This window comes from Oncorhynchus tshawytscha, linkage group LG09 (assembly GCF_018296145.1).
Source record: "Oncorhynchus tshawytscha isolate Ot180627B linkage group LG09, Otsh_v2.0, whole genome shotgun sequence".
NCBI lineage: Eukaryota > Metazoa > Chordata > Actinopteri > Salmoniformes > Salmonidae > Oncorhynchus > Oncorhynchus tshawytscha.
In genome coordinates this window covers 67,340,508-67,484,686 of record NC_056437.1, presented here as the reverse complement: position 1 = coordinate 67,484,686, position 144,179 = coordinate 67,340,508, and the positions used below count along the sequence as shown (strand labels likewise).

The 144,179-nt window shown below is 43.0% G+C and overlaps 4 protein-coding genes across 7 annotated transcripts; 2 read left to right on the top strand and 2 right to left on the bottom strand.

The window, feature by feature from the left end:
- The first annotated feature begins 1,104 nt into the window (after nucleotides 1–1,104).
- On the top strand, nucleotides 1,105–12,992 carry LOC112258474 (trichohyalin). The gene is made up of 7 exons (XM_024432867.2): nucleotides 1,105–2,108; nucleotides 6,785–6,881; nucleotides 7,769–7,846; nucleotides 8,507–8,700; nucleotides 8,884–9,931; nucleotides 10,090–10,255; nucleotides 10,542–12,992. Exons 1-6 carry the CDS (start codon nucleotides 2,040–2,042, stop codon nucleotides 10,233–10,235), a joined length of 1,632 nt encoding a protein of 543 aa, XP_024288635.1. The 5' UTR covers nucleotides 1,105–2,039; the 3' UTR covers nucleotides 10,236–10,255; nucleotides 10,542–12,992.
- A 26,192-nt stretch (nucleotides 12,993–39,184) lies between these two features.
- LOC112258473 (interleukin-3 receptor class 2 subunit beta) lies at nucleotides 39,185–51,298 on the bottom strand. Its single transcript, XM_024432866.2, has 13 exons — nucleotides 50,976–51,298; nucleotides 50,568–50,697; nucleotides 50,280–50,440; nucleotides 49,927–50,081; nucleotides 45,959–46,103; nucleotides 45,494–45,629; nucleotides 45,149–45,303; nucleotides 44,621–44,754; nucleotides 44,245–44,428; nucleotides 42,381–42,477; nucleotides 41,636–41,705; nucleotides 40,863–40,972; nucleotides 39,185–40,747 (listed from the first exon to the last, which is right to left on the bottom strand). Exons 1-13 carry the CDS (start codon nucleotides 51,076–51,078, stop codon nucleotides 39,952–39,954), a joined length of 2,376 nt encoding a protein of 791 aa, XP_024288634.1. The 5' UTR covers nucleotides 51,079–51,298; the 3' UTR covers nucleotides 39,185–39,951.
- A 20,322-nt stretch (nucleotides 51,299–71,620) lies between these two features.
- On the top strand, nucleotides 71,621–121,767 carry LOC112258472 (parvalbumin-7). 2 transcript variants are annotated; one of them, XM_042327298.1, is made up of 5 exons: nucleotides 71,621–71,848; nucleotides 118,898–118,966; nucleotides 120,580–120,712; nucleotides 120,960–121,069; nucleotides 121,193–121,767. In XM_042327298.1, exons 2-5 carry the CDS (start codon nucleotides 118,906–118,908, stop codon nucleotides 121,216–121,218), a joined length of 330 nt encoding a protein of 109 aa, XP_042183232.1. In that variant the 5' UTR covers nucleotides 71,621–71,848; nucleotides 118,898–118,905; the 3' UTR covers nucleotides 121,219–121,767. The 2 variants fall into 2 exon arrangements, with proteins under 2 accessions (XP_042183232.1, XP_042183231.1); XM_042327297.1 differs by lacking the exon at nucleotides 71,621–71,848 and adding an exon at nucleotides 111,373–111,479.
- A 1,375-nt stretch (nucleotides 121,768–123,142) lies between these two features.
- baiap2l2a (BAR/IMD domain containing adaptor protein 2 like 2a) lies at nucleotides 123,143–139,205 on the bottom strand. Of its 3 annotated transcripts, none has more exons than XM_024432862.2 (14): nucleotides 139,007–139,205; nucleotides 138,610–138,685; nucleotides 137,839–137,925; nucleotides 132,550–132,611; nucleotides 132,171–132,242; nucleotides 131,406–131,486; nucleotides 130,871–130,996; nucleotides 130,208–130,397; nucleotides 129,749–129,968; nucleotides 129,416–129,481; nucleotides 129,096–129,264; nucleotides 128,499–128,542; nucleotides 125,807–125,905; nucleotides 123,143–123,337 (listed from the first exon to the last, which is right to left on the bottom strand). In XM_024432862.2, the coding sequence occupies exons 1-13, from the start codon at nucleotides 139,058–139,060 to the stop codon at nucleotides 125,827–125,829; spliced, it is 1,326 nt and encodes a 441-aa protein (XP_024288630.1). In that variant the 5' UTR covers nucleotides 139,061–139,205; the 3' UTR covers nucleotides 123,143–123,337; nucleotides 125,807–125,826. The 3 variants fall into 3 exon arrangements, with proteins under 3 accessions (XP_024288630.1, XP_024288632.1, XP_024288631.1); XM_024432864.2 differs by having other exon boundaries at nucleotides 129,096–129,249; XM_024432863.2 differs by having other exon boundaries at nucleotides 129,096–129,261; nucleotides 139,007–139,204.
- Between the last annotated feature and the right edge of the window lie 4,974 nt (nucleotides 139,206–144,179).

The window sequence follows — 144,179 nt, the reverse complement described above, 5'->3', positions numbered from 1 at the left end:
CTTTCACGATTGAATGAGGTGGTGTTTGTTGTCTTACAGTAATCTTATACTACGCTATTATATTTGGTTCTGTTATGTAGAATACTATCATTATGTGATCTGACTTTATTAAACAAGCGTTATTCTCCTCAGTAACTGAAAGTAGAAAATAAAGTAGAAAATATGCACTTGCGCAGAACATGATCTGCACATGTGCAGAAGCTTCGGGATATTTAGTCTCCCGGACTTGTACTAATTAACTAAGAATAAATATTCAATTTATAATAACAATTAGCAAAAACACTTTCTGTCTTGCTTCAGAGGATTTGCTTTGATTTTGTTGCCTGTATGCTTTGAGTGTGGCATTTTTATTGGAATATTCACAAATACAGTAAGTGAACTGCTACTGTGTTTTATGCAGAATTTTTACAGTGATATTCCAAAATACAACAAATATTTCTCTGACATATTCAATTTTTCCCACAATGCAATGTAATTTACGGTAATCTACTGTATTCAGTTTATAAGTATGTTACTGCTGATTATACAGTAATTCACTGTGACAATCACATGATTTGTTTTACAGTGTACTGTACTTTCAAACATCTGTGCTAATGGGCTATTAAAAATATGTAGAAATCGCTCTGCCATTTTCTGGTTGCTAAAATTCTAATAGTTCACCTAATTTCAGTTTATGTGACAAAAAAAAACAAGTAGAGAATATAGAGAGAGAGAATGTAGAGAATATTTGTACCATCTAAACCGCTGTGAAATATATTTTCCATAACCAAAATAATTGTATTTTCAGCAGTTTGTAGCTGGTGTACAAAAACGAAAGTAAAAGATGCAAAAACTAAACTTAAGAAGAAAAGCTTAGAAATAGGGCACATAGAACCGATGTATAGCTTCTTAGACTTGCTTTCAATGAGAATGACAGATCTATGACACACATTTCAGTGTGAATTTGCAGCTTTTAATTCATGGTTGCAGACATAAACCCTTGCAATAACTCACACGAGACTTCTCCTTTAAGACCTTTCCCTCAAGAGCCCAGTCAGTCCTTTTTTATGTAGATGATGGCCCTGCCTTCAGGGGGCGGGAGAGATACTGTACAAACTCTTGGAAATCTGCTCTCCCGTCAAGTGCGGTAGAGGCGTAATCAGGAGGGAACAGGGTTGACTCGCACTGTGCCACAGAGAGCTTTGGATATTGATAAGCCTGTGACGAAGCAGCGGACAGCAAACTCCCATTGTAGGCTACGTACCACACTTGTGTGGCGCTTCATATAGAGGCGCGCCGTGCGTTATAAGGAGAGAATAACCTCGTGTAGGCTACAACGCGTGGAAAAGGGAAAATAAAAAGGGATTTTAATCAACTTGAAGAGTTTTGATGTCTCGAGGGATAACCTAGCTTTAGCCTGTATTAATGTGTAGTATAAATAACATTTTACTAATCTAGTCTAGAATATTATTTGTTTGTAAGCTTTGTCTGATATATACAAGTAACTTAAAATGTTTGAAGATTTTTTTTCTCATTATATTGATTATTTTTTTAGGATAATGTAAGATGTTTATTTTAAAGCCATAGTCTATAACATTGGGCGTTTTAATTTCGCACCTGGACTTTTAATGTATCGACTGGTGCCTTAAAAACATTTTTAAATTGTGTGATACCAAACAGCCTGAGACTATCATCCCGACTGCAGGAGATTATTGTGTTTGGAACACACCACAAACAGTTCCTTGGGGATTTAAAGACATCAATTGAAAATGGACCAAATCATCTTCAAAAAAGTCGCCTTACTCCCCTAGTCCCCTGACAGTGGAATTTCGAACTGGGTGGACGTTCTGTGTGGGAAGCGTATCATTGAGCAGGCTACAATTGCTAATTCACGGGACACTTTGCTGAGAAGACAAGTGTAGGTGTCCGTCCACTTGCAAGGCAAGGAGTTCCAATTCCACAGAGCGAGCCGCTGTCCCCACGCCTAGTGCTGAGGGAGAGACTCGTGCTGTTTCCATAAATGCTTGGTCTATCGCGGAGAATCCAGCCTGGGCAGCAAGATGAGCTCGTGGGTTTGGGTTCAGCTGCTCGCGTTGCTTGCGGCATGTCTGCGGTCGGGCAACGCAGAGGTATGTGACAGAGTCAATTAATTAATTCAAATGTAAGCCTAATTGCCCAAAGTCCGTTGCCAAATATATGTTTTTCTGTTTAGCTCATTTGAAAGGCTACGTTTATTTTCTTTGTTTAATTTGACTGTGAATGGTAAAATTAGGGACCATTGTTGAGTATATTTGACACCAGGCCCCAATTATAGACCATTGTTGAATTTCAGGGTCATTGTATTTTAACAATGTGTGCACTAGGCCTTGTGTGCTCTCCAAACAAAAGGCACCAACTTGTTACACTCAGCAATGTTTTGTACAAAATAAATGTGAACCAGGCCCCTCACCCCTCCACTTAGTGTATGTTTGTGGCATACAACCACATGTGCACTTGTTATTGTTGATTAATTAAGCTGCGTCTTGTAAGTTAAACTGCTCATCATCTGAACCACATCTTATGACAGCTCACCTCATGGCTTTAATGCTTCTATATACAATTGATTTGAAACAGTCCTAAGTTTCACTTCAGGCTGTGAGGGCCTCATGGTGAGGACATCAGATTGGGCCCTGCTTGGTAAGGTAACCATAGAACAGTTACAGCACATGGCAGACCCGTCTACAGAACCTAAACTTCTTATAGTCCAGAATCCCTAAGTGAAAATAACAATCTTTCCTCCAATGCTTGTCCACATGCTCATGCTCAACATGGGCCCCTCTCCAGATTGCCTAAACGCATAAACCTGTTGATAAACATCATATGAGTAGAAGGCGAAGGCCATCTAAAATCTCACCAGACCCATCATGAAACATGCCTGGGAGCTAAGCAAGGCCAAATGTGTGTGTGTGTGTGTGTGTGTCCACAGGATATTTGACAGGCTAGCAATGGGATGAGCGCTTTTCACAGCAACACAACTATAAATCATTCTGATTATGCTACGGCTGACCATTGTCTTGAATCATGGTGTCGAGGGCCTTAATACAAACGGTGACAGTTAAAAAGAATGTGTTTAACTCAAGGGGAGAGGGGTCTCGTCTTGACTGCTGGAGTCGATTCTATGTACTTTGTATCGTAGCATACACAGCAAGTGTCCGAAAAGTTCCTTCCCCAGGATACGTCCTGCATGTGACACACATGTTAAGTGCATGGTGAATTAAACCATGGTGAGTCCCGTCCCCTTATGGCTTATATCTTTAAGAGAGGAGATATAATTCAAGTTTGAGGGTCTCATTTTGAGAGACTTGAGAAGAGGCCAAAGTGGCCCTAACTTGAATACAATACTAATATAGACAGAATGTACAAAACAGTAGGGACACTTGCTCTTTCCATTACCTAGACTGACCAGGTGAATCCAGGTGAAAGCTATAATCTCTTATTGATGTCACTTTGTTAAATCGATTTCAATCAGTGTAGATGAAGGGGAGGAAACAGGTTCAAGAATCATTTTTAAGCCTTGAGACAATTGAGACCTGGATTGTGTATATGTGCCATTCAGAGGGTGGACGGGCAATACTGAATATTTAAGGGCCTTTGAACGGGGTATGTTAGTAGGCACTGGTTTGTTTCAAGAACAGCAATGCTGCTGGGTTTTTCACAAGTTTGTGTATCAAGAATGGTCCATCACCCAAGGACATCCAGCCAACTTGACACAACTGTGGGAAGCATTGGTGTCAACATGGGCCAGCATCCCTGTGGAACGCTTTCGGCACCTTGTAGAGTCCATGCCCCACTGAATTGAGGCTGTCCTGTGGTCAAAAGGGAGGGGTGGGGGTGTTCTTAATGTTTTGTACACTAAGTGTATATATATACCATTTAGCAGACACTTTTATCCAAGACAACTTACAGTCATGCATTTTACATACTAGTGGTCCCAAGAATTTAACCGACTATCCTGGCATTGCAATCACTATACTCTCCCGACTGAGCTACATCGGGCCATTTTTGTGAAGTTCACAGGATTGGGCAGTAGCGGCTGTGGGAAGAGACTATAGTGAAACAAAGCTCTGACTATGTGGGTCATAACAACATACACACGCAGTCTTCAGTTATGGGAAATGGATGTTTAAACAGGGTGAAATGCGGCGCCACCCCTTCTTTGCTGGGTTTCCCAGAATGCCGTTCAGTTGCTTTCATGCTATCAGATCGATGACTTCCTTTTTATTTATTTATTTATTTATTCAACCTTTATTTAACTAGGCAAGTCAGTCCTCTAGTGTGTCTTGTTCCCAGAGCTGCCAGTGGTGTGTGTTGTCCACCACATTTGTCATGTCAAAGACTGGGCTTTTGGAGGCCGCCTTGGAGGGACGCAAATAAATGTCCCAAATCATACGAATTGCCCTGAGGACAGGTTGTTGGAGGTGGCAGTAAGGGTTGATTAGAAAGTATTGTTAATGTATAGTCGAACTAGTCCTCTGTCATCTATCTATACATCCTCCCATCCAGTGATGTATTGGTGTACATGCTTGTAGCTAGTGATCACATGAGGTGTCTTTGAGGTATACCATCAGGGAATTCCCTCAGTCAACTAAATCCCACAGAATGGATTCTAGCTGTATAATGTAATGTCTGAATGTGTTTGTGTGTGTTCCTATAAACGTATGCATAAACCATGTGCTCATAGGCATGGTTTTAGGGATTGCATGGGAGAATGTGCACACGTTCAGCCGTATGTGCATTTGTGTGTGTGTACTCGCATGCCGGCAGGCAGCAAAACTAGACCCATAATCATGTATCCTTATTCCTCACCTCTCTACTCCTATAGCCTGTACCTGGCATTCCTCAGCTCAACCCACTTCCCATTAAACATCACTGGGGCAATGTATTCCCTGTTAAGTGCACTATGTATTAAATACGGGGACTGGGACTGTCTCTGTTTCCATCTCTATTCAGAGAGATGGAGATCTACTGCATGATTGCTCTAAAATAAGTGCATGTCTCAGTCTGTGTGATCAGAAGAATGACAGTACATTTCAGAAGACACTGACTGTTCCAGAACTTCCAGATGTGACCCAGTCAGATGCTGACTTGTGTGTGTGATTTAGAGTTCTGATTTAGAGTTCACCAATTAGGACCAGAGTAACTCCGGGATTCCTACAGTATTATAGGGTGAAGGTTATGATTTTCTGTTTACATCAGTTGCAGGCGGTGAAGTGTTTATTAAATTTTTCCCGCCCAGACACAAATCGCCATGGCAACGGCCACTCTATGAACAAAGGCCCAGACCATAATGCACAGCCAGCACAATTAGTTTGCGTCCCAAATGACATTGCTAGTAGTGCACTAAATAGGGAATAGGGTGCCATTGGAGCCTCAGCCCTTAGACTGGGGCCAAGGAGAGGAAATAACTGGGATGGCTCCTCAGGGGCATCGCTACACAAATAGAGATGTTAATTTAACTCATGGCATTTTCCTTTTGTATGGCTGGACTTTCTTCAGTGCCCAACAACAATGGGGAAAAGTACATTATGTACATTAATAGTGTGTGAATGCCGTTCACGCATGGCTTCTTCCTCCTCAAAGCACTCCCCAAAGGGCTTAGTTTTGTTCTCACAAGAAACTGAATGGATGAATGTAACGGACAGAGGTGGTTCGACTTGTGTTAGCTCCCTGAATGAATGCCTAGGCATTAGCTCAGAAAGCTAACTCAGTATTGTGGTGAGCATTAGACCCGGGATTCGGACCCAATAGGTCAAACAGTGGTAGACCCAGCTAGCAAGAGTTAATATCTCCATAGATGCAACTTCTTCTCCTTTATTCATCCATCCCTCCATTATTCCCCCGATGTCCATCTCTCTGTTCTGATCCACCTCTCCTCCTCCTCCTCTCAACCACTCCATCCCCCACTACTTCCTGAACCCTTCCTGACTCCTGTGACCCCTAAGTATTAGCAGATGAGGTGACACAAGGCCAATAGTCATTCACCCCCTCTTAGTCGCCATTGTGAATCCAAGCAGCCATTTCCTTCATCCTCTTTTTTCATTAATGATTAGGGGGGTAAGTCGGGTAACCCCCTAACCCTAACCCACACCTACCTACATGCAGTGGTGGAAAAATTGTCATACTTGAGTAAAAGTAAAGATACCTTAATAGAAAATGACTCAAGTAAAAGTGAAGGTCACCAGTAAAAGTCTAAAAGTATTTGGTTTTAAATGTACTTAAGTATCAAAAGTAAAAGTATAAATCATTTCAAATTCTTTATATTAAGCAAAGCAGACGGCACAATCTTCTTGTTTTTAAAATGTATGGATAGCCAGGGGCACACTTCAACACTCAGACATAATTTACAAACAAAGCATGTGTGTTTAGTGAGTCCGCCAGATCAGAGGCAGTATGGATGACCAGGGATGTTCTGTTGATAAGTGTGTGAATTGGACCATTTTCCTGTCCTGCTTAGCGTTTCAAATGTAACCAGTACTTTTGGATGTCAAGGGAAATGTATGGAGTAAAAAGCACAATATTTTCTTTAGGATTGTAGTGAAGTAAAAATAAAACATTTCAGAAATAGTCAAGTAAAGTAGAGATACCCCCCAAAACTACTTAAGTAGTACTCTAAAATAGTTTTACTTAAGTACTTTACACCACTGCCTACATGTGCCACTGCTGTTGTCTCTTTGCTTCCATATCTACACAGAATAAATGGGGAAGCTGAGAAAATATTTGATTTGGGAGAATCTAGTTTTATTCCTGTCTCATCTCTTTCTCTCAGGGGGATCCTCTCCCTCCAGGTTTGGTGGAGCTGGTTAGGAGCAACCCTATCTCTTCCATAGAGGACCTGCAGCTGCTGCTGCTCAGTGACTCCGTAGGTAAATATCTCTAACGTTGTACTATGCTGATACTCATCAACATGCACATGCATTTTAGCAGAATCGGTTCACAAAGAAACCTACTGTCATAGGTGCATATATGTTTGCGTATGGGTGGCCCTGGGATTCAAACCCACATCCTGGCTCCCGAAGCCTAATGCTCTAACAACTGAGCAGTACAGGACCACAAGCCAGCCAGACACACTGGTCACGCCAAGAGATGGAGGCTCTCTCAGACGAACTAACCCGATCAACAGAGACTGAGTGAAAGAAAGTGAAAACTGTTGTCACATGATGCCCAGATTTCATTCCCAACAGGGACAGGCCAACGTCACACACAGTAAATACTATAAACAGAATCTCACAGACTGACTAACAGACAAACCGTCAGTGACACAGAGGGCAGAAAGACTTCTTAAATAGATACACATATTCCCATCATTGAATAGCGAACATCACATACAGTAAACACTATATACAAACTCAACGAGATAAGAGAAACAAAGAGGGAACTATTCAGTGTCTCAAGATACAAAAACATACAAACATGAGGTCATGACAGAAAGAAATTCCCACACAAACAGACATCTATTAAGGGGAAGCTCAACTTATAAACAATGCCTCAAACTCTCTCATAAACACACACATGCACCGTACACAGATGCATGCACGTGCGCGCACACACACACACACACACACACACACACACACACACACACACACACACACACACACACACACACACACACACACACACACACACACACACACACACACACACAGAGAGAGTAAAAGTCATAACCCCCAAAAATATACAAAATAAACAATTGAAGCAACAAGCTGAGTAGATCTGTAAACTAATATTGGATTGGATTGTTTTTTGTCAGATGAGGATTTCTCTGACGATTTTTTGCCGAGTGGACAACACTCCAACAACACTAGCAACCGATTGCCAAGGAGTCTGGGTGAGTTTTCACCTTCCTCATAGTCTCTGACGCTAGGCTATAATTCCACATATTTCCGTCACTCATGTTGACTTGGGTGGTTTTGGACAGCTATATCTAATCCAAAATGAGTTGTGTAATGCATGTTGTGGTAAAGAAACATATAAAGTATGTCACCATATTGCGATTCATTAGTTATTTGCTGAACAAACGCCTTATGACTTGCAACTCCAAGTTACACTCCAGCACGTATGAAGATTCATGCATACACTGTTTCAATAGCATGTGATTTCTTTTTAAACAGCATAAGTAATATACCTTCAGTAGAATTAGTGTAAACAAAATGTTTTATACATTTTGAGGCCTATGTGCTGACTGATTTGTATGCACTGAGCAGTGTAGATGGTATGCTTTTAACATTAAGCCTGAGGCTCCAGCACATTTACAATTATGTGTCTGATTTGCTGATTAATGTACACTGTCCCATCTTATGAAACCTGTCTGTAATATGGGAGGTTTTAAATGGTCTGTCTGTCTGTCTGTCTGTCTGTCTGTCTGTCTGTCTGTCTGTCTGTCTGTCTGTCTGTCTGTCTGTCTGTCTGTCTGTCTGTCTGTCTGTCTGTCTGTCTGTCTGTCTGTCTGTCTGTCTGTCTGTCTGTCTGTCTGTCTTTGTTGTCTCAGACGCCCAGCCGGCTCAGCAGGCACTATGTAAGGTGAGGACAGAGGTGATGGAGGTGACCCGTGCCATGTTGGACCGCAGCAACGCCAACTTCATGTTGTGGCCTCCCTGTGTGGAGGTACAGCGATGCTCTGGTTGCTGCAACACCAAGAGCCTGCAGTGTGTCCCCGTGCTGACACACACCAGGCACCTACAGGTACATATACACCACCACCCATCTCAACACCTGTCCTCTACCCTGAAACTCTTTCCCAGGTTGTTTCTGTAAAAGAGAATGTTCTCAGCTGACTTAGGCCTACCTGATCAAATAAAGGATTTGTCATAAAAAATAAAAAGTGATTTAGTCATTTTGAATCTCCCTCCTCCTCCTCCTCACTAGGTGATGAAGATCCAGTACGTGGACAAGCGGCCCAACTACTCCAAGGCAGTCGTCTCGGTCCACGACCACGTGGAGTGTCGCTGCCAGCCCGCTCCTCGTCCCCCGGCTGCCCCCAAGAAGAAGTCCACGCCCCGCAGACAGCAGAAAGACAACAAAGGAGAGGGCCATCCAGCCAAGGCCAGATCCAAGGAGGAGCTGCACCGCAGAGATGAGCTGAAGCACAACCAGAGGATCCAGCTGGAAGACCTGCTGGACCAGCACTGGAACCCCAAGGACACCTCCTCAGACGCAGGGGAGAGGAAAGGGGGCTATGGGCTGGACCATGACAAGATGGATCCTCAGTGGGTGCTTAACGCTACCAGACAGCTGGGGGCTAACGAGTGGACCGAACCTCGACATCACGATGACATGGAGGAGGGGAGAGACAGTAGTAGTGTCAACGGCACTACAACAGCAGTGGACATCGACATGGCACAGCTTGACCACGAGAAGAGAGATAGGCTCGAGACGCGTGGGGACTCGCTATTTAACATTACTGAGGGAAATGTCAGTAGGGGAGATAGGCAGCAGGGTAGTCTGAGCCTCAGTGAAGAGGAGGGAGACCAAGAGACACAGAGACAAGCCACACAAACACAGAGTCCCTCGCTACGCACCAACACATCAAAGCAACAGCGACATGGGACCAACTCCTCCTCAGAGGAAACCAAAAGCAGAGAGGGAGCCAATCAAAGAACGGAACAGCAATTCCATCCTACGGAGGAAACCAATCAGAGGCCCGAGAGCAGATTCCCTCCCCTTGAGGAAGCTGATCAAAGACGTAAAGACAATGAGACCCCTGATTCAGAGAGGAACCTCCAGCACGCTCTCCAACTGGAACAGGAGAAGCTGGAGGAGGAGAGGAAGGAGCTGTTGTTACTCCACAGGAGGCTGGACGATGAGAAGGAGCTCCTGAGACGCGAGCAACAGAAACAACAGCAAGAAGAAGAGGAGCAGCAGTACCATCGGCCTAATCATAAACATCAAACTCAAACCACCACACAAAGAACAGGTAGATAGAGAACATTGTGAGCTAGCAAGTGTGTGTGGTGTGTGTCTGTGTGGCTGTGTCTGTGTGTGTGTATATGTGTTTTGGATTTATGTTTCTCAGTTTCATGTGTATTCCAAACTGTTAAATGATCTGAATCTAATATTCTCCTATTCTCCCAGACACAGTTTCACCCGCTTCGACGCGAGCGCCCTCAGTCCTGGCTGGTCCCCGGCCACCTGCTCGGCCCGGCCCAACTAGGAAGAGAATGAGGAAGAACAACCGCAAGCGTATCAGCAAGGCTGCAATGAGAGCAATGCTAATGTAGAACCTACAATCTCTCTGAAGGTAAGAGATAGAACGGATAGAAATGGTTTCCTAACACAAATACTTTCCAAACCCATTCAAATACTTTCCAAGTACTTTCAAATACCACAAATACTTTCCAAGTACTTTCAAATAACACTTTAAAATACTTTTTTGGGCAAGGTATTTGCAAACAGTTTTCAAATACTTTCCTAACCCTTCCACATACTTTCCACAGAAAAGTGTATATTCATATACAAAAACTATATTCTACATGGTCTAGAATATAACAATTTTAACAATTTGTCTGTTTCTCCTTCTCATCCAGGGAGTGATGCTCTCTGTGTTTGTTGTGGACAATCCAGTGGCGACACCGAGCAGTTCATTCCTTTCTTATGAGTTAATATTCGAGTGTCAGTAACCTGCTCGTCCTGTGACCGTGAGGTATTCCCTAATAGTACTAATGATTGTCTGGTGAACCCAAAACAAACCCTTGGACGGAAAGAAATATGGGACAAGAAGAATGGGATGTAAATACATACGAGGCTGAGGTGATCCATCAACATATGTCTGATCCATCAAAAGATGGATCTCCTATTAACAACAAGATGTTCCCCCAGTCGGATCAAGAACATTGGAACGTCGGAACAGAACATTCAAACCACATTAGAACTTTGGAACAGATCATTGGAACAACATTAGAACTTTGGGAGATATCATTGGAACACTGGATGAACATTGGAACGTTCACAAGGATGTTGGACTGTTGTTGGACTCAGTGCTATTGGACCTCCCTCGTGACTTTTGAACAGCATAGTAAACCACTCCAGTCAGTAGAGATCAAGTCGGTTAAAAACTCTTCACATTCTCATCCAAGGCATGGTTTATTATCCCAAGAAGTGGACTGATCATGCTTGTCAAGAAGACCAAAGAGAGAGAGCATTTTTATGTCAGTCCAAATCTCCTATTTCCCTATGAGCACAAGACGTTGAAAATACCTGTTTTTTCCTTTGAAAATACTTTAAAAAAAATACATATTTCCAAAATGTTGCTTACTGGGTTCTGACATGGAAGAAGACATTTTATTTTTCGGACTAGAAAGGTACAATAATAGAGGACCGGGAAAATACCATGGCAAGCAGATATTACAGGGACAATGGGAAAGAAATGATGACATGTATATGAGCTAGGACTGTTGGAATGACTGGTAGTCTTGACTGATGTGTGCAGTATCCCTACAATTGTGCTTAAGCTGCTCTATATGTTCTAGTCTATTCCTGCACTAAGGAAGGTCAATAGAACTACGCAGCAAAGATATTGCATGTCTCAATAGTTACACAATGTAGAATCTCGTTTTCCTAGAAACATATTTAATTGTATTTAATTTGATCTAAAACACTGGAATTCCATCAACAACAATGCACCGGTTTGCATTCTCATGTTCAGCCGAGGCTTCCGCACTTCCTTCGGAGAATGGGATTAAAACAAGATGCAAGGTGCTAAACAGGGTTGCAATTACACCTTCATGTCTGTCTTTAACATTATTTATTCCTTATATCACATAGGTCTCATGTGTTCACTTTCAATAGGATTACTGCATATGAAGCATTTTGGGAGTTGAATATCGATCCCTGTTCCGGTCTCAATATAATTTGAGCTGTCAACCTTTGTGCGCACAGACCATAGCCTAGATTCAATCAGATCAAGCGTTATGTTTTGGCGGTGTCAGAGGAGGAACTGCATTGGAGCTGTCAAATTGGCTCGAAGTTCAGAACAAGAAAGTGTTGGCTATATATAAATAATTACGCTCAGGTTGAAAACCTGATCAATCAAATGATGGGATTTTCATCATCCTAATGGAGGTGTAGATTACATCTCACATTCTAGTGTTCCAACTTGTTAACAAGGCTGCATAGGATTTCTGTTCATGAGACTCAGCCAATGGCAATGTCCGCTTTAGGTGTTAACGCCGGGGACTCAGTTCCACCGCTGACACTGCTAAAACAACCGCCATGGGAATGTTGGCTAAAGCGGACATGGATCTGATCGAATTGAGCCCAATGTAACTACAAAGAAAAGCTTTGAAAAAGGGGAAAAGGTGTTGCCTGCCATTGACTGTCTGTATGATAGACAGGTTATGGTAATGACTTTGTGTTGTCGTATAGCTCTGTGTGGCAGTGTGGTTGTGCGTGTGTATGTGCCTGTTTGTGCCCGCGCGTGTGTGCAATATTCGTGTGGGTATGCCCGTGTGAGAGTATATGTAAGTATGTGAACAGAATCATATTTATGTATTTGATCACTAACACTCATGAGTCCATGAATCAGATAGTCCCTTATTCTTAATGCTCACTGCTAACCAGTCCTTGTCTGCATAGGGAACAGTAGAGCATCAGACCTTCTGTATCCTGAGGCTGCGTTGCTTTATTTCATTTATTTGGTGAATAATCTAACACTACAATTTGAAGAGAAGAAGTGCCCCGATAAAAGTGTCAGACATTAAAAGCAGCATGGGCCAGGTGTGTCAAGCAAAGAAGCTCAGTGCTTGTGTGTGGGCCACTGCTGGTCCACTGTCAGGTAAAGTGTTCTCACTTCAAATAGCCTAACTACCAGCCAAACTTATTTTAAATATTGAAAATGTGGCATGTGTCATAATGCCTTCTTTCAACTGTAATGAGTTATTGTCTGTTTTGTTATGAGTTATCAAAAAATGAATGTTGTGATAATGGCCACTTAATTCTATTTTGATATGATTATAAAAAAACATATGCGAGAAAGTGTACTTGTGCTGTGAGCTGTTGTCCTGCTTTTTGTGTTGTGAAGTAAGAGAAGCTACCCACTGGGCACCGACGTCAGTTCGACGTCTAGTTTTGATTTACATTTGGTTGAGTTGTCAACTAAGGTGAATTCAAGTTTCAAGTTGTAATGTCACGTGCACAAGTACAGTGAAATGCCTTTCTTGAATAGCTCCAAACCCAACAATGCAGTAATCTATCTCCATAGCTAGGTTTCCATCCAATTGGCGACAGATTGTCATTCAGTTTTAATGTACTGAATAAAAATCTAAAGTTCAATGTGTTTCCATCACATTTCAACTCCTGATATAACTATCAGGAGAGTTGAAACAGCTCGTAGATACAGTGCAAGTCTGTGAGGTCAGTGTTGCCAACTCCTCAGTAAGGAAAGTATCTATTGGCTGTCCTAAAAGTCCCCAAATTTGCATAATTGGCCATGTGCATGTAATTGTGATGGACGCTGTAGGAGAGAGGAATAAATGTCATGGGAGAGACTAAAAGTGAGTACAAAACACCCTAAATATGTTTCGAACTCCAAATGAACTTTCTTCTGTCGATTCTTGTTTTCTTAAATGTCACATTCCAACCCTCCTTTATCCAGGCTTGGGACCGGCAAAAGTGACCCAAAAGAGACACTGGCGGAGTTACATAGTTTTAAAAGTTTTTTAATTTTTAGTTTAGTTTTCTTAATTTGGTTTGGTTTTTAACCTTATGGTACACTTAGGAGCCTACAACAAGTCACAGTAAAACATTACAATTTTTAACCATAACATTTTTAAAAACATTTTTACATCTACATTAACAATCTAAATGGACCAAAAACAGACTATAGAAAAAAGTGACCATGGCAATGTGAGAAAATTATGGTAACTAGTCTGGCCCTAATTCAGGTTAATTGTTTTTTTAATGTAATCCAGGGTGGGATCAGCCAGCGGCGGCTTCCCGCATGCACGATTCATTTGCAGTCTGGACGCGGAGGGGTGAACATATCCTGCTCTGACTGCAGCTGGGAGGGACTGTTGCGAGAAGACTGGGCCGCCTGTGAGTGCTTTGGGACGGGGGTGGGGCCCACGGCAGCACCGACTGCTCGTTGAGAAGAGTAAGAACGATGCGTGCTTTCACGTCAGTCTCCAAAAGTCTCCAATAACACCATAAAAAGTTGATAGATTTGTTGCTTGTCGCTTTTTGAAAATGTGTCGCTAGAGTGGTCTGAATACTCGCTACATATAGCGACAAAGTCGCTAAATTGGCAACACTGTGTGAGGTTAGGCACGTCTACATGATGAGATTATTATGGATAAGAGCCAGACATTTTTTTTGCAGTCAAGCATCATCCATCATGTCACCAGAATAAGACCTTCGATATTTTTTGGAAAGGAGCATCAAAATCAGTGTGCACTTTCACCACCCTGTGAAGTTCATCATCATTTATTTAATCTGTAGCCTAATAAACTGCATGGTTTCTCGAGTCATAGTGGGAGGACCACACACCATATCATCGAGTGACTCCAAATTCACTTCGATATGATGGCTAATAGGGCATTAAGATGTTTCTACCACCATTTCTCGCATTAACTAATTTTACCGACACCAAAAGATCCCAACATGGCAATGAACATATTATCTGTCGGCATTTATAAAATTGTACCAACTCAATGTTTATATCCAAGGACAAATTAGCTAGCAACAGCAAGCTAGCTAAATAGGACGAATTAGCTAGCAAGTGCAAGCTAACTAGCTAAATTGCCATACATGTTTAATGCTTTTCGACCTGTCCCCAAATTAATGTCATTGGTTCAGAGTTTGTTTTGATATTTTAACCTGTGTGTCGTGATCGCGTTTGGTGTTGGGGGACAAAATACATTTATGCGCGGTAGTGCACAATGGTGCACGCGCGCAGCCGGTTTGGGTTCCGTGTAAGTGTAACATGTTCTCAGTATATTTACACCTGTTCTGAAAGGCCTCAGAGTCTGCAACACCACTAAGCAAGGGGCATCACCAAGCAAGCGGCACCATGAAGACCAAGGAGCTCTCCAAACCGGTCAGAGACAAAGTTGTGGAGAAGTACAGATCAGGGTTGGGTTATAAAAAAATATCCCAAACTTTTAACATCCCACGGAGCACAATTTAAATCTGTTATTAAACAATGGAAAGAATATGGCACCACAACAAACCTGCCAAGAGAGGGCTGCCCACCAAAACTCACGGACCAGGCAAGGAGGGCATTAATCATAGAGGCAAGAAAGACACCAAAGATAAGCCTGAAGGAGCTGTAAAGCTCCACAGCGGAGATTGGAGTATCTGTCCATAGGACCACTTTAAGCTGTACACTCCACAGAGCTGGGCTTTACAGAAGAGTGGCCAGAAAAAAAGCCATTGCTTAAAGAAATAAATAAACAAACACGTTTGGTGTTCACCAAAAGGTATGTGGGAGACTCCCCAAACATCAATCTTCTAGAGATTTGAGACTGGGACTGGGAGATTAGGAGGCCTGCGTCTTGTGACTGTAGCGTATGTGTAGGTATGAATGGCAGGACCAAATCAGAAAAATAGGAGGCGCAAGCCCGTGTAATACTTTGTAGGTTAGCAGTAAAACCTTGAAATTAGCCATTGCATTAACAGGAAGCCAGTGTAGGGAGGCTAGCACTGGAGTAATATGATCAATTTTTTTGGTTCTAGTCAGGATTCTAGCAGCTGTACTTAGCACTAACTGAGGTTTATTTAGTTCTTTATCCGGGTAGCCGGAAAGTAGAGCATTGCAGTAGTCTAACCTAGAAGTAACAAAAGCATGGAAACATTTTTTCTGCATCATTTTTGGACAGACAATGCCTGATTTTTGCAATGTTACGTAAATGGAAAAAAGCTGTGCTAGAAACAGTCTTGATATGTTCGTCAAAAGAGAGATCAGGGTCCAGAGTAACGCCGAGGTCCTTCACAGTTTTATTTGAGACGACTGTACAACCATCAAGATTAATTGTCAGATCCAACAGAAGATCTCTTTGTTTCTTGGGACCTAGAACAAGCATCTCTGTTTTGTCCGAGTTTAAAAGTAGAATGTTTGCAGCCATCCACTTCCTTATGTCTGAAACACAGGCTTCCAGCGAGGGCAATTTTGGGGCTTCACCATGTTTCATTGAAATATACAGCTGTGTGTCATCTGCATAGCAGTGAAAGTTAACATTATGTTTTCAAATTATATCCCCAAGAGGTAAAATATATAGTGAAAACAATAGTGGTCCCAATACGGAACCATGAGGAACACCAACATTTACAGTTGATTTGTCAGAGGTGGTCCGAACATTAAGATCCACAACATTTATTCCATGGGGATAGCTGAGCTGACTACACTGACTGTGCTAGTGGCAGACTCCACTAAGCCTGCTGCCTGGCCTGCACCCTATTTCATTGTGGAGCTAGGGGAGTTAGAGACGTGTCTATGTTCGTAGATAAGATGAGAGCACCCCTCCAGCTAGGATGAGGTCCATCACGCCAGGCTTGGTCCTGTTTGTGTGAGAGTCCCAGAAAAAGGGCCAATTATCTACAAATTCTATCTTTTGGGAGGGGCAGAAAACAGTTTTCAACCAGCGATTGAGTTGTGAGATTCTGCTGTAGAGCTCATCACTCCCCCTAACTGGGAGGGGGCCAGAGACAATTACTCGATGCCGACACCGTTCTAGCTGATTTACACGCTGAAGCTACAGTATGTTGCGCTTGGTGACCTCTGACTGTTTCATCCTAACATCATTGGTGCCGACGTGGATAACAATTTAGTGGATAACGTGGATAACAATTTCTTGTTTGTTTCACCCCAAAAAATATTTTGCATCCTCAAAGTGGTAAGCGTGTTATGTAAATCAAATTATAAACCCCCCCTCCCCCCTTACCACCTGGGGGCGGCAAATCAGGAAGTTCAGGATCCAGTTGCAGAGGGAGGTGTTTAGTCCCAGGGTCCTTAGCTTAGTGATGAGCTTTGTGGGCACAATGGTGTTGAACGCTAAGCTGTAGTCAATGAATATCTTTCTCACATAGGTGTTCCTTTTGTCCAGGTGGTAAAGGGCAAGGTGGAGTACGATTGAGATTGCATCATCTGTGGATCTATTGGGGCGGTATGCAAATGGGGTGGGTCTAGAGTATCCGGGAGAAAGCTGTTGATGTAAACCATGACCATCCTTTTAAAGCACTTCATGGCTACCGATGTAAGTGCTACGGGGTGGTAATCATTTAGGCAGGTTACCTTTGCTTCCTTGGGCACAGGGACTATGGTGGACTGCTTGAAACATGTAGGTATTACAGACTCGGTCAGGGAGAGGTTGAAAATGTCAGTGAAGACACTTGCCAGTTGGTCATCGCATTCATATGTTTATATGTTGAAGTTGAAATGGTGCTGGAATAGTGGAGACAGTTCCTGTGTTCTTTGTAACTTGCAGTAACTCTCCGTGGTTCTAAATCAATAGTTGTTTACTAGTCCAAAAATGTTGGAAACATTAACTTTCTTGACCATGCTGTAGGACATGTAACTATTTGATACATGCAATATGCTTTGTGGACTTTACTGGACAGAGGTTGTTCTCCGGTTTTGTGATGAAACAAAGGTTTTGTTGAATTTATTCTGCCACTGTGTCTTCTTATTAAGTTATAGAGCAAACAATAGGTTGTAATATATATATATTTTTTCTGGCTTGGCTTCCCACTGTTTTTACCCACGCATCGCTACTGTTGGGGATAGAAGCTGTTCAGGAGCCATTTGGTGTCAGACTTGATGCACCGGTACCGCTTGCCGTGCAGAAGCAGAGATAACAGTCTATGGCTTGGGTGGCCTTCCGGGCCTTCCTTTCACACTGCCTGATATAGAGGTCCTGGATGGCAGGGACCTCGGCCCCAGTGATGTGCTGGGCTGTCCGCACCACCCTCTGTAGTGCCATGCGATTGAAGGTGGTGCTGTTGTCATACCAAACAGTGATGCATCCAGTCAAGATGCTTTCAATGTTGCAGCTGTATAACCTTTTGAGGATTTGAGGGCCAAGGGGAAAAAAACTTTTTAACTTTCTGAGGCGGAAGAGGCGCTGTGGCGCCTTCTATGTGACTGTGCGCGTGGGCCATTTTAAGTCCTTAGTGATTTGGACATGCAGGAACTTGAAGCTCTCGACCCATTCCACTGCAGCCCTGTTGATGTCGACGGGGGCATGCATGCTCACCATCACATAGATCTTTTGCGTTGAAATGACTTGGAAACAAAGTTGATTCAAACAGTTTTTGCCCATTAGGATACTTTAAATAATCTTGTGAAGTCATATCCATCTGTTCCCAAAATAGAATAGGCCTGTTGGCCAGAACCAGTGGAAGTGACTCGAATTTACCACTGTCACATTTGTAAACCTATCAGGTCCATTTACTTTATTTTACTTCAGTTTTTGAGAGTTGGCGAGAAAGAGAGTTCCCTTAAACGAAACAATACATTTTTGTCTGTGAGCCAACAATAAGGACGAACAAGGTGAGGCAGAGTGATCAGAATATCTGAGAGAAGTTTGAGAAAAACAGACTTATAGACTCGAAAAGCAACTCGTGCTTTTGCACAGAGAAGCATCAACAACAGATGAGTATGAAGTGGGAACCAGCTGGGGGAAAAACTGCTATGTAAACCACACTTTGATTCTCTGACAGGGTTTTGGCGCGTGAGTCTCTAGCTGATGCAGTGCTGAGGCGAAAATGCAGCAGGTGCTCATTCCAAAGCGACTGCGGTGGGGACACACATGAACTCTGGCACACCTCGTCATTCTGTGGTTTACTTTGCACACTTACCCTCTACTCGACTTCTGAAACCCACAAACTCAGCTGTAAACTGCATCTCAGCCCCTGCTACATGCAGCACATTTTCATATTATCTCTATATCTTCCACTTCTTTGTGACTGATTATGGCCTTTGAACACAGCAGCTGTCCCTCTCTTGTATACAGTGTAGTTTTATGTTCCTCTCAAGACATCATACAGCAGGTCCCAGAATCCCATACCCAAGGCCCATGGCCCTACCGTCAACCTCACATCCCCATACTACTTTTAAACAGCACACCATCTCAACATTCAGCACAGAGGTGGGAGGATATATTCAAGGAAGGGATGGTGAAGTTGTTTAACCCCCACAAACATAAAACAACAATGGGGAGAGCACAGAGGTGGGCCTGTTGACTGCCCCAATAGCCCCCCAGTTGATTGGGTTCACCCACCATGGCAGTGGGTGTCTGTGTGGGACCAGGGACCATGACTAAGGAGACATGGTTCGCAGATGACTGGGCCACCCCTACACTGATCCGGGTCACTGGATCAGAACAACACCATCCCCACCTCTGGACATTCACTTCCCCTGCCATGTGAGATATCTCATCCTCTTTCTCAGTTTGTAGTGACTGTTCAACCTTCTAACTCTGTTTCTCTTCTGCCCTTTCTCCACTGGTATTCAATGATGACTTGAGTGGAGCAAGTGATTGTGGCGTAGACAGGGTAAGAGATCCCATGGTTCTGGTGGTGATAGCACCCTTCGAAATCTCCTGAAGGCTTCACAGTTTTCTTCTTTTCTATATTTAGGCATTATATCTACAGCACTCTGCAAGCAACAACATACACTCAGGGGTGCAACATTGGTTTTAGAAGTGTGAGGGACAAAACCTTTTGGGTGTCATTTTGGGGTCACTTTTATTGTAAATCCACATTAATGTACCATGATTCTGGATTGATCGTTAGAAACATTCTATTCTTATTTACAATAAAAGTGACTCCAAAATGACAATACATTATTCACCATTTATTTCATTTTGGCACAAAATAATCTAAAACACAACCTAAACAAACAGCAAATGCATCCAACAAACGTCTAGTCACAAGCATGATGTATTCGTTGTGTGCTATGAATGTGGGACAAAATACTTTTTACTTCTTTAATACACATACAAGTGAATTTGTCCCAGTACTTTTGCTCCCTTGAAATGGGGGGACAATGTACAAAAAGTGATCTAAAGTCTAAACGGTTCACCCGATATGGATGAAAATACCCTCAAATTAAAGCTGACAGTCTTCACTTTAACTTCGTAGTTATTGTTTGATTTTAAATACACACTTTTGGAGTATAGAGCCAAAATAAGGAAAAAAATGCTTCACTGTTCCATTAATTACTGAGGGCACTGTAATTCATATCATAGCCCTAACAGTACTGTAGAGCTCATTTTACTGGCACACAATATAGCTGGATTTCCCCGTCCTGCCCCTAGAGGTCCACCACCCTGCAGCCCCCCAACCCAACACACCCCACTCAGCTTTAGGATCTTAGTGAAACATGATTGGTTTCAGCTGTGTTAAGTCAAACCTAGAGTGACAACCAAGAACCACAGGCCGGGACTGAGCAGCCCAGAAGCTAGGGATCTCCCCTGACGTGGGCATGTTTGCATTACAGACTTCTATTGTCGTACAATATTCCATATAAGGCATCCAGACCTTATGAAAGTTATCCAGTATACCTTTAATCTTGTAATAAATCAAATCTAGTGATACATAACTTGACATTTCTGACATCCATTGTGACATAATGGGAGGCTAACCAACCTTCCCATTAAACACCAGCTGGCAGGTGTGTTTACGGACATATTACATTTTTCCCTATCCCAGTCTGCTGTCCTCACATACTTCAAGATGGCCACCATTGTTCCTGTACGCAGGGAGGCAAAGGTAACTGAACTAAATTACTATTGCAACGTTGCCTCTCACTTCTGTCATCATGAAGTGCTTTGAGAGACTCGTCAAGGATCATATCCCCTCCACCTTACCTGTCACCCGAGACCCACTGCAATTTGCATACCGTGACAATAGGTCCACAGACTATGCAATCGCGATCACACTGCACACCGCCCTATCCCATCTGAACAAGAGGAATACCTATGTAAGAATGCTGTACATTGACTATAGCTCAGCATTCAACACCATAGTACCCTCCAAGCTCATCATTAAGCTTAAGGCCCTGGGTCTCAACCCCGCCCTATGCAATTGGGTCCTGGACTTCCTGACGGGCTGCCCCCAGGTGGTGAAGGTAGGAAACAATATCCCCACTTCGCTGATCCTAAACACTGGGGCCCCACAAGGGTGCGTGCTCAGCCCCCTCCTGTACTCATTGTTAACCAATGACTGCGTGGCCATGCACGCCTCCAACTTGATCATCAAGTTTGCAGACGACACAACAGTAGTAGGCTTGACCACCAACAACAATGAGACAGCCTATAGGGAGGAGATGAGGGCACTCGGAGTGTGGTGTCAGAAAAACAACCTCTTACTCAATGTGAACAAAACAAAGGAGATGATCGTGGACTTCAGGAAACTGCAGAGGGAGCACCCCCCAATCCACATCGACAGGACAGCAGTGGAGAAGGTGGAAAGTTAAGTTCCTCGGCGTACACATAACGGACAAACTGAAATTATCCACCCACACAGACAGTGTGGTGAAGAAGGCGCAACAGCACCTCTCAGAAGAAGACATTTCTCAGAAGAAATTTGGCCTGTCACCTAAAACCCTCACAAACTTTTACAGATGCACAATTGAGAGCATCCTGTCGGGCTGTATCCCCTCCTGGTGCGACAACTGCACCGCTCACAACTGCCGGGCTCTCCAGAGGATGGTGCGGTCTGCACAACACATTGCCGGGGGCAAACTACCTGCCCTCCAGGACACCTACAGTACAGCACCTGATGTAACAGGAAGGCCAAATAGATCATCAACAACAACCACTTGAGCCACTGCCTGTTCACCCCGCTACCATCCAGAAGGCAAGGTCAGTACAGGTGCATCAAAGCTGGGACCGAGAGACTGAAAAACAGCCATCACTAACACAGAGAGGCTGCTGCCTACATACAGACTTGAAATCATTGGCCACCCTAACAAATGGATCACTAGTCACTTTATTAATGCCACTTTAATTAACAATGATGTTTACATATCTTGCATTACTCATACCATATGTATTTATACCATCTATTGCATCTTGCCTATGCCGCTCGGTCATTGCTCATCCATATATTTATATATACATATTCTTATTCCATCCCTTTACTTAGATATTTGTGTATTAGGTAGTTGTTGTGGAATTGTTAGATTACTTGTTAATATTGCTGCACTGTCGGAATTAGAAGCACAAGCATTTCGCTACACTCGCAATAGCATCTGCTAACCATGTGTATGTGGCCAATAAAATTTGATTGGATTTTGATTCTATTTAATGGCAATGCATCTCTTAGCCGCTATAAATGCTAGGGTACACAGTTTCTTCAGATAACAGTCTCCAGTATCAACATTTCCAAGGAAACAAAAACAGTCAGAAGGGAGAATCTGTAAACATGCTGATATAAAATAACATTCTCTTTTCCTGAATACAGCCAACCTTCACAAGAGCATAACATATGCAAATGTGTCCCCTTTTATTTTTTACACCACCAGTGGAGGAATTACATTTCAGAGTGCATGATATTCCATTTCACTGGCATATAGTAGGTTCTATGGATGGTCTTAAACTGCAGTAATTTATGTCTGAGATGATATGAACAAGACTGGGCATTCAACCACATCTGTATACATTCATCATCATCAGTAGTGTCTCCCAGGTCTTCCTCACATTTTTGTTTGACATGTTTTGTGCCATCGGGAAAAGCCTCTATCAACAATTGATGCATTTTGGAAATCAACTTTAGAGGTTTGACTGCCTTGATATAGTTTCAATCTTTGAAGCTTTTTGCTTGTCCAGTGTTTGCTGCACAAAGGGAATAAAGTGTTGAATCTGCAAAAGTTCACCTTAGCTCTATCACAGACTGGTCTTCCCTGGTTGCAAAACAAATGCTACAAAAACATTGCCATACCCACAGCAGCTGTTTTATACTGCTTCCTGACAGACAACTAGAGACTAGAGCTGAACTGGTTGTGGTAGCTACAGTATTAATCAAAATCAAATTTATTTATATAGCCCTTCGTACATCAGCTGATATCTCAAAGTGCTGTACAGAAACCCAGCCTAAAACCCCAAACAGCAAGCAATGCAGGTGGAGAAGCACGGTGGCTAGGAAAAACTCCCTAGAAAGGCCAAAACCTAGGAAGAAACCTAGAGAGGAACCAGGCTATGTGGGGTGACCAGTCCTCTTCTGGCTGTGCCGGGTGGAGATTATAACAGAACATGGCCAAGATGTTCAAATGTTCATAAATGACCAGCATGGTCGTATAATAATAAGGCAGAACAGTTGAAACTGGAGCAAGCGGCATGGTCAGGTGGACTGGGGACAGCAAGGAGTCATCATGTCAGGTAGTCCTGGGGCATGGTCCTAGGGCTCAGGTCCTCCGAGAGAGAGAAAGAAAGAGAGAATTAGAGAGAGCATATGTGGGGTGGCCAGTCCTCTTCTGGCTGTGCCGGGTGGAGATTATAACAGAACATGGCCAAGATGTTCAAATGTTCATAAATGACCAGCATGGTTGAATAATAATAAGGCAGAACAGTTGAAACTGGAGCAGCAGCACGGCCAGGTGGACTGGGGACAGCAAGGAGTCATCATGTCAGGTAGTCCTGGGGCATGGTCCTAGGGCTCAGGTCCTCCGAGAGAGAGAGAGAGAGAGAGAGAGAGAGAGAGAGAGAGAGAGAATTAGAGAACGCACACTTAGATTCACACAGGACACCGAATAGGACAGGAGAGGTACTCCAGATATAACAAACTGACCCTAGCCCCCCGACACGTTAACTACTGCAGCATAAATACTGGAGGCTGAGACAGGAGGGGTCAGGAGACACTGTGGCCCCATCCGAGGACACCCCCAGACAGGGCCAAACAGGAAGGATATAACCCCACCCACTTTGCCAAAGCACAGCCCCCACACCACTAGAGGGATATCTTCAACCAACTCCTGAGACAAGGCTGAGTGTAGCCCACAAAGATCTCCGCCATGGCACAACCCAAGGGGGGGCGCCAACCCAGACAGGATGACCACATCAGTGAATCAACCCACTCAGGTGACGCACCCCTTCCAGGGACGGCATGAGAGAGCCCCAGTAAGCCAGTGGCTCAGCCCCTGTAATAGGGTTAGCGGCAGAGAATCCCAGTGGGAAGAGGGGAACCGGCCAGGCAGAGACAGCAAGGGCGGTTCGTTGCTCCAGAGCCTTTCCGTTCACCTTCCCACTCCTGGGCCAGACTACACTCAATCATATGACCCACTGAAGAGATGAGTCTTCAGTAAGGACTTAAAGGTTGAGACCGAGTTTGCGTCTCTGACATGGGTAGGCAGACCGTTCCATAAAAATGGAGCTCTATAGGAGAAAGCCCTGCCTCCAGCTGGGACTAGCTAGCTAGTTCATTCACTTCAGAGAGAACTTCAGTCGAGAGGGGATGAAACATGTAGCTAAAGCATTAGTTAATGTTTCATGTCAGTTACACTATGAACTCAGCACTGTGAATATATTTTTTTCTGCTAAGTCAAATAGCAGTTACCTTGCCAGCTACACCAATCATATAAATATTTGTGCTTGCTTTTACAACTCATAGAAAAAGCACACTCAGCACACTTCTGTTCACACGCTTTGTGGTGTCTGTACTGTCCTAAATCCAGCCGGTTGATATGCCAAACAGCCTACCCGACCGCTCTGAGGCATCCATATGGTCCTAAAGCACACCGATGCCCCTTTTTGTATCACAGTGAAAGTTGTGCCCATGCACACAAACAACACACACACACACACACACACACACACACACACACACACACACACACACACACACACACACACACACACACACACACACACACACACACACACACACGGAGGAAGAAATCAAGCCTGAATAAGATAACAGGAAGAGCCCTTGTGCTGCAGGGAAATATAAAGAACATATCCATTGTGTGTATGTGTGAGTGTGTGTGTGTGTGTGTGTGCGTGCATGCGTGCGTGTGTGTGTGTTGGGGGGGGGCGTGCCCCTGTGTGAGTTGTGTGTCCCAGTACTAAAGGAAGACTACAGATGACCTGTAGCCTACTGTTGCTTACTTAATTGGGAGAGTCCCCAATGTCTCCTTCACTACCTTTGTTATTTTACATTTTTTAAATTTCACCTTTATTTAACCAGGTCAGCTAGTTGAGAACAAGTTCTCATTTATAACTGCGACCTGGCCAAGATAAAGCAAAGCAGTACGACACAAACAACAACACAGAGTTACACATGGAATTAACAAGCGTACAGTCAATAACACAATAGAAGAAAAAAAGTATATACAGTGTGTGCAAATGGCGTGAGGAGGTAAGGCAATAAATAGGCCATAGTAGCAAAGTAATGACATTTTAGCAGATTAACACTGGAGTGGTAGATGAGAAGATGATGATGAAAAAGTAGTGATACTGGTGTGCAAAAAAGTAAATAAAAACTATGTGGGGATGAGGTAGGTAGATTGGGTGGGCTATTTACATATGGACTATGTACAGCTGCAGCGATCGGTTAGCTGCTCAGATAGCTGATGTTTAAAGTTAGTGAGGGAAATGTAAGTTTCCAGCTTCAGCGATTTTTGCAATTCGTTCCAGTCACTGGCAGCAGAGAACTGGAAGGAAAAGCGGCCAAAGCAGGTGTTGTCTTTGGGGATGACCAGAGAGATATACCTGCTGGAGCGCACGCTACGGGTGGGTGTTGTTATCGTGACCAGTGAGCTGAGATAAGGGAGATAAGGCGGAGCTTTACTTAGCAAAGACTTATAGATGACCTGGAGCCAGTGGGTCTGGCGACAAATATGTAGCGAGGGCCAGCCGACTAAAGGTTGCAGTGGTGGGTGGTGCAAGAGGCTTTGGTAACAAAACGGATAGCACTGTGATAGACTGCATCCAGTTTGCTGAGTAGAGGATTGGAAGCTATTTTGTAGATGACATCGCCGAAGTCGAGGATCAGTAGGATAGTGAGTTTTACTAGGGTAAGTTTGGTGGTGTGAGTGAAGGAGTCTTTGTTGCGAAATAGGAAGCCGATTTCTAGATTTGATTTTAGATTGAAGATGTTTGATATGAGTCTGGAAGGAGAGTTTACAGTCTAGCCAGACACCTAGGTATTTGTAGTTGTCCACGTATTCTAGGTCAGAACCGTCCAGAGTAGTGATGCTAGTCGAGTGGGTGGGTGCGGGCAGCGAACGGTTGAAAGCATGAATTTGGTTTTACCAGCGTTTAAGAGCAGTTGGAGGACACGGAAGGAGTGTTGTATGGCATTGAAGCTTGTTTGGAGGTTAGTTAACACAGTGTCCAAAGAAGGGCCAGAAGTATACAGAATGGTGTCATCTGTGTAGAGGTGGATCAGAGAATCACCTGCAGCAAGAGCGACATCGTTGATATATACAGAGAAAAGAGTCGGCCCGAGAATTTAACCCTGTGGTACCCCCATAGAGACTGCCAGAGGTCCAGACAACAGGCCCTCTGATTTGACACACTGAACTCTGTCTGAGAAGTAGTTGGTGAACCAGGCGAGGCAGTCATTTGAGAAAACAAGGCTATTGAGTCTGCTGATAAGAATACGGTGATTGACAGAGTCTAAAGCCTTGGTCAGGTCGATGAAGACGGCTGCACAGTACTGTCTTTTATCGTTGGCAGTTATGATATCGTTTAGTACCTTGAGCGTGGCTGAGGTGCACCCATGACCAGCTCGGAAACCGGATTGCACAGCGGAGAAGGTACGGTGGGATTCGAAATGGTCAGTGATCTGTTTATTAACTTGGCTTTTGAAGACTTTAGAAAGGCAGGGCAGGATGGATTTAGATCTATAACAGTTTGGGTCTAGAGTGTCACCCCCTTTGAAGAGGGGGATGACCATGGCAGCTTCCCAATCTTTGGGGAAATACATTTCTTCAAAAATGAAGGAGAAGCAAGAGAGAGAGATGCTGCATTCCAAATTCATAGTAGATAGCCCTTAGGCCTAAATCCTCAACCCTTGAATGACTTTTTACATTGTCACATCCGAGTGTGCCTTAAATGTCCCTTGCCCAAGCGAGGGAGAGTGATGATCAGAGAGGCAACGTCCTTGGTGAAATCTTGAAATTGAGCTTTAAAAAAATCTACCTAAATCTATTAATGTACCTAGCAAGCTAACGTTGGCGGCAGGTAGCCTAATGTTTGGAGCGTTGGACTAGTAACCGAACGGTTGCAAGATCGAATCACCGAGCTGACAAGGTAAAAATCTGTAGCTCAATGATGGCCTAGGAACAGTGGCAACAGTGTTCTGGGCAAGGCAGTTAACCCACTGTTCCTAGGCCATCATTGAAAATAAGAATTTGTTCTTAACTGACTTGCCTAGTTAAACAAAGGTTAAATAAAAAAACATAGCTAGCTAGCACTCCTGTCAGGTAGCTAGCCAGCTACAGCCGGCTAGATAGTTTTATAGTTTGGTCATTTATGCCAATACTTTTCAGAATTACCCAAAATATGGTTTATGAAGCTGTTTACGTTTTACATGGTCCTTACTACTAGATTAAGCCAATTTTCCAACACTAAAATAAATATATATATATTTTTTTAGGAAGCTAGTTTCATAATCTGACATGCCAATAATCTGACATTCCGTGTTGATTAAATTTGAGTATGACACGTGACTACAGTTTGCATTGAATTGTGGGTCATATCAACTCCGCAAGTGATCGAAGTTCTTCACTCGCTCCCTCGAGCTAAATCGAGGGCCGAGGGGGCAACGTTAGTAAATTGGACCTCCACTTAAAATGGTAATTAAACTACGTCCGGTTTCGACAGGGATTCCCCCAAGGGAAAGTGGCTAGCGCGAGGGCTGAGGGCAAAAAATGATTTGTTTGGACTGCAGCTAGAGAGAGCTAGCTATATTTCATATTTTTTTCACTTTCATTTAAAAATACACCATGCAGAAATCGCTCCGCCATTTCCTGGTTGCTAAAATCCGAATAGTTCGCTTAATTTCAATTTATGTGACAAATAAAGCAAGTATTGTGTAGAGAATCATTGTACCTTCTAAACTGCTGTGAAATATCATTTCCATAACCAAAAATATTGTATTTTCAGCTGTTTGAAGCTGGTGTACATATCAAAAGTAAATGACTCAAAAACAAAGCATTAGAACGTGAAGCATAAAAATAGAGCACATAGAACAGATCTACCACTTCTTACACTTGCTTTCAATGATAATGACAGATCTATAACACACATTTCTATGTGAAAGTTACATGCGAATTACATGCGAAGCGAATGCAGCTAGCTAGTTTAGCCTACTCAAACACCCAGCTCAAACAGAGAGGGATGATGTGTTAGCTAGCTGGCTATGGCTCTTCCAAGTCAAGGTAATGTTTTATTAATTAAATGCCACCGGGGTCCACCAGTGTAACTGTTAAACTACTTGCTGTACAGTTTATTGCATGATCATAGCGAGTTTACTAACGCGTTAGTTGTAGTAGCTACAATATATATATATATATATATATATATATATATATATACAAAAGTATGTGTACACCCCTTCAAATTAGTGGATTTGGCTATTACAGGTGACAGGTGTATAAAATCAAGCACACAGCCATGCAATCTCCATAGACTGGCTGTAGAATGGCCTTACTGAAGAGCTCAGTGACTTTCAACATGGCACCGTCATGGGATGCCACCTTTCTAACAAGTCAGTTAGTCAAATTTCTGCCCTGTTAGAGTTGCCCCGGTCAACTTTAAGTGCTGTTATTGTGAAGTGGAAACATCTAGGAGCAACAACAGCTCAGTGTTAGTCCACAGAAGCTCACAGAAAAGGACCACCGAGGGTTGAAGCGCGTAGCGAGTAGAAATCGTCTGCCCTCCGTTGCAAAACTCACTACCGAGTACCAAACTGCCTCTGAAAGCAACGTCAGCACAAGAACTGTTAATCAGGAACTCCATGAAATGGGTTTCCATGGCCGAGTGGCGAGACACAAACCTAAGATCACAATGCCAAGCGCTGGAGTGGTGTAAAGCTCACCGCTATTGGACTCTGGAGCAGAGGAAACACATTCTCTGGAGGGATGAATCATGATTCACCATCTGGTAGCCCAACGGACGAATCTGGGTTTGGCGGATGCCAGGAGAACGCGACATACCCAAATGCATAGTGCCAACTGTAAAGTTTGGTGGAAGGGGAATAAAGGTCTGGGGCTGTATTTCATGGCTCGGGCTAAGCCCATTAGTTCCAGGGAAGGGAAATCTTAATGCTACAGAATACAATTGCATTCTAGATGATTCTGTGCCTTCATCTTTGTGGCAACAGTTTGGGGAAGGCCCTTTCCTGTTTCAGCATGATAGCATGACTAATGCTCTTGTGGCTGAATGGAAGCAAGTCCCCACAGCAATGTTCCAACATCTAGTGGAAAGCCTTCCCAGAAGAGTGGAGGCTGTTATAGCGGCAAAGGGGGGAATAACTCCATATTAATGCCCATGATTTTGGAATGAGATGCTCGATGAACAGGTGTCCACATACTTTTGGTCATGTAGTGGATGTTGACTATGACGTCATCTAATATGGTCTTAATGATGTAGGCTGTGTGTAGCAGTTAGCGGTTATGGTATAACATTTTGTCTTGGAAAGGTTTTTTTCGCCTGGTCACAGAATAGTGTGTAGATGCGAGAAGGGATTATACAATGAGCAAAGCAATAATGCTGTTTGTATGTGGCTGCTATGAAAGTGATCTGTATTTGGTGATGATCAGGGGTGTATTAATTTAGCTGAATCTGTTGAAAAATGTTTCTTAAACGGAAGCAAATGGAACGAAACGGGGATAAACATACCTGCATTTGTACTGAACTGAACTGTTGGACTAATGATTACACCCTACATCAGCTAGATGCAGGAAACAGCATGCAAGGCAGTATTGAATGTGTCACTGTCCGTCCCCTTGATTACTTTTCTCTCTACCGATGTTGTAAATGTTCATTCGTAGGCTAGGTGGTAGCAATCTCATAATGGGTATAGGGAACATTTGAGTATCATGTAGTAGCCTAAACCTATCGATGTTCCATTGAGCTGGGTGAATGGAATATAAATGACAATCATCCAATATGCTGTATTAGAAGTAAGGCCATGCTCATCCATTTTTAAAATAACCCTCCCTAATCTTAAACAGCACTGACCACCACTGCAGTGTAGGTATGTGTAGGCCTACCCTTCAGAACTGGTCTAAAGACAGAGGTAGCATACTGTGCTTGTTTTATGTTTTCAGTTGGTTTTGGAACAGATATAATGGCATCCTCTGTGGCACTACCTGGTGGCTCCCGCCTGTCAGGGGTGAGGTTGACCTAGATGAATTGATCCTGTCGAAAATAGAACAAAAGACTTTGCGTAAGCATCTGTGTGGCGCCATGCACCCCCTACACCTTCTTCACTTTTTATTTTCTTGTTCTTATTTACGACAAAGGATGGGGACATACTGTACACAGACAAGCCCCCAAGCCCCCACCCCAGACATCACCGACTCTACCTCAACCCAAGCCTCTCTCTCTCTCTCTCTCTCTCTCTCTCTCTCTCTCTCTCTCTCTCTCTCTCTCTCTCTCTCTCTCTCTCTCTCTCTCTCTCTCTCTCTCTCTCTCTCTCTCGCTCTCTCTGTCTCTGTCTATTTCCCTTTATCTCTCCGCCCTCTCTCTGTGAACAATAGAACTGTGGTGGGGACAGAGGAATGTGGGACAGAGGAATGTGAGTGTTTTGGGGCAGTTTCAGCATCTGAACCAGTCTGGAATGTTTGGAAAAAATGAATCACCTCTTTACCTTCAAGCCACGGTCAAGGCCGTTAATCACAATAGTGAAAAAAAAAGCTACATGAGCATGTTTGGGGGCAGTTTGACTGACACACACACACACACACACACACACACACACGTATCTGAACTGAACCTCAGAAGACAGGATGCTGTACCTTGTGAACAGGAAGTAGTACCTTGTGATGGGTTGAAAACACAGGAAGTTCTTATCATCATGCCTGAAATTCTTGCATTGTGTTTTCTGTGAAGACAGAGACACGCACAAGTACACACACACACAACACAAATGACAAATGACATCCACACTAAGGGCCACTGAGATATTAACCATGAATATATGCTATGGTAATTCTCACATACTGACACCAGCTCAGAAAGTGGTTAGTTGGATGAGCAGATACACATGGTCATAAATTTGATGATAAGTCATTCAGTACTGCAGACACAGGAATATTCCCCACGGGCCAGGCTTTAGCTGCCAATAGACAGCCAGACAAATTACAACGTTCAAATAACTGGAGACCTAGCACCTACAAGCAGAAACAGACAGGGACTGGAGAGAAACTAAGTTAACCAAATTTACAATAAAAAAATCAAAATATGAACACAAATGTTTTTCATAACTTCTCACAAAATCGAACGAGTGACACTGCACAATTTCAATTCAACTACTTTAGTAAAAGTAATTCTCTATAACCAGGTTTACATCCAACCATTTAATGCGGATTAATTACCTGATGGGTGGCAAAAACCGGATAGGAACTATTAACAGCTATTGATTTAGAAGCACAGAGAGTTAACGCAAGTCGCAAAGGAAACAGGCTTCACCATTCCAGCACCATTTAACCTTCAACATTTCAACATGATCAAATCCCCTCTGCATAGTCGAATATAGTGACAACTAAAATATAACAAAAACTATTTAGTCCAATCAACATAAACTAAATATGATGTGGCTGTCCATGGTTCTGATTTCTGTGTGCATGTGTGTGCATGCATATTCATGCAGGTAGAAAAACATGTTGACTCACCCTACTTGTAGAGAAACGCCAATGCCATTAGTCCTCTCTTTCATGTTGACACATTAACATCTGCTAACCATGTGTATGTGACCAATAAAGTTTGATTTGATTTGAAACGGTCTCTCACTGTCACACAGTACACACTTTTATTTTTTGATGTCCTAGGCTACCTGGCTAAAATGCTATCTCGCTAGCCTAACTTCATGGGCAACGTTAGCTAGTTAACTTGAATTAATCAATCAATCAAATGTATTTATATAGCCCTTCTTACATCAGCTAATATATCAAAGTGCTGTACAGAAACCCAGCCTAAAACCTCAAACAGCAAGAAATGCAGGTGTAGAAGCACGGTGGCTAGGAAAATCTCCCTAGAAAGGCCAAGTGGTTCTCAAAGAGCAAGGTTCTGGAGAGACTGCATAAATCTGAGAAAGCAAGGTGATGAGAACGGGAGCGAAAGTGAGATACTCTTACTCTAGCGTAAAGGTGGGTCAAGCACATCATAAAGCAGAAGTAAGTGTTGAAAAGGGGGAAATAGAGGAAAGAGGTGGTGGGGTGTTGAGGGGTCCAAACGGGTGCTAAGTGCTCTGACTAGAGGGATTATAAATCTCAAATGGTGTCACGCGGGACTAGGTGGGTGAGGAAGGAATCAGGCGCAGAGAGTTCCACTGGGAAAAGGTGCACTTTAATGCGGCACAAAAAATAACAAGCCCAAAACACAGGGCGCGGACAGTAATGTGGACCACCCAAAACACAGGGTGCCAAGTCCAGAAAATGAACACCTCTACCTAACGCACACACGTAACACAAATACAATCCCGCACAAAACAAGGGCGGGTACACGTACTTTAAATAAGGAAGCTCATGAAGCACATACAACAGGACACAGGTGAAACTAATAAGACAAAACAAGCAGACAACGAAAAAGGGATCGGTGGCGGCTAGTAGGCCGGTGACGACGACCGCCGAGCACCGCCTGAACAGGCAGGGGAGCCAACTTCGGCGGAAGTCGTGACAGATGGGGGTATATGAACAGCTGTTTCTCTCCCACTCCAGATGTCGGTCAGAGAGGGGGGCCACAGAGACAACATGTATGCGCACAAGAAAGATGCTTATTTTCCACCATAATTTGCAAATAAATTCATAAAAAATCTTACAATGTGATTTTCTGGATTTTTTTTCTCATTTTGTCTGTGATAGTTGAAGTGTACCTATGATGGAAATTACAGGCCTCTCTCATCTTTTTAAGTGGGAGAACTTGCACATTTGGTGGCTGACTAAATCGTTTTTTGCCCCACTGTATATAGACAGGTTGGTGCTTTTCCAAATCATGTACAACCAATTTAATTTACAGGTGGACTCCAATCAAGTTGTATGAAAATCTCAAGGTTGATCAATGGAAACAGGAAGCACCTGAGCTCAATTTGAAGTCGCATAGCAAAGAGTCTGAATACTTATGTAAGTAAGATATTTTAATTTTAGTTTTAATGAATTAGCAAACATTTCTATAAAACAGTTTTCACTTTGTCATTATGGGGCATTGTGTGTAGATTGATCACGATTTTATTTATCTAATCAATTTTAGAATAAGACTGTAACGTAACAAAATGTGGAAAAAGTCAAGGGGTCTGGATACTTTCTGAACGCACTGTATGTGACATAAAGGTCATATCCAAAGCCATAGTCATTTTATTCTTAAATAATAATACAAGTATACATTAACCTCTGACTATAGGAACATAATCTATTTGTATGATCGCTTAGAAATAGGCCTACAGAACAAAATAAATAAAATAAAGGAAAAAGTTTGTATACCTTTTCATATATCAAACTTCTTATCATATCTCATGTAAAGCATAATATAAAATGAATATTACATTAAATATTTCATAAATAAATAGAACAGACAAATAGGTAACTTTCTGCTAAGGGCACCAGATGATCCAACAGGGCATATATAGTGTGCCAAAGATGAACATTTACTCTGTGCTGGCGAAGCGTTCATAACGTAGGACTGGGGATGGTTGTAACACTTTTAGCATTTTTATCATTTTCTCAGAGATTCTTTGAGTTGCTACATTCAAATTGTGGTAGGAACGGCTTCCATCTGTCTGCTACAACTGGGTATAGGTATTCTCTCTCTAAATCAAACAAACAAGTGGTGACTTTGTCTCAAATACAAGGAGTAAAATGCTACAATTTACGTCACCTCCCAGGTCAGTTGTAACAAGGCTTGGGGTGAAATGAAACCGTTTTTAAAAAATGCATATATCATGACATGCAACGAAATATTGAACGTCTTATTGAGAACACAAGAACAACATTGCCATGTTTAACATTTTGCGCAGCAGAAATAATAAAATATGTAAAATCATAAAATATAATTTTTATGTTCCATTAACTGGCCCTTCTCAACCACTACAACAACATCTGACAACTAAACAACACCATCTGGAATAAACAACTGAATCTTTGTGGTGTCCCTAATGAGTTCCACAAGATCTTGTGTGTGATCTTGTGTGATCACATGTCATTTTAATGTGATAAAATGTGACAACATGTGAATGTGACAGCATGTTAACAAAGCTGAGATTTTCTTTGAAAGTCCAAATTGCAGGAATACATGTCACGGTCGTTGGAAGCATACAGTGCCTTGCGAAAGTATTCGGCCCCCTTGAACTTTGCGACCTTTTGCCACATTTCAGGCTTCAAACATAAAGATATAAAACTGTATTTTTTTGTGAAGAATCAACAACAAGTGGGACACAATCATGAAGTGGAACGACATTTATTGGATATTTACAAACTTTTTTAACATCAAAAACTGAAAAATTGGGCGTGCAAAATTATTCAGCCCCCTTAAGTTAATACTTTGTAGCGCCACCTTTTGCTGCGATTACAGCTGTAAGTCGCTTGGGGTATATCTCTATCAGTTTTGCACATCGAGAGACTGAAACTTTTTCCCATTCCTCCTTGCAAAACAGCTCAAGCTCAGTGAGGTTGGATGGAGAGCATTTGTGAACAGCAGTTTTCAGTTCTTTCCACAGATTCTCGATTGGATTCAGGTCTGGACTTTGACTTGGCCATTCTAACACCTGGATATGTTTATTTTTGAACCATTCCATTGTAGATTTTGCTTTATGTTTTGGATCATTGTCTTGTTGGAAGACAAATCTCCGTCCCAGTCTCAGGTCTTTTGCAGACTCCATCAGGTTTTCTTCTAGAATGGTCCTGTATTTGGCTCCATCCATCTTCCCATCAATTTTAACCATCTTCCCTGTCCCTGCTGAAGAAAAGCAGGCCCAAACCATGATGCTGCCACCACCATGTTTGACAGTGGGGATGGTGTGTTCAGGGTGATGAGCTGTGAGGCTTTTACGCCAAACATAACGTTTTGCATTGTTGCCAAAAAGTTCAATTTTGGTTTCATCTGACCAGAGCACCTTCTTCCACATGTTTGGTGTGTCTCCCAGGTGGCTTGTGGCAAACTTTAAACAACACTTTTTATGGATATCTTTAAGAAATGGTTTTCTTCTTGCCACTCTTCCATAAAGGCCAGATTTGTGCAATATACGACTGATTGTTGTCCTATGGACAGAGTCTCCCACCTCAGCTGTAGATCTCTGCAGTTCATCCAGAGTGATCATGGGCCTCTTGGCTGCATCTCTGATCAGTCTTCTCCTTGTATGAGCTGAAAGTTTAGAGGGACGGCCAGGTCTTGGTAGATTTGCAGTGGTCTGATACTCCTTCCATTTCAATATTATCGCTTGCACAGTGCTCCTTGGGATGTTTAAAGCTTGGGGAATCTTTTTGTATCCAAATCCGGCTTTAAACTTCTTCACAACAGTATCTCGGACCTGCCTGGTGTGTTCCTTGTTCTTCATGATGCTCTCTGCGCTTTTAACGGACCTCCGAGACTATCACAGTGCAGGCGCATTTATAAGGAGACTTGATCACACACAGGTGGATTGTATTTATCATCATTAGTCATTTATGTCAACATTGGATCATTCAGAGATCCTCACTGAACTTCTGGATAGAGTTTGCTGCACTGAAAGTAAAGGGGCTGAAGAATTTTGCACGCCCAATTTTTCAGTTTTTGATTTGTTAAAAAAGTTTGAAATATCCAATAAATGTCGTTCCACTTCATGATTGTGTCCCACTTGTTGTTGATTCTTCACAAAAAAATACAGTTTTATATCTTTATGTTTGAAGCCTGAAATGTGGCAAAAGGTCGCAAAGTTCAAGGGGGCCGAATACTTTTGCAAGGCACTGTACTTGGACCAACGTGCAGCGTGATCTGGGTTCCACATCTTTATTTATTTAAAGTAAGTGAACCACACAACAAAACAATAAAGAATAACGAACCGTGCCGACAATGGAGTGCTGACATACAAATACACATAAACAATATCCCACAAAACACAGGTGGGGAAAATGCTACTTAAATATGATCCCCAATTAGAGACAACGATTACCAGCTGCCTCTAATTGGGAATCATACAAAATTACCAACATAGAAAAACAAAACTAGAACCCCACATAGAAATAATAAACTAGACTAAACCCCCAGTCACGCCCCGACCTACTCCACCATAGAAAATAAGGGCTCTCTATGGTCAGGACATGACAATACAGGTGTGGTGGTGTAGCAGAAATATCATAATGCCGTCAACCAAGAGGTTGTGAGTTCAAATCCCAGATGACGACACATTGAATAATAATTGTTATAGAAATAAACATCAGTCAAAATGTAAGACGAAAATGTAAGACGAAAACACTGTATGTTAAAAGCAATGTGTGTGTATCATAGACACATTTTTGTGGTCCAAAAACACATTTTCACATGTGAAATGTCACGTGAAGTGTTCTAAAAATACATTAATTCAAATGCGAAATGTCATGTGAAATGTTCCAAAAGCACATTTTCAAATGTGAAATGTCACATGTGAGAAGTGTTCTCAAAAAACACATGAAACACATGTTGATGTGTGTGTGCGCGTGTGAGCAGTGTGTGTAGGTGAATGCTGGACATGCTCACTGAATCAGAGTCACAGTTGTAACCTTGGTAGGGTAGTCCTGGGGTACAGACTTGGAGGGCCCATAATTTGTATTCCCTTAGGCTTGTTCCAACTAACCCTGACCCTTGCAGCCATTAGTTATTTTCAGTTTTAGCTACGTTCAAACTTTAGCATTGCTAACTTACATCAAATACATCTACACACACCGGTTATAAACCTGGTATAAGATATGTGAATCTAATGACAAAGCAGGTGATGCCATCGGCAAAATACATTTGGTCCATTTCTTTCATTTTTTACCTCAAAATCATATTTTTGTCAATAAAAACTGCAAAGTTTATCACAGGGTCTTGCTTCTTCACACGAGGGTTGAGGACTAAACTCACCATGTGCACAGTGAGTCACATGATTCTCACTTGAGATATTGAGAGAAAACTATCTTGTGTTGTAACCATCCACGGTCTCCTCTAAGTATCATGGCTATGATAACTTTTCAGAGGAGGGCACAGAGTAGCTAAGGCTGAATAGTGAATAGTGAGGCATTTGTGACTCAAACTTCCCTACATAGTGAATAGGGAGGCATTTGCGACTAAAACTTCCCTACATAGTGAATAGGGACGCCTTTGGGTTTCAAACTTTCCTACATAGTGAATAGGGAGGCATTTGTGACTTAAACTTCCCTACATAGTGAATGGGGAGGCATTTGGGACTCATTTGGGAATCAAACCTCTTCTGATGTGTAACAAGGGGGATTTACATGTATCTCTTCCTGGGGTCGATTGTGCTCCACATTTTTCATATACGCAAGGGGAGGTCCTCGGGACTAATCTAAAACATACAGGTTCTCTAACATCAGGGAGTGGAGCATGGGAATAGTAGGAAGAGGTATAGCGAACAACATTACTTTATGATATTTTCATCTCCAGGCATACATATTCCTTGGAAGCTCTAGCTCATACTGATTCCCTATCACAGGACATAAAAAAACTTTAGTTGACATACAAATCCACAATTACATTCGATATATGCCTGAGCTATGGCATAACACAGATCACACAGATCAGATAAATTACTCATGGTCACAGGACATAAAAAAACTTTAGTTGACATACAAATCCACAATTACATTCGATATATGCCTGAGCTATGGCATAACACAGATCAGATCAATTACTCGTGGTCACAGGACATGTTGCACAATACTCTCAGGAGGGCATGCCATGGGTGAAGGAGAGCGGGTCAAATTGGCATACGGGTATTCTTGCCATAAACACAAGATCCCCGGATATGCTTCAGAATTTGGAATTCTCATGGTAATGCATATCTGTAGAACAACAAGAACAGCCAGGTAAAATACTGAAGGCCACACCCTTAATTACAATCAACAATCTCACACACCTGGCACTGAGAGGCACAAGGCTGCATTCACCAACTCAACAGTTCCACCCTGTTACATCTTTCCCCTCTATTTTTAAAATGTGTCCTCACATTTAATTAACAAAGAAAGCAAAAAGCTTGCCACGCTGACCCTCAACATGTGGGCCCCTCAGGGGTGCGTGCTTAGTCCCCTCCTGTACTCCCTGTTCACCCACGACTGCTTGGCCGTGCACAACTCCAACACCATCATTAAGTTTGCTGAGACCACCTACAGAGAGGAGGTCCGTGACCTGGCCTCTCCCTCAACATCAGCAAGACAAAGGAGCTGATCATGGACTACAGGAAACGGAGAGCTGAGCACGCTCCTCTGTTGTGGAGCAGGATGAAAGATTCAAGTTCCTTAGTTCCACATCACTAACAAATAAACATGATCCACACACACCTACACATTCGCGAAGAAGGTACGACAATGCCTCTTCTCACTCAGGAGGCTGAAAATATTTAGCCTGGGCCCTCAGATCCTCAAAAAGTTCTACAGCTGCACCATTAAAGGCATCTTGACTCACTGCATCACTGCTTGGTATGGCAACTGCTTGGCATCCGACTGCAAGGCGCTACAGAGGGTAGTGTGTATGCCCCTGCCATCCAGGACCTCTATACCAGGCGGTGTCAGAGGAAAACATTTGTCAAAGACACCATCCACCCAAGTCACAGACTGTTCTCTCTGATACCATGCAGCAAGCGGTACCGATACACCATGCCTGGAACCAACAGGACCCTGAACAGCTTCTACCGCCAAGCCATAAGACTACTAAATAGTTAATCAAATAGCTACCCAGACTATCTGCATTGACCCTCTTTGCACTAACTCTTTTGACTCATCACATACACTGCTGCTACTGTTTATTATCTATCCTGTTGCCTAGTCACTTTACCCCTACCTATATGTACATATCAACCTCAATTACCTTGTATCCCTACACATCTACTCAGTACTGGTACCCCGTGTATATAACCATTGTGGATTTATTCCTTGTGTTATTCTTTTTCTCTATATTCTTCTCTCTGCATTGTTGGGAAGGGCCCATAATTAAACATTTCACTGTAAGTCTACACCAGTTGTTTACAAAGCTTGTGACGAATGACATTCGACCAGGAGACAGTCATCACCCTTCGCATTCTGTAACACAGCACTTTGTGGCCCGCGGGCCGACCCCTGCTGTGGAACGACAGGAACAGCCACTGGCACTAACAGAGGCATAAGGCTGTGTTCACCAACTCAACAGTGCCACCCTGTTACACATGTACCATCTATGTGATGTGGTGGAAACCTGGGAATCTGGCCCTCAGTCACCTTACCACCCAGAGAGGAATGGCTTACTGCAGTATGCTTCTGTGTTTGTAGTTAGTCCTTACAGTAGAATCCATAGGCCACCTCTTGTGAGTTCAACAGATACACAGTAAGTACAGTGATGCCATCTGCTGGGCATTGTGAGTAATCAAGGGAGGCTTCTCTGAGGCTCCAACAGTTTTCCCTCCCAGAAATAGAAGTGTTTCTCAATCTCAACCCAGTCTTCAGTGACCACAAATCAGTAGTTTCACACATGTGGTCCATTCCAACACTAACACACCTGAATGAACTAGTCCAACTAATAATCAAGCTCTTGTGATTAGTTGAGACAGGTGTGTTAGTGTTAGAATGGATCACATATTGAGAACAGTGACCCTCATGTAGTCCCTCATGTAGTCCAGCATTAGATGGGGTTAGCTAGTTAGCTAAGTGGCTAGCTGGGACAGTCTGACATATGGATCCTCCTTGCACTGCTCCTCCTGCCTCATCTCCCTCCTACAGGCCTGCTGCTCTTGACTGCCCCCTTTAGGTGGTCCAGAAGACTGCACATGGCCCCAGCCCCCAAGTGCCTGTAGGGCCGGGAGGAAGCAGTACCCAGAGGTGTGTAGGGTAGGGCCCACTGGGGGCAAGGTGGGAGGGGTGGTTGTGGTGGTTGGGGGTGTGTACGCTGGAGGACGGTCTTCATTCTCACTGGGTGGTGAGCAGGTGGGCATAGAGCTAGGTCCGGGTGGGAGGAGCGCTGACTTGGGCCATGCCATGATGTCGTTGTTGCCGTTGTTGTTACCAGTGTTCTTACTGTCGTCCGCTACTACAGCGCTCGTAACACCATCAGATACTCCCTCTGTTGATCTGGACAGGCCAGCACAGACCTGAGGCGTCGCCACGTAGCCCTCACTCGACTCCGAGAGGGATGGGGCAGACCTCTCCGAGGAGGACGGAGAAGTGGGTTCAGAGTTAGAGAGAGTGTTGTCGAACTCCTCACAGGGAGGCTCCAGACTCAGAAACTCACTCGGCGCCGGTGAACTGTCGCCACAGAAGATGTAAGGGCCACTGAAGCTGAAGCCGGATGAGTCTAGAGCAGGAGGGCCAGATCTGTCCACAGACAGCAAATGGAGGGAGGAAGAGTTTGGGTCATACTTCTTCCACCCCTCCTTGGTAATGGAATGGAACAGTCCATTTGCTTTTACATCTGAGTTCAACCACAATGGACTATCTGAAGAGCTGCAACACAACATAGTGAGGTAAGGGTTAGTATTGAGGCTAGGTGTACGAGTTATCTTTTATAAGTGTTGGATAGTGTAGGTTAAATAAGTATAAAGATATGAGCTAGTTTTACCAGCTGGAGCAGAGACTGTTTTCCTCCCTGCTCTCCTGTGTCTGTACCCTGCAGATGTAGGTCTTCTCACTTCTCTCACTCTCATGGAATAACAACCTATCAGGAGATTTCTGGGAAAGAGAGGACATACCATTATCTGTGAGTGATGAACTATGAAAGATGCATACAGGCACGTGCACAGATAGGGGTCTACCTTTACTCTCCCAGCTGCCCCTTTGCCCTCCCACTCGCCCTTTTGGGTGGCGGTATATTTTTTGTATACAGTTTTTGTCGGTTGTTGTTCTGAACACATTGCCCCCAAGTCGAAGTGACATTGTCAAGTTCACAAACTAGCAGGTTTTCATCAATCGACACAAATGATTAGCTGATAGCCGACCCTCTTTTCCCGATGTCAATCATTTCTTTTGGAGGCACTGTAACTAGCCTGCTTACAATCTTGTAAGTGAGTGTGTTGTTGCAGCAATAAATAGGCCAATGCTAAAGCATGTTTAAATGTTCGCTACAGAGGCAGTTAGTATGTTATGAATTTCGAGATATGAATCGCCATTTGTTTTCTTCATTTTGAGCACCTGCCCGCTAAAAGGTCTGTGCACAGCCCTGGATACACACAGTGTCATTTATATTGGTTATGAAAAATGATCTTTGTGCACAGTCTAGTTGTCATATATGATGAGTGCAGTTGTCATATATTCAATAGCTGAGTAGTCCACAGCGAGATGCTTTGTGAATAATGCTGATTGAATACTCAGCCATTCAGATGCATTCAGACTTACCTTAATGACCTCTCCCAGTACCTTGCTCTTGAGGGGCGACGGGACAGACACCTCCCACAGGACTACCCTCCTACGAACAGAAAATGAACGAATGAATCAATGGGATGGACGAATGAATGAAATGACAGGTAACTGCCAAAATAAAGGAAACACCAACACAACTTTGGCATAGATTCTACAAGTTTCTGGAATTCTATTGGAGGGATGCGATGCCATTCTTCCATGAGAAATGACATAATTTGATGTTTTGTTGATGATGGTGGAAACCGCTGTCTCAGGCGCCGCCATAAATGTTCAATTGGGTTGGGATCTGGTGACTGAGAAGACCATGGCATGTGGTTTATATGGTTTTCATGCTCATCAACCCATTCAGTGACCACTCGTGCCCTGTGGATAGGGCCATTGTCATCGTATTCCCATAGCCATGGTAGCCAAAATAATGGCCTGCCCAGCATTTCTATACATGACCCTAAGCATGTTGGGATGTTAATTGCTTAATTAACTCAGGGACCACACCTGTATGGAAGCACTGGCTCTAACACTAGTAATAACACAAGGGCATCTACTTGGTAAATATTTTCTTTTTCTTGAACTGCACTGTTGGTTAAAGGCTTGTAAGCAAGCATTTCACGGTAAAGTCTGCACTTATTGTATTGGGCCCATGTGACAAATAAAGTTTGATTTGAAGGGTGAATTAAAATGGTAGAAAAAGAATAGAAACAGTTGGAGAAGTCTGAGTAATCACCTGTGACAGGCTGGTATGGTAACATAGAGAGCGATGAAGACAATGGCCACCAGTATACTGATGAAGACGTAGAGGAAGGTGGTGATGGACCAGGAAGCTACCAGGAGACATGGGACAAAAGATGCATATGTAAGAGTGGAAAATGTAGTTGAGGATCATCGATGAGTAATTGACTAGTGTCTGGATATTCCTGTCTGTCATGAGAACTGATTGAGATGGTCGTTACTTCAAGAGAACAAAGTCACATTTGATCAGCTCCTGTATGCTTCTTTCATCAAGTCTAGTCTTCATTTCTTCTTATTTCACTCTCCGAACCCTCCAAACGACGTGTTCAGCACATTTCAATATTATTTTCTCATTTTTATATTCTCTCATTTTTCACATGAAAGCAAATATCGTGGCTGCACATAAGACTGACACATGGAAGCAGATATCGTGGCTGCACATAAGACTGACACATGGAAGCAGATATCGTGGCTGCACATAAGACTGACACATGGAAGCAGATATCGTGGCTGCACATAAGACTGACACATGGAAGCAGATATCGTGGCTGCACATAAGACTGACACATGGAAGCAAATATTGTGGCTGCACATAAGACTGACACATGGAAGCAGATATCGTGGCTGCACATAAGACTGACACATGGAAGCAGATATCGTGGCTGCACATAAGACTGACACATGGAAGCAGATATCGTGGCTGCACATAAGACTGACACATGGAAGCAAATATCGTGGCTGCACATAAGACTGACACATGGAAGCAGATATCGTGGCTGCACATAAGACTGACACATGGAAGCAAATATCGTGGCTGCACATAAGACTGACACATGGAAGCAGATATCGTGGCTGCACATAAGACTGACACATGGAAGCAGATATCGTGGCTGCACATAAGACTGACACATGGAAGCAGATATCGTGGCTGCACATAAGACTGAAACATGGAAGCAAATATCGTGGCTGCACATAAGACTGACACATGGAAGCAGATATCGTGGCTGCACATAAGACTGACACATGGAAGCAGATATCGTGGCTGCACATAAGACTGAAACATGGAGCAAATATCGTGGCTGCACATAAGACTGACACATGGAAGCAGATATCGTGGCTGCACATAAGACTGACACATGGAAGCAGATATCGTGGCTGCACATAAGACTGACACATGGAAGCAAATATCGTGGCTGCACATAAGACTGACACATGGAAGCAGATATCGTGGCTGCACATAAGACTGACACATGGAAGCAGATATCGTGGCTGCACATAAGACTGACACATGGAAGCAGATATCGTGGCTGCACATAAGACTGACACATGGAAGCAGATATCGTGGCTGCACATAAGACTGACACATGGAAGCAAAGAAAAACCCACTCTTTAATACATAATGGTCTTTACATTTGTTTTTGAAAACATTCTTCAAGGGATATGAACTTTGGTGCTTTTTCGTTCAGCATCTCATGAATAGATAATCACATTATAGTTTTTAGAGCTCCGCTATTTTGACTCGCATGGCTGGCACGACTAGATGAATTGTAAATAATAAAATATGGTTGACATCCCACCATTTGTACTTGTTTCAGTGCAGACTGGTTATCTCTGATGATAAAATATGTTTTCAGAGTTATTTGAAAAAAATAACAGAATTAGCTTGGTCCAAGTTTGTGCTCTTGTCAAGTCCATTGCTGTCATTGTCAAGCATATACAGCAATTGACATGACAATGAGTGACAAGGAGTTGGCATAATAGCAAAAACAGACACTCTCAGGCTAGAATAGAATACAACAATAGATCAGAATACTATTAAAAACCTGCTTCAACCAGGAGATACCATCTAGGTCCATTACCTGGTTCTGTGGTCCACTCCACTGGGTCGGTCCATTCTGAGGGGGCTCCGTCAAAAGGATCACGCTCTCCTGGAACCACCAGGGCTCTCACCTTAACCAGGTAGCACTCAGAGGGGCGCAGGGACACCCCCAGTATGGAGAGCGAGCGGGACCCCTGGGAGACATTAAGGAACGTAGTATCCTCCTGAAAAAGAGAAGGTTGGACAGAACCAAGTGAGTCACAGTAGAATTATCAGTCATTGTCAAATTATCTATTCATGGGATGCTTAAAATTGCAACAGTCTATCTCACTTGATGAGCGTTCTTTACCTGATGAACTAGAGATGATCAAATGTAATACTGAAAATGACAAGACATTGATTTTGGATCATCCTACCTGAGTCTCATTACTCCAGTATTGCACCTGATAGAGCACCTGATAGGTCAGATCAAAATCAGGCGGATTCCATTTTAGAATCCAGTTCCCATCTCTCTCTTCTATCTGCACTTTGAGTGGACGGTTTGGACGAACTGTGTGGAGAGAGACATCAAGAATCAGACATCAAGAATCTTTAAAGAGTTGAACGGGATCTTAAGCACTTACGAATATATTTATTTTTTGCAGGACGTAACATATCGTACAAAATGGATGACGTTGTACACAGTTGTGCACAATTTCCCGGGACCCGTTTTGGCCCATGAGCACTAATTTCTAAACTACTGGCTGAAATGATACCTTCTAGAAAATTGTGCCTGTAATACCACAATATAAACTCCAGGTGGCAGCACTGATACACAATCACTGAGGTAGTATATTTTCTTTCTTTTTTTGCATCAAAACAAATATCATCATAAATTGAGTCTCAGCTATGAGATTTTATTCTCCCCCAAATATCACCCCTGTCTCGGTGTGAAAATGACTCACTGTTTTTGTGTGTTTTAAACGTTTTGCTGTTGCGTGAGGGTACAAGCTCCACCTCTAGCTGCTCTAAGTCTTGGACATTGAAGGAGCAGCTGTACTCTAGCACTGGACCCCTGGATGGAACGCCGACCATGGTGTTATCACAGCATTTCTGGGCTCTGCAGAGATGGCGAAAGGAAGAGAGAAATGGATGGATGGATGGAGAAGAGGGAGGACAATGCTGTGAAAGAGAGTAGTCATCCATGAGACTGAAGTGTAGTCAACTGTTCAGTCTCATCCATGGGCACGCGCACATGAACGCATGCAGCGCGCACAAACACAAAGGCATACACACAGATCTTAACTCACGGTGCAGTGTGGTTGTGTTTGCAGGACAGGTGGAAGGTAAGGAACTGAGCCAGGTCTCTCTTCACCTCCCAACTGCATGTCACCGCAGTCTCATTATCCAACACACACTGCGCATTGGAGGGGCCTGGCATAGGGGCTGAGTGAGGGAGGGGAGGGAGGGAGCAGGAGGACAGGACGACAGGAGGAAGAGAGACAGAAAGAGATGGAGAGAGAGAGAGAGAGGGGGGGGAATTAGGGAGGACGGGAGTGAACAAAAGGAAAGAAGACATTGATGCACGACTGAGCAATGCTAACATGACGCGATCACAACTCCCTGGCAAATCACATGCCATCGCAAGTCGCTCATTACAATTTCATTACAAACTCATTAAAATGCCATGAAACTAATACATTTCGTTGTATGACATTACATTATGGAGGACGGAGGATGGAGTATGTTTATGTATACGTAGGGTTTCCACTCACCCTCCTCGGTCAACCAGGTCACTAGGGGGCTCCACTCGCTCCACAGTCCCATCTTCCTCCTTGCCCTCACCTTGGCTTCATACTGGAAGCCCGGCACCTGAGCCTCAGCCTTCACACTCAGCTGGGTGTCCTGAACCTCCACTGCCTGCACAGAGAGAAACAGACAAAGAATATGGAGTCCCAAATGGCATAGTGCCCCACAAGGCTGTGGTCTAAAGTTGTGTACTACAAAGGCAATAGGATGCCATTTGACACGCACATTATGTGTGCATCTCAATTGGGCACAGACATCAATTCAACATCTATTCCACGTTGGTTCAACATAATTGAACATAAACATCATTGAAATAACATGGAATCAGCATTGATTTAAGTCCCCAGTGGGTTCCTTTCTTTGTTTCCTTCCCTTCATCTGCACTAGTGTGAAGCACCTGGTCTGGACAGGTAAATGTAGACTTCCTGAAAGAATCTGTCCAACTGCTTCCACCTATCCCGTGGCTTGAATCAGTGCATTTGAAAGGGTGGAAACCACTTCAGACTATTGCGACAGAGACCTGATCTTTATGTGACTCCCACCGGTGGATTTGTTTTCTATACTATTGTCACGTTCTGACCTTTATTTCCTTTGTTTTGTATTTATTTAGTATGGTCAGGGCGTGAGTTGGGTGGGCAGTCTATGTTTGTTTTTCTAGGTTTTGGGTATTTCTATGTTTCGGCCTAGTATGGTTCTCAATCAGAGGCAGGTGTCATTAGTTGTCTCTGATTGAGAATCATACTTAGGTAGCCTGGGTTTCACTGTGTGTTTGTGGGTGATTGTTCCTGTCTCTGTGTTTGCACCAGATAGGACTGTTTAGGTTTTTGCACATTTATTGTTTCTTTAGTTATTTCATGTCTAGTTCCTTTATTAAAGAACATGAATAACCACCACTCTGCATTTTGATCCGCTTCTCCTTCACCACAGGAAAACCCTTACAACTATTGCCGTGTGATATCCTCTCAGTCTTAGATAGTGGCGTGGTAATCTTTGGTAAGGATCGTGACGAGCTAGAACATGGACGTCACCAGGATTTTGGGTCAGCCCCACATTTTTTGCGCTGTTGCAATGGTGTGAATTTTTTTTGTAGTCAACTGAATGCGCCACTTATACTGAACAAAAATATAAACGCAACATGAAACAATTTCACATTTTTTACTGAGTTACAGTTATAAGGAAATCAGTCAATTATAATAAATTCATTAGGCCCTAATCTATGGATTTCACATGACTGGCCAGGGGCGCAGACATGGGTGGGCATAGGCACACCCCCTTTGGAGCCAGACCCACCCACTGGGTAGCCAGGCCCAGCCAACCAGAATGTCTTTTTCCCCACAAAAGGGCTTTATTATAGACATAAATACTCCTCAGTTTCATCAGCTGTCTGGGTGGCTGGTCTCAGACAATCCCTCAGGTGAAGAAGCCAGATGTGGAGGTCTTGGGCTGGCGTGGTTACACGTGGTCTGCGGTTGTGAGGCTGGTTGGACGTACTGTCAAATTCTCTAAAATGATGTTGGAGGTGGCTTATGGTAGAGAAATTAACATGACATTTTCTGGCAAGTGCTGGTGGACATTTCTGCAGTGGTGGACATTCCTGCAGCCATTTCTCAGAATGGTGCAATGTCTCGCAAGATCACTTAATGTTTAATTAGTATTCTACATAACAAACCAACTATAATCAAATGATAATGGCAGGCTACGGTTATGCCAAAAACACAATGTAATTTCATATGACAATTTTGAAATCCAGCATTTTTTTGCTCATGCGGTTGCTGTGTTTAACTCTATCTGCTCTAAAATGTGATTAGTTCAGCCGGTTAGCCAACCTTACTTACATATTCAAGAAGATCAAAATGCATATTCCCATCAACCTGGTTGGGATCAAACTGTTGGCATGCATGCAGCATGGACGTTTAACCTGTAACACGTGAATTATCATTCACGATTGACAGTGATGATGGCCTAATTTATGATAAGGTAGGCCTAATTTAGTGTTTTAGGATTTTCTGAATGAAAGGTTTCATGTTGGTACCAACTTTCATTCAGAAATGGCTTAATAATTGATAAAATGGTGCTCTGGTAGGCTACCTAAAACAATAGCACTGGCTATAATAAATGTAAAGCCATTTCCATGTGTGTTCAACTGATCATTCCAGCACCGTTTTGATTGGGACAATGTGGGAACTCATCTTGATAAATCAATCAATGTCCGATTTTTGTTTTCACTGAATCTCTGTTTGGATATTAGGTTACAATTATGCTAGGTAATGTTAGCTAAGTTGAGTTGAGTGCTCATGATCATTAGTCTAACAGTTAAAAGTAATGCAGATGTTCTCTACACACACACACACACACACACACACACATATTAGGCCTATATAGCCTACCTGATGAGCTTCCCTGATGTTTTCCTGAACTTTCCAATACTTTTCTGATGCATTTCAGTCCCTTAGCCTACTGATGTGAATACACATTGTACACTTTTCCTTATAGTCTATTCAAGTAATTTGACATGTTTTCGTTGTTGTTATTGTTTTACAAAGTCATAAGGCCTACATTGTTTTAATAACAATATAGCTGAAAACCACTGTTGGCTTCATTGATTTACTGAATTGATTCTCTTGTAATTTTAGGCTAGGCTATTTGCTGCTTGATTATTTAAAATATTATCGTAACAGTAGGCCTACCTATACAACAACCTCATATGGGGTTACTGACCACAATCCATTTAATTAATAATAATAAGTGTTGATTTTTTTGGCCTTGGTGGGAGCATAGCACATGGAAGAAACCATAGCGCTGATAGCGCTGATGATATAATTACTCCTTGTCTCTATAAAAATACATGAAATATTGATATAATTATTTAAAATAATTGCTGTAGATTGTGTTTTGTCACATTGTGAGCGATTACGGCAAATATAAAACAGCTGATTGTTGAGTTGTGGCTGTCAATGTACAGCAGGCAGCAGCTAGAAGGTATTTCACAATATTTAAAAATACACTTGCGGAACAATTCTGATTAGTGAGTAAACACTGGAAAGTGGGTGGACTATAATTTCCTCCTCATCTTGTAGACCTAAGATCTGAGTATCCACTCTTTTCATTGGCCTATCTTTTTGTTGCATTTAAGACATGGGTTGTTTGTTTTAGCAGCTTGACATTTAGATACTTTGTGTGGTATAAAAAAATATTACTGTAATGTCTCCAGTCATATAAAGTGATTTTCAGGAAATTACAGGAAGTGATTTTAGAAAAGGCCCTTTTTTTTCTCACCCACAAACCCCTCAGCCCCTGGTCTTCAGGACTGAGCCCCCAAATGTTATGAAACTCTGGTGATACCACTGGGTATTAAGCAAAGGGGTAGTGATGAATCATTTTAAAGAAGTGATTCATGATTTTGTCACCGAGCAAAACTACCCTAAACTTGTACTTGTTTTCCGGGGGATATCTCATGCCATGATGAAAGATCTTGAGAGTTAGCATGTTTTTTTACAAGAGGGTCGGAAAACATAAGCAATATGTTTACTAATACTCTTAGAAAAAAAGGTGGTATCTAGAACCTAAATGGGTTATTTGGCTGTTCCCAAGGACAACCCTTTGAATAACACTTTTTTGTTCCACGTAGAACCCTTTCCCCTGGAGGGTTCTACATGGAACCCAAAAGAGTTCTAACTGGAACCAAAAAAGGTTCTCCTAAGGGGACAATCGAAGAACCCTTTTGGAACCCATTTTTCTAAGAGTGTATACTGTATTTATGATGATTCAGAAGCACATGCGTTAGATGAATAGGAGTCTTTAAGAGCACATTGTATGTAACCTGGTCCCAGATTTGTTTGAGCTTTTTGCCTGCTGTCCTTGACAATGAGTTGGCAATATATAGCACAAACAAGATATGGCACTCAAGCTAATTGTTTGTTACTCCAGTACATACTGTCCAGTCATCCTGGTTAGACCTCCTGTAGTTGACCTGGTAGTTGAGAGTGGGGGTCAAGAGGGATGATGGGGGGTAGGGGCTTTTCCAGCTGAGCAAACAGCCCCCTCTCTCTACAAGCTTCGGTGATAGGTGGACTGGTGGACGCACCCTCACTGTAATACACACATGTACACACTGTCAAAAACAAATCAACACATACATGAATAGTCAAATACAGATATAGGACCCTATATATATTTGACTGACTTTGGTCATCTGCTAGCTAACTTCTAACTAAAATGAAACATGTAAATGTAAAATAATTGAGAACCAATGACTTATGACAGGTGTCCTGCAATGTTTAAACTCACCATTCTTAGACAGAAGCAGGGCAGGGGGACAGGAGGTCTTGAAGAAGAAGACATGGTTGGTATTGATGCCAAAGTATTTAGTGTTGTACTGACACTGGGCAGTGAGCTTGATGTTGCTGGGATTCAGTGCTCGCTGACCATAGGGTTTACACAAGGACTCACTAGAGGGTCGGAGAAAGAGGGAGACATGAGTAACATTGAGTACATTGTTTTTTTGGGGTCCACCTCTCCCTCCCTTCCTCCCTCTCTCTCTCTGTCCTCTCATCACCCCATCAGCTCTATCCTTACCGGTTCTCAGGGCTGTCCCAGTAGTATAGGGCTAACGGCTGTGAGGACGGGTGTGGACTCTCCTCCCAGCTACAGCGGACGTAGGAGCTGTAGTCATTGTAGCACCGCAGGGACTCAAGCACAGGGGACACTATGGGAGAGACGGAGTGGGAAGAAGGATATAGACAATATAATTAGAACACATTGTGCGGTATGGTGTACAGTTCTCTCTATATGGGTAGAAAATATGATCTACAATCACTTCTGGAAAAAATACATTTCCAAGTGGGTGGCAGTGTTGTGCTAGTGTCTGTATCTTAATGAGACTTTCTATAATGTCCACAATTAAACTTCTAACCATATGTCTAAATGATACATTTTGTTGTCATCGATATCTGCTAAAAAAAGAGTCTTAGACTTAGACCCTACCATGATATTGTGTGTTGTCCTGGATGGTGCAGCATTCTTGTCCATTATTGCAAAGGACCAGGAGAGGGAGAAGTGATCCACAAGACATCCAGAAGAGGAGCATGTTTCCCGGGGAGCGCAGGAGGACAGGTCCCCTGGAGCAGAAGAACAAGGTTCAGCAGGTGGGTCTCAGTAATTAACCTTCTAGATCTAGACCATCCTGGGCCCGCATTATGTGGACTGACTGCTATACCTGTCAGAGTTCAGAGAAAAATGGCTCAGATACAAAAGTCTTACTCACTCACTCACTCACTCACGCACTCTCTCTCTCTCATGAACGTGCACACACACGCAAATATCACAATTCTCGGAAAAAATGACATCATTACCACTCACTTCACTTACAGTATATTCTTCACTAAGTGACTCTGATGTTCCTCCCACCATCCGCTGTAACCACACATCCGTTCGTCTCACCCTCGTTTGCTTTCTCTGGCTTAATGTGTTCCAAATGGCACCCTATTCCCTATGTATAGTGCACACTACCCTATGGGACCTAGTCAATAGTATAGAACTTTATATTATGGTGGCATTTTGGACATAGCCTCTGTTTCTTATGATTGTGGTACTGTCTTCACTGTGATGTCCTTCTATCAGGCACAGACATTTTGGAAGAGAAGCATGAAAACAAAGTGGCAGAGAGTTGTGACTGTAGTGGCGTTGAGAAATCCCCATCAGATACTGTGTGTGTGTGTGTGTGTGTGTGTGTGTGTGTGTGTGTGTGTGTGTGTGTGTGTGTGTGTGTGTGTGTGTGTGTGTGTGTGTGTGTGTCTCTGTGTATGTGTGTCTGTGTCTGTGCGTGCGTTTCTAAATAAGCATTCTAAGAATACATTGTGGGATAGAGGTTAAAATACAAAGAGATGGTAAGAATCCCCAAAAATTAACACTTGTATATAAGCTAATTTATACAACTTAAGTTGTTCTCGCCTAGTCTCCTATTCAGTGTTCAGTGAATTCTGTTGTTCTATTTCCAAGAAGTTATGATGTGCGAGGAAACGTCAAGACTCATGCCAAATGTGTTCGGTCTGTTGCCTCAACTTTATCTGCTTCCTCTTTTCATGTGGCTGTTTACCATGTGGTCATAAATTACACTTAATCAACAGTGTGATCCGTACGCTCCCAGTGAGCACAAAACATTGAAAAAACACTTTTCAACCACAAATACATAGTTTCAACCAAAAGGGTATCTTTTCAACATTTTCAACAAAAAAGGTGTCTTTTCAACGTCATTTCACGTATTGTGCTCATAGGGCTATAGTATGGAATGAAATGCTGCCCCGAGGGTAATATAAGTAGCTTAGAATGTATAGTATGCATAAATTATGAATATCACTTTCAAACAATTTATCTAAAATAACATATTCCTTTTCTGTCATCTTATAATTGTCTTGCTGTTACACAAGAGTGAGCTTCTAGCCCAGGCCTTTTATGGGTGATGGGGATTTCCAGTGACGTGCTACTGAACAGTGTGAAGTGAAGTGTCTTAGTTGGTTCAGGCAGTGTCATGTCAGTACAGTAATTAGCTTCGTCCCAAATGGCACCCTATTCCCTATATAGTACACTACTTTTGACCAAAACCCTATGGTCCCTGGTCAAAAGTAGTGCATTAAATAGGGAATAGGGTGCCATTTGGGACGCAAACCATTGATGTCCTTTATGTCCCTTTGGCGTGCCAGGACTGCACTTCAGTAGCAGAGCAAATCCATTGTATAATACACCAGTCCTTAGCTAGCACACAGACAGACAGGGAAACGCCTGAGTCTGGATCCTGTGTCCCAAATGGCACCCCATTCCCTACATAGTGCACTACTTATGAACAGAGGCCTATGGGGTGCCATTCAGAACGGGAGTCTGGAGCTGTGCTGGGCTGCTAGAGCAGCTTATCCTGCTCACTGTGGTGTGAAGGGAGAGGCTCGATATCTGTAGAAGAACTCCTGTCTAGTCCCTAGCAGGGTGACAATTTGACTCTGTTAAGTGTACGTTACTCACATAGACCACTGATGAGGTTTTTAAGCTGACTCAAAGGCCAAAACCTACAATCGAACATCATTACTGCGACACAACACAGAAAGAACAGTGACAATTGAGGATAATGATAAAGCAACACAAGTTCCAAAGAAAACACCGCCATAAATGTAGCAACAGAGATACGCCATCCATAGCCATTTTAATGATGGTGTGTGGGACAGGCTGTGGTGCTGTCTGTAGATTATGTACTGTGTGGCTGTCTTATTTAAGGTATATTTTGGCATAGGGGAGACAGGGGATGGTTGTAACACAGGATAGTTGTAACACTCAATATCTCTCATCGGGAACAAGCTAGAATCATGTGACTCACTGTGCACATGGTCAGTTTAGTCCTCAATCCTCATGTGACAAAACATGGCCCTGTGATAGACTTTGCAGATTTTATTGACAGAAATATGATTTTGAGGTTAAAAAAAATGTTTGTTGGTGATGGCATCGCCTGCTTTGTTGTTAGAATCAAAACCTATATCAGGTTTATAACCGGTGTGTGTAGATCTATTTGATGTAAGTTAGCAATGCTAAAGTTTGAACGTAGCTAAACTTGAAGATAACTAATGGCTGCAAGGGTCAGGGTTAGTTGTAACAAGCCTAAGGGAATACAAATTATGGGCCCTCCAAGTCTGTACCCCAGGACTACCCTACCAAGGTTACAACTGTGACTGATTCAGTGAGCATGTCCAGCATTCACTCATACACACACACCAATCACACACAAACATGGAAAGACACATGTGGTTTTGGAAAATTTCCCATGTGACATTTCACATGTCATTTGCTGTGTTTTTAGAACACTTCACATTTCCAAAACGAATGTAATCACTATTCACCCGGGGCAAACTCCTCACACTGGTGCAACCTGTGTCCGATACTCAAATCCCCTCAATATCTCATGTGAAGTGTTCCAAAAACACATTTGCACATTATTTCACATGATTTCTCATGTGACATTTCACAAATAGTGTAGTTTCGTGGTATCACATGGTATCACATGTTGAAATTTTGCATCCCCACATTTATTTCACATAAGATCATGTTGTCACATGTTGCTTCGCATGTTGTCACATTATCACATTAACTTTACATAAAAGCACATGTGATCCCTCAAGATCACACGTGTTCACATGAGGAATTCAAATGTTTAGTCCAAATGTTGTTGATTAGTTGTCAGATGTTTTTTAGTTGAGAAGGGACAGCTAATGGAACGTAAAAATAAACAATTAGGATTTGTATTATTATTTTATTATTTCTGCCGCACAAAATTTGAAACATGGCAATGTTATTGTAGTATCTGGGATCTACATCTGTTTATATTAGTTACTGTGCTGTTACTAAGCAGTAATGCATTACGGCAGTGTTACGTTACTACACCTAATAGGAAATGCACATGCGCACTGGGGTGCCGGGAACTGTAGAGCACGAGGGGTTTTGACTAAACGAAAACTAACTGTACTCCTGTCTCCTGCCTGGTCATTTCTCCACAACACAAATATTACAGTGGCGACGAGGTGATTAAACTACATAAACGGACATTGCTTGAAGGGAAGAATGTTGCGTTAGTAATGAAACTCAAAATAATTATGTAATTCGTCAGTTATTTTTTATTTTCTTTCGCCAGTAGAGAAGGCTAAGCACTGCTAGCACTGCTAGTACAGTATTCAGGAGCTGCCAAGTAGCAAGACTTTTGGAGTCCAGAATAGCGACACTGCCCTCTGGTGGTAAAAAAAAAACTGTCATTGAACCCATTGGAATTAGTCGATCTCAGTGGAGAAATATTGTCCAAAAAAAAGGAAGAAGGAACGTAACACGGTGTGTACATTATTACAAATGAGTGCAGTGAATGAAGTATTTGCAGAAACTTCGGAAGTGAAGAATTAGATGAAAATTAAGGAATACAAGGAATAAGGAAACTGAACAATTAACTGTGAAAATGGCAACCATTGGTCGAGTACCAGAGTTTGAGGCTACAAAAGAGGATTTTGATTCCTATTTGGAGCGTTTTGAGCGTTGGCTGGCTGCAAATGAAATCAAAGATGGAAAGAAAGCAGACGTATTTCTCAGTGTTTTGGGTCCAACTGAGTATGGATTGCTGAAAGGTCTCATTGAACCAATGAAAGCAGTGGAGTTGAACTGTGCAGAACTGACTGAAACTCTTTCAAGGTATTTCAAGCCTAAGCCAATTCTCATTGCAGAACGTTTCAGATTTTACCAACGTCACCAGAGTCAAGGGGAAACTGTGGCTGACTACATCCTTGCTTTGCAAAGGCTGGCAAGTACATGTGAGTTTGCACGATTTCTTGATGATGCTCTCCGAGACAAGTTTGTATGTGGTCTCACAGGTGAAGCATATCACAGAAGGCTCCTGTCAGAGAAGGACCTGACCTTTAAGAAATCCTGTGATATAGCACTTGGACTCGAGCTTGCCCACAGGGACACTATTGCGCTATCGGGACATGCAGAACGTCAGAAAGGTGTTCACAAGGTCAGTGATGCATGTGGTGGAAAAAGCTCACAAAAGTCACACTTTTTTCAGTCCCGTCCTCAAGGTTACACAAGAACAAAGCAGCCCACATCTCAAAGGTCTAAGCCAAGTTGCTACAGATGTGGGGGAGATAATCATCAGCACAGTGAATGTCGATTCCAAAATTAAAAGTGCCACAATTGTGGAAAGGTTGGACATTTACAGAGAGTGTGTAAGGCCTCAAAACGCACAGCAAGAGCGCACAAAGTGTCAGACGCAGCACAAGACGAGGAAGGTACAACTGAAACAGTATTGGAACTGTTCACAGTGTACACAGCTCAACAACTAAAAGATGGAATCTATCTCAACATGGAGTTAGCGGGAAAACCAGTAAAAATGCAGCTGGACACCGGTGCGTCTGTATCTCTGGTTCCAGAGAGACTCTACAAAGAAAAACTGAAAGAGTGCCCTCTTCAGCCCGCGTCCATCCGCCTTTCTTCATACACTGATGACACTATTCCTGTGTTAGGGCAGATCCAGGTACCAGTCTGGTATGAGGGGAAGGAGTGGACGCTACCGCTTGTCATTGTTAAAGGAGAAAAATCAGCCTTGCTAGGCAGAAACTGGCTACAAAAGATCAAGTTGAACTGGGGAGAAACTTCAGTCTCAGAAATGACAAACGAGTGAGTCAGGCTACACTCACTAACATGCTGGAGACGCACAAAGAACCTTTCAAAGATGGCTACGGTGAAATACAAGACTTCACAGCAAAAGTCAGAGTGCAAAAGAAGGAACCAAGTCTATCCTTCACAAACCACGTCCGGTTCCCTATGCTCTTAAGGAAGCAGTAGAGAAGGAACTGGACCGCCTACAGAAAAATAACATAATCACGACAGTATCGAGGAGCGACTGGGCCGCTCCGATTGTTGTAGTCCCAAAGAAAGACAAGACCGTCAGAATGTGCGGTGACTACAAGGTCACAGTAAATCGCTGCATACTACCAGAGGAATATCCACTACCAAACGCTGAAGATCTGTTTGCCACTCTAGCTGGTGGGAAGGTTTTCAGTAAGCTGGACCTGGCATTCACTTATCAGCAACTGAAGCTGGATCCGGAGTCAGAACAGTATCTGACCATCAATACACACAAGGGGCTATTCAGATTCAATCACTTGGCCTATGGAATCTCGACAGCTCCAGCGATAATTCCAACAAACAATGGATCAGATCTTGGACGGTATAGACCATGTTGTGTGCTTCATGGACGACATCCTCGTGTCAGCACCAACCATTGGAGAGCACCTTGTAGTGCTGGACAAAGTGATGTCAAGACTGGAGAAATACGGAGTGAGAATGAAATGCAGCAAGTGTGAGTTCCTCCAGGACTCAGTGGAGTATCTCGGATACAAGATTGATGCACAAGGCCTGCACCCAACCAACAGCAAGGTGGAAGCAATCGTAAACGCACCAGCACCCACAAATATCTCAGAGCTGAGGTCCTTTTTGGGGCTCCTGGACTGTTACGGAAAGTTTGTGGCAAACTTGTCCACATTGTTGCATCCGCTTCACCAACTGCTGCAGGCCGATACAAAGTGGAATTGGTCCCCACAATGCGAAGAAGCATTCAAGACTTGCAAACAGCGTCTGCTAAAGAGCAAGTGGCTTGCCCACTACAACACAGAGATGAAGCTGAGACTCGCGTGTGATGCATCTCCATACGGAGTAGGAGCCGTCATCTCACATGTTCTACCGTCAGGTGAAGAACACCCTATTGCATTTGCATCATGGACTCTGTCACCAAGTGAGAAAAATTATGCTCAAATTGAGAAGTAAGCTCTGAGCATACTATTCGGAGTGAAGAAGTTTCACAAATACCTCTACGGAAGGAAGTTCCAACTGCTGACAGATCACAAGCCTCTGTTAGCCATCCTTGGACCAAAATCAGCTATACCAACCCTTGCTGCACTTCGAATGCAACGTTGGGCTCTGATATTGTTAGCCTACGACTACGAGATTGAGTACAGACGATCCAGTGATCACGCAAATGCTGATGCACTATCAAGACTACCATGCAATAGTGACTCCGACAGTGAAGATGATAGAGCAGTCTTCCAGATCTCTCTCATTGATGAACTGCCCATATCTGCTTCTGACATAGCAGAGGAAACAAGGAAAGACCCAGTGCTTTCCAAAGTCTTGGACTTAACATTAGGCGGTTGGCCAACCTTCGTAAGTGACGATAACCTTCGTCCATTCGTCGACAAGAAAGACCAGTTGTCCACTGATCAAGGGTGTGTTCTGTGGGGATCAAGGGTGGTGGTACCTCACAAATTCCAGAGGAGACTGCTATCTGACCTGCATGAGGGACATCCAGGGATCACTCGAATGAAAGCACTCGCTCGCAGTTATCTGTGGTGGCCTGGACTGGATCAGGACATTCAACAGCATGTAGGCCACTGCTCACCTTGTGAAGCTGTTCGCAACAAGCCTGCTGCTGCGCCTCTTCATCCATGGTCCTGGGCTGCTACACCTTGGGAATGCATCCATGTGGATTACGCCGAAATTGACAAGCAACATTTCCTTGTTGTCGTTGATGTCCATTCCAAGTGGATGGAAGTGTTCCCTACTCAACTGACCACAGCTGAGAAGACCATCAATCTTCTCAGACACCTGTTTGCATCCTTTGGACTAGTCAAGGAGCTCGTATCGGACAATGGCCCTCCGTTCACGTCGATTTTGAAATGTTTCTCAAGAACAATGGAGTAAGGCACATCCTGTCACCACCTTACCATCCGGCATCAAACGGAGCAGCGGAGAGAGCCGTGCAAACCTTTAAGAAGGCCTGGACTAGACTCCAGGTTCAGTCTGTGCCCACCCACCAAAGGCTTCCGCGGTTCCTGTTTACTTACCGTAACACACCACACACAGTAACGGAATGTACACCAGCTGAACTGTTTCTGAAACGCCAACCACGTACCCGCCTGACATTGTTGAAACCAGACTTGTCAAGCACTGTGGCAAAGCAAATCCAAAGCAGAAGAAAGCTCATGACAGACACTCAAAGACTGTCAGAGAATTCAAAGAGGAAGAGAGGGTGATGGTACGTGATTTCAGACACCCTAAGCGCCTGTGGAACTCAGATGTGATCTTGCAACGCAGAGGACCTTTGACTTACCAAGTCCGAACGTCGCCAGGTCAACGTTCATGAGGATCATCTGCTACGGTCCAACGCCCCAGCAGAGACACGCCGAGAGAACAAGAACAATAACGACCCCCAGGACTATTCTCCTGACTGTGGACGTACGGGAGAGACAGAGCCTGACCTTCCACCCGAACCTGGCCCACCACAGGAAGCCCAGGAGGAGCGGAGGTATCCTATTCGACAGCAAAGGGCACCTCAAAAGCTTGACCTGTGAGTTGAGCTGGTTAAGGAGTTAACAGACAGTAAAACAAACACTTTAATATGTCCTAAATAAAAGGAAAGAAAAAGGACATTACCTGGGTTAGTTATTAGGACACAAACTCCATCTTCTGGGCAGAATAATCCCCTGGATTTGTGCTGGGCTCTGAAAAGTCTGCTTCAACCCAGTAGTTGAAAAATGTTTAAGAATGCATTGTTCAGATATTGCATTAGTAGTTACCTAACATATTTACCTTGTTCTCTGGAAGTTAAACACTATGGGGGAGGGTGTGTAGTATCTGGGATCTACATCTGTTTATATTAGTTACTGTGCTGTTACTAAGCAGTAATGCATTACGCCTAATAGGAAATGCACATGCGCACTGGGGTGCCGGGAACTGTAGAGCACGAGGGGTTTTCACTAAACGAAAACTAACTGTACACCCGTCTCCTGCCTGGTCATTTCTCCACAACACAAATATTACAGTTATGATTTTAGAATTTTTTTAAAAACGGTTACGTTTCACTACCAGCCCTGTTACTGACCGGGGAGGTGGGGTAAATTGAAACATTTCACTCCTTGTATTTGAGACAAAGTCACACCTTGTCTGTTTGATTTAGAGAGTTAATGCCAATTTGTAGCAGACAGATGGAAGCTGTTCCTATCGCATTTTGAATGTACTGTAGTAGCTCCAACAATCTCTGAGAACTTTTTCAAATGCTAAAAGTGCTACAACCTTCCCCGGTCTCCCCTACGTTAGCTGACAGTCGTCAAACAGCGCAAAAGTGAAACCAAAACTTACCTTGACGGTTAAGTTTAGGAATTCATTTTGAGACTTCGCGTTGCCCCTAGTGGACGGTAGGACATTGACATTGAAATAAAATGACACACAGTACTATAATTTCCCCATTTCAATTCATATTCCACTAGAGTCTGGCCTGTGATAAAGTCAGGGTCTGCATCACAAATGGGAATTAATTCCCTACATTATGCACTACTTTTACCCAGAAAATTATTTGGGATGCAGCATGTCCTTATTATGTTGTTTTTACTTCACCTCCATAACTACCACAAATAAGCCATAGTCCTGTGGCATCTGTCCCCGGCTGTAACCTCTTTGAACAACTACTGTTCTACTGTTGTATTCAAATAAAGTTGTTCTATTCTATTCAATTCTATTCAATTCAATTCTATTTGATTCCATTCTATTTCTGTAAGGCCCCTCACCCCTATCCCTCATGAGCAGCAGTCATACAGTGCCCTTCTAATGACAAACCTGGCACGTCTGTATCAAAGCCACACAGACAATTAACCCCCGAGTCACTGAGCTCAGATCAGATACTCTAAGCAAAGCTGTTCACTTCACTCCCACCAGACCCCACCTGGTCACGTACTCAGAAACACCACTCTAGTCAGTCAGACATGGTTGTTGTTTTGTATTTCAGAAAACACCATTTGACTTTTCACAAAAGCATCACTTTCTGTGGCTTATCAATTATACTATGTTGGACTATGATCTTGTTGTTTAGGTTTAAACAAGCTGGCATACTCTTAATCTCTACTCAGTCCAATCAGAAGAGGATGGACCACACGTCTGACCTGGGTCTCCTTTCTATGTTTCTTCCCTCTGCTGAGTTTTTCTCTGGCCACTGTGTTCTCACTTCTGCTTTTTGGTGTCTAGGCTGGGTTCAACAACTGCTGATGTTTTGTTTGACCATTATTTAATCAGTCAAGTCAGTTAAGAACAAATTCTTATTTTCAATGATGGCCTAGGAACAGTGGGTTAACTGCCTTGTACAGGGGCAGAAAGACAGATTTTGTACCTTGTGGATTTGATCTTGCAACCTTTTGGTTACTAGTCCAACACTCACACCACTAGGCTATGCTGCCACCCCAAAGGGCTTTGTCAAATGAATGTGATTGATTGGTTGATTAAAGTCAAAGAGTGTGAATGGGATGTAACAGTACATTGCAGTTTGTTTGTGTTCAACTCCCTTTTCCATTCACCATCTGTCTGCCAATTAAATGCTTTAACGTTGTGTACCGTACACGCTGTGAGGAACAAACATGCCGCCACATACTGAACCTGAGAGAAAATAATAACACCTAAGGACTGATAACAACTGAGGGCTAAATAAAGGGGGAGTAATCAGGGTAGTGATGAAGTCCAGGTGTGCATAATGATGGGGCACAGGTGTGTGTAATAATGGTTGCCAGGTGTGCGCAATGATGGGTTGCCATAACGGAGCGGGAGTAAACGTGACACATTGTAACTATCTGTCATCTAGAGACCGGCAGAACTAGGATCAAAGAGTTAGCCAGATAACTTGCCTAAATATTTTTATTTTTTATTTTTTAAAGATAAGCTTGACATGGGTATGGTCTTATTGGCTCAACAACCGAAAACACATATCTAAGTTTAGCTTTCTTAATTAACCAGAAAATCAATAGTTATTTATCAAAGTTAGCTGGCTAGATTCTGCTTTGTAGTATAGCCCTCTGAAGTGTCTTAGTGTGTTGTTGTGTTTCACTTGCTTTAACTTCCTGGAAGCAAGTGCCAAACTAAGCAGCAAGTAGTTCCTCTTTCTTTTTCTGAAATAAATGTGCTCTTAGAATTGTCTTGTGGGTATTCGGTGCCTTTCCAAAGAAGGAGATATTGTGTCATCAAATATAGTAATTGGTTGCACTGTACATCATTTCACACGTTATCACAGTGTTGAGAAAAATGTATACATACAGTAACTAAGGAGGAGGTCCTTACTGTTCTCAACACAAGTTCACAAAGGCCCTCGCCATCCTAGATTATAATAGTGATTGATATAGTGATACTGTTAGGTTTTTGAAAGGTGTTATGTGTAGTATTGTATTTCGCACTCTGCATAATAGGCATACTTCTATATCACCCTTATGCAGAGTGCGAATTACAATACTACACATAACACCTTTCAAAAACCTAACAGTATCACTATATCAATCACTATTATAATCTAGGATGGCGAGGGCCTTTGTGAACTTGTGTTGAGAACAGTAAGGACCTCCTCCTTAGTTACTGTATGTATACATCTTTCTGTGCAAATTAAACCATGACACTCTGTACTGAAACATTTTTGTGGGCCTATAATAATAAAAAAAATGCATGACCTTTTAATGTGGCATGAACACAACCAGTCATGATATTTTCATCTGATTGTCGAACAAATCACTTCAAAAAGTAGGCATGTTCGTCCACTCCAAAATTATTCCAGCATCCAAACGGAGTATACCTGCGCCATTTGATGAATGGAAATAGACATCTGTTACAAAACACCAAAAAGTGTGCCTAATGTCATTTGCAGATTGCCATTGATTAGGCCTACATTAATTAGTTCTATATTGATTATGCCTACATTCATTAGTTCTATATTGATTAGTCCTACATTAATTGATGCTCTTGCTGACAAATGAAACTTTTTTTATAGCCTGAAAAGTCAGGACATCTGAAATGGGGCTGGAACTGGCCCGGGAAATACAGGATGGTCATCCTAACACACATGGTCAATTTACTAGACGAGGCTACAATGTGTATTACCATGAACTTCAAAAAGGCCTACCAGTAGCCAGTGATGTATCGTTAAAAAAATATATGTCAGTAAACTCTGATTACCGGTCGCGCAAAAAAAAAGTAATACTCCCTATACTTTCAATGCATAAAAAAAAAGTGGTTAACAGTGTTTGCTTGTGTTTACCCTCCACTAGGCTTACACCACTGCCACATGAACACACCCGGAATAGGTAGCCTACATTCAATATTATAGTAACTCGAGTTGAATCGAAACATGTTTTACACCCTAGGACATGAGTTGTCCATAGTTCATGTGTTAATGCTTGGAGTCTTCACAGATCGCGTAACATCCCTTTCTTTCTTTACATGAATGACATTTATGACAGTGCTATTTGTCATTATTAAGCATTTAACAATTGAACTTAAATGCTGTACAAATCAAGGATCTTGGAGATCAACAAAAAATGCACTGTAGGTCTAAGTGTAACTATGCCTACGTGACGTTTCATTACGTTTCGCTGTGAGAACAGTTTTCATGGGAACACAAGTCTAAAATAATGTAGGCCTATGCCTTTACAAAATGTCATGCTTCTAACCGAAAGAGTCAACTATAAGCCAACTGTCATTAGTCTATACATGTTGAATGGATGTGCATTGGTGTCTAGCTGTAGGCTTGCTGTCTAGTACTATTGTCTACCATCATCAGCTGATACAGGAAAGAAAACAAATAATGATAGAAAAGAATGAAGAAAGATAAATGGTCTACTTCCTCTGGACAGACGGCACGGAGAACACCAGTACTCGCGCGCACCTGACAAACAAAAGCAAAGAGCTCTCTTTAACAGTTGACTGACAAAAGCAAAGAGCTCTCTTAACAGTTGACTGACAAAAGCAAAGAGCTCTCTTAACAGTTGACTGACAAAAGCAAACAATGATAAATCAATGAATAAATCGAATGCATTCGATTGCGGCGGATTGAGGCTATTCTTTTTTATCAAGGACGCATGGCAAACAAATGGCGAAAATGAGGACACACAAAGGAAAATCTATGCGCAAAGGAGCTCAGCTGAGGCCGAAATTCAGCACTACTGGATGAACAACTCTGCCACATAAAAATAAATGGTCCTCCAAACCATTACAGAGAGGTGGGGGTGTTTGTTTCATTGAAATATTTTATTTTCATATATACCACTGTAAAACATATTTACCACTGCATTTTAAACAAATTGGAGAATGGTTAAATTAGCATTATTTAGACGTTAACGTCTCATCAGGGAAACTGGCTCCCTCGTTAATGCCCTTACGCCAATAGACCTCTGAAAATGCCCCTAGGCAAACGCAATTTATATTAACCTCACCACTCCCATCTAGTGACCACAAAACTTTACTCTCATCCAGTTGGTCAGAAAAGGAAATGTCATTTTCAGTTGATTTTCAATGTAACTGTACTCGATACCATCTACTGCATCTTGCCTATGCCGTTCCGTACCATCACTCATTCATATATCTTTATGTACATATTATTTATCCCTTTACACTTGTGTGTATAAGGTAGTAGTTTTGGAATTGTTAGGTTAGATTACTCGTTGGTTATTACTGCATCGTCGGAACTAGAAGCACAAGCATTTCGCTAACATCTGCTAACCATGTGTATGTGACAAATAAATTGGATTTGATTTGATTTAATGTTTATTTTTAGAAAACCATTCCATAGTGAGTTCACAATCATATGGACAGTTTTCCTAATAGGCACTCTTCTCAGAAATAGATTTTCAGAAGAAGCCTTCATTTTCAGGAGATACTTTTACACGTCTCGTAAAAAAATGGCTTTTCTCCAGGGCTTCTTCTTTTTGTTACTGACAGACATTTCATCATGCATAATTTCCACGCTACTATGTCACAATAATGACTTGTACTAATGTGTGATTACCTAACGTTTCATCATTATGAAGTATTAGAGCCAGTAACATCCCAGACAGAGGAGCCTGGTGGGAGGAGCTATAGGAGGAAGGGGACCTTGTAATGGCTGGTATGGAATTTCTGGAACAGAGTCAAGCATGTGGTTTCCATATGTTTGATGTGTTTGATAGCGTTCTATTTATTCCATTCCAGCCATTACACTGGGATTCTCTGCCTCAAACCCTATTACAGGGGCTGAGGCACTGGCTTACTGGTGCTGTCCCTAGGAGGGGTGCGTCACTTGAGTGGGTTGAGTAACTGACGTGATCTTCCTGTCCAGGTTGGCGCCCCCCACCCCTGGGATGTGCCTTGGAGGAGATCTTTGTGGGCTATACTCGGCCTTGTCTCAGGATGTTAAGTTGGTGGTTGGAGATACCCCTCTAGTGGTGTGGGGGCTGTGCTTTGGCAAAGTGGGTGGGGTTATATTCTGCCTGGTTGGCTCTGTCCGGGGGTATTGTTGGATGGGGCCACAGTGTCTCCCGACCCCTCCTGTCTCAGCCTCCAGTATTTATGCAGCAATAGTTTATGTTCAGGGGGCTATGGTCAGTCTGTTATATCTGGAGTATTTCTTCTGGCTTGTCTGGTGTCCTGTGTGAATTTAAGTATGCTCTCTCTAATTCTTTCTCTTTTCTTTCTTTCTTTCTTTCTTTCTTTCTTTCTTTCTTTCTTTCTTTCTTTCTTTCTTTCTTTCTTTCTTTCTTTCCCTCTATCTCTCTCTCTTGGAGGACCTGAGTCGTAGGACCATGCCTCAGGACTACCTGGCCTGATGACTCCTTGCTGTCCCCAGTCCACCTGGTCATGCTGCTCCTCCAGTTTCAACTGCTCTGCCTGCGGATATGAAAACCTGACCTGTTCACAGGACGTGCTACCTGTCCCGGACCTTCTGTTTTCAACTCTCTAGAGACAACAGGAATGGTAGAGATACCCTGAATGATCGGCTATGAAAAGCCAACTGACATTTACTCCTGAGGTGCTGACCTGTTGCACCTTCGACAACCACTGTGATTATTATTATTTGACCCTGCTGGTCATCTATGAACATTTGAACATCTTGGCCATGTTCTGTTATAATCTCCACCCGGCACAGCCAGAGGAGGACTGGCCACCCCTCATAGCCTGGTTCCTCTCTAGGTTTCTTCCTAGGTTCTGGCCTTTCTAGGGAGTTTTTCCTAGCCACCGTGGTTCTACACCTACATTGCTTGCTAATTGGGGTTTTGGGCTGGGTTTCTGTAAAGCACTTTGTGACATCAGCTGATGTAAGATGGGTTTTATAAATAAATGTGATTGATTGATTGATTACAATGAGCCCATCCACCTATAGCTCCTCCCACCAGCCTCCTCTGATCCCACAGCATGACACACAACATATCATCTGATCGATTCACCCTATTCTTTTCCTGTTTTATAGCATTCAGTCTTCCTATACGGATAATGAGATAATAATTATTAAAAAAACACATTTATTTCACATTTATTTAACCAGTTAGGCCAGTTGAGAACAAGTTCTCATTTACAACGGCGACCTGGCCAAGATAGAGCAAAGTAGTGCGACAAAAATAACACAGAGTTACACATGGGATAAACAAACGTACAGCCAATAACACAAAAGAAAAGTCTATATACAGTGTGTGAAAATGTAGTAAGATTAGGAACGTAAGGCAATAAATAGGCCATAGTGGCAAAATAATTACAATTTAGCAATTAAACACTGGAGTGATAGATGTGCAGAAGATGAATGTGCAAGTAGGGACATTGGGGTGCAAAGGAGCAAAAAAAGAAATAACAATATGGGGATGAGGTAGTTGGGTGGGCTATTTACAGAAGGTCTATGTACAGGTGCAATGATCGGTAAGCTGCCCTGACAGCTGATGCTTAAAGTTAGTGAGGGAGATAAGTCTCCAGCTTCAGGGATTTTTGCAATTCGTTCCAGTCATTGGCAGCAGAGAACTGGAAGGAAAGGTTGCCAAAGGAGGAGTTGGCTTTGGGGGTGACCAGTGAACTATACCTGCTGGAGTGCGTGCTACGGGTGGGTGCTGCTATGGTGACTAATGAGCTGAGATAAGGCAGGGCTTTACCTAGCAGAGACTTGTAGATGACCTGGAGCCAGTGGGTTTGGCAACGAATATGTTGCGCCAGCCAACGAGAGCATACAGGTCGCAGTGGTGGGTAGTATTTGGGGCTTTGGTGACAAAACAGATGACACTGTGATAGACTACATCCAGTTTGCTGAGGAGAGTGTTGGAGGCTATTTTGTAAACGACATCGCTGAAGTCAAGGATCAGTAGGATAGTCAGTTTTACGAGGGTATGTTTGGCATCATGAGTGAAGTATTGCTTTGTTGCGAAATAGGAAGCCAATTCTAGATTTAATTTTGGATTGGAGATGCTTAATGTGAGTCTGGAAAGAGAGTTTACAGTCTAACCAGAAACCTAGGTATTTGTAGTTGTCCACATAGAGACTGCCAGAGGTCCGGACAACAGGCCCTCCGATTTGACACACTGAACTCTAGCAGAGAAGTAGTTGGTGAACTAGGAGACGCAGACATTTGAGAAACCAAGGCAGTTGAGTCTGCCTATAAGAATGTGGTGATTGACAGAGTCGAAAGCCTTTGCAAGGTCGATGAATACGGCTGCACAGTATTGTCTTTTATCGATGGCGGTTATGATATCGTTTAGGACATTGAGCGTGGTTGAGGTGCACCCATGACCAGCTTGGGAACCAGATTGCATAGCGGAGAAGGTACGGTGGGATTCGAAATGGTCAGTGATCTGTTTGTTAGCTTGGCTTTCGAAGACTTTTGAATGGCAGGGTAGGATAGATATAGGTCTGTAACAGTTTGAGTCTATAGTGTCACCCCCTTTGAATAGGTGGATGACTGCAACAGCTTTCCAATCTTTAGGGATCTCAGACGATACAAAAGATAGGGGTTGCAACAATTGAGGCGGATCATTTTAGAAAAAGAGGGTCCAGGTTGTCTAGCCCAGCTCATTTGTAGGGGTCCAGATTTTGAAGCTCGGCTATCTGGATTTGGGTGAAGGAGAAATGGGGGAGGCTTGGGCAAGTTGCTGTGGGGGGTGCAGAGCTGTTGACCGGGGTAAGGGTAGCCAGTTGGAAAGCATGGCCAGCCGTAGAAAAATGCTTACTGAAATTCTAGATTATAGTAGATTTATCGGTGGTGACAGTGTTTCCTAGCCTCAGTGCAGTGGGCAGCTGGGAGGAGGTGCTCTCATTCTCCATGGACTTTACAGTGTCCCAGAACATTTTTGAGTTTGATCTACAGGATGCAAATTTCTGTTTGAAAATGCCTTCCTAACTTTCCTAACTGCCTGTGGGGCTATTCGATGCTAATGCAGTACGCCACAGGATGTTTTTGTGCTGGTCAAGGGCAGTCAGGTCTAGAGTGAACCAGGGGCTATATCTGTTCTTAGTTCTACATTTTTGGGATGGGGCATGCTTATTTAAGATTGTGAGGAAAGCACTTTTAAAGAATAACCAGGCATCCTCTACTGACGGGATGAGATCAATATCCTTCCAGGATGACCGGGCCAGGTCGTTGAGAAAGGCCTGCTAGCTGAAGTGTTTTAGGGAGCGTTTGACTGTGATGAGGGGTGGTCGTTTGACCGCGGACCCATTACGGACGCAGGCAATGATCGCTGAGATCCTGGTTGAAGACAGCAGATGTGTATTTAGAGGGCAGTTTGGTCAGGATGATATCTATGAGGGTGCCCATGTTTACGGGTTTAGGGTTGTACCTGGTAGGTTCCATGATAATTTGTGTGAGATTGAGGGCATCTATTTTAGATTGTTGGATGGCCGGGGTGTTAAGCATATCCCAGTTTACGTCACCTAACAGTACAACCTCTGAAGATAAATGGGGAGCAATTAATTCACATATGGTGTCCAGGTTACAGCTGGGGGCTGAGGGGGGTCTATAACAATCGGCAACAGTGAGAGACTTATTTCTGGAAAGGTGGATTTTTAAAAGTAGAAGCTTGAACTAATGTAACTTTATAGGACCATTTAGACCAATAGATAGAGAGGGATGGATGGGAGAGAGCTGTTAAGTTCGTCTTCCCCTTTATAGATACATTATTATAATTATAAGGCACTTGGGGTTTTAATCTAAGTGAAGTGCTTTGGGGAGATATGGCAGCGGACGGGCAGAGCGGAGGACATACCTCTCTAAAATTGCATTTGAATTAGATATATAGAGGGGAGCGGATGCGCATCCACAGCACATCGTGTCGACTTTGTCTTAAAGCAGCGCCATTTCTCTCTCTCTCTCTCTCTCTCTCTCTCTCTCTCTCTCTCTCATATCCACACATGTGCACGCACACACACACGCGCACACACACACACACACACACAGTTAATGACATGTAGTTGTGAGATATCTGTGTGTTTTTCCTCTCATTTCCTTCAGGTACCCCTGAGAATAGAAGAAGGAATGAACATGTTTTGATATACAGTGGGGCAAAAATGTATTTAGTCAACCACCAATTGTGCAAGTTCTCCCACTTAAAAAGATGAGAGAGGCCTGTAATTTTCATCATAGGTACACTTCAACTATGACAGACAAAATGAGAGAAAAAAATCCAGAAAATCACATTGTATGATTTTTAATTTATTTATTTGCAAATTATGGTGGAAAATAAGTATTTGGTCAATAACAAAAGTTTATCTCAATACTTTGTTATATACCCTTTGTTGGCAATGACAGAGGTAAAATGTTTTCTGTAAGTCTTCACAAGGTTTTCACACACTGTTGCTGATATTTTGGCCCATTCCTCCATGCAGATCTCCTCTAGAGCAGTGCTGTTTTGGGGCTGTTGCTGGGCAACACGGACTTTCAACTCCCTCCAAAGATTTTCTATGGGGTTGAGATCTGGAGACTGGCTAGGCCACTCCAGGACCTTGAAATGCTTCTTACGAAGCCACTCCTTCATTGACCGGGCGGTGTGTTTGGGATCATTGTCATGCTGAAAGACCCAGCCACGTTTCATCTTCAATGCCCTTGCTGATGGAAGGAGGTTTTCACTCAAAATCTCACGATACATGGCCCCATTCATTCTTTCCTTTACACGGATCAGTCGTCCTGGTCCCTTTGCAGAAAAACAGCCCCAAAGCATGATGTTTCCACCCCCATGCTTCACAGTAGGTATGTGGTTCTTTGGATGCAACTCAGCATTCTTTGTCCTCCAAACATGACGAGTTGAGTTTTTACCAAAAAGTTATATTTTGGAGATAATCATTGGTCTTCTATGTCTTCCATTTCCTAATAATTGCTCCCACAGTTGATTTATTCAAACCAAGCTGCTTACCTATTGCAGATTCAGTCTTCCCAGCCTGGTGTAGGTCTACAATTTTGTTTCTGGCGTCCTTTGACAGCTCTTTGGTCTTGGCCATAGTGGAGTTTGGAGTGTGACTGTTTGAGGTTGTGGACAGGTGTCTTTTATACTGATAACAAGTTCAAACAGGTGCCATTAATACAGGTAACGAGTGGAGGACAGAGGAGCCTCTTAAAGAAGAAGTTACAGGTCTGTGAGAGCCAGAAATCTTGCTTGTTTGTAGGTGACCAAATACTTATTTTACACCATAATTTGCAAATAAATTCATTAAAAGTCCTACAATGTGATTTTCTAGATTTTTTCCCCTAATTTTGTCTGTCATAGTTGAAGTGTACCTGTGATGAAAATTACAGGCCTCTCATCTTTTTAAGTGGGAGAACTTGCACAATTGGTGGCTGACTAAATACTTTTTTGCCCCACTGTACATCACAGTAGAACCCATCATGACCGTGTGAAAATAAATGTACGCATGTTGTTTCTTTCCACAGAACTAGAGGAAGGATGATGATGAAATCACACTCTCCATTGCTCGGGCAGTGGCTGAATGTGGCTTTCATAATCTGGCTTCTCATAGACAATTCTGTGTTCTTTTATGTCCTATACTGTTGTAGCGAGCAGCACCCTAAAGCCTCTCCAATCGCTAAGGTAGAAGTCCACTCTGACTTTTCGACATCTCACTCACTGCAAATCAACTGAGAGACCTTCACCTATTCACAAAGCAACTTATGATAGGGTTGCTAATCAAGGATCAGGTCCTCACTCAATAATTTTGATCTAAAACTCTAAGTTGATCCTAGACCAGCACATGCTCTGAGACACTTTGTGAATTCCAGAACTAACTCTGAGCCAAGGTCTAGAACAGCCAGCCAAGTCTTAAAGACTAGACATAACATACTAAATGTAAATCTGGGACACTCAAATTAGTATGATATGTTACGTTTGGTATAGTTGCATAAGACAGACAGTTACTTAATGCAAAAACGATTGAGCTGGATGGGTAGGCGTATAATGTGAACGTCTAGCAACCCGGCAGTTGCGTGTTTGAATCTCATCACAGACAACTTTAGCATTTTAGCTAATTAGCAACTACTTACTACTTTTTAGCCACTTTCAACTATTTAGTATGTTAGCTAACCTTTCCCTTAACCCTAACCCTTAACTCTTTAACCTAACTCCTAACCTTAACTCTAACTCTAACCTTAACCCCTAAGCCCTAGTCTAGCTAATGTTAGCCACCTAGCTAATGTTAGCATTAGCCACTTAGCCACCTAGCTAACATTAGACACAACCAATTGCAATTCTTAACATACAATTTTAATTTGTAACATATCATATAATTGACTTTTACTATGTTACATCTACCCCTGAGTCCAGGTTGGAACAGGAACTTCTACTGTCTAGAGGCATCTTATATAAAATAGCCTCAAAATAGCCTGTTATTTTCTTCCTCTGTCCTCCTCCCCGTAACCTTCCACTCCTAAGTGCACTCACCCCAGGCCCCAGAACAAACTGACATGCTCTCTTATCTCTCATTGCCATTCTCTCCATCTCTCCATCAGCACTTCATCTATATGGGGTTCATCCCTCGCTCCACATTGTACTCCTCCTTCACTCTTCCCTTTTCCATCACCTTTTCATTCCTTTTCTCCCTCAAGTTCTTACTTCCTTCCCTCCCTCCTCTCTCCACTCTTCTCCATCTACCTAGCGACCCTCCCTCTCCGCATCCCTTCTTCCACTATCTCCCTCCACTGCTGCAATCCCTCCCTCCTCTTAAACATCACAAAATACCCTCCTATCCCAATCCAGCCCTCTCTCCCTCTCTCCCTCCCTCTCCATTTATCTTTCCCTCCCTCTCGCTTTCTCCCCTTCATCTCACCTCCAGCCACTCAGCGCTCCCTCTTCAGCAGCACCGCCCGTTCTCTTTCTCTTTCTACCTATTTCTCTCTCTCGCTCCCTTTTCTTTCTCTCTCCTTCTCTCTTTGGCTCACAGAAGGTTCCCAGGCTCCTGGTCCGTCCGTCTGTCCTTCTGCCCGTCTGCCTGACCGTCCGACGATCCCAGTGAAGCTCCAGCACCAACCCAGGACACAGACTCTCACAAAGGTAAGAAATAAGGGAAGATGAGAGGGGCTCTGCTTCCCTCAACTACCACTGATGCTGGAGGCAGACAGGATGAGGGAAATAAAGAGAAAGGGAATGGGGAGAACCAGAAATGAGAAGAGATGAAGTGGAAAAAGAAGAGGGAGAGGGGATTGGAGAGGAGGGGCGGTAATGCAGTGCACTGTTACTTGTGAGAAGAGAGGAATATAGAAAGAGATGTTTAGACTGAAATGTAGGTGTCTTGAGGAAACTGTCTGAGAACAGAGAAAGAGAGAACAGTTTGATGCATGCAGCGAGGAGAATTAGAGAAAGGGAGAGAGGGATGGAGAGGGATAGAGAGAATGTCATGAAAATGTTGGTGTATCAGCTGTGCTGCTGCAGAAAGCAGCGGGCAGCTCTGCCTCTCTGTAAAATCCCATTCACAAATAAGAACTGAACTCTGGCGACTCCGATTGGTCCCCGAGCGGTGTGTGTTTGCTCCAATGTGCGTGTATACTGTATTAGAGAATGAGATTGAGAAAGGGTGAGAGGGAAGGAAGGAAAGTGGGAGGGAGGAGGGGAACAGAAAGTCTATCAGATAGCTGTTCTGTGGGTCTGGTGCTAATGCTGGGCTTGAGTGGCTGCTCCAGCAGCACACACCATGCAGACTAACAGAGATAGAGAGAGAGGTGGGCTGAGGGGGGGGTCCAAATGGAAATAATGAGTGATGTCGCTGGTGCGGGTTGGTACGCTTGTCATAATGCAGGCTATAGAATACAGAGACGATCAGTGTGACTTTGCGACAGACTTTGGGACACTTTCCCTTTTCAACTCCTCCCTCCCCTTCCTTTCCCTTTCTCCCTGATTGCCTCATCTCTCACTCCAGATTGCTTCCCTTTGATAACATCTGTAGAAACAGAGCTGCACTGCTGACATGCAAACAGCAGTCTGTAAGAGTGACGTTACATTTCTGGGAAACTGTCGTTGGTGCGGCAAAGTACGGGCAACCTGAAATACATACGGGAGGGAGAGAGAGGGATGGAGGGAGAGGGATAGAGCGATGGGGAGAACTTCAGCAACCACAAGGGAGCTAATGGGACAGAGAGGAGAGGACCGGGAGAGGGAGAGAGAGACGAAAGAGTGTGAGAGAGAGAAGAGAGAAAAGATTAACTGACATATGGAGGGAATGAGGGTCATGATGAGATGGCAGGAAAAAAAGATGAGGAGGGTTGGGCAGACAGAATAAAGGGTGTAGAGAGAGAGAGAGATGGAACGAGAAAGAGATGTGTGGAGAGGTAGGCAGTAATGCAGTGCACTGTTACTTGTGAGAAGAGAGGAATATAGAAAGAGATGTGTAGATGGAAATGGTGGGTCTTGAGGAAACTGTCTGAGAACAGAGAAAGACAGAACAGTTTGATGCATGCAGCGGGCAGAAATACAGAAAGGGAGACGGGGAGAGATAGGGATTGTAAGAGAGAGGGAGGGAGAGGGATAGAGAGAATGTCAAGAAAATGTTGATGTATCAGCTGTGCAGCTGCAAAAAGCAGGAAGCAGCGGCAGCTCTGCCTCTCCGTAAAATCCCATTCACAAAAAAGACCTGCAATAGGCGTTGAATTGACATCGGTGCCCAGTGTGTAGAAAGATACTTCTTTCCCCTGCTCCATCCATCCTCCATCTCTTTTTCACTACATATAGTATTTCACACCCCATCACTCCTCTTTCATTAGAAGTGAACGTGAGGGGTGTGATGCATGACTCTAGTCTACATCATCTCGTGAATTTCTAGGGATTCACTGATTTAGAGGCGAGCGGCTCTTTGGAGTGTGAAATACAACCTTGTGAAATATACCGCCGAAGAGTCTGTCGCATTCATGGCAGCTGGGATCTGCTGGGATACCCAGAACAGCACAGGACAGGAGTGATGGGGATGTGCACGGGAGCGTGGTGGAAGGGTGGGACTCTGGGGAGATTTCAGGGTTGTGTCAGTGCGGGGAACTGAGTTCTTGTTGGGTACACCTTACGCTTGGTGGCAGCTATGTGTTCAAGGGTTCTGCCTCCGGTATGGTGTGCCGCTGCAGTGTGTGTTAGAGTGACTTTCATCCTCCTTCTTCTTGAGGCGTCTCTCCACAAACCCTGTCTGAAATAGTGGAGTAATTCAAGCATTCAAGCATCTTATCTTGTGTGTGTGTGTGTGTGTGTGTGTGTGTGTGTGTGTGTGTGTGTGTGTGTGTGTGTGTGTGTGTGTGTGTGTGTGTGTGTGTGTGTGTGTGTGTGTGTGTGTGTGTGTGTGTGTGTGCATGTGCGCAAACAAACCGGACCAGAGCAGGCCTCTTCAGCGCAATGTGGCACCGCAGTTAATGAAGCACATCTCATCCCCGATCCCTGTCTCTGATTCAGGCACGGGCAGATTAATGACACCATGGAACATGGATGGGATTAGAGTACCAATCCAACAGAGATGATCAATCTAGCCTGCTAGTACCACTACCAGTTCAGCAGCTCCACATACATCAAACTACAGATCTACTTATTATCTATATATTCTCTCCAATTCCACATAGACGTGTGTGGGTGCCTTTCTGCGTGTGCAGCGCACGTATGTTTGAGTGAGTTTGAGTGAGTGGGTAGCTAGCTGGGTGCCAGTGGGTGAAATAATAGGAGAATGTCATGATTGCTTGGAAGAAGAGAAATTTGTTGTGTGGGATTGTGTAGGTGGGAGGTTGTTAGATGTTAAGATAGGACCAGCTAATTGTGTGTTGACGGATCCAGAGTGCATGCTTCAATTTGTACGTGGGCAGCCTCAAAACTGAACGGTATGAAACTAAAGCACAGCTGCGTTCTATGGTCCGAAAGGTATCACCCACAACTACACTCTTAGAATAAAGGATTCCAAAAGGATTCTTCGGCCGTCCCTATGGGAGAAACCTTTTTGGTTCCAGGTAGAAACCTTTTGGGATCCATGTAGAACCCTCTGAGGAAAGGGTTCTTCGTGGAACCCAAAAGGGTTCTTCAAAGGGTTCTCCTATGGGGACCGGCAAAGAATCCTTTTCAGTTCTCTTTTTCTAAGAGTGTACAGGGATGTGACTATAATATGTTGCTTCCCCCACTTAAAAGGCTACTTGCAAGTAGCCACACCCATTATGTGCATTTCTGATAGATGAAATTGAATGAATTTAAACAAAGCTATTCTCAATTTGCGCTGATAGATTTTTGACATTAAAAACAGGGAATTGACACAGAGTTAATTGACCTCCGGTGCAGAGCGTTAATTAAAAAACAGATCGCCATCATTATAAAGAGGAGAATAAATGGGGGGAGGAGAAAGAAGAGAGTATTTTCCTCTCTCTTTGCTGAAGTGGCAGGCTGTAGTTATACTGTAAGGCAGTGGCAGTCGGTGACGTTTAAGATAAGGAAGGGTCTTTTTTTATGAGCATGGTCTTACTTCTATTGTAGCATATTGGATGACTGTCGTTCATATTCCATTCACTCAGCTCAATATAACATTAATAGGTTCGGTCTAATACATAATACTCAATGTTCCTTATACCCATCATGAGGATGGTACAACCTAGTCTATGAATGAAAGTTTACAATGTAGGTGCACACTGGCGGAGGAAAATATTTGAGACGAGAGACAGTGACACATGGACAGACAGTGACACATTCAATACCATCTTGCACGCTCTTGACCGGAATCTAGCTAATCTAGGGTGTAATCCTTCGTCCAACAGTTGCAAACGTTTGCATCCGTTTAAGAAACATTATTTTCAACAGAATCAGCAGAATGAATACACCCCTGATCACGCGTAAACACAGTTCATTTTCATAGCAGCCACGTTGTATTCCTTCTTGCATCCATGAGCTCTCCTCCTCTCACCTTTTCTCTTTGTTTGTGAACTTCAATGCACAACACATCAGCTGTATGTGACCAGGTAAAAAAACCTTTTCAAGCCAAACCATATCATAACCTCTACACACAGCTTGCATCAATGTCACCATATTAGCTAAAGTGATGTCATAGTCAGCATAGCTAATAGAACTAATGTGTTAGTAAACCCGCTACAATCATGCAGTAACGCTACAGTGCACAGTCAGTAAGCAGCTCACCTTGACTTGGAAGAGTTCCAGTGTTGTGTTGGCAATTCATAGCCAGCTAGCTAAAATAGCATCCCTCTGTTTGAGCAGGGTATTTGAGTAGGCTAAACTAGCTAGCTGCACTTGCTAGCTAAGTAAGTGAAACAGATTATTTTTTAAATTACGAAATCTTTCTCTCTCTATCTCTTTTGCTTGTCCTTCATTTTGTAATAAATCAATTTGTTCAAAACTGTTCAACTATTGTCTTTCTCTCTCCTTTAGTCAAGTACTCACCACATTGTATGCACTGCAGTGCTAGCTAGCTGTAGCTTATGCTTTCAGTACTAGATTCATTCTCTGATCCTTTGATTGGGTGGGCAACATGTCAGTTCATGCTGTAAGAGTGTCCTCCGGAAGTTGTCATATTTACTGTGCAAGTCTATGGAAGGGGGTGAGAACCATGAGCCTCCTACAGTAGGTTTTGTATTGAAGTCAATGTACCCAGAGGAGGACGGAAGCTAGCTGTCCTCCGGCTACACCATGAAGCTACCCTACAGAGTGTTGTTGAGGCTACTGTAGACCTTCATTGCAAAAAAAAGTGTGTTTTAATAGATTATTTGGTGACATCATCAATATATTTAGTAGAGATTGATTTAAAAAGGATAACGTTCAAATGTTTTACAACATCAACAAAAAATCACTGGGTAGGATGGTTTTCCTCTTCCTCATTTGAGGAGCCTCCACTGCTGTAAGGAGTGTGAAACTCAGAAGCTGCTGCCTGCCTGCCTGTCAGCATCGTGGGGATTGATCCCAATGTAGTTTGACACTCATGACAATTCATTACTGTGTTGAGACACTCTTGCATTAACACACACACACACTTATAAACCCATTCACCTAGATGCACACATAGCGAGAGGTCACACACACCGTTCCGGAAGAGGACGTTTAGTTTTTCCATTGCTCAGCAGAACAGCACAATACCATCTCCATCCCTCCATCCCTCCAGCCCCACCTACATGAACTCTCACGGTCAGGTCACCTATGCAATGCATTCATCTCTTGAGATTTGGCCAACAAAATTCACTTAGACATCATCCTCCAACTCATAATGCCCACAATGCCTTGGGGTTAGGGTTAGGATAAGGGTTAGGGTTATGTTTATGGTTAGGGGTTATAAAAAAATAGGATTTTGAATGGGACTGAATTGTGTGTCCCAACAAGGTTAGTTATACAAGACTGTGTGTATGTGTGCGTGTATGTATGCAGTGTGTGTGTGTGTGTTACTGATCAGATGAAAGCACATGTGGGACCAAGTGGCATTGCAGGGCTGGAAGAGGGAAGCCAGAAGCTGGAAGGGAGCCATAACTTTGAGTCACCTGCTAATAGAGAATTACGACTGTTGTGCTAATGTAGCCTGGTCCCAGATCTGTTTGTGCTTTTCCCTGCTCCATTGGCAAACCATAATGAGTTGGCAAGAGAGCAGAAACAGGCTGGCTCCCAAGCTAGTGCTAATGATGCATGGTGCTGGAACATCAGCTGTTGTTCCTCCTACATTTTGGATCTAGATTTCAGACATTCTAGTTTTACAAACTACCTGTGTTATCTTGCAGTACGTGTATTAATGTGTGGAGGGGGGAAACTGTTGTATTGTTTTGATGGAAGAGGGATTTTTTTTCTGTTGTTGAATATCCAGGTGCTGATGTAATTGCCACCACACCTGCAATACCCTCCCTTTCTTGTATCTTCTTTCACTCTCTCTCTCTCTCTTCCTCACGTACTCACTTTTTTTCTTACTTTCTCTCTATCACCAGCGCTCTGCCGGTCCAAACGAAGGTGTGAAAAGGGGACACTTCTCACTTTGTGCCAAAGTTCAGTCAATCTATTTTAGAGATTTGGCCAAGTATTTTTTTTTTTTTTAAGGCCAATGTATTTTTAAACCACCCGAGCAACAGAGGTCGCTTAGAGCGAATCTAACTTTAGTAGTGACACAGAGGCCACCGCAGCGCTGCAGGAGTCAGGCCGAGCAATTAAAACCTCCACAAACTCCTAAATGAGATCATTAGTGTGATGGGATAGATGGAAGTCATCTGGGAAGAGGCAGGGGAGACGAAAGTGGATTGAGATTTTTCTTTTTATGGGTCACGGAGGGAGGGAGTTTTTGGTGAAATAAATGGGATGATAATGTAACATTGTGACCTATTTTGATGCGGTGTGACTTTAAACTCCTTACTCTTTTGGAGTAAGTAAGAGTAAGAGTCAGTGGATGTGGATGATATATAGACATAGATGTAGACACATACACATGCACAGCACAACAAATGACGCTTCTTACCCAACATCATTTGCAAAAGTGTACTCCTGCTCTGTGACCTGAAAACAACATCCCTCTGCACCACAGTTAATCTACGTGAGACAGGGGGCACTGTTTCACGGACAAGTGGATGAGTCGATGGAGATACTGCTGCATTCCCTATAAGAGGTATCAAACTTCTGCTCCATCTCCTCCCGAGGTTTCTCATGGTTTCTCACTTACCGGCTACACAATTAGTCCCTTACAGAAGACTGCTGCCTGGTCCCTGGCTGAACAGTTCATTCTTAGAACTACTGTTCTCTACTCCCTGCATAGAGAATAGATGCCAAGAAAGGACAACTTAGTGGGCAAAATGCAGAAGTTACCAAACTCTATTCTATTCCGTTCCAATGTGTTCTATTCTATTCCTAGCAATGACTACGATGACCAGATGTCATTGCATTATCAGTGTGATACAAGAGATAAGCAGATAAGCAGGACTTGGAATAGCATTCGTTGTGACCAATATACATCATATTCGACAATCAGCTGTCATATTATCTGAAAATGCGCAAAGAGGATGATGGACGTTTTTCTCCCCTCCTCTCTCCCATTGCTTTGCCAGCCTGCTAATATATTTTAGACGGGAGCTGGGAGCGTTCCGGACTGGCCCCCGATCATCATAGAGATCATCTGAATGCAGGAAACATGCAATTCCGTCTGCGTCCGAAAATCCTCTATGTCCCTACATAGTGCACTGCTTTTTAATAGAGCTCTATGGGCCCTGGTCAGAAGTAGTGTACTAGCTAGCAAATAGGGTGCCATTTTGGATGCAATCGTTATGTCAGTGTGAGCAAGGGGCCTGCAGTATAGCCAGCGCTAAACGTCTCTGTTTATCACGTATTACACTGATGAGCTTATTTCACTTGAATGTCATTCTCTATTTGGGAGTGTTAGGTTGAAGCCTTATCTGTCAATGGGCTTTGGTCATGATACTGTAGTACTGTAGATTCGCACGCACGCACACACACACACACACACACACACACACACACACACACACACACACACACACACACACACACACACACACACGCGCGCGCACACACACACACACACACACACACACACACACACACACACACACACACACACACACACACACACACACACACACACACACACACAATCATGCCGTGTGTGTGTGTGCCCAGTTGCCAACAGCCACTTTAGCTCTTTTAGATTGTGTTAATCTCTCTCTATTTTCTATCTTTATGAATGACAACGCATATCGTTCCTTTGTAGAACCATGAATGTGTGCATCCCCTTCTCCCTCTTTCCTCTCCATCTCTCTCCCCATCCCTCCCTCTTCTCTGTGTGAGAGCGCTAGCTGGACACACTCAACTCAGCTTGCCCCAGGCTCGGCCCCGGCTCCCACCAGCAGAGTGTGAAGACTATGTCAGAGTAAGAGAGGAGAGCTGTAGAGGAGGAGTGGAAGCCCAGTGCTGGACTGGCTTTTATGGTGAAAGGTCAATGTAGGGTTTATATAGCCGAGCGTGCACACACGCACACGCACGCACACACGCACGCACACACACACACACACACACACACACACACACACACACACACACACACACACACACACACACACGCACGCACACACACTTCAGCAAGACAAGAGGCGCTGTCAGGCGGCAGAGTTTCTGCTGCCACTACTGCTGACAAGGCACGCCACTGTCAATGGGACAGGGGCTTCAGCTACTCTGTTTGAATACACAGACACACTCTGACAATCTACACTGAAACACACACATGGACACACGCACACACACCCTGACTCACACACTCAGTAAAAACATGAGCAGAGGAATGTGCAGATCTGCGTGGATGGTGGTCACCCACCCAGTCACCCACACTGCACGAGGAAACACATCAAGAGCTAATGCAAATACATGAACACATACTCAATATCTGGTTTATATTTAGTCTGATGCAAACAACCACACACAACAAAACATATTTAAGTGACGTGATGTCATGTCAAAGTTCTGACGGATAGGCCACTTATGTAATGTACTACTTATTAGCCGATAATCCCGTAATTACGATTTTGAGAGCCGTACAAGAAGAAGACTGAATGACAAGTTATTACGATAACAACACCATTATAGGGTTTTGGGCTTATGTGTTCGCAGCCTGCAGGATCTTTGGGTTAAATCCCAGACGAACAGAGAATGTGCTGACAATGTAATGCCCAAACAAATTGTATGTTCAACAATTTTAAGCAGCCCACGACTGTGGCTTTAAACCTTGTCTCCCTCTTCCTTCATCTCTCTTCTACCCCCCCCCCCCTTATCAAAGACTAGCGCAGAATACAAATTGTGTTGCGCTTTAGTTTTTTGGTACCATAAGCCTAGGGCATGAGGAGAATGGGGAATAGAAGTGAATCTGTCCCAGGAAGAGAAAGAAAGGATCCAGCACAATAGAGAGGCTTAGACCAGCCTGATGCAGACAACAAGCTGAGAGGAGAAGAAATGAGAGAAACAGAGAATAAAAGAGCAAGAGAAAATGGGAAGAGGAAGGAGGAGAACTGTCGAAAGGGAGGTGCTGGAGGGCATGCGAGGAAGAAAGAAAGAAAGAAAGAAAGAGAAGAAGAAAGAAACAGATAAGAAAAGGAAAATGCAAACCAGAGACAGAGGCGAGGAGCCAGAGGAGCGAGGGATAAAAGACAAGAAAATAAAGGAAGATGAAGGAGTGTGTGATGGATTGTCAGGCACTGTTCTGCGGATGTATGAATCCTCAGCCTCAGCACCATGCTAGTTGGCTAAGTGATACACAGGACCCTGATATCCAGCCCCTCCCCATAGTCTCTTTCTCTCTCTTTCTCTCTCACGCCTCCCCCCAGGATCCTCTGTCACCCTCTACTCCGCACACAGGGCTGTGTGACTCAAGCCTCAGCAGCCATCCAAACCTATCAGACTCATCCTGGACAGGCCTGGCTGCCACTCACACTATACTAAAGGAAACAGGAATCCCCTTCATACACATAGACACACACACGCACACTTAGACACACACAAACACACACACACACACACAAACACACACACTCTCCTGACACCACCATGACCTCTTTTAGCCTCCTTTGTTCACTACAGTGGCCTACCCCTGTGGATACAGCTCTCCCTTCTCTCTCTCTCTCTCTCTCTCTCTCTCTCTCTCTCTCTCTCTCTCTCTCTCTCTCTCTCTCTCTCTCTCTCTCTCACACACACACACACACACACACACACACACACACACACACACACACACACACACACACACACACACACACACACACACACACACACACACACACAAACACACACGCTCAAACACAAACACACACACACAGAATTGGGGGTGACAACATCTGTCTCACTTGATTTAGTGTCTTTCTCTATACACAAATGAAAATTGGGGTGAACAGTAGAGTTTTATAGTTCAGAAAATAAATAAGCCCTTACATCACACTGTGTAGAGGCACTCATGCTTGAAAGGGACTGTGGTTTTTGTCCTTGCAGATAGTCCTCTTAGGCGTGCACCTATAGGACACTTTTTTGGTGTGAATAGCTATCTGTAAATATCACGACAATCTAACATTGACTAGTGGAATGCAGTCATATACATATTGACCATGAAGGTACAGAAGGGGTTCAATACCGAAAGAGCATTTCCCATCCCTGCCCATCTGGCAGTTGTCACTCGAGACTCAATCAAACGCTCTTAGCATATTTGGAGGGGGAGCCAATTTGAACCAGAGGGGGCTGGTGGGTGAATAAATAGGAGGAGGGGCTCATTGTAATGGTTGGAATGGAATAAATGGAACGGTATCAAAAACATGGAAATGTGTTTGATACCTTTCCATCCATTCCATTGCAGCTATTACGATGAGCCCATTTGTTCGGGAGTTGTTCCCATGTGGTGAATTGATGCCCAGTTCAGAGTTGTTCAGAGTACTCCTGCCCCCCGTCTGAGACGAGACTTGTCACATACCGGCTGTCCATAAACCCTTCACTGCCAGGGGATTACTATAGACTTAAACTTTTCACCCATAATCACAGAATATGTATGTTTATATGGGAGATCACATGTCATGATGTCGTTACCAATAAAGGCAAATCAAGACCCATCAAATCAGATGAAGTAGCAGTGGAATAACATCACAGGAGCACCTAAATATAAACAATACTGGCACCCAAAATGAATTCCCGGAACCTGTTTCAGTCCAAGTCAAGCACTGCATGACAGTGATGGAATGGTCTTAAGTGCTATTGGAAACACTGGCTCTTAAAAAAAAAGTTGAGTTGAGCAATTAACATAATGAAAAATATCCCCCACCAAAACCCGTATGTTTAAGCTAGAGAAATCTGTTTAGTATGGGCCGCGTCTCAATCCACACCACATCCGCCGAAGTCCGCCTTCCACAACCATGGTGGAAAGAGGCAGAGCTACAGCTTTGTTTGTCAGACCAGGAGACATCCCGAAAATCGATCCTCTCACAAAAATGGGACTCGTCTCATGGGACTCGTCTGAAGTCGGTGCCGCCAATGTGCCAACTTCTGTCTGTTGCACCTGAACAGTTTGACCTAAAGACCAACTATGATCTCACGGGACTGTTCTGAAGGTAACCCGGTACTGGGTTAAAAAAAAATACGGAAGTATGTAAGTCGTTTTGTGCAAATATTTTAAATATATGTGTCAAAAAATAATAATAAATAATTCCTGAGCTTTCTTATATCACCTAAATATAAGACAGACACTTAAAAACCTTTATTTTTGGACTGTCTGTTTTGCCATCTATAAATTGGTTATTCAATACATTTCTATAGGCTATAGCAATAAAGGCCAATTTATACGCAGTACCAGTCAAAGGTTTGGACACACCTACTCAGTCCAGGGTTTTTCTTCATTTTTACTGGTTTCTATATTGTAGAATTATGGTGGACATCAAAACTATGAAATAGCACATATGAAATCAAGTAGTAACCAAAAAAGTGTTAAACAAATCAAAATATATTTTATATTTGAGATTCTTCAAAGTAGCCACCCTTTGCCTTTATGACAGCTTTGCACACTCTTGGCATTCTCTCAACCAGCTTCATGAGGTATGCATTTAAATTAACAGGTGTGTCTTGTTAAAAGTACATTTGTGGAATTTCTTTCCTTCGTAATGCATTTGAGTCAATCAGTTGTGTTGTAACAATGTTGGGGTGGTGTACTAAATATAACCCTATTTGGTAAAGACCAAGTCCATATTATGGCAAGAACAGCTCAAATAAGCAAAGAGAAACAACAGTCCGTCATTACTTTAAGACATGAAGGTCAGTCAATGTGGAAAATTTCTAGAATTTTGAAAGTTTCTTCAAGTGCAGTCACAAAAACCATCAAGCGTTATGATGAAACTGGCTCTCATATGGATTACCACAGGAAAATAAGAACCAAAATTACCTCTGCTGCAGAGGATAAGTTCATTAGAGTTACCAGTCTCAGAAATTGTAGCCCAAATAAATGCTTCACAGAGTTTAGGTAACAGACACATCTCAACATCAACTGTTCAGAGAAGACTGCATGAATCAGGCTTTATGGTCAATGGATCATGATGAATGGATCATCTCCGCATGTGTGGTTCCCACCGTGAAGCATGGAGGAAGAGGTGTGATGGTGTGGGGGTGCTTTGCTGAAGACACTGTCTGTGATTTATTTAGAATTCAAGGCACACTTAACCAGCATGGCTACCACAGTGTTCTGCAGCGATCCCCTCTGGTTTGCATTTAGTGGGACTATCATTTGTTTTTCAACAGGACAATGATCCAACACACCTCCAGGTTGTCTAAGGGCTATTTGACCAAGAAGGAGGGTGATGGAGTGCTGCATCAGATGACCTTGCCTACACAGTCACCTGACCTCAAACCAATTGAGATGGTTTGGGATGAGTTGAGTGAAGAGTGAAGGAAAAGAGTGAAGGAAAAGTAACCAACAAGAACTCTTTCAAGACTGTTGGAAAAGCATTACAGGTTAAGCTGGTTGAGAGAATGCCAAGAGTGTGCAAAGCGGTCATCAAGGCAAAGGGTGGCTATTTGAAGAATCTAAAATCAAAACTATATTTTGATTTGTTTAACATTTTTTTGGTTACTACATGATTCCATATGTGTTATTTCATAGTGTTGATGTCTTCACTATTATTGTACAATGCAGAAAATAGTAAAAACAAAGAAAAACAATTGAATGAGTAGGTGTGTCCAAACTTTTGACTGGTACTATATATACCGACAGGGGTCCTACAAATCCAAATCAAATAGCTAAATGAGCCATGGTATGACCATCTTTAAACAAGGGTTATTAAAAGAGAAGATGTATTTATCCATTTGGAAAGAAAGAGAAGAGAGACCGGAGAGACGGAGCATTCAGAAATAGTGTATCTAGTAATGACTTGGAAGGAAACCCGGGAGTGTTCGTGAAGAATTCACAGTTGTCACCCAACTGCCTGGCTTCCACCAAGAGAGGAGGGGGCAGGGGAGAGGGGATGACTAAGCAAGGAAAGAAAAACAAAGCAGAAATTACGTAACATAAAAACCAGGGTCATATTCACTAGATAACAAACTGAAGAAAACAGATGGGAAGGGACTGCCTGAATTTATAAGGAACGCTTGTTTTCCCGCTGCAAAACAAAGTGCAATAATCAGTGGCGGATTTAGGCATTAGCGACATTGGCAGCCGCCCAGGGCGGCATCTTGCCGTGGGCGGCACGGGGCGCTCTCACAAAAAATAAATAATAATAATAATAAATAAATCAAAAATCGTAATGGTGACATTTGGGCAATCATTTTTCTATTGCTCATTTGCATGTCACGTCAATGATATCATGTCACCATATGCGACTGTGGGTCAATTAACCTTGTCGGAGTGGGCACCCTGATTCTAGTTTGTGAGCTAGGCAGGCTACTGCCTGGGAAGGTCTCCCACTCAGAAGTACGAGATGGGGAGGGGGGCGGGGGCTGGTTGACCTGAGGTCTCCCCACTGGATGCCCGAGGTAGGGGGAGTGGGGGAATCTATTAAATAGCTCACTATCTTAGTACAGTACTGCAATTAGTAATGCAAATAGTTGTGCAATTTAGTTTGTGTGTTTCTTGTTTGAAGTGCAATAGTGTAATTATCAGGTTCTCTTCTTTATAAGGGTGTTATTCTATTTGTGCATTTGTATGATATAAGATTTGTGCTTTTTGTTTGCAATAGGGTAATAGTGTAATAATTTGATTCTCTTCTTTATTTGTATTTATATACTACAATTTGTTTTTACTTATGAGTCTAATTTTAAATGGATTTTATTTCTGAGTTTATATTTATGAGTCTAATTTTAAATGGATTTTATTTCTGAGTTTTTATTTCTGAGTTTATATTTATGAGTCTTATTTTAAATGGATTTTATTTATGAGTTTTTATTTCTGAGTTTATATTTATGAGTCTTATTTTTGTATATATTTTGTATATTTAAATCGTTTTAAATGTTATGATGGTTCACCCAGGGAGCCATACAAAGTTAGAACCACCACTGGCAATAATGAATACGACCCTGATGTTATGTAATGTAAAGCCACCGACTCTCTGCCAAGGTACATCTAGTCCTCATTGTTATTATTATATCTAACCCACCTGGAACAGAGAGGGCAGGAGCCAAATGATACAGTCATGATAATGGATTGAGAGAGATACACACAGAGAGAGAGAGAGAGAGAGAGAGAGAGAGAGAGAGGTGATTGTCAACATGGCTGGCAGACAGTCACATAATTTCTTAATATCTTAATCTCTGCTGTTTCAAGAGGCTCGAGAGAATCTCCTGAGAAGGCATTTGACAAATAGATAATGAGCAAGCAATCAATAAAGAAAGCTAAAGAGAGAGAGCAAATATGTCAGAAACCGGAGAGAGGGAGCCAGGACTGGAGAGTTGGATGCAAGAAACCAAAAACTATTTGGAGAAGGAGCAAAGCGGAATATATATATATATATATATATATATTTCTTTAATAAAGAGTAGCGAATAAGTAGAGTCCTTCAAATGGGCTGATTAAACATGTACTGTAGCTGGCTGAGGCATCTGCGAGAAGAGACTGGTGATTCCATATGCATAACAGGCCCTTGACAGGGAGAGGGCAGGTGAGGTGCCTCCTGTCTGGCAGATAGAATACTACTGAGGTCCATAGATTTCCACTCCATTTGTACAATTGACAGAAATACAGGGGGCAGAGGAGGAGAGGAGAGTAAAAGAGAGGAAATGCACTCTTGCATTTCATTTGGCGCTGGTTGCATTTGGAGGAGCAGAGCGATGAGGAGAACTCAGCCAAGCCAGCAGCATGGCACCTCAATCACACCGTATCTATCTCTGCTCAGAGCAGCATCCACTGGGCCGTTACTGAAGCAGTTTAGCTTATCAGCTCCTCTCCTCCGAGGCTTCCCTCACTTCCATTCCTCCCTCCGGGGCGCTGCCACCTCACAAGCCTCACACGCCTCTCCTAATTATGCCCCCCTGTCTGTCTCCCAGCCTCCCCTTCCTCCCCTCTCTCTCTCCCCCCACTCATCTTGTCACCTCCAATTCTAGTTCAGGTGGCTTATTGGCAGGGCCACTTCAGGTTAAAAACCAATGCTGGCATTCTGAGCGAATTCCAATATCCTCACGGCAACAGTTGGCAACAGGTTGGTATCAGAATGGTAACAACAGTGGCCAACGTCAATAGATTATCATTGTTCTGAACCCTGGTCAGTTCCTTGGGATTACCTTGTTTAATTAGGGGCTGTTTCGAAATGCAAATAGCCAAGGTCATGCGCGAGCACTAAGGCTGAGAACGATTGCCATTTATCAATGGTGATCTCCTACCGGTGCGTTTATGACACTCATTGGATTGTTTTATAATCACACTTTTTCTACGCGTATGAACATTCTGAATTCCGTTCGTAAATAGTATCTGAGATAAATTGATATATGAGGCCCCAGGTGATCCTTGTCTATGTTCTGTCGACTTACCCACTGCCTACGCTCTGTAAGAGGAACGAGACATAGAGAAAGTACTGGTTAAAAAGTTTGGCTGCATCAAATGTCCTTACAACCCCCCAAATTATTTGTATTTTGCCCTCAGTCTGATAGTCTTTATCATGTGTGTCTTTATGTGTATGTTTATATGTGTCTTTCACCAGTAGAAGAGCTTCTAGCCAAGCCTGGCTACAGATGAACTAGTCCCGTCTTTGTGTTCACATTCAAACCCCTCTGCCGATATCTATGAGAACTAAGATATAGAGAGAGTAATAGTGGAAGACGTGAAAAAAAGTGAGGGAGAGCAAGCCGGTGGAAGGATATGAGAGAGAGACAGCTCGTGTGAAAGTGTGGGCATCTAAGTGCCTCGGGAGAAACAGGCAACATTAGTATGTGAGTAACTGAACTGAGCTCTCGTGGCTCTCTGCTCTAGCGTGATGTCTTTAAAAAGCAGGCTCCTTCTCAAATGCATTGTTGTCCCTCCACTGGCTTGCCTTTTGGCCAGTGAGTATAACCTCCAAGATAACTCATATCCTTTCACCAACCCGTGATTGTGTGGAAAGAGTCACAGTATAGTTTACGACTCAGTTAGTTATTATGAGTCTGTATTATCCAGGGTTGGGGTTAATTCCATTTAATTTCCAGTCAATTCAAGAAGTACAATGAAATTCAAATTAACTTCAATGCTTTTCAATTAGGAAACATTTGAACTTGAATTGGAGTTTAGTTCACTTTTTTAGATTTGATTGGAATTGAAATTGAATTGACCCCAACCCTGGAATTAACCCTCCGACCCTACACTACACTTGTCTCCTCTCCTCTCCTCTCCTCTCCTCTCCTCTCCTCTCCTCTCCTCTCCTCTCCTCTCCTCTCCTCTCCTCTCCCTCTCCTCTCCTCTCCTCTCCTCTCCCTCCTCCTCTCCTCTCCTCTCCTCTCCCTCTCTCCTCTCCTCTCCTCTCCTCTCCTCTCCTCTCATCCCTAGGCAACGTGGACCCATCCTACATGTTAACACGACAGTGATCCTCATCCTACACGGACTCACTGACTTCTGACCCGAGGGGCACCAACAGGGTCATGAACCATCCTCATCATATAGACAGGCCTATAATGTGAGCCGAAATGGGTCTTCTCTATGACTCCATCTCTCTGTGTAGGCAGAAGAAAACACAATGTACTGGCAGATAGAGAAATATACACGGCAGGCATAAAAAATTGCCTACAGTGGCGCGGTAATCTAAGAGTGAACACTATCGTGTCCTTGCTCGCTAGCTGCTGACAGTATGGGCGTAATATCAAACCCTAGTCCTTCCTCTGACCGTCAGGCTCTGTGAAGCATGAGAGGGTGTGAGCGGGTTTAAAGCTTGATCAATAGCTCGACCTTTGGGCCGATATGGCTGAATAGTATCCATTACTCTCCCGGGACTCTGCGTCCGTTCGTTTGTTCAACGGCCAGAATCAAAAAGTTGCACGGGCCAGGCGAATGTCAATGTTCTTGACTTCCAAAAAGAGTGTGCATGTGTGTGTGCATGTGCACGTGTGTTGTGCACGTTTAATAGTGCTCTCTGTCACCTCCGAGAACAAAGAAAGAGTAATAGAATGCATAGTAAAAGGACATAAGAAGATGGCAGAGAGAAAGAAAAAGAGAGAGAGAGAGAGACGGCGATAGAAAGGGAGAATGTGTGAGAGATAAAGAGAGAGTTGAAGAGAAACCACTTTTTTTTAACCATATTATTCAGTTAGTTCAACGGCCAGAATCAGAAAGCTGCGCATGCCAGGGGAATGTCAATGTTCTTGACTTCCAAAAAGAGTGTTTCAGACCCCTTGACTTTTTTACATTACAGCCTTATTCTAAAATTGATTAAATAAAATAATGTCCTCATCAATCTACACACAATACCCCTAAATGACAAAGTGAAAACCAAAATAACTTATTTACATAAGTATTCAGATCCTTTACTCTGAGACTTAAAATTGAGCTCAGGTCAATCCTGCTTCCACTGATCATCCTTGAGATGTTTCTACAACTTGATTGGAGTCCACCTGTGGTAAATTCAATTGATTGGACATGATTTGGAAAGGCACACACCTGACTATATCAGGTCCCACAGTTGACAGTGCATATCAGAGCAAAAACCAAGCCATTAGGTCGAAGGAATTGTCCATAGAGCTCCGAGACAGGATTGTGTCGAGGCACAGATCTGGGGAAGGGTACCAAAAAACAAGATTCTCTGGTCTGATGAAACCAAGATTGAACTCTTTGGCCTGAATGCCAAGCGTCACATCTGGAGGAAACCTGGCACCATCCCTACGGTGAAGCATAGTGGTGGCAGAGCAAAGTACAGGGAGATCCTTGATGAAAACCTGCTCCAGAGCGCTTAGGACCTCAGACTGGGGCGAAGGTTCACCTTCCAACAGGACAACCCAGGAGTTGCTACAGGACAAGTCTCTGAATGGCCTTGAGTGGCCCAGCTAAGAGCCCAGACTTGAACCTGATCTAACATTTCTGGAGAGACCTGAAAATAGCTGTGCAGCGATGCACCCCATCCAACCTGACAGAGCTTGAGAGGATCTGCAGAGAAGAACAGGAGAAACTCCCCAAATATAGGTGTGCCAAGCTTGTACCGCCATATTCAAGAAGACTTGAGGCTGTAATCGCTGCCAAAGTAGCTTCAACAAAGTACTGTGTAAAGGGTCTGAATACTTACAGTGCAGTGCCTTGCAAAAGTATCCCCTTGGCATTTCTACTATTTTGTTGCATTACAACCTAATTTAAATGGATTTTGTATTTGTATTTCATGTAATGGACATACACAAAATAGTCAAAATTGGTGAAGTGAAATGAAAAAAATTACTTGTTTCATAAAATTAAAAAAATAATGGACAAGTGGTGCGTTTGCTATGAAGCCCCTAAATTAGATCTGGTGCAACCAATTACCTTCAGAAGTAAAATAATTAATTAAATAAAGTAAATAAAGTGTCACATGATCTATCACATGATCTCAGATCTCTGAAAGGCCCCAGAGTCATCAACACCACTAAGCAAGGGGCACCACCAAGCAAGTGGCACCATGAAGCCCAAGGAGCTCTCCAAACAGGTCAGGGACAAAGTTGTGGAGAAACACAGATCAGGGTTGGGTTATTTATTTATTTTTTAATTTTTTTTATTTCACCTTTATTTAACCAGGTAGGCTAGTTGAGAACAAGTTCTCATTTGCAACTGCGACCTGGCCAAGATAAAGCGTAGCAGTGTGAACAGACAACACAGAGTTACACATGGAGTAAATAATTAACAAGTCAATAACACAGTAGAAAAAAAGGGGAGTCTATATACATTGTGTGCAAAAGGCATAAGGAGGTAGGCGAATAATTACAATTTTGCAGATTAATAACACTGGAGTGATAAATGATCAGATGGTCATGTACAGGTAGAGATATTGGTGTGCAAAAGAGCAGAAAAGTAAATAAATAAAAACAGTATGGGGATGAGGTAGGTAAAAATGGGTGGGCTGTTTACCGATAGACTATGTACAGCTGCAGCGATCGGTTAGCTGCTCAGATAGCAGATGTTTGAAGTTGGTGAGGGAGATAAAAGTCTCCAACTTCAGCGATTTTTGCAATTCGTTCCAGTCACAGGCAGCAGAGAACTGGAACGAAAGGCGGCCAAATGAGGTGTTGGCTTTAGGGATGATCAGTGAGATACACCTGCTGGAGCGCGTGCTACGGATGGGTGTTGCCATCGTGAACAGTTAACTGAGATAAGGCGGAGCTTTACCTAGCATGGACTTGTAGATGACCTGGAGCCAGTGGGTCTGGCGACGAATATGTAGCGAGGGCCAGCCGACTAGAGCATACAAGTCGCAGTGGTGGGTGGTATAAGGTGCTTTAGTGACAAAACGGATGGCACTGTGATAAACTGCATCCAGTTTGCTGAGTAGTGTGTTGGAAGCAATTTTGTAGATGACATCGCCGAAGTCGTGGATCGGTAGGATAATCAGTTTTACTAGGGTAAGTTTGGCGGCGTGAGTGAAGGAGGCTTTGTTGCGGAATAGAAAGCCGATTCTTGATTTGATTTTCGATTGGAGATGTTTGGAAGGAGAGTTTACAGTCTAGCCAGACACCTAGGTACTTATAGATGTCCACATATTCCAGGTCGGAACCATCCAGGGTGGTGATGCTAGTCGGGCGTGCGGGTGCAGGCAGCGAACGGTTGAAAAGCATGCATTTGGTTTTCTAGTGTTTAAGAGCAGTTGGAGGCCACGGAAGGAGTGTTGTATGGCATTGAAGCTCGTTTGGAGGTTAGATAGCACAGTGTCCAAGGACGGGCCGGAAGTATATAGAATGGTGTCGTCTGCGTAGAGGTGGATCAGGGAATCGCCCGCAGCAAGAGAAACATCATTGATATATAGAGAGAAAAGAGTCGGCCCGAGGATTGAACCCTGTGGCACCCCCATAGAGACTGCCAGAGGACCGGACAGCATGCCCTCCGATTTGACACACTGAACTCTGTCTGCAAAGTAATTGGTGAACCAGGCAAGGCAGTCATCCGAAAAACCGAGGCTACTGAGTCTGCCGATAAGAATATGGTGATTGACAGAGTCGAAAGCCTTGGCAAGGTCGATGAAGACGGCTGCACAGTACTGTCTTTTATCGATGGCGGTTATGATAACGTTTAGTACCTTGAGCGTGGCTGAGGTGCACCCGTGACCGGCTCGGAAACCCGATTGCACAGCGGAGAAGGTACGGTGGGATTCGAGATGGTCAGTGACCTGTTTGTTGACTTGGCTTTCGAAGAACTTAGATAGGCAGGGCAGGATGGATATAGGTCTGTAACAGTTTGGGTCCAGGGTGCCTCCTCCTTTGAAGAGGGGGATGACTGCGGCAGCTTTCCAATCCTTGGGGATCTCAGACGATATGAAAGAGAGGTTGAACAGGCTGGTAATAGGGGTTGCGACAATGGCGGCGGATAGTTTCAGAAATAGAGGGTCCAGATTGTCAAGCCCAGCTGATTTGTACGGGTCCAGGTTTTGCAGCTCTTTCAGAACATCTGCTATCTGGATTTGGGTAAAGGAGAACCTGGAGAGGCTTGGGCGAGTAGCTGCGGGGGGGGCGGAGCTGTTGGCTGAGGTTGGAGTAGCCAGGCGGAAGGCATGGCCAGCTGTTGAGAAATGCTTGTTGAAGTTTTTGATAATCATGGATTTATCCGTGTTACCTAGCCTCAGTGCAGTGGGCAGCTGGGAGGAGGTGCTCTTGTTCTCCATGGACTTCACAGTGTCCCAGAACTTTTTGGAGTTGGAGCTACAGGATGCAAACTTCTGCCTGAAGAAGCTGGCCTTTGCTTTCCTGACTGACTGCGTGTATTGGTTCCTGACTTCCCTGAACAGTTGCATATCGCGGGGACTATTCGATGCTATTGCAGTCCGCCACAGGATATTTTTGTGCTGGTCGAGGGCAGTCAGGTCTGGAGTGAACCAAGGGCTGTATCTGTTCTTAGTTCTGCATTTTTTGAACGGAGCATGCTTATCTAAAATGGTGAGGAAGTTACTTTTAAAGAATGACCAGGCATCCTCAACTGACGGGATGAGGTCAATGTCCTTCCAGGATACCCGGGCCAGGTCGATTAGAAAGGCCTGCTCACAGAAGTGTTTTAGGGAGCGTTTGACAGTGATGAGGGGTGGTCGTTTGACAGCGGCTCCGTAGCGGATACAGGCAATGAGGCAGTGATCGCTGAGATCCTGGTTGAAGACAGCAGAGGTGTATTTGGAGGGCCAGTTGGTCAGGATGACGTCTATGAGGGTGCCCTTGTTTACAGATTTAAGGTTGTACCTGGTGGGTTCCTTGATGATTTGTGTGAGATTGAGGGCATCTAGCTTAGATTGTAGGACTGCCGAGGTGTTAAGCATATCCCAGTTTAGGTCACCTAACAGAACAAACTCTGAAGCTAGATGGGGGGCGATCAATTCATCAAATGGTGTCCAGGGCACAGCTGGGAGCTGAGGGGGGTCGGTAGCAGGCGGCAGCAGTGAGAGACTTATTTCTGGAGAGAGTAATTTTCAAAATTAGTAGTTCGAACTGTTTGGGTATGGACCTGGAAAGTATGACATTACTTTGCAGGCTCTCTCTGCAGTAAACTGTAACTCCTCCCCCTTTGGCAGTTCTATCTTGACGGAAAATGTTATAGTTGGGTATGGAAATCTCAGAATTTTTGGTGGCCTTCCTGAGCCAGGATTCAGACACGGCAAGGACATCAGGGTTAGCAGAGTGTGCTAAAGCAGTGAGTAAAACAAACTTAGGGAGGAGGCTTCTGATGTTGACATGCATGAAACCAAGGCTTTTTCAATCACAGAAGTCAACAAATGAGGGTGCCTGGGGACATGGGTTTACCTCCACATCACCCGCGGAACAGAGGAGGAGTAGAATGAGGGTGCGGCTAAAGGCTATCAAAACTGGTCGCCTAGAGCGTTGGGGACAGAGAATAAAAGGAGCAGATTTCTGGGCATGGTAGAATATATTCAGGGCATAATGCGCAGACAGGGGTATGGTGGGGTGCGGGTACAGCGGAGGTAAGCCCAGGCACTGGGTGATGATGAGAGAGGTTGCATCTCTGGACATGCTGGTTGTAATGGGTGAGGTCACCGCATGTGTGGGAGGTGGGACAAAGGAGGTATCAGGGGTATGAAGAGTGGAACTAGGGGCTCCATTGTAAACTAAAACAATGATAACTAACCTGAACAACAGTATACAAGGCATATTGACATTTGAGAGAGACATACAGCGAGAGGCATACAGTAATCACAGGTGTTGAATTGGGAGAGCTAGCTAAAACAGTAGCTAAAACAGTAGGTGAGACAACAGCAGCTAATCAGCTAGCACAACAACAGCAGGTAAAATGGCGATGACTAGGCAGGGAGGGTCGGATTAACTACACACAGAGCCTGAGTGCAGCTGGGGCCGACAGATAAAACATAAACAAGCAGAATGGAGTACCGTGATTAATGGACAGTCCAGCATGCATCAGCTATGTAGCCAAGTGATCAGTGTCCAGCGGGCAGCGGTGGATGGGGCAGGGAAGCTGGACTGGCGAGTATTATCCAGGTAAGGTAAAATAGCTTGTAGCTAGTTAGCTGGTTAGCTTCTGGAGGTTCTTGAGTGTGTTCTAAAAATAAAAAATAATCGCGATTCCGTATCACATTGGGTGAGGCAGGTTACCGGAAGGTATAAACAAATTAAAAATCGAAAAGAGATTGAAAGTAAATATGGGTCCAGTGAGTGTTTGGGACGTGGCGATTCAGACGGTTAGCAGGCCTGTGCTAACAAGCTAACAGTTAGTAGGCCGGGGCTAAACAAGGTAGCAGTTAGCAGGCCGAATTAGCTAGCAAGGAGATAGCAAGGGCTAGAAAGTTAGCCTTTGGGGGGCGTCGCGATGGGGTGAGTCTGTTTATGCCTCTTCATGCGGTGACATCGATAGACCGGTCGTGGGTCCGGATATTGTAGCCCAGGAGTATGCTTCGGTGGTAGCACAGGAGCTCTGGCCGGGCTAGCTTCAAGCTAAGTGGGTGGAAACGCTAGCCAGGAGTAATCATCCGGTGTTGCGGTTAGCTAGTTAGCTAGTTGTGAAGATCCGGCTGAAAATGTTCCGTTTACGGTGGGAATCCGGGGATAAAAAAAATAATATATATATAGGTCCGTTATGCTCTGGTTGGAGTCGCGTTGTTTGAACTGGCGAGAGCTTTCCGAGCTAAAGGTTAGCTGATGACCGGTTAGCTGAAGACCGCTAGCAATGGTTTGTTGACTGATACCTGGTAGTTAGCTGGCTAGCTTCAGTTGAGGGGATCCGAAGTAAATATAAGTACTTTAGAGAAAAATAGCTACATTGGGTGAGGCGGGTTGCAGGAGAGTATTTAGAAGTTGAGGTTTAGCAAAATGTTTTAAAAGATATGCGAAGAAAAATATGTTAAAAAAACGATATATACGATATATACAAGGGACACGACACGACAAGATGTCCGACTGCTACGCCATCTTGGAAGTCTTATAAAAAATATCAGAGACTTTGAACATCCCACAGAGCTCCATTAAATCCATTATTAAAAATGGAAAGAATATGGCACCACTACAAACCTGCCAAGAGAGGGCCGTCCACCAAAACTCACGGACCAGGCAAGGAGGGTATTAATCAGAGAGGCAAGAAAGAGACCAAAGATAACCCTGAAGGAGATGCAAAGCTCCACAGCAGAGATTGGAGTATCTGTCCATAGGACCACTCCACAGAGCTGGGCTTTGGGAAAGAGTGGCCAGAAAAAAGCCATTGCTTAAAGAAAAAAATAAGCAAACACGTTTGGTGTTTGCCAAAAGGCATGTGGGAAACTCCCCAAACATATGGAAGAAGGTACTCTGGTCAGATGAGACTAAAATGTTGCTTTTTGGACATTAATAAGGAAACCACTATGTCTGGCACAAACCCAACACCTCTCATCACCCCGAGAACAACATCCCCACAGTGAAGCATGGTGGTGGCAGCATCATGGTGTGGGGATGTTTTTCATTAGCAGGGACTGGGAAACTGGTCAAAATTGATGGAATGATGGATGGCGCTAAATACAGGGAAATTCTTGAGGGGAACCTGTTTCAGTCTTCCAGAGGTGTGAGACTGAGACGGAGGTTCACCTTCCAGCAGGTCAATGACCCTAAGCATACTGCTAAGGCAACACTCAAGTGGTTTAAGGGAAAACATTTAAATGTCTTGAAATGGCCTAGTCAAAGCCCAGACCTCAATCCAATTGAGAATCTTTGGTATAACTTAAAGATTGCTGTACACCAACGGAACCCATTCAACTTGAAGGAACTGGAGCAGTTTTGCCTTGAAGAATGGGCAATAATCCCAGTGGCTAGATTTGCCAAGTTTATAGAGACATACCCCAAGAGAATTACAGCTGTAATTGCTGCAAAAGGAGGCGCTACAAAGTATTGACTTTGGGGGGGGAAATAATTATGCATGCTTAAGTTGAGTTTTGTCTTATTTCTTGTTTTAATTGCAGGTTGTAAAGGCAACAAAATAGGAAAAATGCCAAGGGGGGTGAATACATTCGCAAGCTACTTTATGTAAATGTGATATTTTTTTTTTAATATAAATAATAATAAAAACAGTTTTTTCTTTGTCAGTTATGTGTGTTGATGAGAAAAACAAGAAAAATTTAATCAATTTTAGGATAAGGCTGTAACGTAACAAAAGTGTAGAAAAAGTCAGAGTCAGAATACTTTCAGAATGCACAGTATATGGTCAAAATCACCCTGTTTAGGGAACACACGCGTTTAGGGAACATACCTGTACAATGCTGTACCATGAAAAACAATGGCACAACCAAAAAACAAGCTGAAATAGAGGTGCTAGTTTCAGAGGTTAGGTACAACCAAAAGGTTTTATTTGGCTCGCTCAGTTGTGGCTTGACCAGTAAAAAATAAAACTACTACGAGAGGACCATTAAGACTATTGAAGTTGCTTTAGCTATGGCAAATATACTTCAAATGAGTAGGCAACACTCACCAATAGGCCATCCATCCTCAACAGCTCCCTCCTGTAGGCGTGTAGGACAACATCTCTGTTCTGCAGAATGAACAAGTCGTGCTATTGTTGTTCTGCAGAATGAACGAGTAGTGCTATTGCTGTTCTGCGGAATGAATGAGTTGTGCTATTGCTGTTCTGCGGAATGAATGAGTTGTGCTATTGCTGTTCTGCATAATGAATGAGTCGTGCTATTGCTGTTCTGCAGAATGAATGAGTCATGCTATTGTTGTTCTGCAGAATGAACAAGTCGTGCTATTGTTGTTCTGCGGAATGAATGAGTTGTGCTATTGCTGTTCTGCATAATGAATGAGTCGTGCTATTGCTGTTCTGCAGAATGAATGAGTCATGCTATTGCTGTTCTGCAGAATGAACGAGTCGTGCTATTGCTGTTCTGCAGAATGAATGAGTCATGCTATTGCTGTTCTGCAGAATGAATGAGTCGTGCTATTGCTGTTCTGCAGAATGAATGAATGATTGCTGTTCTGCAGAATGAATGAGTCGTGCTATTGCTGTTCTGAGTCGTGCTACAGAATGAATGAGTCGTGCTATTGCTGTTCTGCAGAATGAATGAGTCATGCTATTGCTGTTCTGCAGAATGAATGAGTCGTGCTATTGCTGTTCTGCAGAATGAATGAGTCGTGCTATTGCTGTTCTGCAGAATGAATGAGTCGTGCTATTGCTGTTCTGCAGAATGAATGAGTCGTGCTATTGCTGTTCTGCAGAATGAATGAGTCGTGCTATTGCTGTTCTGCAGAATGAATGAGTCGTGCTATTGCTGTTCTGCAGAATGAATGAGTCGTGCGCTCCACCTGGTCACCTTTCCACCACATTCAGTGGCGTCTTTTGCGCATCACATCACATTAACCATAGTTGAACCCATTTTGGGATAGTGCTTTAATGGCAATGTGGGTGACATCTATTGCTCCTTTCGTATTTGGGAACCCATTGACAGCAAAGAAACCCCTCTTACATCAACCTGTTGTGCGATGGTGTATGGAAAGTGTACATAACGGTTTGTTTTGCTGATTATGCACATTGGCACATGGAGGTCTGTGAGATGCAGATCAGCGAAGTCCAGCTGAAAAGTGCCCATTGCCAAAACCCGCCGCTGGATGGCACTTGGATGTGCACCGGAATGGAACGTGTTCGCCTTTTTAAAGTAGGTCTAAATCCTTGCTCAAATCCTACAAGATTGGTTTTGGGAAACATCTGCTGGCCCCAAAAAAAGTCTCACCTTTCTCTAAAAACAAGCTCTCTGTGAAATGCGTTGTGTGACAAAGCCTTGAACAGAGCAAGATCAGTCTTCTCTCATTCGATATACCATTATGTCAGTGTTTTATAGTATTTCAACAATGGTTTCACTTTCACACATGCCTCTAATTTAACAAATTACTGTACTTTATTTGAATTATTATCTTAACTGATGTGGTCGAATTATATGATATAGATGTCAAGAAATGTTGCATGAATTCACAATGGAAATACAATAAAATAGAAAAATGATTGAATTATTACTCACAAATTCACACAATTTCTACACTCCCTTGAATGTTTTCTCATTTTGCTGCCTTAATTCAATCTAAAAAGGGGTTACATTTGATTTTGTCCTACAAATCAACACAACCTACTCCACATTTTCAAAGTGAAAAAAAGTGTTCCACAAAAATACCAGTATCATAATTGGATAAGTCTCCACCCTGCGAGGTAAAACTTGGTGGAAGCACCTCTGGCAACCATTACAGCTGTGAATCATTTTCATTAAGATTCTACCAACTTTTAGGGCAACATACAGTGCCTTCAGAAAGTATTAACACCCCTTGACTTTTCCCAAATTTTGTTGTGTTACAGCGTGATTTAAAAATGTATTAAATATAGATTTTTTTTATGGACAATAGCCCATATTGTCAAAGTGGAATTATGTTTTTCGAAATGTTTACTAATTAATTAGAAATGAAAAGCTGAAATGTTTTGAGTCAATAAGTATTCAACCCCCTTATGACAAGCCTAAATAAGTTCAGGAGTAAACATTTGATTAACAAGTTACAAATAAGTTGCATTGACTTACTATGTGTGCCGTAATAGTATTTAACATAATTCTTGACTATCTCATCTCTGTACCCCACACATACAATTATCTCTAAGGTCCCTCAGTCAAGCCGTATATTTCAAACACAGATTCAACCACCAAAAACAGGAAGGTTTTCCAATTCTTCGCAAAGAAGGGCACCTATTGGTAGATGAGTAAAAATGTAAAAAAAGAAGACGTTGAATATCCCTTTGAGCATGGTGAAGTTATTACTTACACTTTGGATGGTGTATCAATACACCCAGTCACTACAAAGAAATCGGTGTCCTTCCTAACTCAGTTATAGGAGAGGAAGGAAACCGCTCTGGGATTTCACCATGAGGCCAATCGGGATTTTAAAACAGTTACAAAGTTTAATAGCTGTGATAAAAGAAAACTGAAGATGGATCAACAACATTGTAGTCACTCCACAATACTAACCTTATTGACAGAGTGAAAAGAAGAAAGCCTGTAGAGAATACAAATATTACAAGACATGCATCCTGTTTGCAACTAGGCACTAAAGTAAGGCTGCAAAAAACGTGGCAAAGCAATTAACTTTTAGTACTGAATACAAAGTGTTATGTTTGGGGGAAATTCAATACAGCATTTTACTGAGTACAACTCTCCATATTTCAAGCATTTTGTTAGCTGCATCATGTTACGGGTATGCATTTAATGGTTAAGGACTGTGGAGTTGTTCAGGATAAAAAATAAATGGAATGGAGCTAAGCATAGGCATAATCCACCGGGAAAATCTGGTTCTGTCTGCTTTCCACCAGACACTGGGAGATTAATTCACCATTCAGCTGGACAATAACCTAAAACACCAAATATACACTGGAATTGCTTACTATGTTGTTTCTACTGAGCATACAGTATGTACAGTATGTATGTATAGAGCATAATGTATTTACAGTTTTATTCACATGTTTTCAAGTTCTGGTGACAAATCATGCTTTCCGATTATTGCATAGATTGTAATGGACACCTATGATGTGTGTAAAATACTTTTTTGAAGGTTGTACTGATTATAATGAGCTAATACTAATACATTTTCCAGCTATGTGTGGCGCCATGTTTGTTGACATTATACAATACATTCTGGGTGTCACGTAAACGTCTATCAGACCAAAGATGTTGAAGGAATGGTTCACTCATCTTTCTAATAAACTTACGCTATTGAATGAAGGGAAGGGAATGATCGTATACGACACACCCCCTTCAACATGCATAATGCAAATAGACCAAATTTATCTTGTCTCCTTGTATTATCTTTGGTTGACGTGAAAAAATAAACATGGTGGCATGCACAAACTACCCATCATTGGAATCCTTTTGATTTCTAGAAAGTGTTTTACTCAATCATTTTGATCAATGTTGATCTCACCAGTGATGCGATTACTTTTAATAGTAATTGCTATTAGCTAATTCATATTGTAGTTTCTGTCAGCCGAGAGTTCTATAAATATGACCGCTTGTGTTATGTCAATCTTTCCTCAGTTAGCGATAGGACTAATGTGCTCTACATTTTCCGGTTTGGATGATTGTGTATGCTGTCGCTACTTCTGTGAATGTCTGAACATTGCATCCAAAAATACCTTTGTAAGGACTGTGTTTGTGCAAAATCTTTCCGTGAAAAAACAGTGTGGCTAGCTCAAATGCTGGCTGTCGTGTCCATCAAAACTAGATGTTCTAAAAAAGCATTCTAATCACACCGGTTTGAGCGTACGCTCCAGGGACCACTGTAGAATGAACACACCCATTTGTTGGTGCATGTGAAAAGGTTCAATCCATTTTAATCCCAGTTTGTAACACAACAAAATGTGGAAAAGTTGAAGGGGTGTGAATACTTTCTGAAGGCACTGTTTTTGTCAAAATTGCTCATTAAAATTATTTGATGAAAAAAGTATTTTTGGCCTGCTATTAGCCCATACAAACTTATTGGATAACATATTCACTACATGGAACCACAGATAGTCCCCCCAAAAATATCAAAAGGAAGTTTGCTCTGAAGTGTCTCTCCTATATCTGAGAGATATAAGAAAGATCAGGAAACATTTATTTGTATTTAACTCCATATTTTTGCCATTAAACAGTCTCCATATATGCTATACATCCAGACATGTTTTCAACTGGTAGCGGGACCTTCAGACGAGTTTTGTGAGGCCTGTGGGCGTTCGTGAGAGTCTCCCCATTGCACAGAGGAGGTAGTCCAAACGGTATTAGTGGGTAGCCCAAGCATAGTCCAAACGGTATTAGTGGGTAGCCCAAACGTAGTCCAAACGGTATTAGTGGGTAGCCCAAACGGTATTAGTGGGTAGCCCAAACGCTATTAGTGGGTAGCCCAAACGCTATTAGTGGGGCCCAAACGGTATTAGTGGGTAGCCCAAACGTAGTCCAAACGGTATTAGTGGGTAGCCCAAACGGTATTAGTGGGTAGGCCAAACGTAGTCCAAACGGTATTAGTGGGTAGCCCAAACGGTATTAGTGGGTAGCCCAAACGGTATTAGTGGGTAGCCCAAACGGTATTAGTGGGTAGCCCAAACGTAGTCCAAACGGTATTAGTGGATAGCCCAAACGTAGTCCAAACGGTATTAGTGGGTAGCCCAAACGTAGTCCAAACGGTATTAGTGGGTAGCCCAAACGTAGTCCAAACGGTATTAGTGGGTAGCCCAAGCGGTCCGGACGATACAGACAGAAGCTGTGTTAGACTTTCTGTAAGCACTGTATTTTTCCCCCAGTCACTAGACTACGCTTGACAAGCAGTTCCCTTATTCCACCACTTGGCACTGTGTGTACACATGGTCATGGTTGTGTGTAAATGTACGCACCTTCTCAAGCAAACATTTACATGGATAAATCTCACACTTTGAGTGGAAATGATCTCACCCATGGTTTACGCACATATTTGGGCCTATGCATGACTGAGAAATGAGGTCCCTGGTGTGCAGTCAGCTACTATTCTATCTTAAAAGATTAAACTGAAGCTGGGAATATTTACTTTTATTTTGTTTCAAAAATGTTCTTTTATCTTTTTTAACCAGTGATCCCTCTATGACTTGTCTCAGATGTAACAGCATGGGTTGGATATTCTATATTTATGATAAAAGATTCATTGTTTCCGTTTGTTCATACAAATCATGAATGATTCAGATAGAGAGTTGTTCAAAGACTCTGAGAAATATCACCCGATACCCCAATTAGAAGACAATGGCTTGTGTGTGCATGCGTGCGTGCGGTCTGTGTGCGTGCATGCGTGTGTGTGTGTGCGCGCATTTGTGTATGTGTACATGTGTGTGTGTGTGTGTGTGTGTGTGTGTGTGTGTGTGTGTGTGTGTGTGTGTGTGTGTGTGTGTGTGTGTGTGTGTGTGTGTGTGTGTGTGTGTGTGTGGTGTGGCCCATTAAATTGGGATTGTGTCGACTAGAATTCCCCAAATAAGTGTGAATAAAAATGAACCAACATTTTGGTTAGTTTCTCCGAAACTGAAATGTGATATTTTGTGAATGTAATTTCTTCTGAGCGAGATAACAACAGTTACTGGGGTAAAGCTCATTCCCTATATTGAGCACATCTGAAAAACCACTTCAAAATCTGCGACACACTTTCAAACCTAACACCGCCTATACTTTACATACAGTATATGTTACGAAATAAATAGCCCAAAGCAATTAATGCTTCTTTAGGTAATTACACTATGGTGCTATTGCATCGACCATGATAAATATAATGGGTACATCCCAAATGACACCCAATTCCCTATATAGTGCCATTATGGACACACTCTAATGACTGGCACAGCTGAGGGATATTAGAGTATAGTGGATCGATGTGCACGGGGGTGCATTAACTTGGCTTAATTGCTCTATGGTGGCTACTCCTTGGCTCCCATACACTGCCCACACACACACACACATAAGTACACACACACACACACGCTGCCCATACATATACACACACAAACACACACACACAGAGAGCGAGAGAGAGAGAGAGAGACACACACACAGAGACACCCCCCCTGATAGCCCATGTAACAGCTAATTGATTGTGTGAAGTAATAATACAGACCTTCCCAACCAAGCGACTCAAGGCATCCTTCACCTGCGAACAGACTTCGATTTTAACTGCAATGCGGCTGGGTCCCGGGGAAGAACAGGGAGCGTAGAGTTAACGGCAGTGGTTTGTTAAATGGCCCTTCAAGAAGCCTATTGTATTTGTTCACATGTGAAGACACTCCAATCCAACATCTTGTCTGCGTTCTAAATGGACGTACCCCTGACTGAGTGGATGTGCGGGCCAGTCGGTCGGTGTTGATGTTTCAATTTCAAGTGGTGTGTGTTCTGTCTTTGTGAGCGCTGCCGTCTCTTTAATGTTTTTATAATGTGGTACATTTGGCAACACAGACAGAGATAGCATATCCCCCTAAATGGACACGAGTCAGAACCAGCGCCAGCCTTTCAAATCTGTTCAACAACAACTATTACTGAACAAAAATATAAATGCTACATGTAAAGACATTTTCCGTACGCACAAAAAGCTTACTTCTGTCAAATGTTGTGCACAAATTTGCTTATCCCTGTTAGTGATCATTTCTCCTTTGTCAAGATAGTCCAGCCACCTGACAGGTTTGGCATATCAAGAACCTGATTAAACAGCATGATCATTACACAGGTGTACCTTGTGCTGGGGACAATAAAAGGCCACTCTAAAATGTTCAGTTTTGTCACACAACACAATGCCACAGATGTGGAATTGGCATGCTGACTGCAGGAATGTCTACCAGGGTCATGTTGGCATGAAGGGTCGGGAGGCAGATGCAGGAATGCGTAATATATTTTTTAATTAAGCCCAAATTACGGCGTGCCGTGTAAAGGCACAGGGACAAAGACCAAACAAACACGGAACAAAACACAGGGTAGAAACAAAAGAGCGAGGAGTACCTCGAATAAATAACACATGAGCACATATGATTAACCCACGGGACGAGACCTGTAATCATCTGCGCAATCCACAAGGGCACGAAAGCACAAAACACACAGCACAGGTACTCACGCACCAACGGGCATTATAACAATAATCGTCAAAACCATGGAAACCAAAGGGCACATATATACAAATACTAATCAGTGGGAATAGGGGACAGGTGTGCGTGATGAAAGTTCCAGAAGGATCCGTGACAACCAGAGCTTTTGCCAGATAATTGAATGTTAATTTCTCTACCATAAGCCACCTCCAATGTCATTTTAGAGAATTTGTCAGTACATCCAACTGGCCTCATAATCGCAGACTATGTGTAACCACGCCAGATCTCCACATCCGGCTTCCTCACCTGCGGGATCGTCTGAGACCAGCCACCTGGACAGCTGATCAAACTGAGTATTCTGTCTGTAATAAAGCCCTTTTGTGGGGAAAAACTCATTCTAATTGAAAGTCCTGGCTCCCCAGTGCGTCGGCCTATGCCTTCCCACCCATAGCTGTGAACCTGCCCAGTGAAGTGAAATCCATAGATTAGGACCTAATGAACTGATTTCCTTATATGAACAGTAACAGTAAATTTGTTTAAATTGTTGCATGTTGCGTTTACATTTTTGTTCAGTATACATTTAGGGGAATAATGATCATTGTAGTAGTTATTATAATGCTGTGGTGGCCATTTGGGGGTGCAGTTTAAGCCTGACTGCATCTAATGTCAAGTGAACTTTAGTGCTCTTGCTGCCTCAGGCCTTGAGCTGGTGTTGTGCTCTCTGTATATATTAGAGCTACTATTTACAGTCTTATCACAGTTCATTCACACTACATACTGCACCCACACATCTGACACATGTAGCCTAGGACTTCAAGGTCAAACTGATCTTGGTGTGCGTATGTGTGTGTGTGTGTGTGTGTGTGTGTGTGTGTATCAACATGCATGCTTGCATTTTTGTGCTTGCGTGGTGGTGTGATTCTCAAGTGACACGGTTATAAATGTCATGTTGTCAGTTGGCCTACAGAGGAAGAGAAGGTATCACTGACTCGCTGACATCCTTCCTAAAACAAACAGGAGCACACTGATATTAGAACCCAAGGAGAGCTACAAAATGTATGACAAAAATGCAAACTGGCCAGCATCCAACATTAGTTATGACGACATCGCCAGGGATACAGTGTCTGTCTCCCATAAAACATTTGTAGCATCGCCGGGTGCAACTCAACACCTATCTCTTGAGTTGTAAGTCGACAGATGCTCCTGAGGAATCTCCTCACCCTCTACTCCATCTCCCCAACTCCCTCCCTCTCGCTCACTCGCTCTCCCTCCCTCCTCAAACTCACATTTCCTCACCTTCCTTTCGCTCATACCTACCTCTTCAAATCCCCACACCCTTCTACTCTCCCTCTCTTCCCTCTCCTCATATCGCTTTCCCCGTGTTCTTCCTCTTTCCTCATATCTCCCCTTCACAACCTCATATTCTCCCAAAGCCTGTCTCTCTGGTCCCAAGGCACCTGCTGAAGGGATTACACACCTCCCTGTGCCAAGTCCAGTACAGACCAGCTCTGATACTCCCAGCGTCCCAAATGGCACCTTATTCCCTACGTAGTGCACTACTTTTGACCAGAGCCCTTAGGACCCTGGTCAAAAGGAGTATATTGCATGTAGGACTAGGGTACCATTTGGGACGTATCCTCCGTGTGAATAACCCACCCCATCATCTATGTTGAGGTTCAGCTTTTCTATTGCGGCCACCGTCATCTCAAAGGGCTTTCAAGACTTATTGAAATGATTTAGTTCAGATTTGTTGGCGCGGTTCACATTGGTTGTCCATACTGGTGTGACGAACGGGGTCTGTTAGCCTGCTAAGCTAAAGCCTAACTTGAGGAGCTGACACAAGTCTTCAGGTCTAAGAAAAGGTTAGGCTACTAATCATGCGAGCGCAGTTCACCGAATCACCTCCATTACACTGTCCATCGTTGGTAATTGATTGAGGTTGACGACAAGACACTGGCATCCATCTTATTTTTTTCCTTATAGATTGAGCAATCTTCCTTCATCACATCCAACCAAAACTCTATTTGACCTCTTTTACTCCCTGCCTCTCCTTTCTCTTTCTTCCTGTCTCTTTTCTCTGTATCTTCTGCACACTGCTTCTCTCCTAGCCTCCTGACTGGCCCATCATTCTTCCTGTCTCTTTCCTCTGTATCTTCTGCACACTACTTCTCTCATAGCCTCCTGACTGGCCCATCATTCTTCCTGTCTCTTTCCTCTGTATCTTCTGCACACTACTTCTCTCATAGCCTCCTGACTGGCCCATCATTCTTCCTGTCTCTTTCCTCTGTATCTTCTGCACACTGCTTCTCTCCTAGCCTCCTGACTGGCCCATCATTCTTCCTGTCTCTTTCCTCTGTATCTTCTGCACACTACTTCTCTCTGCCTCTGACTGGCCCATCAGCCTTTCCTCTGATCTTCTGGCTTCCATCATTCTTCCATCAGTCTTCCTGTCTCTTTCCTCTGTATCTTCTGCACACTACTTCTCTCCTAGCCTCCTGACTGGCCCATCATTCTTCCTGTCTCTGTGTGTCTCTTGGTATTCCTCAGCCCTGCAGCATTCTGTCTTTTCTTGCATCAGAAGATGCTCGCGGCGCGAAATAGCGTTACATCATTGCAACGGAACGGCTGATCATGCGGAGTGAGAGAAGAAGCCCAGCCGTCTTAATGTTTCAAATGCAGACTCCTATTTGATAAGGCTAAGGGAGGATCCCTGCAGATGGACGACCCAGTAGCTCCTTTATTAAATAACTAATTAATTTCTGTCCCATGGGCGTCCAGCTCTCATTCTCCCCTCATTCCCTCTGTCAGGACCCATGGATGTCCTTGTCCATCTTGTTCTCTCTCTCTCTCTCTCTCTCTGGACAGTATCTCATTCCATTGCCTCTCCATTTCCTACCCTTGGTCTTTCTGTCGCTCTTTACACCTTTCATGTTCCCTTCATCCATTGTTCCCTTGTTCCCTTCATCCCTGTCAGTGTCATTTTTCGCTCTGCGTCTCCCTTGGAGAAAATGCTGAAACAGAGAAATGTAATAGTTGAAGGGAGGACGATGATTCTCTGTAATAGGTCTGTCATGTGATGTCCCACAGCAGGCCAGACAGCCGGTAACAGTCATGCCCCTACATACCCACACCTAATGCCAGGTGGCAAGGCTCAGCACAGCACAGCTAAACAAGTAAACAATGCATTGCTTTCAGTGGTTTGCTGAAACAGACTTCACCAGTATTTCCCTGGATACTGATGATACAGTAAATAAACCAGGTGGCAAGAAAGAGCTAGTACTCCAAAATGTACATAAAAAAAGAAAAATAAATGCTAACGTGTTTATTTAAACTGTGGTTGTTTCAAGCCTTCATAATCGTCCAACTTTTCATCCAGACCCACACTGTTCTGCAAAGATGACATTTGGAGATCCCATTACCTCTCATCTCACCCTGGACCAGCCGCACAGCCCTGACTTCTGCTTCTTCAAAAGCTGTCAGTTTCAAAGGGAATGAGATTTTGTCTGTTTTAGCTGAGCTTTTTTTAGGACTTTTTCAAAGCTTCCCTCCGTCCCCGTCCCCTCTCTTTCTCTCCCTGGAATTCAGCTTCCTCTAAAACGTATTCAGTTTTATTCTCTCACTTTGTCTTCATCAGAATAACTCTGTCTTTGTTATTCCAGGCAGGGAAACGGGGAAATATTTAAACATATTTGTGCTTTCTTCAGCCACAGGAAGTGGCTCTCGCTAGGAAGTGTGTTTTAAAGAGAAGGCCACCAGAAATGTAAAAACTAAATATGTGGGTTGGAAAAAGTTTGTTTCATATTACAACTTTGTTTAAGAGTAGGCCAAGTGTGAACATGTCAGTGTGTTCAACAAACTGGCTGAGACAGACTGAAATCAAACACTCAAAGACCTTTACTGGAAATGACTTACAACTGAACTCATTACAGTTTGAAATCAAATCAAGCGTTATTTGTCACATGCTTCGCAAACAACAGGTGTAGACTAACAGTGAACTGCTTACTTACGGGCCCTTTCCAACAATACAGAGGGAAAAAAAGAGAAATAGTAGAAAAAAAGATAAAATAATAACACAAGCCATATTCTAAAATGTATTAAATCATTTTTTCCCCTCATCAATCTACACGCAATACCCCATAATGAAAAAGCTAAAAACAGATTTAAAAAAAAAAATATGTGCACATTTATTAAACATAAAAACCTGAAATACCAGCTCTTGACCTGTTCCACAACAGCCCGTCGATGTGCATTGTGTGCTTTGTTGGGGATAAACAACAAAAACACGCACTCCTTTAAACGAACCAACAAGGAACTTTTGATTTCCTCATTAACATGCTAGTCAGAACACATTTTATTGATACATCCATTTTCAAGTCAACCTCAACAAAAACCTTTCAAATGAACAGAAATGTTAATAAAAAGTCATTTTGAATCAAAGAAGCAGATAATTCCATCACCTTCCATAAAATCCCTTACAAAACCACGACGTGTCAAAATTTGTTATATTATTTTCCTCGAAAGGTTTTTGATGGTGTCTGGTGCCATGCCTGTTAATAACAGCTAGGGCATTGGGGTGAAAAAACCCCGTTCAACACTGATTTCCATACAACCTGTTTATGTATCTCACCAACCTTAGGCCCGCCTTTCTGCTTCCCGCTTCCCCCTAGCACCACCCCTCCACCCAGGGAAAGTCAGTGACCAGAAACCGGCCGGGCATTTCCTTGAGGTCCCCACACCAACCCATTTTTTTGCAGACCCTTCAATATTAGCCCCCCAAAAATTGTATCACCGACCCACTGAGCTAAAGATGGACCAGCCTATCTGTTATTTTCCCGAGCTGCCCTACGGCCAGTCCGTTTCTGCCACCACCCTGGCTTCACCACTGAGCACCACAGTCATCCCTCCCCGAGAGAGACCCAGACAACAAACAAGCACGCTGTGGGGTTAAGTCAAGCCTCTTGGTGGCTCTTGGCTGCATGGCCCTGAAAGGCAGAGAGAGGAGGATGATACATTTAGTCTAAGGAAGGTTGGAGAGCACACAAGTTTAGTGGAAGAAATGAAGAAAGGGGCTCCTTAAAAGGAGGGTACTGTATATACCTCTTCATGCAGTGAACGGAAGGCGGAAGGGATGCTCTCTTGAAAGGAAAGAAAGGAGAGAAAGAGTTAAAAAAAGATGAAAGTGCCTGAGCGCATTAGAATTGGATGGGGGAATAACATTCCCATGAGTGGTAGCAGAGGGAATAAGGGACAGGAGAAACAGAGGGAGAAATTATAGAGTGGTAAATGATAGTGGTAAATTGTAGAGAAGTACAGATGGGGAGGTGTTCCACATCAAAGTCATTGATTGGAAATATGTCACGATGACTCGACGTCTAATCAAACTGCGTGATTAACCTCGTTTGAGAAATGCATGTCATTCCAGAAACAAAACTTCTGCTCCATAAACGGTCCCAATGAGGTAAGGTAAGAAGGTTTAATAGCAACAGTCACTGAGGTCCCCTACAGAGCAGAAAATCCCTCCTCATCACACCATGTCCCAGTACATTTATACATGGGAGCTCAGTGGCCCACACCACCACCACAACCACCACCACCACCCCCACCCCTATCCAATAGTAAACCTATTTATTGCTCTCTTTATGTACAGTACAGTTGCACCGCAGCCCACATCACAGTCCCTATCTCTAGCCTTCAAAACCCACCTTTCCAAAGGTCAATGACTAAACACACATGCATGCTTGCGCACACACACACACACTGTACACACACACACAATCCCCCCCATCCCCCCACCCAAACACACACACTTCAATAATATCACAGACATGGAAACAGCTGATGTGTGCAGTCCACTGGTACAGCCATAATCAGTAATACATATCTATATACGACAGGCTTTGGAGATTCCTGACGGGGTGCTGCTTGCGCCAGAGTGACCCAAGCCTCTATGTTCTGTGGTTAATTGATGCTGAGACCCTGTTTGGATTCTCTCCCCACAAATTAATATAGTCTGTGTCCCAAATGACACTCTGTTCCCTATATAGTGCACTACTTTTGACCACACCTACACTGTACACATATAAGATCTTCATTTGATCACTCTTTTGTTGCTGAGAATTCACATTTAAACATGTTATGTCAACAGTATTGCACTTTTCATGTAGTCTCATTTTTACCAGCTGTATACAGGAAATAGGGTGCCATTTTTTGGACAAACTCATATGAGCATAGCGCATAAGGTAGCCCACGGATATCAGATTTCAGTTACAGTTATGATCATGGACGTAAAAATAAGTCATGATTGTTCAGGATTTACCTTCAGTTTGGCTTTGCCTTGTGTCTGCTAAATATAGATTCATTAGGGACAGACAAAGAAAGGAATAAGATAACGAAGGTGGATATAAAGGGACGGATTAAGGAAGTTGGCTAATGGTTTTAATCCCCCATGAGAAAGAATGGTAGATGAGAGAGACTTTGAGATAGGGATGGGCGTAAATTAGAAATTACAATTAGAAAAAAAAAACTGAAAAATACCCTAAAGACCAATGTATCAAAATAAAATATAAAGATACCTTTGCAAAGTATTGTATTTTATTGAAATACATGTCTTTTGTATTAAAAAATACAGATATACATTTTCAACTAACCGGGACGAACAGAAACAACATTCTCAATAATGGTTACAGAAACTTCTTACTTGCTATGACTGTAATATGTTGTTGTTTATCTACCTTACTTAAATGCACTGTCACTCTGGATAAGAGTGGCTGCTCAATTACCAAAAATGTATATATGTATACATTAAGTTAATTTAGCAGATAGTCTTATCACTCCATAGTGCCGTCAGACTTTTGATAACAATGTAGGGTGAAAGAGGGCCACAAAATATTTGAACTTCTATAAAGAAATGGTATAGAAAAGTATTTTGTCATTTGAAAAATACAGTTTTTGAAAAGATATTGTTACAAAGTACATTGGACTGTAGTTCGGCCCAGTGTAATACAACGTAGAAAATACTCAGAAGTAGTTCAAATACGTATTTCAAATACATGTAACAGAACTACTACCTATCTCTGCTTTGAGAATGGTTTAAGTGTGAGAGACAGGGGACGTTGGCGGACGGAGGGCTTAGGAGATGAAGAGAGTGACAGAGAGAGAGAGAGAGAGAGGAAGAAAGAGAGAGAGAGATATAAACACAGAAAGAGAGAGTTTGTGAGAAAGAGTGACATCAAAGGAGGATTTAAGGACAGAGCCCCCTGAGCGGGAGAAAATAAGGTAAGAAAATCAGATGGGTGGAGGGAAGGCAAGAAAGAGCTAGAGCAAAGAAAAAGGTGTCAGGTGGAATGGGTGCTGGAGACTGAGCAGGTGATTATTAATAGCAGGGGTTTGATTAGTTAAGTGTGGTTTAAAGGTAGCGATAGGGTTTCCATCTTTCCCTCCTAAAATAGGCGGAGGGGAGGAGTATAAAAAAGAAAGGAGTGGACCCTCGTCTCTTTATCAGACCTCCACCCTACCTCTCTGGCCCATTTCTCCATCTCCTCCATACTACTCCTCACCTTAACTCAGGTAAGGCTGCGTGCTTTGGTCAACAACCAGGATTGGGGTCAATTTCATTCAGCCAAATCAGGAAGTAAACATTGGGATTTCAGTTTACTTCCTGTATTGACTGAATTGAAATGGAATTGACCCCAACCCTAGTAATAACATGGAAGAGGTTTCATAAATTGGTCACCACAGTAGAGAATATCTATAATTCAATTTTAGGCAGTTTTGCAGTACACTTACTAACAACTACTTTGGGGGGAAAATGACAAAAAGTATACGCAAAGTTGAGGGTAAGCTCTTGTTTAAGTATGTAGGTAGTTACGTGTTGGAAAATAGCATGAGTAGGTGCAATTTGTGGTATTCGTTGTATAATGGGAATGGCTACTGTATAAAGAATATGAACCAAATGACCAAACCTTTCAATAATGATGAAGAGGACATTAACTAAGTATGGTGCAAATTGCTGACACTGGGAAATTGTATTTATGAATTACATTTTTTAACTAAGCCGCCTCTCCGGACCATAACCTTCCCTCATTATCATTCTGTATGTGATTACGTTGAGTCGTTGAGTATGATTAGTGCATTTGCATGATACTCATATCTCTATGTTAATGCATATTCATGGAGTCAGTGAACTGTTTTAGTGGCTATAGCCCTTGTTAATTAAACAGAGACAAATAACAACTCAATAGGGCTCTGGTCAAAAGTAGTGCACTATATAGGGAATAGGGTGTCATTAGGGACATTTTTAATGTGTTGTTTGTGTGTCATAATGAAATATGTACGACTTCAAGACTTCAGATGTTGATTTAAATGCTAATGGATAGCTTAAGCGACTTACACATTTCTATTTATTTAATGATATTATATTATTCTGTTTGTGTTTTATGTAAATGTCTCGTGACGTGGTTTCGTTATTGACATGTTTGGAATTTGCATGTAGATTATTGATTGTCCCATTGTCCAAAATTGAATTATGAGATGATGTGATTAGTTGATTAGACAAGATTACATTATCATAGCGGTACCTTTCTATGCCAGCCAGGAGAGTCCCTACTACTACACAATGCCTATTGTTGTGGCTGCTCAGTCATTGAATTGTGGGTACTTTGGTATCCAGACCTGGGTTTGGATACTATTTTAAATATTTTTATCAGCCTATCAACCTACCTGGACAACCAGATGGGCAAGGTTTGCACTCGGACAGCTCTATTGGTTCCATTGCAACAGTCAAATTTAGTCAAGTACAGTTAAAGTATTTGAAACAAATTTTGAAAGTATTTTAACCCAGGTCTGATTGTTTAGTTGTACTGTGGTGGTGCAGCAGGTAGGTAGCTCAGCAGTTATTTTCAGCACCAATGCCATGAGATAAGATAGGGGACTTTGGTGTTATGTCCAAAGATGATCCCCCACAATCCATCTGGGTGTTGTTATTATGGCCGTGCCACTAGGACCACTGCTCTTTGTGTTTTGATATTGTTAGCAGGACGAGAGTCTGACTCCACTTTTTTATAATGAAATCAATGACTTGCTGAATCAATAGCATTTGTTCTGATGGACCGTGAATAGCAAACATTAGATTGGATACACTTAGCACAAGATAGCAGCCATAACTAAAGACATCATTACCGTTGGAGCTACAGCATTGTATTGTAGCCACCCAGTTGACCTGTTCTCGACACACTTTCAGCTATTCATTTACAAGTTGGCTATTATTCTGAAACAAAATCCTCAAATGAAATGTTTCTGCTGTAAAGTATGCTAAAAACAAGCACAGTCCCCAATTTGTTGTGTTTAAAATCATTCTGATTCACTTACATAGTGAGTGTTTACATGTCAAAACAACTGTAAGTAAGAGCTCTACGAGGTACAGTTGAAGTCGGAAGTTTACATACACTTAGGTTCAACAACTCCACAAATTTCTTGTTAGCAAACTATAGTTTTTCCAATGATTGTTTACAGACAGATAATTTCACTTATAATTCACTATAATTCACTACTATTCACTATATCCCAGTGGGTCAGAAGTTTACATACACTAAGTTGACTGTGCCTTTAAACAGCTTGGAAAATTCCAGAAAATGATGTCATGGCTTTAGAGGCTTCTGATAAGCTAATTGATATCATTTGAGTCAATTGGAGGTGTACCTGTGAATGTATTTCAAGGCCTACCTTCAAACTCAGTGCTTTACATCATGGTAAAATCTAAAGAAAGACCTCCACAAGTCTGGTTCATCTTTGGGATCAATTTCCAAACGAATGTAGGTACCACGTTCATCTGTAAAAACAATAGTACGCAAGTATAAACACCATGGGACCATGTTTGTGTTCTGAACAGGCAGTTAACCCACTGTTCCTAGGCCATCATTGAAAATAAGAATTTGTTCCACTTGCCTAGTAAAATGACCATCATTATGTTTGGAGGCAAATCAATCCCAAAAAAAGCAAAGGGGGAGGCTTACAAGCTGAAGAATACCATCCCAACCGTGAAGCACGGGGGTGGCAGCATCGTGTTGTGGGGGTGCTTTTCTGCAGGTGCACTTCACAATATAGGTAGGAAAATTATGTGGATATATTGAAGCAACATCTCAAGACATCAGTCAGGAAGTTTAAACTTGGTCGCAAATGGGTCTTCCAAATGGACAATGACCTCAAGCATACTTCCAAAGTTCTGGCAAAATGGCTTAAGGAAAACAAAGTCAAGGTACTGGAGTGGCCATCACAAAGCCCTGACCTCAAGCCAATAGAACATTTGTGGGCATAACTGAAAACGTGTGTGCGTCAAGGAGGCCTACAAACCTGACTCAGTTACAACAGTCCTGTCAGGAGGAATGGGCCAAAATTCACCCAACGTATTTTGGGAAGCGTGTGGAAGGGTACCCGAAACGTTTGACCCAAGTTAAACAATTTAAAGGCAATGCTACCAAATACTAATTGAGTGTATGTAAACTTCTGACCCACTGGGAGTGTGATGAAAGAAATAAAAGCGGAAATAAATCATTCTCTCTACTATTATTTTGACATTTCACATTCTTAAAATAAAGTGATGATCCTAACTGACTTTAGACAGAGAATTTTTACTAGGATTAAAAGTCAGGATTTGTGAAAAACTGAGTTTAAATGTATTTGGCTAAGGTGTATGTAAACTTCTGATTTCAACTGTATATGTGTCCCGACACACAATGTTGCAAAATATTATCTCACCAACAGCACACAGACGTACATATATGCATGTACAATAACACACACAAACTCATCCCCACCCCATGGGAGCATGCACACACACACACACACACACACACACACACACACACACACACACACACACACACACACACACACACACTCATAACACTCCCCCCGTGTGCACACCTAACCTATACCAAGCACAAAGATCAAATCTAATTTCACACACGTCACAGACATATTAGCAAAGCCACACATTCATAGACACTCTCACTCACACACTGACACTACAAACGACCGAGTACAAACTTACACATATTATAGTAAACTGAGATCGAGGGGGCTTAACTTAAGTGTCTCGGGTTTCTTGAGACGCAAGTGCATTCTCCCTTGATCCCCAGAACCCTTCTTCCAAACGCACACACACACACACACCATGCAGCTGTTGTACTGAAGGCTAGGAGTCGGTCCATTCTCCTGAGGTGCGGTTGGATTTCCCTCACCTCTGGGTGAGAAGAAGGGCACCGCCGGCTCTCACGCAGGAAAAAAGGAGGGTTTCATATTTCTACTTTTCATTGGAGCCAAAGGGTTAGCCAAATGGAGGAGTGTTAGAAAGGGGTTGGGTGGAAGAAAGCACTATATCTCACTAAGATGAGGCTGACTGTTGAGGCATTCACATAGGACAAACTGTGGAAAGAGGCTAACTACTAAATAGGGTCTTGTAGGATCCTATAGAGAGCAATAGTAATGGCATCTTTTTTGTAGGCACTAACTCCCCCATGGCTCATTGGCCAAAGCCTATGGGGAAATTAATGGGGTGTTTGGAGGGATTTTGGATAAAATGCTAACTTAAAGTCTGTGGTAAACAGACTTAGGAGAATTTGTACGTTTTGTTCCATGAGATAATCTTCATCAGCTAATATCACTTTTTGTGAATTTTGAAGCATTTATGTAATCAAAACAATCATAAACCACATAAGCCTTATGGGAAAACCTGTGACCATGGTAACACATGCAAAATTATGATCTCATGGGAAATAAATGTGACAACGTGGGGATGACACATTCCAACATGTGATACCATGAAACTACACGTGACAACATTTGAGCACGTGAAAACACAGGTGTCGGAGGTCATTGAGAATATTTGACTTTAAACGGCATAATTGACATGCATTCAGTTTAAGCAGTCATGACCCCCTCCAAGTTTAGTCTAGTTCCCAGGACATCACCAACAACCTTTTAAGAACCTTGTGTCATGGTCCTCTGGATTACTTGGGACTAAACCTCAGTTGTGATTTTAACTCACAACTTCTTTGTTGGTAAGGAACCTGAAGTTCCTCCAGCGCCACTGGGCCTGTGGACATAAAAGAGATTGGTCATACATACTGTATATTGCCAAGAATACATGTTTGCATCTTGCCTAAAAGTATACATGTATACAACAACTTCAAGGTGTTATTTCTATACAATGACAGTATGCTGCTGTATTCGGATTTCAATTAGTGTGACCACAGTATAACCTCTTCATTGGTAGCCATCTGAAATGTCCAGCTACACCACCAGGTCTGTGAGCTTAAAAGAGATAGGGCTACAGACTTATTGGCAATAATACATTCCTGTACTTTACTAAAACCTGCCCAGAATCAAGTCAATAATTGCCCAATTATCACCACCAATGTGCATTAACATAAAGCTAGCAGTGCTAGACATAGAGTATACATAAATATTTGGGGGATTTAAACGTTCAACCGCTTGGTTGAGTGCATCAAAGTTTCTGCAGTGCCACCGGGTTCATACTTATTGCTTGGAACGTGTTAAGACATACAAAAAAAGAAGGCTATGGTTAGTGTACAGTGTTGTTCCCTTGGTTACAAAAAAAGTGTCAGTGCTCAACTTTAACATGTGTTGACAATACAACAGAACAGATTAACCGGAACAGCATTTACTTTCACAGGTGGCCAAAAAGAACTGAAAGCCATGCCTCCAGTATTCTGTATTCTGTATTCTGATCTGACATGCTGGATCATAGCTCAATAACCCAACACGTGTTCTGTCCACTATTTAGCCAGCTATGGGTTGCTTTTAACCCAGCATTTTTTTGGAGTGCAGTAGCGATTGCACCTAGAAAGAATTACCATTATACTAGATTATCCACACAAGATATTGACCAGTACCCAGGGCCATATTAAGAAATCATTGGCCCCGGTGCCACAAGCTGTATATTTGGTGTGCTTGCTTGACAAAAACGTTGGACTTTCCGACTGTAGGCAACAAGTAACTGCCAAAATAAAGGAAACACTTGAGTAAATGAGGGATTCAAATGATATGTTATGGTCTGGTGTGAATTTTACTGGCATGGTTTGTTTTAGGTCCACTTGTAGTCTTTATGCCAAGACGCATTGAAGCTATTCCGACAGCTCGTAGCCAAACCCTTCATAGACACTATGTTGGTGTTTCCTTTATTTTGGCAGTTACCTGTATGTGCTTGTGATAACATTTTATCCACAGTAATATTTTTGAAACTATTGTTCCTCTGTGGCTAAATTATGCTCTCTGGTGTATTTTGAGGACGGGCTCCTGTGGTTGAAAAAAAAACCATGTATATATAATAACTGGGTCCCTTATGGGCTTGGGCCCCCGCCCCTGACTCACACAATTGACCAGTCACATGTATCTCCTCCCTTGATCTAACGATTAGCAGGGTGGCACCAGGCAGCAGCAGGCTATCTACACTCATTGAGAGTGGGCTCCTGAATCCTCCTGTGGTTGGCAGTTGCAGAATATTATATATATATAATATATACTATGTATTTTTGGGGTAAGCCCCTGCATTTAGCCGGCCCTGCCAGTACCATGTGAATTCCTGTGTATCTCCGAAGGTACCTAATGTGTACTTCTGACCTTTTATTCTTGCCTATAAATCTGTGGCCACACACCTGGTTGTGTAGCCGGAAATTCAGATTGCTGGCATCCCCCTTACGGAAAAACCACATGATTTCACATGTGGAAAATCACATGAAAAAAATGTGAAGTGTTCCAAAAACACGGTTTCACATGATTTCACATGTGAAATGTTGTGTTTTTTTCTGAAAGGGAAAGGCTTCATAATTCATAAAGGTCATTTTAACTAACTGATATTATCTTATAGAACAAAACGTATAAGATCTCCTAAGCCTGCGTTAACCTCAGACCTTATATTCGGCGTTTATCCCAAAACCCCATTCTTTCCCTATTCATTTCCCCCATAGGAATTTCTGAACGAGCCAGAGGCAACGCATTTCAGTTTTTTAGGACTACAAGCTGGCGAGCTTGTACTATATATGTCTAGCTGGGCCTTTTTGCTCACTCCCATGAGCCTTTGCTTCAGCTGTGCCTTAGGGAAATATCTTAGAGCACCCTACTTGGCCCTGCGGTCCTGACGTCCTGGAGTAGGGCCACCCCTCGGGGGCCATTGCAGACATAAACTAATCCAAAAATAGACTATAAATTGCCTCGCACGATATCATAGCATGGCCACCACACAGCAACCATACCTCAACCCACTAATCCATTCCTCAATAACCCCTTAGTCAACACCACTCACTCCCCAGCTCTCCTCTCCTCGGAGACAGATGGGCACTGGGGTAGGAAGGGTAAGGTGATATGTTTATAAGTAAGAAGCAATTGACTTCAGTGGCACACAGAGTTGGACACACTGCTCGCCTTTCAAAGTGTGAGACAGAAGGAGCCCCCGGCCCACACTATAGCTCTACACAGCTCCAACTCTGCGGTATGTCCAACGGCCTCCTAGCTCCACAGCTCTTGTTCTTGTTCTATGGTATGTCCGACACAGCACAAGGCACAGATCCTATGGCACTAACCTTGCTGAGTAGACGCCTGGAGACCAGCCATTTTTCTCTTATAATAACCCCAGCCCCCTCCCAAAACACACACACACACACACACACACACACACACACACACACACACACACACACACACACACACACACACACACACACACACACACACACAGTCACACACTAAATGGAGAACTGAGCACCTCCACCCCCTCCAGTTTATCCTCCTCCCTCCTTTCTAATTTGTTCTCTCAATATCTCGCTCTCGCCCTGATTTCTTGCTCTAGTTCACAAGTCTCAGCAGTGTAATATGAGAATGTCTCTCTCTGTTCCCTTTGCTCTCATATACCCTTGTGTTTAACTTGGTTCCCCCTTTTCTTCCCCCCTCCCCTCCCCTTGACGTTCCAGTTGCAGAGATGGCGATGAACAGCATTCTCAACGCTGCCGATATCAAGAAAGCCCTAGACGCATTCGCAGGTGACCAAACACCTTTTACTCCATTTTATTTTCTTACATCACATTTAGGAACAGTTTCCCAGACATCCATTAAACCTAGTCCAGGACTAAGAAGCATTCTCAATGAAGATTCTCCATTGAAAGTTGTCCTGTTGTTGTCCAGGACTAGGCCTTAATCTGTGTGTGGGAAACCATCCCACAATGTGTAAACAAGAAAATACTGAATAGAGGCAAAATAAATGCCTAATTATACTTAGTAAAGGTCAAATTAATTTGTTGTATTGCACGTTAGTGGCTAATATGTGCTCTATACTAAAGTGTTAACAGGAGGAGCTCCTTGGTCAAACATACACATTGTACGTGTCCCAAATGGCACCTTATTCCCTATAGTGCCCTCCTATATAGGAAGTAGGGTCCCATTTGGGATCAACACATTTTCACATAATTATGATACTGTAATAGCACATCATATCAGACATAATTATGACAGTGTAATAACTGATATTGTGTAACACATCTGCCAGAAGATGCCAGCTAGTCCTGGTGTTGGCACAGTCCTCTAACCTATAGAATTGATATGACCACTGGCACAACAGAATCCACACACGCACATACACGATGATACAACGTTTGTCTGAGTGTAACAATAGTCATTTCTTAATGATTGTTTAGCATTAACGTTTAGCCTCTGGAGTGCTGTGTCCAGGCAGCCAACCATGCTGTTTTTTGTGTTTTGTGTGAGTGTGTGCGTGTGCAAGCATCCGTGCGTGCGTGCCTGTCTCAAATCAAAGTTTATTTGTCACGTGCACCGAATACAACAGGTGTAGTAGACCTTACAGTGAAATTCTTACTTACAGGCTCTAACAAATTGTGCAAAAAAGGTGTTAGGTGAACAGTAGGTAAGTAAAGAAATAAAACAACAGTAAAAAGACAGCCTATATACAGTAGCGAGGCTATATACAGTAGCGAGGCTATATACAGTAGCGAGGCTATATACAGTAGCGAGGCTATAAAATAGCGAGGCTACATACAGACACCGGTTAGTCAGGCTGATTGAGGTAGTATGTACATGTAGATATGGTTAAAAAGTGACTATGCATATATGATGGACAGAGAGTAGCAGTAGAGTAATAGAGGGGTTGGCGGGTGGTGGGTGGTGGGACACAATGCAGATAGCCCGGTTAGCCAATGTGCGGGAGCACTGGTTGGTTGGCCCAATTGAGGTAGTATGTACATGAATGTATAGTTAAAGTGACTTATGTATATATGATAAACAGAGAGTAGCTGCAGCGTAAAAGAGGGTTTGGGGGGACACACACAATGCAAATAGTCCGGGTAGCCATTTGATTACCTGTTCAGGAGTCTTATGGCTTGGGGGTAAAAACTGTTGAGAAGCCTTTTTGTCCTAGACTTGGCACTCTGGTACCACTTGCCATGCGGTCTGTCTGCGTGCATGCGTGCCTGTCGCGTGTGTGCATATGTATGTGTGTGCCTGCCTCCATTTGTGTCTGTACTCTGTACTCTGTGTGTGTGTGTGTGTGTGTGTGTGTGTGTGTGTGTGTGTGTGTGTGTGTGTGTGTGTGTGCGCACATGCGTGTGTGTTCACTAAACTGTGTGTGTATTATGCCGTGCAGCGGCTGACTCGTTTGACCATAAGAAGTTCTTTGAGATGGTGGGTCTGAAGGCCAAGTCAGCTGAGGATGTGAAGAAAGCCTTCCTGGTGCTGGATGCTGATGCCAGCGGATTCATAGAGGAGGAGGAGCTCAAGTAAGAGACACACACAACCAGAAAGACACAGACAGAGAGACACACACACACCGACACTTTGACTAACTACACCTTCATTTATTAAATAATACACAGTGCGTGGTGACTATCCAGTGACCACGGGACATGCATCCACATCCCATATCCACAAACAAACACTCACGTTTAACTGTTTAGGCCGCAGAGCATTCCTAGTTGTTGTACTGTCTCTATTCAAATCTCTCTGCCATCCTCCTGTTGTCCATAGGTTCGTACTGAAGGGATTTGCCTCAGACGGCAGGGACCTTACCGACAAAGAAACCAAAGCGTTCTTAAACGAAGCCGACAAGGACGGAGACGGCATGATCGGCATCGACGGTAAGTAAACTATTTCTCTGACCGACGGACACATATACTCACCTGTGTCATCATAGTGTCATCTGATTTTCCACAGACTCCACAGAGTGCTCTAACCTCTTGTCTCTCCCTGTTCTCTTTCAGAGTTCGTTGCCCTGGTGCACGAGTAATAGACACATCCCTAAACCGACTAGCGCTCCACCACCCGGCCCCCGATATTCCCTCTCTCCCAGTCTGCAGCCCCCCCCCACCCCCACCTCATCCCTCCACCTGCCCTCACTGACACCCAGCTCTCTCCCACTCAAGCGCACTACTACTACTACTGCACTGGAGGAATGGGGTCGTGGCTCCCGCCCCCACCCCGCTAACTTACCCCTCTCCACCACTCCCACCCACAACCTATTTATTTTTTCCTTTTTATACAAAACGTATGTGTTTCTGTTTATGTATAGTTATCAGACCGCCTGGAAGGCCAATAACCTCAAGTTAAAATAATAATGTAGATATTTCAAAATGAGAGAAAGTCATTTTACTTCACCCCGCTTTTACTCTGTCCCGCTTCCCCCACTCTTTATCTGTCCATCTCTATTTCAACTTTCTGGCACTGCTCCTTTCCTTTCCTCCCCTCTCTCCTTTGGTAATGAGCTGTTGTAAAAACACACCAAAAGATGAAGCTGTGAACGAACAAACTAAAATAAATTTTAAAAATGCCTCAAGAACAACTGACTCACTCTGAATGCTTCCTCTGTTTGTCTCCATTTCTTCTCAGATTGGTATTGCTGAGTGATTAGTGCTTTTTGGAGGTCGGTTCAGTTTTGGTTTGATTACAAAAAAAGTAATTAAGGTTTTCGATTTCGAGTTTCAATAATATATTTAGCTTGTTACTGCAGTGGGCTAAATCAGAGTCACACAGAGTGTTGGTTAAACAAATCTACTTTGAAACAAAAGTATACCTCTCATTCACATGTTTATGGGCTTCAAAAAATAAGACACCTGTACCATGTCAGATATAGGAGTTGAAATGTGTTCAATTTTGAGTTTGCTTCCCAATATTACATCACAGACGATAGAAATATAGCAAAACCGTTTGACATAGATTTTCGGCAGCTTCTTAAAAAGGATGTTAATTAATTGTGAAATTAGAAAAACTATTAATAACATTCCACCAACGAGGCCACTAGACGGGCAATTTTTGTCCTTTGACTACAACAATTTAAATGATTTTAAAGCTTTTTAATGGAAATTATAAACCAAAAATAGTGAACATTATACTGTCAAAACATTTCAAATATTCCATTGTCTCCATCAAGGTTCACATTGGGTAGACATCCATTGAAAAGTAGAAAATTACTATCATAATGATAACATATTTCAGTTGTGTACATTACTTCATTTTTATCTGATGTCTTTATCATTTTTCATTCCTTAAAGTCATCATCTCATCTCTGCTCAAGTAGTAGCAGCCAGCCCGACCCACCATCTAACGTTACAGTATTTCTGTGCTTCATATACCGTACTGTCTTTAGTCATCCTATTTAGCTAGGCTAGCCTGTCTAATAATGTCACAGAGCCGTCTGTTAAAAAACATTTTTACTAGCTCTTCAAACAAGGTAAGGCATACTTTCACAAATTGTCTCTGTCCCTCTCATCGTTGTGTTCTGTACATTCCTATCATGCGGTCTATTTTGGTCTGTGTGTGTCTTATCTAACATCCAAGCCGGGAAGTACAGGCGCAATGGATTATGGTCATTGTAGTTAATCACCAAATTTTTGTGCTGAATTAGGTTTAATTATTGGCTTAATACTACAGCCAAGCGTCCCACATAGTTCTTGACTTGATTTTGCTCGTGAATTATTGGATTTCTCTCTACAGAAACGGCGCGTTGGGCTCACAAAAAAAGAAGAAGAACTAAATGAAATTCAAATAAATGAACCGACATCGGTTAATTGGTTGTTCAATACATTTCAGTTAATCGCTCAGCACTACCGATTGGCCCTCGATAACTAGAAAAGAAATGTGTCAAATATCAACAGCAACTAAAAAACAGAATCAGAGGATGTATTTCTGTCTGATTAAAGGAATTGGAAACAATGTGAAAAGCAGCTACCATTTTTATTTTAGCAGTAAAGTCAAAAGTCATTGTTTTGTTGGAGCTCAACACTCTCACATGTCAGCCATTCACATAGCTGAGTACACACTAAGGGTCATTTAGGTTAAGTATTCCCATTGGTGGATTAGAATTGACAAACCCGGGGTTCTTCACTAGAGTAGTAGGCCACCCTTACTGCCTGCATGAGCAAAAAAAACACACAAATCTCATTGTACATTTACTAAAAGGCACTGGACCAAACAGCACTGTTAAGTTAAGCACTAAAACTCACTTGTCATAACAATCTACCTGCATGGCATTCCTAAGAGAAAGATTAGCTAACTGTGGTTCACTGTAGTTTAGCATCAAAGTGAAGTATTGGTTTAAATTGGCATATTGTTACTGTACAAGCAAAACTAAACAAAAGTGCTACTTGAAGAAAACAATGCAAAAGGCTTTGATAAAAACAACTACTTCTACCACGATATTTCCTGTACCTGACATGTACAGTTGAAGTCGGAAGTTTACATACACCTTAGCCAAATACACTTAAACTCAGTTTTACACAATTCCTGACATTGAATCTAGTAAAAATTCCCTGTCAGTTAGGATCACCACTTTATTATGAGAATGTGAAATGTCAGAATAATAGTAGAGAGAAGGATTTCAGCTTTCATTTCTTTCATCACATTCCCAGTCGGTCAGAAGTTTACATGCACTCAATTAGTACTTGGTAGCATTGCCTTTAAATTGTTAACTTGGGTAAAACGTTTCGGGCAGCCTTCCACAAGCTTGGGTGAATTTTTGTCCATTCCTCCTGACAGAGCTGGTGTAATGGAATCAGGTTTATTGGCCTCCTTGCTCACACATGCTTTTTCAGTTCTGCCCACAAATGTTCTATAGGATTGAGGCCAGGCCTTTGTGATGGCCACTCCAACACCTTGACTTTTTGCCCTTAACTACTCTTACCACTTGGGAGGCGGCCCGTCAGGAAGACCAGGACCCAGTTGCAGAGGGAGGTGTTTAGTCCCAGGGTCCTTAGCTTATTGATGAGCTTTAAGCCATTCTGCCACAAATTTGGAGGTATGCTTGAGGTCATTGCCCATTTGGAAGACCCATTTGCGACCAAGCTTTAACTTCCTGACTGATGTCTTGAGATGTTGCTTCAATATATCCACATCATTTTCCTACCTCATGATGCCATCTATTTTGTGAAGTGCAACAGTCCCTCCTGCAGCAAAGCCCCCCCACAACATAATGCTGCCACCCCCGTACTTCACGGTTGGGATGGTGTTTTTCGTCTTGTAAGCCTCCCCCTATTTCCTCCAAACATAACAATCGTCATTATGGCCAAACAGCTCTATTTTTCTTTCATCGGACCAGCGGACATTTCTCCAAAAAGTACGATCTTTGTCCCCATGTGCAGATGCAAACCGTAGTCTGGCTTTTTTATGGCAGTTTTGGAGCAGTGGCTTCTTCCTCGCTGAGCGGCCTTTCAGGTTATATAGGACTCGTTTTACTTTGGATATAGATACTTTTGTACCTGTTTCCTCCAGCATCTTCACAAGGTCCTTTGCTGGTGTTCTGGGATTGATTTACACTTTTCCCACCAAATTACGTCCATCTCTAGGAGACATAACGCGTCTTCTTCCTGAGCAGTATGACAGCTGTGTGGTCGCATGGTGTTTATACTTGCTTACTATTGTTTGTACAGATGAACGTGGTACCTTCAGGCATTTGGAAATTGCTCCCAAGGATGAACCAGACATGTGGAGGTCTATAATTTTTTTATGAGGTCTTGGCTGATTTCTTTTGATTTTCCCATGATGTCAAGCAAAGAGGCACTGAGTTTGAAGGTAGGCCTTGAAATACATCCACACCTCCAATTGACTCAAATTATGTCAATTAGCCTATCAGAAGCTTCTAAAGCCATGACATTATTTTCTGTAATGTTCCAAGCTGTTTAAAGGCACAGTCAACTTAGTGTATGTAAACTTCTGACCCACTGGAATTGTGAAAATGAATTATAAGTGAAATAATCTGTCTGTAAACAATTGTTGGAATAAATACTTACCAACTTGCCAAAACTATAGTTTATTAACAAGAAATTTGTGGAGTGGTTGAAAAACAAGTTGTAATAACTCCAACATAAGTGTATGTAAACTTCCGACTTCAACTGTATATGAAGTCAGAAAATATTCCTGATTCTGAAGGAAAGTGCATAAATGAGTGCCCTCAAAGATTTGTCTCGCTAATTAAATAAAAAGTATTAATGCACTTGCGAGGTCAATCAGTGCACCAAGCATCTGTTAGGGTTTCTGGCATCTTACATTGCCCGCCAAACTTCCTTTATCACTGTAGTCATCTGATAAACTCCATCACATTTTTAAATAACCAACTGGACAAGATTGGTATTAGGGGCTGCTTTGAGAAAGCGTGGGGCAGTTTTAAGACAGTTTTCAACAGTTTGGGAGGATTTGGAGCAGTTTTACGGCATCAACATTTCAGACACCTGTAAGATCTCACAACGCCTGGATAGGTATGAATTTAACATATCAGTGAATCATATGATATAGCAGTCGACTGCACAGTTGATAATGCGGAATGAAACCATTTGTTGATGCAATGCAATGACTGAAATGTAGTCGAACTGGAATGCGCCCAATACCTCCCAAGGGCGTGACCTCTTCACCGACGGAGCCGTGGAGCAGATCTGTCATCGGTGGACGTGGGCTTCAGCTTGACAGTGGCGAAAGGGTTGGTGCCCCTATACAACAAAGACAGTGAGAGAACAGAGATATGGTAGCTCACGCATTATGTTTTAACGAGCCTGAAAGAAAACCGAAACTCACACATAGCTTGTTAACCAGCATAAATAGTCCAGAATGATGATTTCCCATGAAATAATCAAGTTGTCATTTATTTGGATGAACAGTGTACAGCAGCACTAACCCAACGCACACGGCGCCTCTCCAAAACTAACTGACTAAGCATGACCCAGCCTCATCACATACAGTAACTAATTTGCATAACATTGTGTGATATGCTGAGAGCCATTTGAACGTGTGCGCAGATTACAATATCCCCAACAAGCTCCCACAGTCTCACTTGCAGAACTAGACATTTTTCCACGTTCTCCAAATGTCCAATTTTGAAGTTGCTCCTGCTGCTTTGCATCGTTCCATTTCTCAAAACGTCACATTTCAAAGTTAAGGGATGCGTTTAGCCACTCATTCCAAAGGTTAAGGTTTGGGATAGGGTTAAACATTACGTTTAGGCACTCATTCTGAATGGTTAAAGCCGGGAAGAAAAGGGAAAAAAAAAGCAATTGCTACATCCATTTTTGGACTTGTACATTTATGACATGTACCCATTGATTCTTGAAGAATAGAACTCAGAAATGCCTCGGAAGCTTTTGTTCGACGGTCGTACCCCAATAGAACTTAAAATATCAGCTTGTTTTGCTCAACATTTTGTAAACAAAGAAAATGTCAACATGGTTAAAAACTCTCATTTTCATATCATGGATGGTCAGTCAGTGATTGCATTTCTCCAGCCCCATCCCTCAGCTTTTTACCCAACCAGTGGCAGAGAGTGCCCTTTGTTGTTGTTTCTACTGCTGATTGCAGCTTTAAGGTGAGGGTTAAGGTGTTGGATAGGTTATAAACAGTGCCTTCGGAAAGTATACAGACCCCTTGACTTTTTCCACATTTTGTTACATTACGTGAATCCATACTCTAGAATGAATTAAGTAAATAAAAACATACTCAGTAATCTACAAACAATACCCCATAATGACAAAGCAAAAACTGGTTTTAAGAAATTCAATTGATTGGACATGACTTGGAAAGGCACGCACCTGTTTAAATAAGGTCCCACAGTTGACAGTGCATGTCAGAGCAAAAAACAAAATAATTGTCCTTACAGAGCCGAGACAGGATTGTGTCGAGGCACAGATCTGGGGAAGGGTACCAAACCATTTCTGCAGCATTGAGGTCCCAAGAACACAGTGGCCTCCATCATTCTTAAGTCGAAGAAGTTTGGAACCACCAAGACTCTTCCTAGAGCTGGCCGCCCGGCCAAACTGAGCAATCGGGGGAGAAGGGCCTTGGTCAGGGAGGTGACCCGATGGTCACTCTGACAGAGCTCTAGAGTTCTTCTGTGGAGATGGGAGAACCTTACAGAAGGACAACCATCTCTGCAGCATTAAATCAAACAGGCATTTATGGTAGTGGCCAGACAGAAGCCACTCCTCAGTAAAAGGCACATGACAGCCCGCTTGCAATTTGCCAAATGGCACCTAATGACTCTCAGACCAAGAGAAACAAGATTTTCGGGTCTGATGAAACCAAGATTGAACTTTGTTACGTCTGGAGGAATCCTAGCATCATCCCTACGGTGAAGCATGGTGGTGGCAGAATCATGCTGTGGGGATGTTTTTCAGCAGCAGGGAGTGGAGATTAGTCAGGGTCGAGGCAAAGATGAATGGAGCAAAGTACAGAGAGATCCTTGATGAAAACTCGCTCCGGAGATCAGACCGGGGCAGAGATTTACCTTCCAACAGGACAACCCTAAGCAGGACGATCCTAAGCACACAGCCAAGTCAACGCAGGAGTGGTTTCGGGACAAGTCTCTAAATGTCCTTGAGTGGCCCAGCCAGAGCCCGGACTTAACCCAGATCGAACATCTCTGAAGAGACCTGAAAATAGCTGTGCAGCAACAAACCCCTTTCAACCTGACAGAGCTTAAGAGGATCTGCAGAGAAGAATGGGAGAAGCTCCCCAAATACAGATGTGCCAAGCTTGTAGCATCATATCCAAGAAGACTCAAGGCTGTAATTGCTGCCAAAGGTGCTTCAACAAAGTACTGAGTAAAGGGTCTGAATACTTATGTAAGTTTTATTTTTTAATTATTTTTTTATAAGCAAAAATTTTTTTTTAACTGTTTTTGCTTTTTCATTATGGGGTATTGTGTGTAGATTGATGAGGGAAAAAACTATTTAATCAATTTTAGAATAAGGCTATAACCTAGCAAAATGTGGAAAAAGTTAAGGGGTCTGAATACTTTCCGAAAGTACTCTGTATAAAAAAAAGTGTCCACAACTGGGATCGAACACACAACCTTCTGACCCAGAATCATGGGATTTACACACAGGCACCACGCCCTAGCAAAACCCAAGCCTACTTGATGGTAATAGCGTTCACTGTTGCCCCTAGTTGCCGGTTTTGATGGCATTTCCCTCGGGACATGGATAAACATCCAATTTCGACGTCAATCTTGGACGATCTCTCTAGATATCACTTCTTAGTAATGAATAAACACAAATAGGACTGATGAGAACTGCAATGGCTGTTCCTTACTTTGGAAAGAGGTTTGGCCCAGGTCCACCATGACGCTCTCCTCTCTGCAGGGGGAGGAAAGAACACAACTTTAAAAGGTGTCTTTTCCAACCCATGCAAACATGTTTACATATAGAGCTGTAACCCAGAGAGGGGGGCAGAGCATCTACGGGTGTGCAATCCACACCATGCAAAGATCCAACACCATGCAAACACACACACACAAACAGACACACACACTCCTCACCCCCCTACACTGTCAGCAGCTGGAGCTCCCCCCTTGCATCCACCAGAAGGAGGGCTGTGGCGTCATAGAGAACAGCACATTGCCACAGTGCCCCTGCTGGCCGGAGGACAAACATGCCGCCGATTTTAAAAACTAATTTTCATTAAACCTTTTCCGCTTTAACTCCATTCTAACTAGCTTTGAATGACTTTCACTCAGAGACTTTCCTCAGACTATCATGTTGACAATAACAAACCAACATTGATTTGTTAGAAACACCACATTAGTGTCGTACAGCAGGCTCACCATAGCGTAAACAGTGTAAAGACTAGATTTTAAGAACTTCATGGCCAAAATCGATCCTCAGTGATCATTCACCCAGGCAGCATTACCTTATTGTCAGAGTGAGACTCCGCCCTTCTATCCATGCTGGGTGTGATTGGACGCATCTCTGTCTGTCTATTGGGTGGAGGCGGCGGGGGCGGGGGTCTACCGTGGCTCCTGCCTCCTGATTGGTCCAGCAGGTTGTCCATACTGTGGGCGCTCCTAAGGGTGGAGCTACTGAAGGGTCAATGGTCACCAAAAGTCAAAACAGCATTAGCAACTCATTAGCAACTATCTCTTAAAGGGATCATTTACCCAAATTTCCCCTCAAGTGAAATTATTATTTGCTTATTTGCTTGAACTGTCCCTTTAAGAGCTAGTGGATCACCTGGAGCCAGTTGATCTAGGGGCCTCCTCCAGTGTCCCCACATAGGCAGCTGGGAACCAGCCCTGGCTGTGGGGGGAAGCAGAGAAGAGATACATTTCTAGGAGTTTCTATGAAGGACAGAGAGCTATGGCATGCTAGCATTCAGCACGTCATAAGCAAGTAGGCTAAAAAATATATATTACATTTTTCATTTTCTGGTTCATATCCCAAAGACTACAGTATCAAGTGGAGTATCTCTTGAACAGATTTAAGTTGTCCTTATACAATGTTGTTCTGTGAGGGCAGCTCTGCCTCAAAGGCAGGAGCATTTCTCTCTACCTCCCTCTCCCTCACCGTGAGCTGCTCTCTGCCCGGCCGTAGAGCCAGCCGTTACGGGGCTCCTGCACCAGCACGCTCACCACCTCCCCCCGGGAGAAGGGCAGCAGGGTGGGGTTGCTGGAGTTAGCAGGGTGGGATACCAGAGCTCTCATAGGTCTCCCTCCTCCACCTCCACCCAGACCTAGGGACTCGCCAAATGAGCTGGAGCGGGAACGGATGTTCTGGGGTGATGGGCCTGTGGGGAGGGGGGCATGGATGTGTGAACATCAGAGGGCCAGGAAGGCAAGTCATAGGAGAGGAAAAACACCTGAACACTATGGGTATGGCATGTACATAATAGTTATCCAGATAGACTTAACCTGTTTTAGCATGGACATTGCCATTGATGGCTTCCACCAAAGTAGTCAACTGGGCACGAAGATGAGTACTCTATCTAACACTATAGGTTTGGTATACAGTATATCATGCCCCCACCTCTGGAGGGCACTCTTCCCAGAGGCTGCTCCTCTTTGCCTGACCATTGGCTCCCCCTGTCCTCCTCCCTCGTTCTGGATGTGTTGTCCTGGTCCAGGTGAGAGGGGTTCCGGGATCCAGGTCGTCTGGTGGCGTTGACCTGGTCTCTCCATCCATCAGCTATCTGCTGTAGGCCTCCCCCTGCCCCTGTCTGGCTCATCGAACACACACACATTGCATTACTTTCATTCACCTTGTTTATTCATTGGCTTTCATCTAGGTCAGGAAACTCACTCTCTTCTCTCTTACTTACCACTCTCTCTCAAAAAAAATAAAAACTGAAAGCAACACACTAGGTGGAGCCTCTACTTATTCATTCCCTTCAAATCCACAAATTGGAGATTTGGAAATGGAAAAGGCCAGGAGCAGGTGGTCATATTGCAAACCAGCCACGGTTCTTTCTATGATGAATGTGGTTTATGGGTCGTCCTCTGTAGCTCAGTTGGTAGAGCATGGCACTTGCAATGCCAGGATAGTGGGTTTGCTTCCCGGGACCATCCATATGTAAAATGTATACATCCCTTACTGTAAGTCGGTTTGGATAAAAGTGTCTGCTAAATGGTTTATATTATTGAGTGTGTATGATTAAATTAGACTGTAGTACAATGAACTAAGCTACACTACCTTGTTCATGAGGTAGATGATGGACTGAGTGAGACCACAGTGTTTCTCAGCCAGGAAACGGTATCGCCTTTCTTCCTCCATCAGAGCCTCGCGCTGACTCTCCCTCAGGAAGTGAATGTACTCATCCTGTGAGCACACATGCAATGTGTAAATATAGAACTTCCTCTGACACAGACACGCACTGTGTAAATACTCTTTATTTTATTTTACTCATACTCTTTATCTGACACACACACACACCAGTGGAGGCTGTTGAGGGGAGGACAGCTCATAATAATGGGCGGAACTGAGCAAATGGAATGGCATCAAACACATGGAAACCATGTGTTTGATACCATTCCACCTGTTACGCTCAAGCCATTACCATGAGCCCGTCCTCCCCAATTAAGATGCCACCAACCTCCTTTCTCTCTCTCACACACACACACACACACACACACACACACACACACACACACACACACACACACACACACACACACACACACACACACACACACACACACACACACACACACACACACACATGATTGACCTGGTGAGCCCCTCTCCTCAGCTGCCTCTCCAAAGATATGGCCTGGCTCTGTACCTCCATCTCATATCGCCTCCTGCTGCCCTGGAGGACACATTACATCAATGCCAGATACATTTACACTGAGTGTACAAAACATTAGGAACACCAGCTCTTTACATTACATAGACTGATCAGGTGAATCCAGGTGAAAGCTATGATCCCTTATTGATCTCACCTGTTAAATACACTTCAATAAGACAGGTTAAAGAAGGATTTTTAAGCCTTAAAACAGTTGAGAGCTGAATTTTGTGCCATTTAAGTGCCCTTGCCAGACACACCAGTTTGAGTGTGTCAATAACTGCAACGCTGCTGGGTTTTTCACGCTCAACAGTTTCCCGCATCAAGAATGGTCCACCACCCAAAGGACATCTGTGGGAAGCATTGGAGTCAACATCGGCCAGCATCCCTGTGGAATGCTTTCCATGCCCCCAACAAATTGAGTCTGTTCTGAGGGCTAAAGGGGGTACAATTCAATATTAGGAAGGTGTTCCTAATGTTGTGTACACTCAGTGTATACATAATAACACCACCATAGTCTTTATGTAAAAGTATCAGTAAGGATCAAACAGGAATGGTCCGGGCACTGCCCACTACTTCTGTACTACTTTTGTACATTCGGATTCTGTCTGTGTGCCAGTCCATGATCTTTACTACACTACTTCTGTACTGTCAACACAAGGGGGTACAGTATGTGAAAGGGGTATGTGAAGGAGAGTGGCTACTCACTGCTATGTAGTCCTTATCCAGTCTGACATTGTTGTTCATCTCCTGTAGCACCTCCGTGTGGAACCAGCGGAACTAGAGCAACACAGAGAATGGTTATTATGATCACAGTAGTTGAAACACCACTGGTAAGCCAAACAATCACATCTCAAATTGTCAGATTATAGAGTCAACTGTGATGTTACACCATCTGGTAAAATATACAGTAAAATATATTAATAAGTGGGTTGCTTAGTAGCGAGTTGTTTTGACAGGTGTATAACTACAACCCCAGGTACAATTGCAATACACTCGTAATTCTTCCTTTTGAATTCTAATACAGTAAAAGAACTAGTGCAGTGCCACTGTTCTACTGTTTGATGAGGAGTGTAAAGTAACCTACTATTCCTTCCAGTTCAGTGGTGAGACGCTTCTGGTTCTCTGAAATCTGAATCAGAACATCTCCTGTGAGACACAATGAGAAATTATTATCATAGGCAGACATTGACACACACACACACACACACACACACACACACACACACACACACACACACACACACACACACACACACACACACACACACACACACACACACACACACACACACACACACACACACACACACACATCCCAGAAAAAAAGACAGTGTCAAAACACGCATACAGTCCTACCCCGCCACCCCCCATACACACACACTGAATGAGAGCCTGCTTTTATCATCTTTAACAACATCCCAAGGCGCATCTCTCTGACTACACTGTAAGACACTTCTGTAATTTCAACAGTAAAAACACAGTAGATTTCACAGTAAAATATCGTAAACGAGTTTTAAAGCACATTGTAAGAGTTTGTCATTTTCACATTTGACATTTTTGTCATTTAGTAAATGCTCTTATCCAGAGCGACTTACAGTTAGTGCATTCATCCTAAAACAGCTGGGTGGGTCAACCACATATCACAGGCATAGCAAATACATTTTTCCTCAATAAAATAGATATCAGAAAAGTCAGAGGTAGAAAGATGGCCAAGGACTCTGCTGTGCTAGATTCAGGGGGACGCTGGTTCCACCATTGGGGTGCCAGAACAGAGAAGAGCTTGAACTGGGCTGAGTGGGAGCTGACCACCCGTAGGGTTGGGAAGGACAAAGGACCAGGAGGTGGCAGAAGGGATTGCTCAGGTTGGGGTGTAGGGTTTGAGTGTAACCTGAAGATAGGAAGGGGCAAGTTCCTCTTCCTGCTCCGTAAGCAAGTACCATGGTCTTGTAGTGGATGCGAGCTTCGACTGTAAGCCAGTGGAGTGTGCGGAGGAGCGGGATGACATGGGAGAACTTGGGAAGGTTAAATACCAGGCGGACTGCAGCGTTCTGTAAAAGTTGCAGGGGTTTGATGGCACAAGCCAAGCCAATAAAAACACTGTAGAATGCACAGAAACATACCTTAAATATGTTTCACAGAATACATGATGGTGCATTGTGGGAAAATGCTGTGGGCGGGGAAAGAATCTCATTAACACATTTTAAGGCATGCCTTGTAAGAAGCTCTAGTTGAGTGAGAATGTTCTGCCCCCAGAGAATACTGTAATATACAAACCTTGTCCCAAAAATGTACAGTAACTTACTGGTCAATTTCTGCCAGTAATTCACTGTTATGCTAAATACTGTATCATACTGCATTTTTGGAGCGCAAAAACTTTTTTAACACCAGTTTTTTAACACCATTAACATATTTTTTGTTGTGACTTGTAAGAGGCTCTATTTGTTGCGCCCATTAGTGAGAATGCTGTACGGATTTAACTGACATATTGTAATCAATCAATCAACTGTATTTATAAAGCCCTTTTGAAATCAGCAGATGTCACAAAGTGCTATACAGAAACCCAGCCTTAAACCCCAAACAGCATGCAAAACAGGTGAAATTTCCCAGGTTTTCCAGAAATCCCAATCCCGATTCCTGGATAACATTATCCTATTAACTCACTTGGTGAAGACCAAATTACTGGAGAGAGTTTGCTGGAGAGAGTTTGGAGAGAGTTTGCTGCACTGAAAGTAAAGGGGCTGAATAATTTTGCACGCCCAATTTTTCAGTTTTTGATTTGTTAAAAAAGTTTGAAATATCCAATAAATGTCGTTCCACTTCATGATTGTGTCCCACTTGTTGTTGATTCTTCACAAAAAAATACAGATTTATATCTTTATGTTTGAAGCCTGAAATGTGGCAAAAGGTCCCAAAGTTCAAGGGGGCCGAATACTTTCGCAAGGCACTGTAGATATGGTTGAAGTGGCTATGCATATATGATAAACAGAGTAGCAGCAGCGTAAAAAGAGTGTTTTTCATATTGCGTGTGTGTGTGTGCACGCATATTGCTTCTGTGTGTGTTCGTTGGTTCAGAATACTCCATATTGTTACGGCACTGATATTATGCCGTCTCTGTAATAATATAGGAGATCCAGGAAAGCAGATATTCGGACAGCAAGGAAGAGATGGGAGCGAGAGAGAAGAGAAGACAGGACAGAGCGAGAACACAGGAAAACATAGAGAGAGGGGAGACCAACACAATATAAACATGTCATATTGCTCTCCAGCCAGAGAAAGTAGTTCTTGCTAAACATGACCTCTCGTAAAAAGAAAGATGCCGCTTCTGACATGTCCTGTGTGTATAAACTGTTTGACCCTGTGATATATTTCCATCGCTGAAAGCAATCATACAGGCCGCGCTGACTGTCCCAGTTAGCAGCTGTGAGATATTTCAGTGCATTAACACGTCTACATACAGTTGACGTATACATGTGATATGAGTAATGTAAGATATGTAAACATAATTAAAGTGGCATTATTTAGAGTGCATTGTATAAAGTGACGAGTCATCCATTTATTAAAGTGGCCAGTGATTGGGTCTTTCTGAGTTAGTGATTGCTGTTTAGCAGTCTGATGGCCTTGAGATAGAAGCTGTTTTTGTCTCTCAGTCCCAGCTTTGATGCACCTGTACTGACCTCGCCTTCTGGATAGTAGGGTGTGAACAGGTAGTTTGCCCCCTGATGCGTTGTGCAGACTGCACCACCCTCTGGAGAGCCTTGCAGTTGAGGGCGGTGCAGTTGCCGTACCAGGTTGTGATACAGCCCAACAGGATGCTCTCGATTGTGCATCTGTAAAGGTTTGTCAGGGTTTTGGGTGACAAGGCGCTGTTGCGCCTTCTTCACCACACTGTCTGTGAGTGAATCATTTCAGTTTGTCTGTGATGTGTACGCAGAGGAACTTAAAACTTTCCAACTTCTCCACTGCTATCCCTTCAATGTGGATAGGGGGATGCTGCCTCTGCTGTTTCCCAAATCATCTCCTTTGTTTTGTTGACGTTGAGTGAGAGGTTGTTTTCCTGACACCACACTCTGAGTGCCCTCACCTCCTCCGTATAGGCTGTCTCGTCATTGTTGGTAATCAAGCCCACTGCTGTTGTGTCTGCAAACTTGATGATTGAGTTGGAGGTGTGCATGGCCACGCAGTCGTGGGTGAACAGGGACAACAGGAGGGGGCTGAGCACATACCCTTGTGGGGCCGAAGTGGCCCCTCAGAAAGTCCAGGACCCAATTGCACAGGGTGGGGTTGAGACCCAGGGCCTCCAACTTGATGAGCTTGGAGGGTAGTATGGTGTTGAATGCTGAGCTGTAGTCAATGAATATCATTCTTACATAGGTATTCCTTTTGTCCAGATGGGATAGGGCGGTGTGCAGTGTGATGGCGATTGCGTCGTCTGTGGACCTGTTGGGGCGGTATCCAAACTGAAGTGGGTCTAGGGTGGTCGGTAAGGTGGAGGTGATATGATCCTTGACGAGTCTCTCAAAGCACTTCATGATAACAGAAGTGAGTGCTACGGGGCGGTAGTCATTTAGTTCAGTTATTTTTGCCTTATTGGGTACAGGAACAACGGTAGCCATCTTGAAGCATGTGTGGACAGCAGACTGGGATAGGGAGCTATTGAATATGTCCGTAAACACACCAGCCAGCTGGTCTGCGCATGCTTTGAGGACATGGCTAGGGATGTTGTCACTATTCATGGCTTTATTATGTGTGCCGACGTCGGCAACATGGCTACAGAAAAATCGCCATGTATAAATCCAAACTGTACAAAAATGCAAACGCAACATGCAACAATTTCAAAGATTTTACTGAGTTACAGTTCATATAAGGAAATCAATTAAATTAAATGAATGTATTAGGACTTAATCCATTGATTTCACATGACTGGGAAGACAGATAATATTTTAGTCAGGCAATGTCCACATTATTCTCACATATTTTAGAATGTAATAATAATGTGAATATCAAGGCCTAAAAAATAAGTTGTTAAAGTGGTAACAGTATCATTTTTATTTTACACTTTTTGCATGGATGGGGGTTCTATATTAGGCCCTATTAAGTACAATTACATTATACAATACAATACATTATACGATTATACAATTGTATAACATTCATGTACTTATGCTGCAGTAGTTTATGTGTTGGGGGGCTAGGGTCAGTTTGTTATATCTGGAGTACTTCTCCTGTCTTATCCGGTGTCCTGTGTGAATTTAAGTATGCTCTCTCTAATTTTCTCTTTCTCTCAGAGGACCTGAGCCCTAGGACCATGCCTCAGGACTACTTGGCATGATGACTCTTTGCTGTCCCCAGTCCACCTGTCCGTGCTGCTGCTCCAGTTTCAACTGTTCTGCCTGCGGCTATGGAACCCTGACCTGTTCACCGAACGTGCTACCTGTCCCATGCCTTTTTAAACCTCAAATACAGTACATGTTTTACATTTCTTACATTGCAGGAAAGTTCTCCTTCAACAGGGTGATCAAATTAAGATCCTACATCTGTAACTCCTTTTAGCCTCAGAGTGTCTGAGTGGCTAGGTTCAGGATGGGTTAAATGAACTAAACAGGACCCACAGCCTGTTACACTCTATTATGCATACGGCTCTGTCACCTGATTCCACTGCTATAGTACAGATAACACACCCTAACAAGGGCTCCGGTTACATTATACCTCTTATTAGGGAAATGGGAAGACTGACTCTGGACCAGTTGTTATGGTTAGACTCACGTACATGTTGTCTTGTTACCTCAAAATGCATCAACATTACAGTCACGCTGATGTGGGCAAAGTTCATTTTAATGCATATTCCACTATGGGGTAAACAAATAACATAGAAATACACACCTATGCGCTCTATAACTCTGCTCTATACAAACAGGAACAGACATACTGTGTATGGCACAACAACAAAAAAACACACGCATACAGCACAACTGCTATTCAACCAAACCCAGTGTCCACCCTCTGTCACATACACACACATACACACACACACACGCCCTCGTCTAAGAAAGCTCCAGAGGTATTGTGACGGTAAAAGGAAGTATACCAATGTGCTGCCTGTCAGGTAAACTTTGCTCTGTGTGGTTCGGTGAAGGACACTGCATTGATTGGGGTAATAACCACAACCATAAACAGCACAAAGGACCCATACAGTACATCAGTCCTTCGTGTTTCTCTAGCTTTGTTCCTGCATCTCTAACCTTTCTCATATTCTTTAACTGACCTGACACACACACACACACCATACGGCAGACACATGCACATATGTAATGTACACACGCACGCACGCACACACGTGTGCACACACACACACAGTGAATGAAGAGGTTCTTACCAATAGAGCGAGACGACATGGTGTGGAAGGCCTGCTCCCCTATCTTAGCAAGGGTGCTGAAGTAAGCCTCACTGGTCACAGCTAGGGCTAAACACACACACACACACACAGAAACAAACAAGCAATTGAATTGCATATCCAGTTGATATGATTCACTTTGCTGACATGCCAGAGTTAGACTCATGCCAGTAAAAGCCCAACAAACACATGAATCTGAAAGCAGCAAATTGCAGAAAGTTTGTTTAATATGCATCGACAGATTAATCTATAATTGATTCAAATAGCTGGGCCCATCGCATATACATGTTCCATATTTCCATATCTCATTACTTTGGAGTGGAAAAGGACTGCTGCAGACAGAACATAAACTGGACAGACACATTTACATTCAGCAGTTCAACCAATAGAAACATGTGTAGGTCATATTATGTCCTATAGGTTCATCGTAATAAACATTCCCAAGTGATATGGCAGTATGGGAAACCTTATGAACTCTGTTGACAAAATGAAAAGTTATTTGTATTTATTTCCAGGTTTGTTGTGTAGAAGTGAGGAGAGGCGACAAGGAAGGGCACGACAAATGATCTCTCATTGATGAGATGATATAGTTCTGAGAAGGATCTCTAGTATAAATCAGTCATATACTTACTGTATGTATGACTCTGCTGAGAATGACTCTTTTGTCACAATGTACTCTATTTTATTTGAATGCTTCATCGTATTCAAATGCATGCCACAAAGGTCATCGGTTTCACTTCCTTTCTTTCTCACCTTGGAAAGCCTGCATGTAGCTGTTTCCCAAAGACACTAACTTCTGTAGACTTGGGTTGAACTGATCCATCAGGCTCTGTTGACACACACACAGAGACAGGGAGAGACACACACACAGAGACAGACACACACACACACAGAGAGAGAGAGAGAGAGACACACACGGTGAGACATTGAAAGGTGTGGTGCTTATCTTGAACAGTTAGCTGTATACATATATCCTGTTCATAAGTGATATTGTATTTATCCATAGAATACTGTACTGCTCACAACTATAGTGCGCCAAATTGAACAGAATATAAGAACAACAAATGTGCATTGCAGATTAGGCCTACAGGTGAAGCTTATATCTAGGGCTACGCAACAATTGTCAAGATTTCAAACCAATCTCACTCACCGCATATATGCCCAAAGTAGAGCGATGCAACTGGTCGCTGTTTTGTCCAGACATTCTGACGCTCAAAGTGTTCCCACTGGCTGCCTATGAAACATTCAATCTATTTATTTATACGTTGTGAAAATTAAGGGTGACAGTCCTGAAAGTCCCCTATCCGTATCAACGCGGATGTTCTAATTCACAGGAAACTGGGCGTGGAGCAGAACAGAACGTGTGAGTAATTGACACTGGAGCTCAGAGAGGACTGTTGTCAATTATTAATCAAGTCAAAGCTATAAACGATTCAACAACACAAAACACTCAGCGACTAGTGACCTAAGCTTTACAAAGATAGGTTATTTGTGTAACTAGGGGCCTTAAATGGCTATTTTCATTATCTCCATTACAATACCAGCATCTACATATGTGAAAAAAGTGCATTTCTAATATATAAAGTTCTACCCGATGACATCATCAAAAGTTAAAGCATTTTAAAGATAGTGATTTTCAAACACTATGGGTTTCGGATGACGTGGGAAGCAAGAAAATACAGATCCCTCTGGCTAGAAACTAGTTGCCGGTTTAGAAAATCTGTCATGCCAGCTCCCGCTCCCCCTCGAGCGCCAGGCTGCCGGCTTGTCAGGCTCCCACGCCTCAGCGGGTTTGGCAGGCTCCCATCCCGCGTCATGCCTCAGCCGGCTCGTCAGGCTTCCACGCCCCAGCCGGCCCGTCAGGCTCGCCCAGGTGGGATGCCGGGTTGCGCCCCTAGAGGGGGGGGCTACTGTAACACCTGTTTCCACTCCCCCTCTATGCCCATCATTACACACACCTGTCATCATCATTACGCGCATTAGCGCATCATTGGACTCATCTGAACTACTTCACTTTGTTGATTGCTCCCTCTATATCTGTCTGTTCCTCAGTTTGATCCCCGTGTCAGCATTGATGTCGTTATGTTTTTCATGTCCAGACGCTGACATGTCTTGTTTCATGTCTGTTTATTAATTAAATGTTCACTCCTGTACTTGCTTCTCGTCTCTAAGCGTCTGTCCTCACAAAATCAGGTTTACTTACTTTTAATTCTACCCTGTGATGTCACAGAGAATAATTGTTTACGTTTTTAACCACAGATCAAAGAAAGACCATGTAGACACTGGTATGACACTGGAGATAATGAATACAAGGTTGAAAAGTGGCGGAATTGCCCTTTAATTATACATTTCATCCGTCATCAACACTAATAAGATGTCAAAGTTAACTGGAATGATCCAATGAGTGAATTTTATAACATTCACAATCTGATGAGCATGAGCTCATGTTCACACCCAGGATAGTGTGTGCGTGTGCTCGGGTGTGTGTGTGTGTGTGTGTGTGTGTGTGAGCTATCCCAGCATGAGGGTTCAGATGTATCACCAATAGGAATGATTTATCAGATTCTCCTGTGACCTCAAACACATACAACTCTCAGGTATGTGAGCTGAGGCAGTGAACTAGTCAATAATAAATAATTATCCCATCTCCCCACAGACTACTGTTACCAACCTTTCTGTTCACATATAATACAGATTATTACAGAGGCTCGTGATAGTAGCTAGAACTATAGTTCCCAATTTCCAACTACGAATATGATTAATTATTATAATATTTAATATGACAATATGTTAGAAGAATCATTGTATTTCCTATTTATATACAGGTAACTGCCAAAATGTATTATAAACATGAGGATACTCTCGTCTATTTAGGTATTGGTTGAAGCTCACTGTTAAATTCAAATCTCCCTACCATCATATATCTAAGCCAATAGGACACCGATTTCAAATCAACTTGATTGTTGATACACAACTCACTCTCCGCCTCTCGTCATGATCGACACATTTTCCAAAAAAACCGAATAGCGACAAATCTAGCGACTTTTTCTGGTGTTATTGGAGACTTTTGTAGATCCTGACTTGAAAGCATGTATCGTTCTTACTCTTCTCAACGAGCAGCAGGTGCTGCCGTGGGCCCCACCCCCATCCCAAAGCACTCACAGGTGGCCCAGTCCTCACAAAGCAGTCACTCCCAGCTGCAGCCAGAGCAGGAGATGTTCACCCCTATGCGTCCAAACTGCAAATGAATCGTGCATGCGAGAAGCCGCCACTGGCTGATCCCGCCCTGGCTTACATTCAGCGCGGGATGTAAATGGGATGTAGATGTAAAATGTTCTTCGTCTAAAATAAATCACTGCACTTACTCACCTTGTCCACTGTGTGTGTGCCTCACTGTAACATAAGCTAAACATCTAGCTGGCTAGCTCATCATGTCTCAGTCTAAACTGTACACTCAAAAATACAGAAAGGAGTGGGAATCAAACCCTGAATTCAAAGGCTGGTTGAAGCCGTTTATTGGAGATGATACATGGGCATACTGCCTGTATTGTAAGGCTGATTTCTACGCCAAACTTAGTGATGTAAAAAAAACACATGACAACTCAAAAACATACTCAAAGGGCAAAGCCTTATAACAGTTCCACCCAAAACAAGCTGCCATTTATGGTTTAAAAAAATTGGCTCTGCAAAAAAGCCTGAGGCCACCATGGCATTAGCTATCTCTGAACACTGTTCCATGCTGGCATGTGATCACATTGGAGAAGCATTTAGAGCAGCTTTCTCAGACTCCACTGCTGCTACCCACTTCCAAATGCACAGGGCAAAGTGCACAGAAATGATTAATGATGTTCTAGCACTAAACATTCTGAAAAGTTGGTCACAGATGTGGGTGACCAGCGTTTCAGCCTCCTCGATGAGTCAACAGATGTGGGTGACCAGCGTTTCAGCCTCCTCGATGAGTCCACGGATGTAAGTGTTTCTAAGTACCTGGATGGGGGTTGTGAAAAGGTAATTTAGTGACACCAAGCAGACAATTGTATCAACATTTCTGGGGCTTGTTGAGTTGGAGAGAGGAGATGCCAAATCTATAGCCCGTGCTGTTGTGGCTTTCCTCGAGAAGTGTTGTCTTAAAAAAGAGAAACCCCTGGGGATAGGGACTGACAATGCATCTGTTATGGCGGGGATTAACAATGGGGTCCATAAAGTGCTGAAGGAGGAGTATGGCCTCAAATATCTGGTTCTTATTCGCTGTGTGTGCCACTCTCTGCAGCTCGCTGTAAGTCATGTTTCCAATGACACCATCCCCCGTAGTGTGGAGTACTTGGTACGAGAGACTTATAACTGGTTTTATGTGTCTCCAAAGCGCAGGGAGGCTTACAAGGCCTTATATGAGACCATCAACTGGGGAGAGAAACCTTTACAGATAACCAAGGTGTGTGCCACACGTTGGCTCTCCATTGAACCTGCGGTTCCACACATTTTGGACCAGTGGGAGGAGCTTAGGCTGCATTTTTCAGTCACCGAGTCCAGTGAACACTGCTACATGGCTGAGGTTTTATACTCCATGTACAGTGATCCTCAAAACATATTGTATCTGACTTTTTTGAAGTCAGTGCTGGGTGAGGTACAGTAGTGCTGGGTGAGGTACAGTAGTGCTGGGTGAGGTACAGTAGTGCTGGGTGAGGTACAGTAGTGCTGGGTGAGGTACAGTTGGCCATCAAGGCTTTTGAGGGAGAGCAAGTAGATCCTCTGAAGCTACTTGACAGCTTGGTTAGCCTGATCAAGTCTGTGAGCAGCAGGGTGCTGAATCCACTGGCAAATGTTGATGTACTCAAAGGGCCAATAGATGGATACATCAGTCCCAAACCGCACCTTGGTTACCTTTTGAGTCAAAGGCAGCTGAGCTCCACCTTGCGCCCGAGGATGAAAACAATGTCCGAAAGCGGTGTGTAGCCTTCACCATCTCCCTCACTAATGAGTTCAGGGTGAGACTGCCGGACAACATCGAAGCATTGCATTACATGTCAGTTTTCAATGTGGAGGAAACTCTAAAGCACAATAAGAGCCCTGGAGAAATAGAAAAAATAGCCAAGCTCCTTGGCTACTCCCCTGCAAAGATAGACAAGATTGTCCAGCAATGGCGTGCCATCCAACTTAGTAAATGGAATGAGACAAAACACACACTGGGTTCTGGAGTGAGATTTGGAAGTTCAGGGATGCAGCTGATATCAACCCGTTTCAAGAACTTGCCATGGCTGCTGTGTCTGTGTTGTCCTTGCCACACTCGAATGCTAAAGTCGAGAGAGTATTCAGCCAGATTAGTGTGGTAAAAAGCAAACTTAGAAATCGGATGTCCTTGCATCCTGTACATTCGATATGGACTGAAGCTGTCTGGTGAGGCTTGCTATGAGCACCAGCTGCCTGATAATGATTTGGAGCTGATTTGGGCACATTAGCTGCTTACTCATTTAAGTCAGCTCCCTCAGTTGCTGAACCTGCCATAGAGAGCCTTGACCAAAGTGACGATGACCCACTCTTTCTGTGAGCCAGCACAGCCTGTGTGTGTGTGGAGGGGGGGTCTGGAAAAAAAATTAACCTGAATTAGGGCCAGACTTGTTACCATAATTTTCTCACATTGCCATTGACAGTTTTTTCTATTGTCTCTTTTTGGTTCATGTAGATTGTTAATGTAGATTGTATACAAAAAAAATGTTAAAAATGTTATGGTTAAAAATGTTAATGTTTTACTGTGACTTGTTGTAGGCTCCTAAGTGGACCATAAGGTTAAAAACCAAACCAAATTAAGAAAACTAAACTAAAAAAATAAAAAATAAAATAGAAAACTAAGTAACTCCGCCAGAGTGTCTCTTTTGGGTCACTTTTGCCAGTCCCAAGCCCGGATAAAGGAGGAGGGTTGGAATTGTGACATAAAAAAAACAAGAATCAACAGAAGAAAGTTCATTTGTAGTTCTAAACATATTTAGGGTGTTTTTTACTCACTTTTAGTCTCTCCCACGACATTATTCCTCTCTCCTACAGCATCCATCACAATTACATGCACTTGGCCAATTATGCAAATTAGGTGATGGCGTCATTTAGCGACTTCTAGTGGCTTTTAGGACAGCCAATAGCTACTTTTATAAGAACCACATACCAGATTTTTTAAAACAGTGTCATTAGCAATTGAGTATTTCTTGTGGCTACCTAGCTCAAATTCTAGAAGTCGGATTAAAAGCGAGACTATAGCGTCCATAAAGTGACCATTGAATTTAAACAATGTCGGATAGGTTAAGTTTGTAGGTGCAACAGTTTTTATGAAATGT

Coding starts and splice junctions, on each gene's coding strand:
- LOC112258474 (XM_024432867.2), top strand. CDS start 2,040: ATGAGCTCGTGGGTTTGGGTTCAGCTGCTCGCGTTGCTTGCGGCATGT. Junction 7,847..8,506: donor CCGATTGCCAAGGAGTCTGG/GTGAGTTTTCAC, acceptor TTGTTGTCTCAG/ACGCCCAGCCGGCTCAGCAG. Junction 8,701..8,883: donor CACACACCAGGCACCTACAG/GTACATATACAC, acceptor CCTCCTCACTAG/GTGATGAAGATCCAGTACGT.
- LOC112258473 (XM_024432866.2), bottom strand. CDS start 51,078: ATGCTCCTCTTCTGGATGTCTTGTGGATCACTTCTCCCTCTCCTGGTC. Junction 50,698..50,975: donor GGACAACACACAATATCATG/GTAGGGTCTAAG, acceptor TCTCTCCCATAG/TGTCCCCTGTGCTTGAGTCC. Junction 40,748..40,862: donor AACAGTCTCTGCTCCAGCTG/GTAAAACTAGCT, acceptor GTTGTGTTGCAG/CTCTTCAGATAGTCCATTGT.
- LOC112258472 (XM_042327298.1), top strand. CDS start 118,906: ATGGCGATGAACAGCATTCTCAACGCTGCCGATATCAAGAAAGCCCTA. Junction 118,967..120,579: donor AGCCCTAGACGCATTCGCAG/GTGACCAAACAC, acceptor TATGCCGTGCAG/CGGCTGACTCGTTTGACCAT. Junction 120,713..120,959: donor ATAGAGGAGGAGGAGCTCAA/GTAAGAGACACA, acceptor TGTTGTCCATAG/GTTCGTACTGAAGGGATTTG.
- baiap2l2a (XM_024432862.2), bottom strand. CDS start 139,060: ATGTCTGGACAAAACAGCGACCAGTTGCATCGCTCTACTTTGGGCATA. Junction 137,926..138,609: donor CTACATGCAGGCTTTCCAAG/GTGAGAAAGAAA, acceptor GTGTGTGTTTAG/CCCTAGCTGTGACCAGTGAG. Junction 131,487..132,170: donor TGGATAAGGACTACATAGCA/GTGAGTAGCCAC, acceptor TGTGTCCTCCAG/GGCAGCAGGAGGCGATATGA.